Source organism: Podarcis pityusensis (assembly GCF_964106645.2).
Source record: "Podarcis pityusensis genome assembly, chromosome: 8".
Taxonomy (NCBI): Eukaryota; Metazoa; Chordata; class Lepidosauria; order Squamata; family Lacertidae; genus Podarcis; species Podarcis pityusensis.
Window position 1 is genome coordinate 23,279,427 of NC_138033.1, and position 121,896 is coordinate 23,401,322.

General features: G+C 46.0%; 1 protein-coding gene across 6 annotated transcripts; it reads left to right on the forward strand.

Moving 5' to 3' along the window:
* The first annotated feature begins 55,727 nt into the window (after window positions 1-55,727).
* Window positions 55,728-101,646, forward strand: LOC308482566 (mitochondrial peptide methionine sulfoxide reductase-like). 6 transcript variants are annotated; one of them, XM_081015801.1, is made up of 7 exons: window positions 55,765-55,883; window positions 64,592-64,865; window positions 74,566-74,634; window positions 75,277-75,396; window positions 83,395-83,499; window positions 91,637-91,743; window positions 100,875-101,646. In XM_081015801.1, the coding sequence occupies exons 3-7, from the start codon at window positions 74,592-74,594 to the stop codon at window positions 101,031-101,033; spliced, it is 534 nt and encodes a 177-aa protein (XP_080871927.1). In that variant the 5' UTR covers window positions 55,765-55,883; window positions 64,592-64,865; window positions 74,566-74,591; the 3' UTR covers window positions 101,034-101,646. The 6 variants fall into 6 exon arrangements, with proteins under 6 accessions (XP_080871925.1, XP_080871928.1, XP_080871927.1 ...); XM_081015799.1 differs by lacking the exon at window positions 64,592-64,865 and having other exon boundaries at window positions 55,728-55,883; XM_081015798.1 differs by lacking the exons at window positions 55,765-55,883; window positions 64,592-64,865 and adding an exon at window positions 65,041-65,197.
* The last annotated feature ends 20,250 nt before the right edge of the window (window positions 101,647-121,896 follow it).

Sequence of the window (121,896 nt, forward strand, 5' to 3'; positions counted from 1 at the left end):
AAAGTTAGGAAATTCAGCGCCTCTTTCTCTCCCGCACCTATTTGTTTATCCGCTTACTTTCCTGTTTTAATCGCCAAATTGTCAATAGTTGGGTTTTTGTTTTGCGGTCACGTATAAGCTAAGGGTCATATTTCGAGCCTATCTAACAAAATCAGTAGCCTAGACAACCCGTCTATGGATGTCAGTGGGTCTACTCAGAGTACGACTTCGTCGGAGACGATCCTAACAGCACCATCCCATCAATGCCTCCTCGGAAGTAAGGCCCACTGAGTTAAATGGCCTTACTTCTAGGTAAGTGGGTAGGAGCTTGCAGACCAAGTGGCTTTTCCCCACTGCTGGAGCGGGGTCTCGTTTGAAAAATTCGTCTCTGAGATGGTGGTGGTGGGGGAACCATGAGCCCCCAAACAAGCAAGCAGAATGGCTTTGAGCAAAGGTTATTCCTGGGGAGGCAGCGTCCTCAGCGGAGAGGGCGGGAATGATCTTCCCTGTCGCGTCATCACAGGCCCTGTCATTTGGGAATCAGCGATCAGGTTGCTTGTGCCTTGGGGAGAGGGAATGTTCGGAATCCGTTTAAATCGTTTTCGCTTCGGTGCAAGGCCGGGTCCACTCGGAGATGTAGGATCATCGAAAGCAACTGTTTCTCTCCTCAAAGGCTGGAGTTTTTTCCTCCTTCCAATAACCATCGACATCACCACCCCCTGCCCTTTCCAAAAATAAAAATAAAATAAAGATCGAATTGATTCTCTCAGTGAGTCCCCACTCCCCAGCTCGGAAATCGGGAGGCGAAAAAGTCCCCAGAAAGATAAAAGAAGACGGAGGGGGGGGGGGAATCGTCCCCTTTTCGATATGGTTTTAAAAATTCTCCATCTCTCCCTTACACCTTGTTATTTAATAACCCTTGTTATTTATTGGATAAATAAATGGACCCACTGGAGTCCCGCCGTGCTGGGCGCAAGCCTAAAGGGGAAAAACCCGATGTGAAGCCCCACTTTTATTTAGAGGAAATCTACCAGGCTCTGAAAACCTTCGTTTAATATATACAATCCTCAAAAGTTGGTTCCTGTTCTCTGGCTCTGCGTTGCAAACTCGCCTTAGAGAAGCTTTGCTTGGCACATAGGATCCTCGCCCCCCCCCCGACCCGAGCGCACGCACGCGACTCCTCTGAATCAGCCCAGGGTTCTGTAGTTGGAAAATTCAGCCCTGGGGACAGAGGTGGGACGACCAGAAATTATTTTGGAGAGCGGAGTGGGGGTGGGGGGGTGGGAGCTCAGATGGAACAAAGTGCCTTTTTGGAGTTTTGTCCCACGCGTTTGATTTCTGAAAGTGGAATCGTGGTGTCTTTCACACGAATGCCGCCATCCCACCCCGGCACGCGTTTTCTCTGAGGTCAGTCCTGTTTTTTTTTAAGCTTTCTTAACCCTCTTTCGCTCTAAGGTGCCAGGGCAGGTTACAACAATGCACCCTCCCAAACACAGAAAGAAGAAAAAAACAACTTCCCCCAAATACTATATTAAAATCAGTTAAAGCAATCTGCAATCCAAAGAGTAGGGAGGGTCCCAAAATTATGTATCTCCCAGTGGTCAAAAGGCCAGGGGGAAAGAGATGCGACTTCAGCATATATTACCAAAATAAAATATGAAGGTACTAGACGCACCTATGTGGATAGGGAATTCCATAGCTTTGGGACTGCCACCCCTCCCTCTAATTTCCGTGGGTGGCAGAAATACCAAGAAGACCACGCTCTGATGATCTTAGCACCCAGGAGGGTCTATAGGGGAGGATTAATTAGTTTTGATGGAGTTAATTTTCAAGTAAGCGTGATTAGGATCGATGCCTTTTTCTTTTCTTTTCTTTTTTAGTTTAGTTTCCCGCTTGTGATTTGGTTAGAATAAATTGTATGTGAAAAGTGCTTTTTCCAAGTCAACGCAGGAATCTAGCAATGCTGCTGCGGCGGCGGGTGGGTGGGGGAGGGAGGGATGTAGGGGGTAAGGTATTTGTGCCCTCCCTTCTGAGAGTTAAGCTGTAGGCAACCCTTTCCATCCCCCCCACAACCCCCCCATCCCACCCCATAGTCAATGGGACAACTCCAGAAGAAAGATCTGGTTTATGATGCACCGAGAGCCTATGAAGGTATTAACACTGATTCCGCAGTATAAACACAGGGATACTAGGGTTGCAACATGTATTTGAATAAGTGATTCGATGAATCAATAAAAAAATTCATCTAAAAATGTGCCTCAAATCCATCCAGAAGCAGATTAAGTGCGTGAGAGATACATACTTTTAATAGTACTTCTAAAAACTGAAGATGGACCCCCCCCCGCAAATAATATAGAACACCTCTTCTAAAAAAATTCAAAGGGTGACACACACATTCTGTCTAAACACGAATATATTTTAAGGATTTCTGCATTGCCATTTAAAACCTAAAGATTCCCCAAGGCAGCTTATGATCAGCTGAAAGACACATTTAAAATAACGTCAATATCTAAAAGGTACAAATGCAGGAGTAAATATAGCAACAGACCAGCTGCCAGAAATATAGTTTTAGCAATGTGCAAATGCATGCAAATTTAACCAACTAAAAATTCATTAATGATATATTGATAAAATGTAGATAGAACATCTTTCATTGGGATGCAGCTCTGATAATTACATATATGTGTATGCAAACTCCAAAGTGGTCCAATTGGTATTTTACAAACCAATCCCCACTCAGCCACAAGGCTGCCTTGGTGACTTTGAGCCAGTGGACATCTCTCAGCCTAGCCTACTTTACAGGGTTGTTAGAAGATGAAACGGGTTGGGGGAGAGAATCACATATCCCACCATTTGGTCTTTGGAAAGGTGGGATGGAAAGGTAATTAATTAATTAGAATAGAACAAAAATTAACCCCCCACTCACTCTCCTGCCTCATTCAAAAAAAATATTAAAAAAAATATATACATGAGGTCATCACTAGAATTAGCTTTGCCAAGAATATCCCAAGGACAAGAATCAGTTCCCCTCCCAGCCATCATCATAACAAAGCAGAAGGAAACTATCCTGCTTCTCTTTTGCCCTTAGCGATAAAATGATCTGAGGGTCTGCTGCTGGCACTTGGGGATTAACAGATGATGCTCAGGGCCCTATATGCATGTCCATCCAATACAGGCAAGCTTTGATCCTCGGATGAAGAGCGGTATAGAAACATTAATAATAATAATAATAATAATAATAATAATAATAATAATAATATCCTCCCTGTAACTCTTCTGCTGCATTTTCATGTAGATCGAGCTGTGATAGGCAGAACACTGGATCAACCTCCTGGAGACTCTTAGCCAATCCCGGCTGGGATAGGAAATGCCCAACCAGGAGGGAAAGAGGCTGGAAAAGGTTGATTTTGACCATTCAACCACTAGCTAGGGAAGCAGCTAGTGGGACTTAAGGGTTTATCACTTGGTAAATTCCCCAGGTAGAGTGGCTAGAAAGTGTCTAGGGTTGTTTTATAGGCAGGGCAAGGCAGATACCCATTCTAGGGAGAAATAGATATCATAGAAATAGTTGAAGGGACTCCTAAGCAAAGTTTTCATGAAAACCTGCCATAGTATTTATGACGGATCGTGTATTGTGCCTTTACATGTGAAACTGTTAAGCATTATCCCTTGTTCATTGTTTGTGAAATAAAGGACAGTTTCGTTTCCAAGATGCCTCAGCTTTAATTTATACCCAGAAGTGGGAAGAAGTGGCTTTATAAAGAGTCCTTGCTGCAGATTCATAATGTACGCTCCTTCTCAAAGAGAACCCCTGATTTCTTAGTTGATTTTCACAGGGCAGGACCAAGGATATATCTCCCCAGTCTTGGCCGTGTTGCCTCTCTTCCATCTTCATGGATAGCAAAAAGTCACAGGACGCAGAAAGGCAGAGGCAGTCCCTGCTGAAACCTATGATTGCCCACAATGGAGCAGGATCAGGGATCCCCCCCACCCCAGAACTGAAGCAGCATACATAACTGCAGCGCAGAAAGCCCCAATGTTCAGTTACTCATCATTGACTTGTCTAATCAGTTCCTTCAGCTTCTTTGCTCATCTTGCTTCCTGCATCTGATGGGCAGATAACTGGGGCACATTAATGCGGCCCAGAGATCCCTCTAGGGCTTAAGATCAGCCCCTGCTTTCATCTGAGATGGATGTTGCAAGATTGCAGCTGGATTTCGGGTTTTGTTTAGAGGTTTTGAATGGCTAACCATGGGGTGCATTTGCCTGGGTGGGGTGTGTGGGAAAGAAGGAACCTGCCGAAGCAGAAATTCTCTTTAGGGAAATTTGAGGGATAGGCAAGAAAATACCAAGGCTTGGAATATTAAGGACAAGTGGGACCTGCAACCATATTATCCTGACCTGGAGTCCTATTGTTCAGGGTTCTTGCCAACCATACACTTCTCCAAGATTCCACCCCACCCTCTGGTTTTCCAGTTTTATTTTTCAGCTGACATTTCATAGCTTCTGAGCATGCTTAGACCTCATGGGGGGTTTTGTGTGTGTGTGGGAAGTCATACCCAGTTTTTTCTTTCCTAATAAACAAAATAAACCAAAAACAAAGAATGTAAAGGAATACAGCTGGTTGAAAGCAGCATAATGTTGAATTTATTACTATTATTTTTTAAGGATTTCTTGTAATTCTCAGTAGTTGATACTTCCTTTATTTCACAATAGCCACTGATTTGGCTTTAGTCCTATTGTTTAGTAACCATCTGAGTTCACTATTAGAGGCTGTGATTTGATAACACAGTTGAAGTGTAATAACATATGTGCTATTGTGTTCTATCTTGAATACATTGCCCTATTTTGGAAGGAGGGTCTTTTGATTTGCTGAGTGTAGTTCAACTTACAATCACCATCGTCTCCCTGTTGGCCTCTGCAAAAACAGGGTTTGCGGGATTTGGGAATAAGACGGAAGCCTGCAAAACCTGTTTACCAAAGGCAGATGTGGTGCAAATATACCTCTTCACATCCAAATAGATAGACTAAGCCGGGGTAGTCAACTCTATTTTAAAAAATATTGTTGAAAATTATGCTCTGGACCTATTCCACACTATATTATATTTATGCTTTTGTTGGCAGTTTGCTTATTGGCTTATTAAACCATTTTACCCCAGCCTTTTGATTTCTAAAGTGGTTCACAAACCCTAGGAAACCCACACTGCAAATTAAAACAGCAATCAAAGTGAACAAGGCATCGTAATCATATGTAGAGCAAAATGTAGGCAATTAATATTAATAGCTAATTAATTAAACTGCAACCAGGCAACTAGCAGGAACAGTCTAGATCAGTGGTTCCTAAAGTGGGCAGTACCACCTGCGGAGGGGTGGTGGGAGGTGCTAAGAGGCCAAGGTCGGGGGGGGGGAAACAGACGGACTGGAGGTGTGAATGACCTTTGAAAAGCTGGTATCACTGGATCAAGCTTGTTAGTTTTGTTGAATTAATTAACTGAATAGTTTAATTGGATTTCGAATAAATGTACAATTAACCATTACTGGCCCATCACCCACAACAGCATCCATTCCTCCAAAACAAACTAAGGAAAATTCCCACAACACTAAACAGGTTCACACAACCCATGCTTAAAACATGGAAGGGAAAAAGTTGGAAAGCTGTCCCATCCCCGCCAATTCCCTTTGCCTGTCTAAGCATTACGAGAATGACTATACGTTACTGCATCATTGGCATTTAACACCCCAATGACTAACAAGATTTTATGGAAACCTCGAGGACTGCTGTCGGAAATGTGGTCACGTAGGTGATGATTTTGTGCATGCCTGGTGTGTGTGTGCCAAAAGCTTAAGAATTGCAGGGAGACGTTTGTTCAGGTCACTGCAATTATCATGAGACATGCAGTCCCTCTCTGTGGCGTTTGCCCTCCTAGGTGGGTCATAAGGAAAGGGTTAAATGAGTGTGAAGTGATTGGCCAGTGGGAACCCAAGGGGAGGAGTTAGAGTTAGAGTTGGAGTTGTTGGGAAGTCAGTTGGAAGTTGGAGAAGGAAGAGGGAGGATAAATCTCTGGGTTGGTCTAGTTTTGATGTGTGAGAGTGAGAGAAACTGTTAGGAGGAGTCCGATAGACAGTTGGGATAATCAGTTAAAAGTTATTAGGAAGGTATAGGCCGGTATAGGAACTAAGGATAAGAAATTGGCAAGAAAAATTATTTGAAACCATAAACTTGTTCACGCTTATAAAATAAACTTGATTATTTGTTTTGATGTTAACAACTGTCTGGACTCTGTGTGTACCTGAGAGAAATGGGTTGGTGGCAGCGGGGAAGTGATCATAGTGGTGGCACAGGGATCAATAGACCGTCAAACGTCCGGGGACCCTGTGTTATCGCCACACTCTCCGTGTACTTGACTAGGAACTTAAGAAACTTCCTCATACCAATTCAGCGCACTGATTCATGCCACTCAAGGGAGTCAAAATGGACTGGAGGCAGCTGGCCACTGTTTCTGAAAGGGGTCTTTCCCAGCTCTACCCACAGCCCTGGGACTTGAACTCAAGACCCTTAGGCATGCAAAGCTGATGCTCCACCACTGCGCTACGGCCCTTCCTCCAAAGTAGACCTAGTCTGTGTTTGTTATCCATATTTTGTAGCGCAAACACAGAAGCGGGCTTGGTTAGGTTTTATATTTGTTGCAGTCTATTTGATTATCGCACTGCCCTGGGAAAATGCCTCAGGACTGAATATCCAGAACTGGCACACCCAATTTTGGGAGCTGGGAATAGTGGAAAAAGTAACATGCTACCTTAAGTCACTTAGAAACCCAAAGGCAACAAACTCATTTCCAGCAACTTGGAGTTCACATTTTCGCATCTTACTTTCAAAGGTGGCAAGGGACAAGTCTCAGCCAGATGTCCACAGATTGGAGACCCATAAAAGGTTCGTTAAAATTTGTAACTGCAGTCCACAGCAGCATCCCAACTAAAACAGACTCGTTATCTAAAATGATGGAATACTTCCATATTGCAGAACTAACAGGAAGGATAAGAGGAGATATGGTACAAAAAGTGAATAAGGAGTACATCAAAATTTATGTGGAAAACATAGAATTTCTGACAGATATTGAATGAATTCAGAAAATGATTAGAGTGAAAGGAGAGTAAAGTCAAGACAGAAGAAGAGATTAAAGAAATAGTGAAATGCGTTTAAGCTAGTTGGAAAAATAAAGTAGCAATACAAGAATGGCTGGAAGTCAAGTCACTTGGTGGGTGTCCGTTGGGGTTGGGGTAGGTATGTTGATATGTACAGTATAGGTAGGTATTATATAGAGTAATATAGGTATGTTTTATGTTATGAAAATAAGGTAGTGTGTTGTGTACATGTATTGTGTAAATGTATATGTATGTGTTTTATATGTTAATAAAATTTAAATTAAAAAAATATTGTAACTGCAGTCCAGAGTTGTGAGATGCTGATTTTAAGGATAGTCCCCAAGATGAACTAAACGCTGGAGAAAGACACCAAAAAAATGACAGAGAAGTCTTTCTCCTCACCTGCATCTGGGATTTGATGTCACCACCCATTGCTCTATATTGTTATATCATTTTGATGTGTTTATACTATCCATCTTATTTTGGAAGGGCCAATGTGGCATAGTGGTTAGAGTGTCGGACTAGGACTTGGGAGACCACGGTTCAAATCCCCACTCGGCCATGAAACTCGTGGGGTGATCTTGAGATAATCACTGCTCACTTACCTCACAGGGTTGTTGTGGGGAGAAAAAGAGGAGCAGGAGACCTATGTTCACCACTTTGAGCTCCTTGAAGGAAAGGTGGGGGAATAAATGTAATAAATAATAATAATAATAAACAAATAATATTTCTTGTTTCTTATAATAAACATTTAATTTTTTTTAAAAAAAAGACGTAGACATGCAATTGGGGCTGAAGGATCTGTTGATTACAGTTCTCTCTGTTCCTTATTTTTAAAATCTTAAGTTGTTGCCTTCTTTCTGTAGCAGTTTGCATTTAAAAAAAGGCTCATGAAGTTCCTTCGGCATTCTAGTGTGGATTTCTCCCAATAAAGCACTTTTTTTTGGTACTCCGTTTTGACCAACGTATACATTCTTGCCAGCAATTTTCCTACTGCCTTGCATGTTTGAATGTTCTTTTCCACCAATATGTTCATTTTTACATGCACTCTCTCCTCATAGGTGCATTTTTGGTAAGCACGGTTTGGTTGGAGAACTGCAAAATTCAGGTAAGTGTGAATTTTGTAGGATGGCTGCTGTTTGCTTGGCATATTGTTCCAGAAAGTGCAAACCTGACAGATTTGTCTTTAAATGCAAAGTGAATTGAACTCCTCCATGCAATGCACACAATCAGGAGGAATGTCTTGGGTGATCCCCATTTCCCAAGCCCGTCCCCTTCCCAGCTGCTGCTCAATCAAACCTGGGTCCCTCTCTTTGTAGCTGCTGGTTCCTCCTCCCCTCTGCTAAATGGGGGCCTCATCGTCCACTAAAACAAAATGAAGAGGGGGAAATGGGGGCCAAGGGAGAGTCACAGCTGCAATGCTTATGACTTAATTTTATGACGTGCGCTTTGAGAACAGGCATTGGACACTGGTGTTCCAGCGACAATGGTGTTTCTCTGATTGTTGTTTTGCATTGTCCTTATAGATGGATTGTTTTAGCTTATGGATTTTTTTTTTAAAAAAATTTAGCCACGTCAAGGCAAAGGAAGATGGGATAATCACAACTCTAAAAGTATTTTTTTAAATAAAAAAAACAAACATAAACTAACGGTCGTTTTCTATGATTTGACACTGCGTGTGTGCATTAGGGATGGAGGAGGAATTCAGCTCAGTAGGCATTTAAAAGCAGAGCTATCAAACCCACGTTTTCTGAAACAATATGCAAACTGAAACACAGCCATCCTTCAAAATGGACCCCTAATGGGATTTTGCAATGCAGTTTGCCATCCAAACAATGTTCATGCATATATTGGGGGGGGGGGGAGTGCAGAAAAAGGAAGGTATTTGTGAAAATAACGTACAGAAGTGCACTATTAACTAAGGAAAGCGGCTTGCAAAAAATGTGTGTGTCAGTCAAAACTGCATATACAAATGTGTTTATTAAGATAAAGAATAACTGAAATGCTGACGGGTGGTTTCATACCTGCATAGCCTGACTTTATTTCATTTGTAAGCAAGGAGGAAGAGGGCCGAGGAGCCCCCTTGGCCTACGAACGAATAAGGCTGATACAGTGACTCAGGGCATTCACATACTTTAATTACTTTCCCTTAGTACAAGAGGGTCCATGTTTTGTAACCCGGTCTCGTTTAACCATTACGGCTATGCTATAAATAGTTCTCTAGTCACCACCTTCCAGGCATTCACAAATCTGCTGTTTCCTTATTTTGGTTTTATTTTATTCCTGTTCCTGTTGTTCATAATTGTAAATGGACACTCTCTCTCTCTCTCTCGTAATCAGATCCTGTTTGAGAACACTGTATTTTTGGGGGGCAATTAATAAAAACTATTTTATATAAAAAAGATAAAATTGTAAAAGGCTGCAAAATATGGAGACCTGAATTTAAGACTGGAAATGTGAGACGCTGAGGGAAATGGAACTGATAGATTATTTCATTCCCAATAGATTAAGCAGAGGATTAAACAGCAAACTCGGAGCTTGGCCCCCACCCCCACCCCGTGAAATGCTGTCGTTTGTCCTTGTTCATTACACTGCACAATTTAATGCTCCAGGCATTTTGTTCATTCTTAAGAACCCTGCCTGAGACGTCAGCCGCTGTTTGGGGTAGGGGAATAGAGAGGTATGGAAATTATGGAGTCACAGAGCTGGGACGGATCTCAGAAATAATCTAGACCAACCCCAAGGTTGATGCAGAACAGCCACTGATAGGTGCCATCTAGCCTCGGTTTAAAAACACCTTGCCCAGGGATGTGGAACCTTTGGCCTGCCAGACGTTGCTGAGTGACATCTCCCATCCATCCCAGCCATCACAGCTAATAGTCAGGGATGATGGGAGTTGTAGTCAGGCAACATCTGGAGGTACATCGGTTCCCCACACCTGCCATAAACAACAACCCACCATGTGCAGATTCAGAACCAAAAGGATACCTGCTCTTTCAGTGAAAGGGCAGGTGAGAAAAGTATAACTTTGCCCTCACATCAAACTGAACAGTTCAAAACGAACCTCCCCAGCTGCAGTGTGTGATATGGTAGGGCTGTGCAGCATGTGATGTCTCAAAACCAATCCAAACCTTACACAGGATGAGTGTTAGACCACAGAAGAATAGTGGACTGTACCACTTCAGAACGCAACTGGGGGGATGACCCTTTTTTTGTAATGCTACTCCCGTGTAAAAAAAAATAACAACTTGCAGGTAGCAAACCAGCCTTTGTCAAGCTGATGGTTGCTCTCCAGATGTTTTAGACTACACCAGCTGGAAGTTGTAGTCCAAAACATCTGGTAAAAGCTGCAGTAAACTAAGAGACCCCTTGATGTGCAGGGGAGCATTTGATCCACATTCCCCCCAATTCAAGAACCAACTTGAACTTTGATTTCTAGAGAGCCTGAGGAAGGGTTCTGAAATGAGGAGAAGGGCAGGCTTATTTCATCTGTGCACATGCTGCCACAAATCTGGGAAGCAGCAAGCCCCCTTGAAGGCAAAAGAAGGACAGAAGATGTAGAGTGATCCTCCCACCTGCTTTGCAGGGACAAGTCTCACAAAATCACTTATGTAAGAAACAGGAACCAATGCACACCTTCCAAGATTTCTCCAATGAAAATAGGGATGTCATATTCTTCAACGAAAACAACAACAACTTTGTCCTACCAGTGTCAGCCTGACCCCACATTCCTTCCTTCCTTCCTTCCTTCCTTCCTTCCTTCCTTCTTATTTACAATCAGCAGCTTCTGTATTCTTAGGCCCCTATCTGCACTATACATTTAAAGCAGTATTACACCACTTTAAAGAGTCATGGCTTCTTCCCCCAAAGAATCCCAGGTTTGTTAAAGGTGCAGAGATGTGCTAGGAGACCCCTCTTCCCCCATCACAGAGCTGCACAATTCCCAGAATTCCCATGGGAAGTGGGAATGCCTGTTAAACCACTCTGGAAATCGTAGCTCTGACTTCAGCCCTTTGTCTTCCTCCATGCTTGCTTCACTTCCTTTTGGGCCATGACATCATACTCCCCCCCCCCAACATTTATCCATTTCTCTGATGAAAATAGGGGTGTGCATCCTAAATAATAATACCCTGCCATCTGATTGTGTTGCCCCAGCCACTCTGGGTGACTTCCAACATATATAAAAACATAATATAACATTAAACATTAAAAAAACCTTCCCTATACAGGGCTGCCTTCAGATGTCTTCTAAACATTGTATCATTATTTATCTTCTTGGCTTGGAGTTGCATAACTCCATACCCCTCCAACAGTTTTCTGATGAAAATAGGGATGCCCTAAGGAAAAACAGCATATTCTAGGATCAAATCAGAAACCGGGACGGCTTCCGTAAATCCAGGACTATGCCTGGAAAATAGGGACACTTGGAGGATCTGTCAATATAGTATGGGAGATCCAAAAGCAAACTGCAGGTCAATGCCCTGGTTTGGTTTCCTTTCTGGCTATTACTTCTTCCTGCTCCTTCCCTCTCCACCCCAATCTCAAACATATGTGTGGGAAGACGAATGAGGAGGTGGGGAGAAGAAGCTGAACGCCGACGTTTGCATGGGACACAGTGGGCCCAGGAGCGTGTGTGTTTTAACTGGGTGGGAAAGCTGCTTGTAGGAGGCCAGAGGAGCGAGCACCGCACCAGCCGCTCTCCCCATTTCCCCCCTGCTTCTTTTGAATTTGTGGGCAAGGCAGAGGCAGGGCCTCTCTGCCTTCAGCCAATTAGCATTGGCGCTGGGCTGCACTGCAGCACCCTGAGCATCTATCGGCAGGGAATCACAACCGGCCTGACCTTGATTGATTGGGATCCAAATCCACTTGACAGCAATTAATTTTTTGAATTAACTGCCTCCCTCCTCCTCGTGGCTGTGGCCTCCTTTCTCTCTGTCTCACCCCCCACCCCCACGACTGGCCTCTCCGCACCCAGGCCAGGCCCAGACAGATGAGAATCTAATCAATATTTGTAATTCATTTCTTTGGAGTGCAAAACCATCAATCATGCTGCCACGGACACAGGACCTTCCCCTCCGCCAGGGCCCAAAGAACAGCGAAAAACCCATGAGGTTGCTCAGGCTGGTGGAAAAGGACTTTCTGTAATGCTGCACTGCATTGTACTTTCCTAAGACTGAGATGGGTTTATGATTTCCCCCCCCCTCTCCTTTTTGGCAAATGGAGGACCCGGAAGCCTCCTTCTCCCCTCACTTTCTTGGGACAACATTTCAGCGCTTCTAGGGGAGATACAGTGGTACCTTGGGTTACAAACACCTTGGGTTACAGACACTTCGGGTTACAGACTCCGCTAACCCTGAAGTAGTACTTCAGGTTAAGAAGTTTACCTCAGGATGAGAACAGAAATCACATGGTGGTAGTGCAGCGGCAGCGGGAGGCCCCATTAGCTAAAGTAGTACCTCAGGTTAAGAATGGTTTCAGGTTAAAAATGGACCTCTGGAACGAATTAAGTTTGTAACCAGAGGTACCACTGTATCTATTTCAATTCCTTTCACTTCCCCTCATCTGCCAGCACCCTAACTTGCCCTTAGCCATAGCAACACACAACGAAATAGAATTGGCTGGGCAGCACCATGACATCGTGCCGTTCTCTGCATGCTTTCTCTCACTGGGCGAGGAGAAGAATAAAAATAAGCAGCTGGACATCCTGAGCACCGAACTGGATGAAATAAAAGGCATATATTCAATATTCAAAAGACTGCAGTTCCAGGACACTTACTTAGGAGAGTAAGTCCCAATGAATTCAATTGATACTGAATAGTTAAACAAAGCTGCACCTCCTGAACCCCCCCCCCCCTTTTACAAAGCTATTAAAACTACTGGAGCGCTATAGTTCTTCAGATCTGGTTAACTTAGGTGCCTGCCTCACCAACAAGGCTACTGGACGTGTTGCGGCAGAACCTGCCTGGACACTTGGTTTGTCCAGCAGGAAGCTCTTTCAAACAATCAAGGAACAGGGAAGGGTTTTCTGCTTCTGTTACTGCTTTTTGCCCAGGGCCAGTTTCCTTCTGAAATCAGAAGGGTTTTTTTTTTTTTTGAGGAGTTAAGAAACATATATTGTTCTGCATTGCTCATCAGTTATTCTGCATGCCCGCCCCCTCCCCCACCAAGAGTTGGATTTAGAAAAGTGACATAATCTGATGGGTGGAACAGGGGATTTGCATATATTGGTATCAAATTCAGAATTACCTTCTACGAGCACTTGCATTTTTAATTACACAAATCCAGCATGCCATTTATTCTGAGGTGGGGGTTAAGATAAGCATGGCGTCTATGTGGCAAGGGGGTGCAGATGAGCTGAGAGTGTCTCCCTCCCCCCCTTTTAAAAGGGGAATTATAAAGTAGGTAGACTCTCACTTCAGTTCTTAGGGTGACACCAGGGCAAATAATAAAGCTGTTTTTACAACAAAGAGCCTTGTGGCACCTTAAAGCTGAGCAGATTTGTTATGCCAGAAGCTTTTCTTGGACTGCAGTCCACTTCATCAGATGCACAAAAAGTGTGGCCCATAATAAATGCCTGATTCCTCCAGGTGTCACAAGATTCTTTTGTTGTTTACGGTGCAGGAAGCTTGACAGAGCTACCCTGCTGAAAAGCATGTGATGGGTTGTCTCCGGTGCTGACACTGTGCAGAGTAGACCCTTTGGAATGAATGGACATTGGGCCATTAATTTCAATGGGTCTACTCTGAGGAGGGCAACGAGGGTTAAGGCAAACACAAGCTATCTAGTTGGATGTTTGGAAGCACAGAAAGACACCAGATTAATTTGAGTTTGTAAATGGTCATTTCCTTTGCAGACACGTAGCCCAGTTCTACACATGTTCATTTGGAAGTAATTATTGCTAGGCTGTTCAGAGCCTAGAGATCCCGCTTTAAGATTGGATAGGAGAGCTCAAACTTGCCCCCACTCCATGATCAGGGGGAAAAAAAGGCTGCTTACTGTAGTTTGGGGTACCCAGGGGGTTCCTTTCCAAATGTGGTTGGACTACAACTCCTATCATTCCTAACCGTTGGCTATGCTGGCAGGGGCGAATGGGAGTTGTAGTGCAACAGCATCCACAGGGTGCGCCATGTCAACTGCATAGTCAAAGTTCTCTATCAAGAATGAGCCGAAGTAGGTAGACCTGGATTGACCAGCAGATCTCTAGGTGATTTTCGCAGTACATTGGAAAATGCTACAATGTACAAGGTGTAATTGTAGTGTTGCAATGTACATGCGTTCAGATGCATACATTGTAACAACAGACTCCCCTCCTAATTGCAAGAATGAAGAAAGCCTGAGGAAATCAGGATTGTTGTTGTTTTTTAATGTAGAAGGGCTGTGAGCTCTGTTTGGCTCTGGTACGCAAAACAAATCCCTGGGCTCAGAATTCTTCAATTTTGAAAATATATGTCTTTTCCAACCAGGCTTCAGTTGGAAAAAAATATTGAGAAATATTCTCCCGGTATGCCCCACGGAGAGCCTCAAGGTCCATAAATAGCAACACCCTAGTGGTCCCGGGCCCTAAGGAAGTTAGATTAGCTTCAACCAGAGCCAGGGCTTTTTCAACACTGGCTCCAGCCTGGTAGAACGCTCTGCCTCATGAGACCAGGGCCCTGCAGGATCTGATCTCTTTCTGCAGGGCCTGTAAGACAGAGTTGTTCCTCCTGGCCTTTGGCTTGGAGCCAATTTGATTACCTCCCCCTCTTTTTTCTTTTTCCTTTCTCCTCCTGTGATGAGGCTGCATTTTAATATTTTAATGTTTCAATATTTTAATGTCGTATTTTAATCTTGTTTTTAAGTTGTATTCATTCAACTTGTTTTTATTATTGCTTGTTAGCCACCCTGAGCCCGGCCTTGGCTGGGGAGGGCAGGGTATAAATAAAAATTATTGTTATTATTATTCAGTTAGTGGCAGATCTCACATGCGTGAAGTCTCCATGTTGAATGGTCTTCATTTTTACTTCGATCAGTTACTAGTTTATGGACCCTGACTCCTCTTTTTTGCTCAAGTGCATGTATGCTGATGCTAAACACATTGCAACATTATTGAACATGATCCCTTGCAACTTGGTTATTCACCCACTGATGAACTAATGTGTGTGTGGGGGGGGGGAATATGCTGTATATTGCAGCCACCTTGAGGCTCCCTCTGCAGTTCAAAATACACTTCTGGGATCCCTGCTTTCTACCTTTCAGCAAAGCTTAGTCCCAAATATGTGTGCCTTAGAAGAGAGCCAGAAAGGAATCAATGGAAGTTGGTGTTTACATGCGTGTCATGATGGTACATTTCAAGGTTTCAGAAACACAAGGGAATCCATGCACCCATCTTAAGGGGAAATGGGTTCATTGAGCTCATGTCCCTAAAACCAGTCCTTTTTTTCTGGGGGGTACGCAGGGGTACGCATACCCCTAAACATTTTGTGAATCTAAGTTTGGCCTCATTGAGGGAAAGTATTTCAATATGAGTAGGAAAATGAGAGTACCCCTAAACGTTTTTTTAGGGGGGGGAAGCACTGCCTAAAACAGTTTTACCTGTGCGATCGAAACAAAAACTGGCAAATTGCACATGATCCAAGTTCGTAATTAATTATTTTGAAATCTTCCTAGGTGAGCCAGAATCCAGAACAAAAGGAGCAAAGCAAGAAGGAATGGGATATGGAAGGTAAAATCTGTGGTTGACTAAACTACCGGAATTGCATATTCCAGAGTTAATGGTCTTACAGAGGCCCCTCTTTAGATGGCAGTGTGTATGGCTTCACTTTGTTTGCAATGTGGTGAGGCAACCTTGCTGCGTGGGGCGTGTGTGTTCCTCCTGCTCATTCTGCCGACGGGGGCTCTGGACACCTGCCCCAAAGCCCTACCCCAATGGCACCACTGGGCAGAATCTGCTCTTTGAATACTCCAATATATGGAAGTAAAATCTGGTTCTAAAAGGCAGTGTTGGGCCTTCTTTGCTTCATTCAAGTCTTCCCCCTTCATTATACACAAGAGGATGACCCGGGGATCCACAGTGGAAGGTTAGGTAATAAATACGCTTCTTGATTTCACAACCTATGGGGTCATCCATAACTCACAGGGGTCAGGCGAGGCACAGCTGTGAGATGCACCATGCTTACTCATGCCTAATGAATGGAAATGAAAGTGCATTATCCCACAGCCTTCTCCATCATGTGCTGCTTGCTCCACATGGCTTTGTGTTTGTGAACTGTGCCTGCTGCTCAGGTCAGGTTTGTTGCTTGTTTGGGAAACCAGAGATTATGGGTCTTAAAGGACCATTGTCATCGTTATTAATACAGCTAACATCTCACTACTGCAATAGGGAAAAGATCAGACTTGCAACGGCTGGGTCAGACCTGGGCAAAGAGTATGTGCCCTCTTGAAAGCTCTGTGCATGGTGAAGGGGTGGTCCCTGGGCAGGCTGGCAGAATTAGCCCCATGCAAGATCAAGCTTATGCGTTTTACTGCCGTGAAATGCAACCAAGCTTCCATTTCAATCAATATTAGGGTGGATGAATCTGTCAATTTTCAGTCCTCTAGTCCTCAGTTTTTTTCATCTTCGATTTCGTTCCCCACATCTTTTGCAATTTTTTTTTTGCACTTCTTCCACAAATACATACATTTATATGCACTTTACTCAAATAGATCATTTTTACACACATTGCTTTGGCTTGCAAAATTCAGAAAAGTCCGGCTTTTGAAGGATGGCTTTGTTCTGGTTCCCATCTTGCTTTTGAAAGTGCAGATTTGGTTAAGTTCTCCTTTAAATGAGAACTGAATCAAATCCCCACCATCACTAATTAGGGCCAAGGTTCGGGGCCTGAGTTTAGCATGACCTGTTTTTTTTATTCAGCCCTAATAGCTGCCTTCCTCTAATACATTGGAGCAGAAGTCCAGAGCCTCATTCAGTGGAATTGAGCAAGAGGACTCACAGATTCAAAATGCTGGCTTGCCATGCTTTGAAGCGAAATGATATGCATTACTGTCTAAAGAGCAGGCCCCTTGTAAGAGCATTAAGTCCAGACTCATCCCACCCCCTCTGGTTAGACCATTAAATACAGAGAGCCTAAAATTACCAAACTGCACCACTGCCTTAACAGCACTTTGACTGCAGCACTTAGGAATTGAATATAAACATTCTGCAAAAAGCTTCCCTGTTGATGGTTGTACCAAAGCAAACATCTTTTAACCTTTTCCAACCTGATGCCCTCTAAATGTTTTAGACTACACCTTCCATCAGCCCTGGGAACATAGGAAGCTGCTGTAAACTGAGTCAGATCGCTGGTCTGTCTAGCTCAGTATTGTCTACACTGACTGGCAGTTACTTTCCAAGTGCAACTGCTGGAACATCTGGAGGGCACCAGGTTGGCACCGAAGGCTGCTTTGGATTTTTCATAGAATTATAGAATTGTGGAGTTGGAAGGGACCCTGAGGGTCATCTAGTCCAACCCCCTGCAATACAGGAATCTCAGTGAATACATCCCTATTTGGATGATCCTTATTTGCATCAGGGTCTCCAGGTTCTGATGGAAATACAGATTTGGAAAGAGAAACATATGCACACAGAGTCTGATCCTTCACACTTTGCATTTCAGACAACAGTTCTTATGTTAGTTCTTATTCATACACACCCAGTGCCAGATTTACATATAAGCTAAACAAGCTATAACTTAGGGCCCCACTCTCTTGGGGCCACCCAAAAAATTTAAAGGGAAAAAAAACTGGATGTACATTTCCAAAATATAAGAGAAAAAACAAATAAAATAAAACCTACATGCAGCAACAGTGTTTTGTGTTGTGTAGGCTCCTATGATGTAAATAATGGGCCTCGCCTGCTAGCCTGCTTCCTATAATATCACTGGTTTGCTCATTTCTATATACAGTGGTACCTCGGGTTACATACGCTTCAGGTTACAGACTCTGCTAACCCAGAAATAGTACCTTGGGTTAAGAACTCTGCTTCAGGATGAGAACAGAAATTGTGCTCTTAACCCGAGGTACTATTTCTGGGTTAGCAGAGTCTGTAACCTGAAGCGTATGTAACCCGAGGTACCACTGTACACAGCCTGAGAGTCTAAACACCGCAGTTGTATTTCTCTACTAGAGCAAAGAGACAAGAGGGAACGAGTGGGAGGAAAGATCTCAAGCAAATTTATATTATATAGGTCAGTTCATATCATGCACAAAAGCACAAATCCAGTTCTGTTTTGTTTTTTTATAGCCCCCCTTCCCCGGGTAAGCATAAAGTCTGTGCTCAGGGAAAACAGAGAAACAAAACCAGGCAAAGCAATAACACTGCATACATTTGCCCGGTTTCCATAAAATGCTTTATTGAGAACTCCCTGCACAAGGGGGGGGGGGTAGATATTCTGGAGGTGATAAAAGGAAAGGGGGTGCGTAATGATATTTTTACACATGCTTTGGAAATTGCTTTAATGATCTTCAACACTTCTCCAGTTCATTCATATTTCTTTTGCTCGCTTATAAAGGCTCCTGCTGCTTTAAAGTCTCAAAGCAACCAGGTTATATATAAGAGAGGACACCCTCCCAGTTCTCTGTTCCTGACTTTATACAAATATGTCTATCTATGCTAATAATGCTGGATGCTTCTTGTTGTTTTAACTACTACTACTAAGTATTATTAACAGCTAGTGTGGCATAGTGGTTAGGGGGTTAGGCCCTGGGATGGCAGGGTTCAAATCAGTTGGTTAGAGTGTGGTGCTGATAACGCCAAGATTGCAGGTTCAATCCCTGTATGGGACAGCTGGATATTCCTGCATTGCAGGGGGTTGAATCAGATGACGCTTAGGGTCCTTTCCAACTCTACAGTTCTATGGTCTATGATCTAATTTGCTCTCTCTAAAACAAAACAAGAACCAAAATACAGTCATCCTTTGAAATCTGCACTTCTCTGAATTTTGCAATGCAATTCTCCAACCAAGTAATGGGTACAAAAAGGAATATACTGGGCTACGATGTGCAGAAAAATGCATCTCTGCATAAAAGTAACATATGAAGATGCATTATATTAGGGGAAATGGCTTTGAAAAAATGCATACATTAGGCAAAATTCCATACGTATGTAATGTATTAGGAGAAAATTCACACTGAAAGTTGATGAATTTTCATGAGGACTTTAAAAAAGAAAAAACTCAGACTGGTGTGGAATTTTGAGATTTCAGCTGGAAAAATGAGACATGGAGATAAGCCAAAATGGATAGATTTGCACATTCCTACACAACAGTTTGCTCTTCTTCTTCTTCTTCTTCTTCTTCTTCTTCTTCTTCTTCTTCTTCTTCCTCTTCTTCAAAAGAGTAGAGTCCTCATCAAAATTCACCATCATTTTAGTGCAAATTTATCCTAATATATGTATTTTTGTATGTAAATTTGCATAATAGGCCCATTTTTGCAAATGCATTTCTGTATGTCATTTCCACAAATATATGCACAATTCCCATGAGCACTGTTGTACGCATTACTTGGCTGGAGGACGACACTGCAAAATTTGGAAGGATGACTACATATTGGTTCATGTCCTGTTTCTCCTTCCTTCCTCTCTACCCAGCTGAACTTTTGCCCTCTCCTGCCATAGACAGTAATGGATTAAACATGAGCATCATAAAGCAGTGCTATGTGTCCATGCACAAAATGGAGGCAATAATACTGACCTGCCATTAAGGGCATTGGTAAGGCACCTCACTGAGATAATAAATATAGAGAGCATTTTGAAAGCTTGAAAGGTCTTGTTATAAATGGTAAGTATGATTGTTTCTGCAACAGAATTCAAGGGAGAAAGTCTTATGAGCGTAAGCTCAGGGTCCGTACTACTGAATTGCATACATGGATTTGAGGGCCTTACAAGCTAATCTTAAACACACTAACTTTACAATTCAGTTTCTTTGATTCCAATTGAATGTGCTCTTTTTATTTTTTAGCTGGTTAAAAAAGAAACCTATCTAGGAACTCATCCAAGGGTTCTTGATCATAAGAGCTGCTACTGGCTTTCCTTCTGCCCTTCAAACTACTGAGAGTAACTGCTAGCACATAAGAGGGAGATCTTAGAATGTAAAATTGCAATCCAGTTTTGAGTTGCTGCTTTGTTCATATGCACTCCGTGGCTTTCTTTGAGCAGATGCCCAGTTCCAACTCCTTGTGTACTGGATTGGGTTGCATCTAGATGACAATACTGCTCTCCCTCCCTGCAGTTACAAATGGGAAACACCTACAAACATCTCTCTCTCTCTCTCTCTCTCTCTCTCTCTCTCTCTCTCTCTCATAATAGTAGAACCCGGGGCCATTCAATAAAAATGAATGTTAGAAGATTCAGCACAGACAAAAGAAAGCACTACTCTACCCAGAGCATAATCAAACGATGGAATTCATTCCCAGAAGATGCAGTGATGGCCATCAAGTTGGAAGACTCGAAAACAGGATTACACAAATCCCATCGAGGGTACTACCCATGGTGCCGTTGTAGGAGGCAGTATATGCATCTGAATACCAGTTGTTGGGAATCACAGGTGGGCACAAGTGCCATTGTGCTCAGGTCCTGTTTTCAAGCTCCCCACAGGCATCTGGTTCAGTCACGAGATGCATTGAGGGAAAAATCTGGCCTTGTATGAAACAGCGAGATGACATGGGAGCTCTCTCAGAGTCTGTGACTTGCTACCTTGAAAATTTGCAGCCCCTTTTGCAGGCCAGCTTAGAGGAAACGGGGAGTGAGGAATGTAATCAGCAGCCAGGGGTCTTCTTCTCAGGAAGTGTGCAAGGCCCAGCGTGAAAGGGAAGCGAACCCTCAGCTGGGCTCCAGAGGAAGTCGCTTGAATGCCAAATAAGGGGAACAAAAGCCATCTGCATTGCAGCACAGCCCATTGCACAGAGAGGGATGCTGGAAAAACACATGACCCTAAAAAGGAACAGCACCCTGCAGCTCCAAGCAATAGTAGGCTGTGTGTCTAGCAAGGGTGAGCCCGAAGGCAAAGGACCAATTTTTTAGGCTGCATGCACAATGCATGCACACACAGCCCATGAAATAATTCTCGGCACTGTATTTTACCAAGTCACAATTCCCAGCCACCCTTAACAAACTACAGTGCCTAGAATTCTTTGTGGGGGGAAAGAATGTTCTTAGAACATGCTTTAAAGATACAGTGTAAATGCAGCTCTGCTTTTTGTAATCTCTGAAGCTCCCACCCGTGTTTCCTAGCTGCGCCCAACAGGCAATTTCCATCAGGATCACAACTGGAAAGGGTTAAACCTCCCCTACCCACATGCTGTGTTCCTGATGAAAATCAGGTGATCCTGCACATGTAATCAGCTAAAGGAAAGCAACAGTGATGACAGATGTAGTTTCTAATGACATATTATGTGTCATGTGTAGTTTGACTCTTAGCACAGGGGAGCCTGGTGTGTTTAATTCCAGAGGGCTCGAGCCGCAACACTAAAAGCCTGGTTTCTAGTACAAACTAAACACACCTCTGGGGCATCCACAGCACTGAAGGGCACCGTTGCTGGCCAGGGCTATATGGAGTGAGATGGTCCCTTAAGTGACCTTGACACTTCCTCAAGGCAAAAAATGGAGGGCAAAATATGAGACTGTGACTTACTTGGGACACAGAAGAGCTAGTAGGACTCTCCCTCACCAGTAGGAATAGTTGGAGCAGTTGTGCACTTCTGAGGAACTGACTGCCGTTTATATTAATGTTTTATTGCTCCAAAACATCTTAATTGTATCTGACTAGGGCTTAAGTATTTTAACAGCGGAAAAATAATTTCAATTGATAAGTGTTCTAATGCTCGATGCTGTCTGTTTTGTAATGAATTTAAAATGTCATAATGTTAGTATAATTGGCTTTTGTTTGGGATTACTCTATTATATTTTGAAATGAATTGGTCCTCGACTGTTTATTGTAACGATGCTTTGAAATGAATTTCCGTTCTGGTAGTGCTGTTCTCATGTTGCAAACTGCTTTGGGCACACCACTGAGGGGCCCACCCTCACCCTCAGAGTATGGTGTCAGTGGGGGCACATTCAGTGCAAAGTTTGTGCAAACATCTATCCATGTTTGTGGATAGATGAATCCTTTTTAACACTTAGGGAGGTGCCCAATGCAGTGCTAAGTTTTCATTGGACTTTTTCTTGTGTTACAAAATATACAAATATACAAGAGGAAGTACCGTACTTTTCCGTGTATAAGACTCTGTTTTTTCCTTTAAAAATCATGCTTAAAAGTTGGGCTCATCTTATACATGGATAGTGCATAGGGTGGACATTTGATTGGATGTTGCTGTGGCTGTCAGTGGCTATTGGGCTTCTTATTGGTTGCTGCTTCAATGGCTGGTGTTGATTTGCTGACACTGTGTTAAAAAACTCAACAACCCTGGGTAATCCCCCGCCAAAAAGTCTCAACAACTCTGAGCCATCTCCCCCCATTTTCTTAAATTTGAGTCCCCCAAAATAGGAGGTGTCTTATACATGGGGACATCTAATACACAGAAAAGCACGGTGCATATAACGTTTCCACTTTTGTTGAAGTGACTTAGTGATATTCATTGCTGAACTAGTGGAACGTGGTTGTGCAAGGGAAAAACACAAGCGCGTTGCCAAAGTTGGTTGCACAATGGATTGCACTACAAGAATCAGTGGTTGGACTGCAGCCCCCATCAGCCCTGGCCAGCATTATCAATGGTCAGGGGTTATAGGAATTGTAGTCTAACATCTGGGCCATGGGTTTCCCATTGCTGCCTTAGCAACTGAATCTAGGGAATATAGCCAATTCTGGGCCTACTCAGCATAGACCAACTGAAATTAATGGACCTGACTAAAAGACGCCTGCTTCTTGGGAGAAAAGCAATGACAAACCTAGACAGCATCTTAAAAAGCAGATACATCACCTTGCCAACAAAGGTCCGTATAGTTAAAGCTATGGTTTTCCTAGTAGTGATGTATGGAAGTGAGAGCCGGACCATAAAGAAGGCTGATCGCCGAAGAATTTATGCTTTTGAATTATGGTGCTGGAGGAGACTCTTGAGAGTCCCATGGACTGCAAGAAGATCAAACCTATCCATTCTGAAGGAAATCAGCCCTGAGTGCTCACTGGAAGGACAGATCCTGAAGCTGAGACTCCAATACTTTGGCCACCTCATGAGAAGAGAAGACTCCCTGGAAAAGACCCTGATGTTGGGAAAGATGGAGGGCACCAGGAGAAGGGGACGACAGAGGACGAGATGGTTGGATAGTGTTCTCGAAGCTACCAGCATGAGTTGACCAAGCTGTGGGAGGCAGTGGAAGACAGGAGTGCCTGGCGTGTTCTGGTTGATGGGGTCATGAAGAGTCGGACACGACTAAATGACTAAACAACAACAACAACAACAACAACAACAACAACAATGGCTCATTCCTTTCAGTTGGGTCTACTTTGAGTAGAAATTACCTAGATCCAATCTTAGGGGCAGATTAGATCCTTAGCTGCTATATTACTTCCCTCTCTCCAAAGTCCTACTAACTGGTTTCTGAAATGTTGGCCAAAACTATCCAGCACACTCTCTTTTTACCTTTTTACTATAATCCCAAATTGTGTCAGGGTGTGTGTGTTTGTGTGTGTGTGCGTTTTTAAATAAATCATGAAAAGTGAGATGATCAGATTCTGCTGAGTCCGTGCTAAAAAGATGGATTCCACAATTTGCAGCACAATTCTGGCCATGCAGATTTTTGCACCCTCGGGAAAACGTTAATAACTGATCTCTATCAACTGAATAGCAGGCACATAAGTACTTGAAAACAGCCTCTAATATGATCAGCCCTCTGTATTTCTTACTTAAAGCAATCTGTGCCACTTCCCATCAACCTAGCCTCACGGGCTTGGCTTTCATAAGCTTTCTATACCCATCCTTTTTTCCCTATCTGTGCCTTCTCCAAATCCATCTGTCCCTTAACTAGATGTGATTGCAACAGAGCTGTCCTTTGGAAACTGCCTTGCTGTTGATCACACACACAAAAAGCTTCCGCCAACCTGGTGCCCTCCATACAATTTGGTCTACAACTCCCATCAGCTCCAGCCAATGAATCCTGGGAAGTGTAGTTTGTTATGGGTGCTGGGAAGTGTAGCTTGGTGAGCGCAGGGGAACGTCCCTTAACGATTCTCAGCACCCTCTTAGCATGTGGGGAGAGCCATAGCTCAGTGGGAGAGCATCTGCTTTACATACAGAAGGCCCCATTTCCTGGCATCTCCAGGTGGGGCTGGGAACGTCCCCTGCCTGCTGCTGCCAGTCAGAGCAGACAATATGCGGCTTGATGAGCCAGTGGCCTGGTTCAGTACAAGGCAGCTGCCTCTGTTCCTATGCTCCCTTAGCAAACTACAATACTGAGGATTCTTAGGGAGAAGCCACGACTATTAAAGTGGGGTAAGAGTGCCTGAAATACATGGGGTGGATGTGAGCCAAAGGTCTATCCAGTCCAACATCCTGTTCTCAACCTGATGCCTATGGGAAACCCAGAATCAGGACCTGAGCACAACAGTAGCTCTCCCCCCTTCTGCAGTTTTCAGCAACTGGTATTCAGACACATACTGGCTCTGACAGTGGAGGTGGAACCTAGCTATCTTGGTTCGTGGCCGCTGATAGCTTTACCCTCCACGAATTTGTCCAGTCCTCTTCTGAAGCCGTTCCAGTTGGTGGCCACCACTGCTCCTTATGGCAATAAGTTCCCTTGTTTAATTAGGTGCAGTGTGTGTGTGTGTGTGTGTGTGTGTGTGTTGTTGGTTTGTTTCTGTTCTTATTTTTATTATGTATTTTGTGGGTTTTTTAAATATTGTAATTCTATGTTGTGAACCGCCTTGAGATCTACAGGTATAGGGCGGTATACAAATTTAATAAATAAATGAAATAAAGAAGTATTTTCTTTTGCCTGTCTGGAATCCTCCAGCATTAAGCTTCCCTGGATGTCCCTGAGCTCTAGTGTCCTGAGAGAGGAGGAAAAACCTTTGCTCTGTTCCCTTACTCCATGCATAATTTTATATTATTTTTTGCAAAAAAAATTGTTATTAGTTTTCCAATATACCCCCAATAATAGCCAAATTATAAGAATAAAAAATAATCTCCAAATTATACAATTATCAAAATGCCAATCAGCTTCCAATTACTGTATTTTTCACTCTATGACGCACCCGACCATAAGACGCACCTAGTTTTTAGAGGAGGAAAACAAGAAAGCAACGCAAAGCCTCTTGAGTGAAGAGGCAGGAGCACTCCGGCTGTGCTCAAGAGGTTTTGCATGGCTATCCCTGAAGCCAGAAGAGCAAGAGGGATTGCTGCGCACTGATCCCGCTTGCTCTTCTGGCTTCAGCGATAGCTGTGCAGCCTGCATTTGCTCCATAAGATGCACACACATTTGCCCTTACTTTTTAGGAGGGGGAAAGTGCATCTTATAGAGTGAAAAATACGGTAATACATTTTAGTTAAACTGGCTCCCCACATGATGGTTTGGGTGCATTTCTGATCTTATATCACTGCGTTCCTTTATTTTAATTAATGTCAGTTACATTTCAGTCATAATAATAATCCCTTAGTCAACAGCTACATAATTAATGATTTCCATTCGCGATGTTACAATATATAAATTTATAAAGCTTCAAGTGAGGAACTCAAACTATTATCTTCATTCTGCCCTGCGTGTGAAAACTGTTATGTCCATGGAGATTCCTTCTTTCCATTTATGGTGTTGTCTCTTTCACTTCCCAGCTGTTGTTTTCCCCCATCATGGCTTGGGGCGGAACTGAATCTCGAAGTTTGTCAGAGGTCTTATCTCTCCGTCCCTTGCTTCGATGTCTTGGAACAGGCGACAGTCTGCTAGAAACCATTCTGTCTCACTGGTAACACATGTCGCAGATCTTCACCATTTCCCCCTCAGACTAGGAAAAGGTGGGCAGTTTTCGAACATGATGAAGATTTAATACTCCTTTTCAACTCCCAGAATCTCTGCAGCATTCTTATCACAGTCCCCAAATTCTTTTCCTTCCAGCAAAAGATTTATGGCCCAATTAAACTTTATCTTAGATTACATTCCGTCAGTAGCACACACAAATCTCAGGCTCTTTTTCCTTGTCTGTTGTTTTTAAATGGAGGTGAGGGGAATTACTCTCTTTCCAAAATAGTTGTACTTGAGCTTCCCCTCCCCCCCTTTCTTCATTTCAGATCACACACGGTTTCCATTTTTGCTTGTTATTATCAATATTATCCAATGTCCCTTCCTCACTTGTAAATATCTTTTTATCTTATATTATGGAGAGGGTTACTGAATCATAAAAATATAAAATAAGCTTAGAATAAACAAACTATGGGATTCCCTCTTCCCAACCAACTCTCATGCCAAAGAAAATCTTATCTCAATTCAAACCTTTGATCCAAGTAGCTGGTATATTCGGCAGTATGTTGTTGCAACCCTTTCCCATCACGTGCTAGCACTTTAAAGCCAATTAAAGATCTGATTAAACGGAGAACCTCTGCTTCTTAATGGTGGTGTAGGAGGGTTTTCGCCAGGCGAAGTGCTTTTGCACTCAGCGCCTCCCTGCCTCCCACAATCCATACCGGAGCTAGAGTCAGGTGCTGAGAAGAACTGCGAGTGAAGATCATCCCTCCCATCCCTGGGGGGGATTTGCAAGGATGGTTTACCCTCTGTCATCCTTGTTTTTTGTTTGTCAACAATCCCCCACTGTTGTAGGGGCTGCCTCCATTAAGGCAGGCGGGACCGGAAGCCTCCATGCAAAATTTTACATGCTTCAGTTATGCACATGCAGAAGATGTGAAGCAACTCCAGTGAGGAGTGTGGCTTGGAGAAACAGGGTGTGGCCTGGGGAGAGCCACATGTGGCCTTTAGCCTGAAGTCCCCCACCTCCCAGGTAAGGCTATTATTTGTTCCATCAGACTATTAATGGAAAGGCTTGATGGGAATTTCAGTTACTGCAGTTCTTTGGTTCTTTGATTCATCACAAGCTGCCGTCCCCACAAAAGCAGAGGAGTGGGAATGAATGTTTTATTCCAAGGTTTCAATATATTCTTCTGTAGTTGTTCAGTTAAAAGGGGTCGGGGAGGGAGGAAAGAAAGCACCTTTTTGGGGGGGGGGGGGAGAAAGCAATGCCATTTTAGAGCCGGTTTTCTCAGGAGAATGAAACAGATTTTGTTTTCATGTGTAGGGAATAGAAGTCTCTCCATAACTTAGCCAAGTTCTCTTTGGTCGAAAGAACCACTTAGCAGCAAAACTGAAACACAAAGCATGACATGAAGCGGCAAGGAATTGGAGTGCATTAGAACCCCCCCTTGACTGAAGCCCACTTAGCCAGACCCTGAGTGCTTCAGAGCACTTTCAGAGTTGGAGGGCCAGAGACAGCACATCTTTCGCTACTCACATGGCTCATGCAATCCCTGAAGTTGTAATGGTCTACCACCTAATGATGGGGCTTTGCCCATGAAAGGAACGTCCCCTCCAGTCAGTAGGCACTCCTCCAGAGGATCTTAGTGAATATTCATACAAAGCTTGCAGTGGTTAGGCCATGTCTGGTCTGTATTAAGCATTCATTCCAATTTGTTTGCAGGGATGTTATACAACAGTGAGCATTCATCCTGATTTGTTTACACGTTGTTTATGCATCTTCCCATTCACCCCCACGCTTTTGATTGCATTTCCCTATCACTTTCCTAGCCGTAAGAAGTCAGTTTTTGTTTTATTTAAAAAGCGGATTCATTATGCCAAGGCAACAGAATTCACTGTAAATGTTCGAACCTGGGATGTGCCAACTTTTGAGCATTATGTAGCTGTTAATCCACACTCCCTGCCCCCATTTGGTTAGACCAGAGCAGCCCACACTTGCACACATTTCTGACCATGTCGAAAAGGACCCGCTCTGCAGTTTGTAAAAGGAAGAATGGGGTGGGGAAGGAAAAGAACAGGGGATGGTATGCAGATTCAATTAGGCTTCCATACTGGGTGCAAAAAAAAGTTAGGCTCCAGTCCTTTGTACTGTAGGCAGTAAGTCCTGCTGAACTCAGGGCTACTTATGAGTAAACATGCTAAGGATTGCACCATTGGAGCTTCAGGCAGTAGATGTAATTTCTTTGGAGTCAACAGCTATTTGAATCTTTTTCTAGCACTAAAGGTTCATCATCCTTCAGAATGCCTGGATCCCTTGCACCATGTCTTTCCACTAGTGGTAAAAAGAGATCCGTACCAGTCAAGCTTGCAAAAATTTATCATTTGCCCGATAATAAATGTTGGAAATGTAAAGAAACTGAAGGTACATTCTTTCACCTTTGGTGGACGTGCCCAAAGATCAAGGCTTTCTGGGAAATGATATATAATGAACTGAAAAAGGTATTTAAATATACCTTTCTGAAGAAACCAGAAGCCTTTCTTCTGGGCATTGTCGGCCAATTGGTGCCAAAGAAGGACAGAACCTTTTTTATGTATGCTACAACAGCAGCAAGAATACTCATCGCAAAGTATTGGAAGACACAAGATCTACCCACTTTGGAAGAATGGCAGATGAAGGTGATTGACTACATGGAATTGGCGGAAATGACTGGCAGAATCCGAGACCAGGGAGAAGAGTCAGTGAAAGAAGACTGGAAGAAATTTAAAGACTATTTACAGAAATATTGCAAAATTAAGGAATCTTAGAAGGATGTTGGATAGAAACTAAGAGGTTTTTAGCTGTAATGCTTTAAGAGATATGAAAAAAGGTTGACAATTGGGTAAAAGTTTAATGGTAAGGATTTGCTGAACTAACAAACTGAACTGGAATACAAAAAAGGGAGGTATGAGGAGGTCCGGGGAAATAAGTGTAGGGAAGATAGGTTTGGAAAATTAATGTCTTTTTAACTGTTTTATTTTGTATGTTTTCTTTTTATTCTTTATTTTTTTGTTATATTTTAAAAACGTTATTCTTCTTTTTTTGTACTCTGTATTTTTTTTTTGTATTTCTTGAAACTTTAATAAATATCTTTAAAAAAAAAAAAAGAGAGATCCGTAAAACTGCTAGTGTTTATGCTTTCAGAGGGCGAGAACCCCTTTCCAATGCAGGAATTGCAATGGCTCGATATTGTACACTTTGAAGGCTATTTAGTGAGCATTCACCCTGTTTCGTTTGCAGGGAGGTTAGATGACGTTGTGCCAAGGTAAGTGCAATCTCACACTTTCCGGTGCATTTCCCCATCGCAAAATGTCAGATCTTTTGGGGAATCAGGTTTCCTGCACAAGACTCCCCAACGTGCTATAACGGCACAACCAGAATTTGCCGGTATGTGATTGAATCCCTTTTTGAAAAACAGAAACAATCTGGAAGTTCCCTTTGAGACATGAAAACACCTTCATGCTAAATACATATTAAAAAGCAAAGGCCCAAAGGGGCCAGAAGCAACCATTATTTTTAAGCATCGCTTTTGAAAGTGTTTAGTCAATCGTTCTGTAAGAGAGAGCGGGCCATCAGTTCGGTTATTTTTAGCATTGTCCTCTGCAATTCCAGTGTGTTCCTATCAGGCCACATTACAAAGGTGGAGGAGAAGGAGAGTTCCCCCCCCCATTCATTTTAACCTCTTGCTGCCCCCCCCTGACTTATTTGCCTACAAACATCTAAGAATGATGGGTGATGAATCCAAGGCTCTAATCATTGCTACTGACAATGATAATGGGAGGAAGACTTTCTACGTAAGGCAACGAAATGAATAATATGCCCATTTATTTTTAATGCAAAAAAGGCACAGAAAGGAAAGGGGAGGGGGGGGAAAAAAGAGCCGCTGTCTCTTTAACCCGCTTCCTGCTGCTCCAGATTTAGGTCAGACTCGTGCATCTGATGCCAGGAGCAAATCCTGTTCTAAAACCTCTTCAATTAAAAAATGCAGTAAGGCACAGGGATTATTTCATGGGCTTCCTGGCATCACCATCCCCCATCAACCCACATTGCTCCACATCTGGCATGCGCCCCCATGTGCCTGAATGCATCCTGAAACCATCTAGCAAGGGGAGGAGGAGTTGGCCAAGCTGCAAAGGCATTCCTTGCAGAAGTCAATGGGCTCGTGAGGTCCAGTGTCATCTCCCAACCACCACTGACGCTAGGAAACTCTTGGCCCTGCACTGTGGCATCAATGGCTTTGGTGGCAGCTGGTGTTCATTGGGGCTGGTAGGGTGGATGGCCGAGGGGCCCACAGTGGCTCTGGCTCAGGGGGAGCCAGAGCCAACTACACCTACTTTTGACCCTGTCTTCCTCCATGCTACGTTCTACAGCACCGAGACTGAGGAGGAGGAAGCTGACAGCCAGTGCAACTCCCTGGCCAGGATGTGAGAAGGCAGGTAGGCAGGCAGGTAGAGGCTGGCTGAGGGCAGGCTGAGGTTGGTGGGGCAGCTCCCCTTTTGCCTGAATGGACCAGTTTCCACTGTATGGCCGCGATCCTGCATAGATTCAGGCTGCTTAACTCCTGTGTGTTCACAGAGCCATTCTCTCACATCTGTACCATATATCTAAAGCACATTCAAATGGCTTCCCCTCAAAGTATCATGGAAACTGTAGTTTGTTATGGGCGCTGGGAATTGGAGCATTGCGAGGGGTAAGTACAGTTCCCTTACAGCTGTGGGAAACCATGACTGTGAAGACTTCCCTGTGAGGAGGGGTTAATCCTGGGATTTGTTCCTTCTGGCACCAAGCTGGTGCCCCATGTCTTGCTTGCTATCACATCAGTGAGGCAGAGAGCTTGGTCTTGTCGTCTGGACAGCTCAGGACCTCCATACATCGTGCCCAGGCTTGCACTCCAGAGAGGGGACTAGGGGCATTCTAACAACTCTCAGCACCCTTAACAAACTACAACCCCCAGAATTCTTTGGGGGAAGCAACAGCTGTTCAAAGCAACATCGTAGTGCTTTAAAGGTATGGCCTAAGTAGCAACACTAGCAGAGAATGCCTGTGTGTAAGAGTCCACTCATAAATGTAGCATGTTCCTGTCCAACTCTACAATCCTATGATTCTAATGCCACCAAGGGTTCTGTTTCACTGCCTCCTGCAGATTTTACTCTAGGACCAGAAACCCTTGGAATGGCTGAAGCGAAAGATGCTCCGGGGAGCTGTGGGTCACTGAACTGGAAGCCAGCTTCTCGATTGGCTGCTGGTGATGTCATAACTCTGCCCATGTTCTCCAGGAGGGATGTGACGAAGCCCTTAGTTAGTCTGCATGCATGCCCTCCAATGCAGCCGTGTCTGGCCGCCTTCCTAGGGCAGCAGCCGACAGGAAACCCAAGGCTCTTTGCTGCCACCCTGAATCACGTTCCTTCCCTGTGGAACATACATTCTAGGCCTTAGGGGGTGGGATGAACATTCCTCATAGTTCTGGCTTGAAAACATGTAAATAAAAGAGGGAAGAAGGCTGGGAAACCAGACGGGGCTGACCTATGTGAGGTTTCCAGTATTATTATAATTTACCCTAAGGTACCAGCATGGGTTGAATAAATTGGTCATCTGGAGGAGTCCTAATTCTTTTTTTTAATGCTGTGTGAGCTGTCCTGAATGGGCTGGGCCCTAAAAGGTGTCCTAAAAATACTATAAATAAGCAGGATGCTGGACTTTGGTCTGATCTGGAACAACTCTTCTGATGCTCACAGGCATCCTTGCCTGCTCTCCCCTCTGCCTCCATGTTCCTGAGGTCTCCCAGTAGGTAAGGGAGGCCCTGAGACCTTTTGCTGCCTGAAGCAAAAGGACAAGATGACACCCTCCTCCTATTCCATGTACAAAAGCTGACCGAGTGGATGTCCTTCAGTAAGGGGAACGGGACAGGGTCCTTCACCACACCTGAGGGCGTCAGGCTAGCTGGAGGAGTGAGGGGCAGGGTAAAAGGTTCACAGAGCTCTGTTCTCCAGTACCTCGCCTCTGCTGCCTGCCTCCACAGCATTGGCTGCCTGCCACACTTTGTCAAACGAGAGGGCTGGCCCTGCATTGGTGGTTAGTCAAAACAGCCTGTTTTCCATAGGGCAACTTTTCTTGCGTTCACACTCCCAAGTATTCGGCCTCGGTCCCGTATACCTGAAGGAGCGTCTCCACCCCCATCGTTCAGCCCAGACACTGAGGTCCAGCTCCGAGGGCCTTCTGGCGGTTCCCTCACTGTGAGAAGCCAAGTTACAGGAACCAGGCAGAGGGCCTTCTCGGTAGTGGCGCCCGCCCTGTGGAACGCCCTCCCACCAGATGTCAGAGAGAAGAACAACTACCAGACTTTTAGAAGACATCTGAAGGCAGCCCTGTTTAGGGAAGCTTTAGACTATTGTATTTTAATATTTTGTTGGAAGCCGCCCAGAGTGGCTGGGGAAACCCAGCCAGATGGGAGGGGTATAAACAAATTATTATTATTATTATTATTATTATTATTATTATTATTATTATTATTATTCTTCAGGGTACTCAGGCTTTTCAAGCCCAAGGCTGCACCTGCACTGTGTGCTGAACAAACTCTCAGACCACTGTAGTCTGTTAAGTGTGCTAAGAGTTGTAAGGAGGCCCCTTCCAAAAGCTACACCTTCCAGCACCCTTAACAAACTTGCCAGCAGGGGCACCAACCCGCCCTCAGGATTGTGGGTGCCCGCAGGTGCATGGCATCACACGCACTATATGCAGACGTGTGTGTGTGACGTAGGATGTCCGCGATCCGGCGGCCCGCAGTATCTCCTCTCCCTCCTCCTCTCCGCAACCAGTGAGGCACCCTTTTCTGCAGGGAGGGGCTCGGACATGGAGGCAAAGAGACTCCACTGCTGCCTGCAGGCATTTCTCATGGACTTTGTGGGTGCCCGGCACCTACAGCTTCCTGGAGTTGGTTCCTATGGTTCCCAGGATTTTGTGTGTGTGTGTGTGTGTGTGTGTGTGTGTGTGTGTGTGACACACTAATAAAGCGACCAGGCTTTGAGTATGTGTTATGTACACAACCCAAGCCTCCTTGTTCTGCTCCAGTGGAGGCAATGCTCTGAAAGGTGGAGTGATTTCAAGGTGTGTTAATGATGGGCTGGTGAGCCAGCCACACGGGACCTTCTAAGTGCTGCTGCTCACAGTTTGAGGGTGGCTGACCTAAATTCTCCAGCTCCGGCTTCAGTGGGATCTAAGATAGCTTTGTAAAATGATTCCACTTGACAGATAACATGAGATTTGTTGTCTGCCTTGCATTTGTGATGGAGAAGGAGGGGAGTGGAAACTTTCAGGGTAGTGCTCAAGGTCAGGGCTAAGAATAGGGATAGGCGAATCTGTCCATTTTGGTTTCCCTCCCTTTCTCATTTTTCCCATCTTAAAGTTCCATGCTTGATATTTTCCACATTAGTTTGCATCTTTGTTTTTAAAAAGTGCCCCAGAAAATTCGCTAGCATTTTAATATACACACAATTGCACGCAATTTTGCCTAATATTCACATTTCTGCAAAGCACTTTCCCTTAATATAATACAGTTTTGTGTGTTATTTTTGACTAAAGTGGCCCCCATCTAGTTCAGACTCCCGAGAAATTGAAATGTTAGGGTTACCACCTGCTTGAATGAATTCACTCCCATGATCATCATCACAGGTGGCTAATATAATTATCTCTTTACTACCCCTTAATAGAATTGTTTCCATATTTCCAAACCAGTGAACAGGGTGGGGAACAAATTGTGAATCCACAGGAGAGCCAAAAGGTGCAGAATTGATTTTCTTTTTAAAATCCCGTTTATTTCTTAATAAAATATTTTAACCGCTGCCTTTTGATTCATAAACCCACAAGGCAGTTCACAAAAGATCGCAATACAAATGTTGAAACACTAAGAACAGCAAAATAACACCAATGGTAACCCAGGGCAGGGCCAAATCTTCCAACAGAAATAAAGAGATATGAATGAAAATAGCAATCCATATACACACACCTGCATGGGGCAAAGATTCACGGAGCTCAGTGGGACTTAATTCTGGGTAGACCTCGATAGGATTGCACTGTAAGGCTACAATCTTAAACACCCTTATTGCATATGTCAGCTCAATTAAATAATTTGCACTCCCCCCCTCTTTTAGAATAGGTTGAGCAAGGATGAGAAATCTCAGTCGGGAGGGGGTAGGAATAGGGTTCTCCAGGTCACACTCCTCCTAGGACATGCCTCTCTCTAACTTGGCACCTTCCTTGAGTGTTTTTGCCTGGCTGAACTCTAATCATGCTTCCTGTTGTCATGGATGGAGAATAAAGAAGGGTGTGCAAATGTAGACACTAGCCTACTGTACAATGGTAACATTCACAACATCCATTGCTCCACCCATTTTTGCTTCTGACTCCGCCCACTGCTGGGATTTGGCCCCTGGGCTGAAAAAGCTGCCCCACAGTTGATCCAATTTAGATGCTTCTTCTCAGCCTTAGAAAGGTCTCCTAAGCAGCACGTCACAGGAGTATGCCGGTCAGTTCAAAGATGGACTTCACTCTTTATTAGCAAGAACACGATCTCCGCAGACTTGGCAGAGTGTCATGCCTGATGAGCACAGCAACCCCTCTCAAGTAGGTCTTGTCCCCATGAAGTAGCTGCTGAGACTGAAGGTCCCACCTCCCCGCATCCGTCTAAGTCCCCTCCTCTCTAGGACGCTTTCCAAGCAATCGGAAACTGCGCCTGCATGCGGCCAACCTCACCTCTGCCTTTTTCATGCCTCTTCTGGTTCTGGGAAACCAGGAAGGAAGGGAGCTTGTCACAGCAGGAGAGGGAGACACAATATGCCTCTTCACCAGCTAGACTCATCTCTGCCTCTTGGCCTCCTTCCTCTCCTGCTTCAGCTTCTGTGTCTTGACTTCTCTCGACTACAGACTTTCCTAGCCCTGTTACCCTTTCAGCTTCTGATACCTCCTCTTCCCAGTCTTTCCTCTCTTTTCCCTCTGATCACTCATTGTCCCTCCACCACTCCCTGGGCTCTGAGCCTTCTTCCCTTGGCAATTCTCCAGCTGGTTCCTCCCACCATTCCTTTGCGTCCAACCAGTTCATGACAGCGCACGCAAAGGCTCATCTCCACGTAAGCATGCGCAGAATTCTACTGTAAGGCAGTCAGAGCACCCCCAAATCTCCCACTCCTGTCGGCGTACCACCTTTGTTTATTTATTTTCATTCTTCTATCTCCACCTTCTGGTGCAAAGCCCCATCTGAGGCAGCTTGCAACATTTAAAAACAAGTGTTTTGTAACGGCAGCAACAAAGAACAAGGGAGCCCAAGGGGCAGAGTGGTAAGACACTTTCCAACAACGATTTGACAGACCAAGGTTCAAATCACCTCTCATTGGGTGATCTTGGGCCAGCCACTGTCTCTCAGCCTGTGATACATCACAGGGTTGTTGTGAGGAGGAAAAAGAAGAAGAGTCTGGATTTGATATTCCGCTTTATCACTACCCCAAGGAGTCTCAAAGCGGCTAACATTCTCCTTTCCCTTCCTCCCCCACAACAAACACTCTGTGAGGTGAGTGAGGCTGAGAGACTTCAAAGAAGTGTGACTAGCCCAAGGTCACCCAGCAGCTGCATGTGGAGGAGCGGAGACACGAACCCAGTTCACCAGATTACAAGTCTACCACTCTTAATCACTACACCACACTGTGGAGAGGGTGAGAAGCATTGCATGCCACCTCGACGGAAAGGTATAATAGAAATGTAATAAATAATCAAATAAGGCAACCAATCAAAGAGTTTGGGTCAGTGGTCAAAATACAACACTCCCTGCTACACACAGCAAAAAGCCTTCCGGAATAAAAGTCTTCAATAACTGGCCAAAACAAACAAACAAAAGCCAGCACTTCATGGGGCAAAGTGTTCTATAATCTGGGTGTAGCCATTGAAAAGGCCCTTCTCTCTTGCCTCACCCAGTTGGGCTTCCACCCTTGGCCGGACACAGAGAAGGGCCTCTCCTTCTGATCTGAGGACTTCTGTCTTTGCCAAATACCTGAAGGGCTACAGTGAAGAAGCAATGGGCTCCTTAGGCAAGGAGGGATAAAACGAGGGCAGAATCCAGCTTTCTCCAGAATCTCCATGTGGAACTGTGACATGGGCAGGCTCCAGGTAGAAAGCAGGTGGGTGGGATCTGGCCCATGGATAGAGATGCTGGCTAAGGGCTTAGGAAAGAGGACAGAAATAGCGAGAAATGGGTAGGGCATGAATGACGCCACTAGGCAGGGGTGGATGGGCATAGCCCTACTAGAACATCCAACACACCACAGGGCAACAAAGGGCCTGTCCAAATGTGAGACTTTTGATGTAACATGGTTTCAGTTTCTTTACTTTGTCAACAACCAGAAGGAAATTTATCATCCTCCAGCAACACATGAAACATTACGGCATGGATATCTCCACATGTCAGGGTAAATTGTATTTGTTCAACATACCCCAAAACGCAGTTTTGTTCATTATGGATGAGAATTGTTATGATTTTTTTTGTCCGCCTCCCACATTTGTTATGCTTTAGGAAAATCTAATACAAATTACTTTAAAAAAACAACAACAAGAAGGAGGAAAGGGGATAGATGTTTTATCAAGGCCATCTTTCCTGGGGCATCAGGTGTCTCTCTAGAAATCCGCCTAGATGATTGACAGCTTTCTATTTTAAAGCTATTCTGGTCTAAAGTACACACTTTTGTGTGTGTGTTTATGTAACGAAGCACAGAGAGGCTGAAGGGCATCAGCTGGGATTTGCGTAGCCCACAGAAAACTTGGATGATTGAAAGCACAGCACAATGGCAGAATCGTAATTTGACTAGGCTCTCTTAGAGCTTGCCAGGGATGCTAGCAGAGAGCAACCATAGGAAGTGAGGATGAAAGGTCCATCAGGGCCAAGGACCAGTAAAAGTAGCACTCAGTTGAAAAGACACGGGGGCCCTCCAGACGTCCTTTTTTTCCTGGCGCACTCACAGCAATTTGTGCTCATGATTCTCTCAAGGCAGTTGTACACAGTCCTGCTTCCAATACTGCAAAAACGTTTGGGCGGTCACAAAGCTTCACTCCCAATCAGTGCATAGCCCTGCTGAAATCCTGTAACATTTTACACCACAAACGCCCTAGTTTATTTTTTTGTCTTTGCTTGTGATGCGCTCCAGTCCCTCTGGACAGCAGTAATGCGGCAGCGTTGGGGAAGCCTCACAGACAGACTAATAAAGAATAATAAATCCGCCATGAATCGACTATTAATGTAGTCAAGAGCATGTGGCAGGATACAGCCACAATAAAACATTGCTTTGGAGGGGTTTGTGGCCTTGGTGGCTTTTCTGCTGATCCAGGACATAATCACCAGCAGCTCGAGCCTTAAGGAAGGCAAGGAAGTTGGGCTCCTTGCCATTGTTGTCCCCATATTACAAGGTGGCCTTGGTGCAAAATGTGGAGGTGAGGGAAATGTGCAAGTTCCCCATTTATGCACAGAAATGAAAGAAGCATGGAAAGTACTTCTTTCTGATTTCATTTCCCCCCTTTCCCTTAACAAAAGAAACAGGCAGGACCTGGTACGAGTGCTCTGGACTCTGGGCTCTGCTTCTGCTGCCCCAAGGTATTGAAAACAGGCATAGGCAAACTCGGCCCTCCAGATGTTTTGAGACTACCATTCCCATCATCCCTGACCACTGGCCCTGTTAGCTAGGGATGATGGGAGTTGTAGTCCCAAAACATCTGGAGGGCCGAGTTTGCCTATGCCTGCTTTAAAAGTTCAGCCACTTCAGTACCATGGAGAGCTCCTAGCATTTAAGTTCCTGAGATGCCTCTGTTCTTACAGAATGTTGTCGCTTTTGGTGAGAGGTGCAGAGATTTGATTATTGTTTGTTTTTGCAATAATGTCATAAGCTCCCACATTATGCATGTTCACAAAGTTACCATTAAAAGGCGTCCAAGTAATTTTTGTTGTTGTCACTCTCTATTTCCTTGTTTTGATTTTTTAAAAAAATAAAAAAAAGTTTAATAAATTCAGCTGCAGGGTCTGGTCTATTGGTTGTGTAATAATTTTCTGAACTGCATCAAATGCTAAGTTCCAGAAGCTGCTAATCCATGGACTCAACTGCTTCGTATGGCAATAGGTGTCTGGTTTGGCACAACCTCTCCAGGACACCAGAGAGGTTTCAGGGCTCATTTGGGATGTTCTTACTGATGTGAGTTACCATCTATGGGCTAATTTCAACACAGATTCTACCCATTGGCTCTTTCTTTTCTATTCAGATAACTCTTTAATACAGGTTCCATGCAAAAGAAGCTTCCATAGATTTTCATAACACTGTTACGGACCCATCAGGGGTACCTTTTATTTTCTCAGGATCTATTGCTGAGGTGAGAAGTGATGAATTAAAATACCGGCTGGGTGTGTTTGAGGTGGGCGGGCAAAGAATTCAAAGCCATAATTTCTACTAGGATTGGAGCATGGTCAATAATGCTGATTGCCCCTACCTGCACGAAGCTGGTGTTTGAAAATAAGCCTTGCAAGTGAAACACGTGGTCAATCCAAGACTCTGTTCCATGGATAGAAGAATGGGATGTGAACCTATGGTCTGTGTGTCTCAGTCCAGACATCTCACGGACTATAGTTCTGTACTAAGCATAAAATTGTGTCTTTTCCTTCAAAAATTTATTCACCCTTTTATTTTTAGATTTCTTTGTAGGACAAATGAGTAATTTCATGTCTACTCCTTCCAAGTTCCAGTTAAAGTCCCCTCCTAGTAATAATTCCCCTGTTTTAAATTTCTTAAGTTTAGAAAGGGCTTTATTCAGAAAGTTAGCCTGCCAATTATTTGGGGCATACAGGAAACATAATGTTATATCGTATCGTATCGTATCGTATCGTATCGTATCGTATCGTATCGTATCGTATCGTATCGTATCGTTATTGTGGTTTTGTTGCCTAATTTACCAATTAAAAACAAAAACAAAACATCCCTGAGGGTCTCTCCAAACTTCATTCATACCAAAAGGAAAATCTTTGAAAAAGATCTGTGACTTATCTGGATTCAGGAGCTCCAATTGCTGTTTCTCAAAATAACTGTTTTCAAACTTTTATGGGACTGAAATCAACCTACCTAAGTTAGTCATGTCCATCAGTTTCAATGGGTTGACTCACAGTGGGGCTAGCATTGAATGCCACCCAATGAGTCACCTTAACTGACTAATTTCAATCCAACCCCATGTTTATATATCTAGGGTAGTGCCCTTGAGAGGTTGTTGCACCACGACTCCCATAAGCCCCAACCAGCAGGGTCAACAGTCAGGGATGATGGAAGTTGGAGTCTTAAAACATATGGAGGGGAACTCATTGGCTACCCTTTGGTACACATATCTTCCAGTTTAGGATTATGCTTCATGCATCTAATGGAACCAGTTCTTGACCCACTGGGCTGGAACAGTCATTGACTAATTGCAAATTTATTTCATTTTATTAAATTTGTATACCGCCCTTCATCTGAAATTCACAGGGTGATTCACAACATAAAAATACAAAATGAATACATGATAAAACAAAAACAAATCAATAACCCCACTCCCACAAACACTTCTATGGCAAAGGCCATAGAAGGTTAATCAGCAAATGCCCCCTTTGATGGGAGGGTGGTAGAGAGAGTTGTGATAGCGCTGTTAATTTAGATTAGGGGTCAGCAAACTTTTTCAGCAGGGGGCTGGTCCACTGTCCCTCAGACCTTGTGGGGGGGGGGCAGACTATATTTTGAAGGGGAAAAAAATGAATGAATTCCTTTGCCCCACAAATAACCCAGAGATGCATTTTAAATAAAAGGACACATTCTACTCAGGTAAAAACACCAGGCAGGCCCCACAAATAATCCAGAGGTGCATTTTAAATAAAAGCACACATTCTACTAATGTAAAAACACACTGATTCCCAGACCATCTGCGGGCTGGATTTAAAAGGCGATTGAGCCGAATCCAGCCCCTGGGCCTCAGTTTGCCTGCCCATGATTTAGATCCATTCCAACCTGGATTTAGACCTGGCTATGGAACTACGGTAAGTTGCCCTTGGTCTCCATGTTGGGGGACCTTTGCAGACAGTGGGACAATGGGGAGTGTGACATTGTTCCTGCTTTTTGATCTCTCATTGGCTTTTTATGCCATTGGCTGCAGTTTGACAGATACCACTGTTCCTGGACAAGGAGAGCTTGGCCACAGCAGTTTCATGCCCTGGTTCCTTCCAGGTTGGATTACTGCAATGCACCCTATGTGGGGCTTCCCTTGCATGCAAGTCAGATGCTGCAGTTAGTGCAGAATCCTGCAGCACGATTGCTGACGGAAGTGAGATCCGGTCAGCATGTGACACCTCTGCTCCGAGACCTGCAGTGGCTGTTGATCTGCTACCAGGCCAAGTTAAATGCATTACTATTAGTATATAAACCTCCATAACAGCTTGGGACCAGTTTAGTTGCAGGTTTGCCTTCATGTGCCCACATGACTGCTTCAATCTGTGGAACGGGCACCATTACAGGCATCATTTAATTTAATACTGTTGGGGATATATGGGGGTTCAATACCCCTGTGGGTTCAGCCAGTGAAATCTAGACACCAATTGTCAGATGGGTGAAAGCAAGTAGTTGAGGGGTGGCACACCAAAAAAAGAAAAAACATAAGCATTTATATATTCTTGCAAGCAAAGGGGTAGTTGTGTCCATATATGGCAGTACTTCCTTCCGCTAGCTTCTACTAGTTCAGTCACAAGGCATAACAACTTTCTTCTCTTTCTCTCCTTCTTTTTTTCCTTAAAAAGGTTATAGTTATAGCCATAGCTCCTGTGCTTATGCTGCCCTGCAATTCTCTAATGGTTCTCTTGCAAACGCAACCTTCATTTCCCAACCTTCACTTGCTCAGACCCTTCTCACACGTTTCAGTTTTCATTCAGTATTTCAATAATCTCAACCGTTATCCAACATCGCTCATTCCGCCCTTGCGAGAAATCAACCTTTTCCTATGGCAGCACCCCCACTTCGCAACTCCTTCCTTGCTGACATCAGGCCGTGGCCCTTGCTGCGCTTCTTTTGATACCTGCTTAAAACATCTTTGTTTTGGTAAGCCATATGTAGAAAAGGTTGCATATTTTAATTTGGTTTAGCTTATTGATTATGTAAATCATTATTTTTTCCCAAAATAGTGCTTCTTTTTAACAATTTTTTCAAATGATCTTTTTATCGTTTTTCTTCTGTTTGTAAACCACTTCCAAGTTTTAGTGCAATCAAGTGTTATATAAACATTGTGAAATAAATAAAAATAAATAAAATGAATGCGCAATAAGAAGGGCATTTGGAGGGGCCCTTTAGGTCTGTTCTCTGGGCCAGCAACTGATGAACAAGGGTTTAAGGCAGGAGTGGGGTATGTTTTTTCAGCCCAGGGGCTGCTTTCTCTTGCGGACAACCTTTCAGGGAGGGTGTATGTGAATGCCAGTGATGGGCAGGGCTAAAGGCAAAAGTGGGCGGAGCAAATAATACATTTTTTACCTTTGTACAGTAGACTAGTTTCCACACACACCAATACATCCCTCTCTATCCAGGCAAGTAAGAGGCATTCTTGGAGTTCAAGGACACATTCCAGCCAGACAAAAACACCCAAGGAGGTTACAAAGCTGGGCTGGTGAGGGGTGTGGCCTAGGGCGACGGTGTGGGGCTGAGGAGGGAATGTGACTTGGGGTGAGTCGCAACGGCCAGGTAGGCAGGCCCTGAGGGTCACATATGGCCCCTGGGGCCTGAGATCCCCACCCCTGCTCTAAATGCCATTCCACACACAAAACTCAGTGCACTCAAGAAGGAGCAGTAGTCATTCCTGGCTCTCTGACAGCTGAACTAGCCCTGGTGGACTTCTAAAAATAAGCGAATAAATGAGAAGACACCTTGGGAATTTAAACAAAGATGCTGTGGCGGGGGTGGAAAGAGTGTGATGGGCTGCATGTAGCAAGCATCAGATGTGATATAATGGGAGTTCTCCATTTCCTGCATTTTGCTAGAACTGGACACTATGCCAAACAGGAGCAAAGTAAAGGTAGCTGTGTTAGCCCATGGGGGGGGTATATCCCAAATCCGTAATGGGGCAATACCTTTCTTTAGTCAAGCATTTCATGATATTTTAGGAAGCTGCCTTATATTGCTGAGCCAGACCAATGGTCCCTCTAGAGCTCAATATAAATAAATGAATTATTATTATTATTATTATTATTATTATTATTATTTTGTCTACACTGACTGGCAGTGGCTCTCTCCAAGGTGTCAGACTTGGGTCTCTTCCAGTCCTACCTAGAGAGGCTATGGATTGACCCTTGGGCCTTCTACACTCAAAGCAGCTGCTCTGCCACAGAGCTGCCGAACGGAGGTATTGTACCTTAATATGGATTTTGGAATCCTTAATGGGGAGGGGGAGGGTAGGTTCATTTTATGCTGCACAGTCACTGAACTCAGCAAGAATGAAAACAGGGAGGGATGTGCTCTCTCCATTTTCACGCCTGTGTTTTAAGATTGCATTTCTGCTCTCCCTCAACCCAGCCCCTCTGGCCAGTTTCTCCTGCATCGCTGTCTCTTTAAGTTGACCTGCAGCCTCCTAACAAAGATGAGAGAAAGAAAATGGGTCTGGGCAGCAGCTGACTCCCATCTGCAAAAAAACCCCCATCTCTGTGGGACTTGCTTACACTCCAATAGCCTCAGCTACATCTGCATGAGCTAGTTTCTTTTTCTTTTAAAACCACCCTGAATTTACCCTAGCTTTCTCCTTGAAGGTCATCTTTGAACCAGGGTTATATCAGAAAGTGGGGTTGTAGGGGAGAGGAAGAATGTGCGTTTGTGTGGAGGGGGGGAAGCCGTGCTTCTTTTGTCCCCCACCCCACCCCAACAAATGTATTTAAACAGAAGTGCTCATTGGGCAAAGGATTATCATCCAATTCACAGCATTGCCATTTCAGTCCCCAAAATAACAGCTGATTTGGAGACTGTATAATATTGGCTCTGAGCTGAGCTCTCTGGAAGAACAATGGGGGTGCTTGGGATGGGGCTATGGGTGGGGAAGAGCCAGAGGATGTCTTGCAGATGGGATGGGGCAGGTAGGCAGGCACACAAAAAGCCTCCCTTGGATTTAAGGTGCAATGCGCAGGAGAGGGTGGCGTGGCATTTCTGGGTCTTGCCAAAGGATGAGATGACAGGGGAGAGGAAGGCTGTTCTGGCAGTGGGAGGAAGGAGCCGTCTTAATGCTAATGGGTGACTTGCCTGCGGAAGGAATGGGCGAAGCTGGGAAGAGGGGAGGGGGGGTTTCTATGCGCTTCAGGAAGCAATGGGACCTGCAGGGGAAGCTGTGTGGAGGAGAGGGGAGACGGGCAGGACAATGGGATTCAGAGGAGTGGCTGTGTGGGGAGAAGAGGCATCTGTGTTGTCATGCACTATAGGGAAGGATCTGCCTGCCTGGAGAGATGCAGCTATCCAGACAGAAATGGGAGTGCAGAGAAAAGCTTGGCCAGGGAAAGTGTGACAGTTGGAGGAAATCTGCATCTGAGGCATGGGGACACTGCTGGGAGATTTGGAGATGCAGCCATAGGTCTCTCTCTCTCTCTCTGGAGGTATGCAGCTAGCTGCTCCTTAAAATACATGCACAAAAAGAAACCGGGCTATGTTTAAAAATGGCCCACATTAGTCACTCAATGCCAGCTCTTATCCTGTCTCTTATAGCAGACACACACACACACACACACACACACACACACACACACCCCCTCTCCAAGCCCTTTCCCCAAATTCCTTGCTTGTAGTGGAAACAATAGGGCATTCATTACAGGACAGTGTATCACCATTCTCCCCCCTCCCTGTTCTCCCTCTTCCCCCCTTCTTCCATCCCCCCCCCAACACCCGCTGCATCATAATTACCTTAATGTTTGAACTGCAGAACACTCCAAGCTGTTTCTTCTTGGTGAAGAGGGAGCAAAAGAGAGAGAGAGAAAGAGAGAGAGAAGGAGAGAAGGAGGGAGGGAGGAGACGGCTGGCGTGCAGACAAATAAGACCCAAGTGAGGGAATGATCTTAGCAGTGAGCTGATGGGTGACACCCAGGGTGTCAATGTCGCCTTTCCAACCAGAATGAGGGCACCACCGTTGTTAACTGGCCTCCACCCCACCCTTTCCTGGTGTGTGTGTGTGTGTGTGTGTGTGTGTGTGTGTGTGTACGTGTGTAGATTTAACCATTTTATACCAAGGCAGTGGAAGCATCTTCTGACAGCTCCTGCCAAAGAGGACAGAAGAAAGAAGGTCACTTTGCACCTAAGGTCCTGGGAGGGGGAAGAAGGAAGTCTACAATGCAGCTGAAATTTTGGTCGGCGTACAAGCAAGGGTCCGTTACTGATACCCAGCTGGAGCGGCGTTCTTTCTCTAAGCATCAGTATTTTGGGGGGAGTCCAGGTTACCTGTTGATTGACAAAGGGGGTTGGGTCTTTTGCACACACTCTGCCAACGGCAGCAGAATTATTGGTACATTGCAGCAGGCAGCATCATAAACCCTCCAATGACACAATGGGTTCATTTTGTGCTGGTTGATGCAGAAGAAAAGAAAAGGTCCAGGCCTTAGAACAAGGGAGCAGTGGCCCTTCGGAGGTGGTTAGATCACAACTCCCATGATCCCTGGCCATTGGCTACGCAGGTTGGGGCAGATGGGAGTTGGTGTCCAATAATATCTGGAGGGCCACAGACCTGCCTTAAGACTTTGAATCACGGCTGTGCACACAGGGCTGGCTTCAACTGCAGCTAGGTCGTTGTTTTTTCCTCAGTTTGGATTGAAGGTGGGTTGGGGTGATGCGGGGAAATGCACCCAGATGCAGGATTTCCTAAGAAATGGGAGGACAGATCTAGACTGCGACTGACGTCGCATGCACACTACTCTCCAAACCAGTGACGGCAATGCACCAGGCGGAGAGTCAACAGCGGGCGGTGTATGCAGCCCAAGTGACCGGTTCTGCTCATCACATCTCCAAAGGGACAGAAGGCAATGGGACGTGATAAGGAACAGTTTCAGAAGAGCCAAACTGAAAAGTTAGGGGCTGGAACGGCATCTGAGGAAGGCAAAAGGAAAAGGTGTGCTTAAGCATGTGGGATAATGGGTGGGTGTCATACCTATTTTGAATACCGAAGGCAGCCACTTTGAAACAGATTCTGGCAACAAGCCAACATATATTTGGCTAATCTAGTCACCCCAGCTTTGCCCTCAGTAGCTGAGACTCCTGGGCCAAGGTCCCATTTAGCCCTCTGAGATGTTGGGCCAGCAAACATGAGCAGGAATGATGCTTTTGTTTCCACCATTATCAGGCTGCACGATTCAGCCTCCCTCTCACGTATCCGAAGGGGTGGGAGCAGCACAGGAAGATGCTTTATACTGAGTTGGACTGCAGGGCTCAGTACAGTGGTACCTCGGGTTCCCAGAAATAGTACCTCGGGTTAAGAACGTTGCTTCAGGATGAGAACAGAAATTGCGTGGTGTTGGCGCAGCAGCAGCGGAAGGCCCCATTAGCTAAAGTGGTGCTTCAGGTTAAGAACAGTTTCAGGTTAAGAACGGACCTCTGGAATGAATTAAGTTCTTAACCCAAGGTACCACTGTATTGTCAACACTGCCTGGCAGCAGCTCTCCAGGACTTTTCATGTTTGCAGGCATTTCTGCACCCCATTTCTTCAGTCTAAAGGGCTCCTAGACTGGCTTCATAAAGAACTTAAAATAGCAAAACAAAATTCTGTAACAAATGGCAGGGATAGCCAACATGGGGCCCTCTAGATGTTATGACTGTCACCATAGAGGATCATCTATAGTTTCCGAAACTCGCATCGCCAGCTGTTTTTGGAGTACAATTCCCATCATTCCTGACCACTGATCCTGCTAGGTAGGGATGATGGGAGTTGTAGTCCAAAAACAGTTGGAGGGCCAAGTTTGGGAAACCCTGATCAAGTCCAATCCCCTGCAGTGCAGGAATATATAGCTGTCCCATTCAGGAACCATGCTTGAACATCAGTCATGCCAGCTGAGGCTGATGGGATCTGGAGTCCAACAGCAGCAGGAAGGCTAGCACTTCCAGGGGTACCTTGGCTGTCGAACGTAATCTGTTCCGGAAGACCGTTCGACTTCTGAAAAGTTTGACAACCAAGGTGCAAAGGGTGGTCTGCAAAGTCAAGGGAGAAAATTTGGGGGGGGGGATGCAGTGGAGGCCGTTTGACTTCTGAAATGTTCGAAAATGGAAGCATTTACTTCTGGTTTTTCAGTGTTTGAAAACCAAAACGTTCAGCTGCTCGAAAACCGAGGTACCACTGTATTTGAATTCCTTCAGAGGAGATATCACTGGAGACGTGGTTCACACCCACACCATACATTTAAAGTACAGTGGTACCTTGGGTTGAGAACTTAATTCATTCTGGAGGTCTGTTCTTAACCTGAAACTGTTCTTAACCTGAAGCACCACTTTAGCTAATGGGGCCCCCTACTGCTGCCGCTCCGCTGGAGCACAATTTCTGTTCTCATCCTGAAGCAAAGTTCTTAACCCGAGATACTATTTCTGGGTTAGCGGAGTCTGTAACCTGAAGCGTCTGTAACCTGAAGTGTCTGTAACCCAAGGTACCACTGTACACAGCTTCTCTCAAAGAATCCTGGGTAGTGTAGTTTGTTAAGGGTGTTGGGAATTGCAGCTTGGTAAGAGGGAAACTACAGTTCCCTGGATTCTAGAGAAGGCTCCCTGGAAAAGACCCTGATGTTGGGAAAGATGGAGGGCACATGGAGAAGGGGACGACAGAGGACGAGATGGTTGGACAGTGTTCTCGAACATGAGTTTTGCTCTGGTCCATGGGGTCAAGAAGAGTCAAGCACAACTAAACGACTAAACAACAACAACAACATTTATACCCTGCCTTTCCTCCACGGGGCTCAGGGCAGTGTAGCATTTCCCTCAAGGGCAAAAGCAGAGCTGGTAAGGGATGTGACCTGGTAAGGGAAGCGGTGCGGCTTGGGGAGAGAGTCCTGAGGGCCAGGCGGAGAGGCCTGAGGGGCCACGTCCCTGATGCAGATGATTCTGTAAAGTCAGCAGCACTGTAAAGTCAGTTTAGTACTAAAGAGAACAGCAGATCAGGAGAAAAGCAAAAATCAAAGGCGGAAGCAGCCATTTTGATTAAGATCCTAAATCAACACGCTATACCTATTTCCCACCCCACTGAGCGACAAATGTCCCTATTTGGAGCTTGGTGTTCTCTCCCTGCCCCCCACCCCATTTCCCCCATCTATATTACTTTCTGAGCACGTTGATTGTGACCTAAATTGCTTGCACTGGGATTTTAATTCATTCTCAGCTGCAGTAATCACTTGAATTTAAGATTCTCTTCCCCTCCCAAACATGCAGTTTTACCCTGCAATTTAATCCACAATGCAATTTCCCCCACCGATGGATCCTTTTAATGACACAGCCGCTCCTGCCACAAAGCACCACATCCCTCCCCCATGGAGTTTCCTTTATGCGTTTCATGTCATTTCAACATTATTGGAGAATCTAATGAACTCGGAGCTATCTGGTTCAGCTGCCATTGTGTGGGCCACAGAGGAGGGTTTCACTTCACGTGGTCTCCATCTTTGTTTTATTTCAGTCATAGGTGTTTTTGTTAGCGAGTCGCTGGGTCCATCATCTCTCTCCCTCCCCCCCGGTGCTTTTTCTTCTGATGTAATCCACTGGCCAGGGATGCGGGTGGCACTGTGGGTTAAATCACAGAGCCTAGGACTTGCCGATCAGAAGGTTGGCAGTTCGAATCCCCGCGATGGGGTAAGGTCCCGTTGCTCGGTCCCTGCTCCTGCCAACCTAGAAGTTCGAAAGCACATCAAAGTGCAAGTAGATAAATAGGTACCGCTCTGGTGGGAAGGTAAACGGCGTTTCTGTGCGCTACTCTGGTTCGCCAGAAGCGGCTTAGTCATGCTGGCCATATGACCCGGAAGCCGTACGCTGGCTCCCTCGGCCAATAAAGCGACACGAGTGCCGCAACCCCGCAGTCGTTTGCGACTGGACCTAATGGTCAGGGGCCCCTTTACCTTTACCTAGTCCACTGGCTGCTGTCACCTGGATATGGAAAGAGGAGAAAACAGCTGATCATCTGTCTTTTTCATCTTCTAAGACTTTGAATTTGGGTGATGCTGATGTTAAGCCTGGAAGACACACTAAAGGATATAGATCAGGCACCCCCCAAACTCAGCCCTCCAGATGTTTTGGTACTACAATTCCCATCATCCCTGACCACTGGTCCTGTTAGCTAGGGATGATGGGAGTTGTAGTCCCAAAACATCTGGAGGGCCGAGTTTGCCTATGCCTGTGGTAGACCATCTGCTTTGCATTCAGAAGGTCCCTGGTTCTTTTTTATTCTTTTGAAATAATTTTTATTTGATTTTACAAGTGTAGAATTACAAGAATACAAAATACATATCCATACATAGAGATTTCTCTGAATCTCCAGACGTCCCACCCTCCGTAGGTCCTTTTGTCAACCTTTCCAACTGCATATTATTGCATAATCCATGTTTTATATCTCTCCATATTCATGATATTTGCTACATTACAAGTCTTATTAAAATCCTGCTAATGCTTTCATCTGCTTACAGTGGTCTCCTAAACAAATTATACTTTCCCCCCATCCTTTATTGACGTTTTTGTCTTCTTGCTTCCTGAGCTTTCCAGTCAGTTTTGCCATTTCGGCATACTCCAACAGCTTGGTTTGCCATTCCTCTCTGGGAGGGACTTGGTCTTCTTTCCTTCTCTGGGCTAGTAGCATCAGTGCGGCTGTAGTTGCATACATAAAAAGTCTTTTCTGCTCCTTTGGGATATCGGTACCTACAATTCCTAATAAAAAAGCTTCTGTTTTTTTTAAAATACAGGTTATTTAAAACATTTTTTTAAAATTCATTATATATCATCTCCCAGAATGCTTTTATTACCTTACACAACCACCACATATGGTTAAAGGTACCTTCTTTCTCTTTACATTTCCAGCAGGTATTTGTACTTCAGAAGAAACCTGGTTCAACCCCTGGCATCTCCATGTAGGGCTGGGAATATCCTCTGCCTGAACTCCTGGAAAGCTATTGACAGCCAGTGTAGACATTACTAATGGTCTGACTCATTGTAAGGCATATTCCTATGTTCCTAGTTACAAAAGGCAGCAGAATGTGGGACTGAGGTGGCGTAGTGGGCTGGGCCAATGCAAATGGAGGAGGTGCCGTTTTTGAACCCTCCTTCAAGTAGAAATTTACTGCAAGTAGAAAATGAGTCCGTCAAGGAGAAGGGTTCTAGTTCTGTCCTCCCCCTGCTGTGCTAGGTTTCTAGAGAATTATTTCTGTTTTTACATAGGGAAACATTTGTATGCTTCACACACACACACACCACTGGTCATTGGTACAGCATCACTAGCCTCTCAGGAGTCCCCAACCTCATTCTTCCAGCCGTAAGTGTAATCTGGTGGGCATGGTGCAAAAACACAGCCATGCACTTGAGCAGGTCAGCCAAAGCTTGGTTCACCTCTGGATTTCAGAGTTGTCCCAGGCAATTGGTTTTTCAGTGGGCTCCAGTCCTCTTGGTACCATGCTGCCCCCTCCCCTATGAGCCACAGGACCAGAATTTAGCATGTAAAACAAGCAAACAGAGACCAATTTTCTCTTACCCCAGGTCCCTCTGCTGAATGAAGTGAGAGGTGAGCAGCTACTAGGAAGAGGGCCTTTTCAGTGATGGCACCCTGCTTATGGAATGCCCTCCCGAGCAGTGGCGGAGCTTCAGGCTCAGGCACCGGGGGGGGGCAGAGAGCAGGCAGGGGTGGGGCTGGCACACGTCCTGGGGGTGTGGCGCACCACCCACAGGGCCGTGGTGGATGTCCTGGGGGCGTGGCACGTCGCCCACAGGGACGTGGCACACAGCCTACGGGTGTGTGGTGCCCAGCACTGGCAGAGGGCAGCCACGATGGCACTCCACCAGGATCACGCTGCTGGGGGCGGTGCGCTCCCCCCGCACTCCTCTTCCTCCGCCAATGCTCCCCAGAGAGGCTCACCTGGCAATGGGGAACCTGTGGCCCTGCAGCCATTCCTGGACTGCAACTCCCATCATCCCTGACCAGTGGCCATGCTGGCTGGAGCAGATGGGAGCTAGAGTCCAAGAATATCTGGAAGTTTGCCAGGTTCCCCACCTCTGGCCTACACTATGATCTTTAAGTTGCCAGCTTGAGGACCTTCTGGTTTTCCCAGGTTCTTTGCAGCACAATCCCACCCAGCTCTTCAGTTTCTGCGCCAAGTTCCCCCTTGCTGGGATTTATGCTGCCTTTATTTGTTACAGTTGCTGTGCTTTATGCTTATTTTAGTTGTGCTCTGCTTTGCCAGGCTTTTGTTGGTTTCATAATTCATCTTGATTTTAGAGGTTTTTATTGAGAACTGTATTTTATTCCTTACAGAAACCGCCCAGAGCACTTAGGTGGATGGGCGGCCTAAAGATGAAACGAATGAATGAATTGGTTTCATTTATACAAGGTAGGAGGCTCCTTTTGCCACTGGATGACACATAATTTGGATTGCCTTCCCCCATAATTTTCTTTTTTCATCTCATCTCGCCTGTTTATTTGTACGTTGTTTCCCCATGAGATTGTGCCCAAAGTGGCCCACAACAACTCAAATAAAAAGTAACAACTAAAAAAAAATGAGAAACAATTACAAATCATAATATAAATAAATGTGCGCACACAAAAATCAATCCATGCAACATTTTGAAAAACAATGCAGGTAAATTAATTCAACAGCCAGCGGTTCTCAACCTGTGGGTCCCCAGGTGTTGTTGGACTACAACTCACATCATCCCTGAGCTCTGGCCTTGCTAGCTAGGGGTGATGGGAGTTGTAGTTCAACAACTTCTGGGGACCCACAGGTTGAGAAAGGCTGGTAGACTAAACAACATTGTACTGTATAAAGCAATACAAAAGAGCAAGTCTAGTTTTTAAACTTAGCACGGGACAAATGACTGCATACCAACTATATGTTTAAGGCACACACCCTGCTTGAGAACCGTAGTCTGCTCTTCACAAAGCAACAACAACAACAACAACAACAACAACAACTTATTATTTCTACCCTGCCCATCTGGCTGGGTTTCCCCAGCCAACAGAATTAAAAGTACAATAAAACATCAAACATTAAAAAAAACCTTCCTAAACAGGGCTGCCTTCAGATGTCTTCTAAAAGTCAGGTAGTTGTTTATTTCCTTGACATCTGGTGAGAGGGCGTTCCACAGGGCGGGCGCCACTACCGAGAAGGCCCTCTGCCTGGTTCCCTGTAACCTCACTTCTCGCAGTGAGGGAACCACCAGAAGGCCCTCGGTGCTGGACCTCAGTGTCTGGGCTGAACGCTGGGGGTGGAGACGCTCCTTCAGGCATACTGAGCCGAGGCCGCTTAGGGCTTTAAAGGTCAACACCAACACTTTGAATTGTGCTCGGAAACATTCTGGGAGCCAATGTAGGTCTTTCAGGACCGGTGTTACATGGTCTCGGCTGCCGCTCCCAGTCACCGCTCCCAGTCACCAGTCTAGCTGCCGCATTCTGGATTAGCTGCAGTTTCCAAGTCACCTTCAACGGTAGCCCCACGTAGAGCGCATTGCAGTAGTCTAAGTGGGAGATAACTAGAGCATGCACCACTATGGCAAGACAGTCTGCAGGCACAATTCCCAGCACCCATAACAAACAACAGTTGCCAGGATTCCTTGTGGGGAGGGGACATATATTTTAAATGTTTGATAGGTACATAGCCCAAGTGTTCGTGGGGAACATTGGAAGCTGCCTTATACTGAGTCAGACCGTTGGTCCATCGAGCTCAGTAACGTCCATACTAACTGGGATTTCAGGCAGGGAATCTTTCCCGGCCCCACCTGAGATGGCGGGGCTTGAACCTGGGAAGTTCTGCGTTCAAAGCGGACGCTCTCCCATTGAGCTATAGCCGGGGGATTTTGGATTGTGCTGGTGATGAAGCTCACATTAGCCTCCCATCCTTACTGTCATTTGTATTGCTTTCCACAGCATGCTTCTCTTCCCAAAAGCCAGCCCAGGAGGATGGGCACGCAGTTCTTAGGCAGTCCTCCATGCAAACATTGGCAACTCTGAACTATACTTAGCATCAGGGAGGATTTCATTAAGTGGTTTGAGGGCCTTCCCTGCACCTAATCTGCCGTGCAGATGGATGGGCAATGGACCAGCAGGAGCTGGAGCTCCAAGCCCTGAGCACATCTGATCTTGAATGAGAGCCTTGTGCAGACTGCAGAGTAAAGCTCAAAGCTGGAGCCCTGTGTCGATATTCACTGTTTCCATGAAGGGGTGGATGTCACAGACCCTCCAAGTGTCTCTATTTTCCAGAGACAGTCCCAAATTTACAGAAGCCGCCACGGTTTCTGATTTGAACCCAGAATGTCCCATTTTCCCTTAAGATGTCACTATTTTCACCAGAGAAATGTTGGAGGGTATGGAGCTATGCGAAATGTTGGAGGGTATGGAGTTATAAGTAACTATACAGTGGTACCTCAGATTACATACGATTCAGGTTACATATGCTTCAGGTTACAGGCTCTGCTAACCCAGAAATAGTGCTTCAGGTTAAGAACTTTGCTTCAGGATGAGAACAGAAATTGTGCTCCGGCAGTGTGGCGGCAGCAAGAGGCCCCATTAACTAAAGTGGTGCTTCATGTTAAGAACAGTTTCAGGTTAAGAATGGACCTCTGGAACGAATTAAGTACTTAACCTGAGGTACCACTGTACATCCTTTAGAAGACACCTGAAGAGAGCCCTGTATAGGGAAGTTTTTATGTTCAATGTTTTATTATGTTTCTATATATTTGGAAGCCATCCAGAGTGGCTGGGGGAAACCCAGTCAGATGGGTGGGCTATTATTATTATTATTAAAAAGGACTCATATTCCTATTTTCATAGCAGAAATGGATAAACGTTGGGGGCTTGGGGTATGATGTCATGGTCCAAAAGGAAACGACGGAAGCAAGGAGGAAAACAAAGGGCTGAAGTCAGAGCTACAATTCCCAGAGTGGTTTAACAGGCATTCCCACTTCCCATGGGAATTCTGGGAATTGTGCAGCACTGTGATGGGGGAAAGGGTCTCCTAACATGTCTCTGTACCTTTAACAAGCCACACTTCCTGGGATCCTTTGGGGAAAGAAGCCATGACTGTTTAAAATAGTTTAATACTGCTTTAAATGTATAGTGCAGATGGGCGCCTAAGAAGAAGGAAGCTGCTGGTTGTAAATAAGAAGGCAGGCAGGCAGGCAGGTGGGGACTGACTGAAGCTGGTGATTTCACCCTCAAGGATCAGCCTCAGCTACTGCCCTGAGCTCTTCCTCTGCAGCCTGGGTGGAAATTACAATAAGGAATTGCATCCTCCTCTGGATGGCTTTTTGCTCAGCCTGGCTCTGTTCAATGGTTGTGGCTTTTTGGCTCTTCGTTACAGCTCAGGCTTCTCCCTCCTCCAGATTTCACTCTTTCTCATCTCCTTTCCGCACAAAAAAGGAGACTTAAATCAAAACAAAGGAGTTAACAGCACAATTAGCAGAGCAAATGGAAGTGAGGGAGAAGAAAGCAAGAGAGCTGTGAAGTAGGGGGTGTCTCCCCCTTTCTCTCTCCGCTGGCAAGAGTGTTATTAGGCACTCACAAAGATTCCTTATTAAATGCCTTTTGACATCAAGTAGGAAATTATAGGACGTGTGCATTCATTCACTCACTCAGGTGACAATTGAGCCCTGGCTGCCACACTCAGGGCGGGGGGGACGTGGGGGGAGGATAATAAAGGAGATACTGGAAGAAAAGCAAAAGACAGCAGGTTTATAAATCATGTTTCCAAAGCTTTTTCCCCCCATCGAGCAACAATACCTCTTAGATCCGAAACAAGAGATGGAAATGAGAAAAGCCGATGGTGGCTTAAGCACAACACTGCATCTCTGTATTTATTTAATCCTTTCCAACATAAGATGCTACCTTATGCATGGGACTGCCCTTGAAGACTGTTCAGAAATATCGGTTGGTTCTGCCCTATTATCTGGGGCTACACACACACCATATATTCCAAGCACATGACTTCATGCAATCCTGGGAACTGCAGTTCACTCAACGCAGAGTTACAATTCCCAGCACTCTTCACAAAACAACAGGGTCCAAGATTCTTTGGGTCCAAGTCATGTGCTTTAACTGCATAGGGCATAGGTGCCAACTTCCTTGGGCCCTGGGTGCCAGAGCACCTACAAAAGTCCCCATGAAGAGACAAGGCACCCACAATTTTTGGTGCCAGGGCCATTCACCCTGGTCACACACAGTTGTGGGGCCAAGTTGGCACCTCTAGTATGGGGTATGAGCAGCAAGAGACTTGCTGTTCCAGTTCTATTTGGCCTGTGTCAAAGGAGCTTCACTGGCTTCCAGTGCATCTCTGGGAACTATCTGAGGTGTTCGTTATAATCTCACAAACCCAAAGCCACAAGGGAGGAGCAACCATTTCCACTTTCCATTTAAAAAGGTGATCAGGGAGAGACAATGCAAGAGAAAGTCTACCTCCACCTGCCACCCAACTCCAGCAATGGAATGTTCTCTCCAGTGAGGCCTGCCTAACATCTTTTCAGCTCCAGGTTAAGACCTTTCTTTTTTCCAAGGCATCTGTTTATCATTGTCCAAGGATTGTGACAGTTTATCATGGCTCAGATACCGCTGATCATTTTACTGGTGCTACCACTGTGATTCTGATGCTGTTGTTCGTTAGTGTATTGATTATTGCTCTTTTCTGTAATGTTATTCTGTTTGTAAGCTGCCTATAGACTATTTTTGTATTAGCTAATAAACAAAATCATCATCATCATCATCATCATCTGTTTGGGACCTGGGCACTTGAAATGGCTAACCTTAAAAAAGAATTATCTGCTGCCCCATGATTTTAATTGATCAATGAACCAACTAAACCTTGCAGCCTTTATTGTTATGTTGTGCTTTTTTTGGCCACTGCTTACAGATTTTTAAATATTAAGCAACTTAGAAGCTTTTTTAAATATAAGACCCCATCTTAGCACTATACATACATTTAAAGCAGTGCCACACCACTTTAAATAGATGTGGCTTCCCCCACAGAATCCGGTTTGTTAATGGTGTTGAGTGTTGTGAGGAGAGCCCCTGTTCCCCTACAGCTGCAAGTTAAACCAATTCGGAGAATGGAATCTCGGGGGGGGGGGGGGAAGACAGCAGCCTTAGCAAACTACACTTCCCAGGATTCCTTGGGGAGCGGGGGAGCCCTGACTTTTAAAGTGGTATGACACTGCATTAAATATACAGTGCGGACGTGACCAGAATTAGTAAACATATGGGGGGGTGTAAAAATTTCAAACGGTGAGGCGAGGGGGGTCAATGAAAGGCAGAAAAGTAGGTAGCGAGTGGGCTCCTGACGACGAAAGCACCGATTATGGGATGGAGGCGGGTGGCTCTCCCAGCAGCCCACCCCGCCCCTTGCGCCGCTTGAAGCTTCATCAGCCCCACCCACCAGTTTACGTCACACTTCCCACCCCTTGGCCCCGCCCATGTCTTGTCCCGTGCCTGAGAAAAAAGTGGAAACTGGCTACTTACTTGCATGTGCGTAGCGGTGGGGCGCCCCGTTGTTGAACTGCGACGCCATGCCTGGTCCTGTACGGATGCCCTCTCGGGAAGAGGCTCTGCTAGGCAGATCTGAGGCAATCGTAGTGTCAGGTACGGGAAGAGGGAGACCCACGCGTGTCCCTGCATTTTCGTGGGGTGGGTGCAGCCGAGGTGGGAGGGGGCTTAAGAAATCCCCACCCACCGTGATCAGCTATGCTTTCTGTCCTTTACCCGCCCAAATCTATCTCACAAGGCACAAGCGTCTTCCTGCTAGGAAAAAAGGGAACGCCAGTCAGTTAAGGCAGGGAAGCTCCCCGTGGGGTTTGCTCCCGCGTAGACCTGCACGGGACCGGCAGAGAAGAGCAAGGAGGAAGGCATCCAACGCCGTGTAGCTCAAGAGGATCGTTAGATCCCAGGTCCTAAGTGCGGAGATTGCTGGAGGGATCCTGCGCACACACGCGCGCACGCACTCCCGTGGCTCTCCGGAGGAAGTTTTGAGCCTCCAGGAGCTCTTGGAATGTGCGTTGTTTTGTGGTTTGCAAACTGGCTCTGACGCATGACGCTCCCGGGGCAGAGAAATCGGGAGCTGGGATTTGCACTCCAAAATAAGTTATGGGTGTGCAAACTTCCGTTCGTTATCCAAGCTGCTCACGTGTCTGTGTGGAATAAGGGGCTGGGTGCATGGGCTTAGCCAAGGGGCAGGCAGCTGCCCCCCCAATCAATAAAAATATATAGCAAACGGAGGTTCTGCCCCCACTAACAAGAGGCCTGCCCCCCCAACAAAAGGTCTGTGCCCCCTAACAAAAATCCTGGCTATGCCCGTGGCTGGGTGTTGAGAGTCTATGGTTCTTCCAAAATGGTGGGTCTAGGGGAGAGTGTGGAGGACCCTCCTCCTTTTCCAGGCTGACTTTTGTCCTTTGCATGTTACCTGCAAAGCTGAACTTTTGGGTGGAGGTGAATAATATGAGATGTCAAAGACTTCTTCCTATAAAAGACTGGCGAGTCAATGTGTAGAGAATGTCTCACAGGTCATATTAGTGCCATCATACATTTAGAGCACACGACTCCCCCCAATGAATCCTGGGAGCTGTCATTTACTCCTCAGAGAACAGTTCCCAGAACTTTGAACAACCCAAAGGTAACCGGGGTTCTTTAGGGAAAGTCCAATGCTATACAGCGGATGTGACCTCAGACTGTGGCTGCGGAGAACGCAGGTCCAGATCCCTGTGCCCAGCCATGAAAAGCTCACTGGATGACTTTGGGACAACCTACCTTACAGGGTTGTTGTGACATTAACACTGAGAACCGTGCATGCTGTGTTGATCTCCCTGGTGGAAGTGGGACAGGAATGTAAAGCAGTGTAATAAAGTGATTTTTGACAGGAAAAGTGCAAAGGTTGAAGTTCAAGGGAGACAGCATGCCTGACCTCATTGCTTCCTGAAGCTCACACGGTCTAAAGTTCTAGTTTGTGCATGCAGTAGATAAGATTGTAAAGCCTCCTTGTCTGTTCCATTTCTAATTAGCACTAAGGAGCTGCCTGGTTAAATGTTTCCCCATTTGGCAAAGAAGGGATCGTACACATTCAAAACAGTATCAGGGAGAAGGCTAAGCTAGAACTCCTCACCCTGATTTCTAGTTTGGATCCCTCACCCCGAGAAAAGTAATTCATCTCTGTCGCACCCCCCGCCTCCATCTGAAGTGGTAGATTCCAAGAGTTGACCATTGCATCAAATGTTTATTACATTTTTTTAAAAAATCCCACCTTTCCCCCAAGGAAATGTAGATGGTGTATAGGACTGGGCAATACCTGGTTTTCAACATCATTATATATTTCACCAGCCAAGCATCACAATATACCAATAGATCATGATGTTGGAAATAAGGATGGAGCTATGTAGAGGCATTGGCTGGCTTCACAGTTTCCCCCGCATTGTGATTTCTGCATAACAGCCTTGGTCCAGTATACCTGAAGGAGCGTCTCCACCCCCATCGTTCTGCCCGGACACAGAGGTCCAGCGCCGAGGGCCTTCTGGCGGTTCCCTCGCTGCGAGAAGCCAAGTTACAGGGAACCAGGCAGAGGGCCTTCTCGGTAGTGGCACCCTATGGAACGCAGTCCCACCAGATGTCAAAGAGAAGAACAACTACTACCAGACTTTTAGAAGACATCTGAAGGCAGCCCTGTTTAGGGAAGCTTTTAATGTTTAATAGACTATTGTATTTTTATGTTTTGTTGGAAGGTGCCCAGAGTGGCTGGGGAAGCCTGGCCAGATGAGCGGGGTATAAATAATAAAATATTATTATTATTATTATTATTATTATTATTATTATTATTACACATGCACACACCATGATTCATGGTATATTGTTAGGTCAAAAATTATGAAACAGATATCAGGATATAGACTTCTGTGGACTGGTTTTGGATAAAATATTGCCCAGCCGTAATGGTGCTCCTGCCCCCTTCCCTTCTCATTTGCTCCTCATGGCAACACTGCAAGGTGGGTTAGGCTAAGAGATAGGAAACTGCCTCATGCAAAGTGCACATCTAGCTCATTGTTTACACTGGTGGTAGTGAACCTCTGGGCTCAGCTATGCTCACTGGACCTCCCTGTTTGGCCCGTGAGGCCATTTTGGATAAACCACACCCACCTGCCACACACCTAGTGTCATGTATGATGTCAGGGGCAGAGCTGGTAGCACTTTGTGAGCCCGAACGATCCACTGATTGTCGGGGATTTGAAGCACCGCACAGGGCTGTATGCAAGCTCTGACCATCACCCGATAGTTGGGCTTAGGCCTTCACAGCTTAGGCGCACATCAGATGAGCGAAAACGCGTTGCTTGATGTTGCTGCGAAGTCAGGTGATTAGCAGGTGGGCAGCCTCGCAAGGGAGAGGGGAGATAAGGATCTGGTCTGTCAGCTGAATCCAGTTCCTAACCCCTGGCCACACCCTCTATACCAAGGATGGGGAGCCTGTGGCCCTCTGGCTCCCACCAGCCCCAGTCAGCATGGATGTCAGAGACGACGAAAGAGTCAAGCAACATTTGAAGGACCAAAGGTTTCCTAGCTCTGCTCTTCCTTGGCTGGTAGCTCTAAAATCCTAGAATCCTAGAATCCTAGAATCATAGAATCATAGAGTTGGAAGAGACCACAAGGGCCATCGAGTCCAACCCCCTGCCAAGCAGGAAACACCATCAGAGCACTCCTGACATATGGTTGTCAAGCCTCTGCTTAAAGACCTCCAAAGAAGGAGACTCCACCACACTCCTTGGCAGCAAATTCCACTGTCGAACAGCTCTTACTGTCAGGACGTTCTTCCTAATGTTTAGGTGGAATCTTCTTTCTTGTAGTTTGGATCCATTGCTCCGTGTCCGCGTCTCTGGAGCAGCAGAAAACAACCTTTCTCCCTCCTCTATGTGACATCCTTTTATATATTTGAACATGGCTATCATATCACCCCTTAACCTCCTCTTCTCCAGGCTAAACAGAAGTCTTCCCTGTCCTACTTAAGGGATACTGGGGCAGTCTGCATGCAAAGCATGTGATTTGCTGCGCTTACTCTGAGATGGTGTAGCCACTGCGCCACACTTCCTCTGTGCTTATAGGAGTTAGAACCAATTAGAAAGCAAAACTGGCCTTTCAGAGCTTGGTGCCCCAGTCTTCTGTTGTCTGTGCCTTTGTTTGCAAATTGGGTCTCGGCTTGCTTTTCATTGAGGAAGGTGGTGAAAATAGTGTGGCTTTTATTTTTTATAGTAAAGGCCTTTGCTCGCGTTTCTATCCCACCCTTAAGGCTATCCTAAGAGCGCTGCTGGAGCCAGGCAAAGGCTTATCCAGCATTCTGTTTCTAGAGCGAGCAAACACTGGGTACTTGTGGGAAGACCCTAATAATAATAATAATAATAATAATAATAATAATTTATTTATACTCCGCCCATCCGGCTGGGCTTCCCAGCCACTCTGGGCAGCTTCCAACAAAATATTAAAATACAGTAATGCATCAAACATTAAAAGCTTCCTTAAACAGGGTTGCCTTCAGATGTCTTCTAACAGTCTGGTAGTTGTTGTTCTTTTTGACATCTGGTAGGAGGGCATTCCACAGGGCGGGCGCCCAGAAGGTCCTCTGCCTGGTGCCCTCAGAGCTGGACCTCAGTGTCGGGGCAGAATGATGCAGGGTGGAGACGCTCCTTCAGCTATACTGGACCGAGGCCAAGCAGGACATGAATGTGAAAGCCCTCTCCCACTGTTGTTCTCCAGCAACTGGGCCTCAAGAGGGATATACCGCCTCCGAACCAGGATTTGGTATGATGAGCCATTGTGATGAGTGCCCACCGATATAGCCTTGCGGTCCATGAATTTGTCTAATCCTCTTTGGAAGCCTTCCAAGTTGATGGACATCACTACATTTTGAGAGGGCAAATTCCATCATTGAACTACGGCACTGTGCGAAAAGGTGCTTTCTTTTCTCTGTCCTGAATTTTCAGCTTCATGGGATGATCCTGAATTCTGGTATTAGGAGAGGGGAGGGGAGAAACCACTCTCTTTCCACTTTCACCACACCAGGCACATTAGTTTTACAGTGGTACCTCGGGTTACAGATGCTTCAGGTTACAGACACTTCAGGTTACAGACTCCGCAAACCCGGATGTAGTACCTCAGGTTAAGAACTTTGAGAACTGAAATCGCACAGCGGCAGCAGGAGGCCCCATTAGCTAAAGTGGTACCTCAGGTTAAGAACAGTTTCAGGCTAAGAACGGACCTCCAGAATGAATTAAGTTCTTAACCCGAGGTACCACTGTATATGCCTCAGCCATGGCCCTCTTCCTCACCCTTTTTCTAAGCTAAAAATCCCAAACCTTGTCACTGTTCCTATATGGTGAGCAGCAGGGAGACTGAGGCACAACAGTGAAACCCCCCCCCCCCATTTATGGTAATTTTTATTTGTATATTATATTTTGTATTATAGATTATGATTCTATTAATTAAGTAGGGGAACGGCCACAGCTCAGTGATAGAGCATTTTCTTCACATGCAGAAGGCCCCAGGTTCAATCCCCAGCAGGACTGGGACTGCCCCCTGCATGAAACCCTGGAGTGCTGCTGCCAGTCAGAGCGGACAATATGCAGCTAGATGGACCAGTGATCTGATTCTGTATGAGGCAGCTTCCAGTGCTCTTAATATTTCCATAGCGTTCATTAGCACCGTGACTGAGGAACATGCTCAAGAACTATGTGTGAAAGTAATGCCATTATGAGCTGGACAGGCTGAGTTGGACATGTGCTCTCAGTAGAGGAAAAGCTCTGAGCTACATTGCTTCAGATCCTGAAGGTCCAACTGAGTTCTTCTTACAAGCAATAAAAGAAAATAATGACTTGACCATCACTGGATGCACTTTGCATTTCAGATAAGCTCTGTTGATCACCTGGAGATGGCATGAGCATGTTTAATGCTTGCTCCGTAACTTGTGTTATCTATTATTATTATTATTATTATTATTATTATTATTATTACTATTATTATTATTCTACTTTGTGCTGGAATGAATGGGTGGATGGTTATATGCGTTAGGGTGGGGGGAACTGCTTGCTGATTTCCCAGCTGCTCTTCCCAAGAGAGTGTCATCCCTGTTTACATTCTGAACATGTGCCAAGGGCCTGTGCTATGGAATGATACTGATTGGGGATGGGGTATACTGCACTCTCCATGGCAACAGATAAGTGTTGCTAGGAGACAGCGGAGGAATAAAAGGCTGGGAGGGATGCCCAGCAGCCTTCGTACCCCTCCTCCTCCTCGTCTTCCACTCTCTCTCTCCCCAAAGTGTCTTTTGGAACAAGATTATTCCTGAAACGTGGCGACTGTCATTGCAACCATCACATGGTAGCGCAAGGCGGTGGAGGAGTTGGGAGCATCTGAAGACTGGGTTTCTTTCTTTGCACATCTACCATGCAATGGTGTCAGTCGCCATTAACCCCTGTAGTCTTGCCTGGTACAAAGGCACTTGTATGACCTTCTGCCATGTCTGTAAGAAAGGAAAAGGTGCTCACCAGTGGTGGGGCATCTTGCTTAGGATCACAGGAAGCTGCCTTCTGCTGAGTCCCATTGTCTACACAGGCTGGCAGTGACTTTCCAAAATTTGAGGCCTAGAGTCTCTTCCATCACAACCCGAAGATGTTGGGGACTGAACTGGGCACCTTATATAAGCTGAGCAGATGCACACTTAAAGCACCCCTTAATATTTTTTGTTGGAAATTGTAGTTTATCCTTTACAGAGCTACAATTCCCAGTGCTCTTGAAGACTACAGTTCCTATGATTCTTTAAATGTATGATGTGTATGCAGCCTAAGTATTTGCATGGGAACTTTGGAAGCTGCCTAACCCTGAGTCAGACCATTGGTTCCTCTAGCGTAAAGGGACCCCTGACCATTAGGTCCAGTCGTCACTGACTCTGGGGTTGCGGCGCTCATCTCGCTTTATTGGCCGAGGGAGCCGGCGTACAGCTTCCGGGTCATGTGGCCAGCATGACTAAGCCGCTTCTGGTGAACCACGGAAACGCCGTTTACCTTCCCACTGGAACGGTACCTATTTATCTACTTGCACTTTGTGCTTTTGAACTGCTAGGTTGGCAGGAGCTGGGACCGAGCAATGGGAGCTCACCCCGTCTGGGGGATTTGAACCGCCGACCTTCTGATCGGCAAGTCCTAGGCTTTAACCCACAGTGCCACCCGCATCCCTATTCCTTTAGCTTAGTAATGTCTAAATTGACTGGTAGTAGCTCTCAAGGGTTTCAGGCATGGAATCTCTCCCAGTCCTACATGGAGCAGGCAGGGTTTGTACCTGGGACCTTCTGCATGCAAAATTAGATGCTCTGCCACTGAGCCACAGCCCCTTTGTTTTAGATTATGAATGCAATGCAGAAGAAGATGCTGGGTGTTGCTATAGTTCCATTGACCATAAGATGTACCCTACTGAATTGGAATGGAGGTCCATCCAGCCCACCGTGGCAAGTTAGATTATTCTGTGCTTTGTAACGGAGAAGATTCCCAGCTTTAGTTCCTGGCATCTATAGATAGGGCTGGAAAAGACCTTCAGTCTGGACCGCTGATCACTCACGGTGTGGCTCTGCCTCACCTTGGACTGCCCAAGTCAGAAGGGGAAGGTGGAAGATGAGGGTCTGCAGAGTGGATGTTTGCCAAGCGCAAGGGGCATGGTGGTGAATTCAAGAGCCTTGCTGAGGATGTACGTATTGCCAGATTCAAAACTCTGGAGACTGATGGAAGGGGTGAAGGCACAACAAAGCAGGCTTGGGAAGGGTTGTAGCTCAGTGGCAAAGCATGTACCTTGCATTCTGAAGCTTCCTTGCTCAACACTTAGTGGAAGCCTAGGCATGTTCACACAGAAGCAGGACCCAGGGTGGTCACTGAGACTTGTTCCAGGTAAATGATTGCAGCCGCCAGTTTTTTGTTGCAGCTGACTAACACAGTCGACTCTCTGGAACTCATAATCTTGAAACAGCACCGGTCCTCTTTCTACTCAGTTTGCCCCCTCGACAGTGCAAGAAGATCTTGGATCACATCTCAGCTGAACTGGTTGCAGATCAACTTTGCTCCTCAGTCAGGTTTTTTCTTGCAAAAGGTCCAGGTTTTTTAAAACAATAACAACTTCTCCCTATTCTGGTTACTCCCCTGTTTCTTAGAAAACCAAACCAAACTGATACTTTACTCTCAAGCAAGTCATGGAGCGTTTTGTTTCATATGCTTACTCCTAGACTTTGGAACTCCCTCCCTAAAGAAGTTGGGCTGGATCCCTCCTTGCTGTCCTTCTGACGGCAGGTGAAGACTTTTTTGTTTCCACAGGCTTTGAGGAACTGACTGCTTTTAATGACAGGGCTGGTGCTGTAGTGTTATCATTGTAAACATCCATATGGTTTTAGATCCTAGATATTCAGCAGGTTCCCTCTGTGCCAACTTTTAAATGCCTGCCTCCTCTATTCCGCCAGGCCTATGCAGGCAGTTAATAATACATCTCCCACAATAGTTGGTTTGTTTTTTATTTCTTTTTGCTTTTAACTTTTTAAAAAAACTTTTTATGATATTTTTTGGCTTTAAGTTTTTGCTTTGCTTTCCATTGTTGCAAACCACTTTGATATATTTTTTCCTGATACAGTGGTAAACAAACAAACAAACAAATAAATAAATAAATAAAGCAAGCAAGCAAGCAAGCTTTAATTCTACCAATGTTTAATTGTGTGTGTTTTTTTAATGATCCCCCCCCCCCCGTGTTTTGAGTTGTTTTTATTTTTACCTGTAAGCCGCTTCAGGTCCCGTATGGGAAAAAGACGGAGTATAAAAAACACACGAATAAACAAATACTTTATATTTCCTTCTGTTCCCCTGGGTACAAAACTTTGCAGCAGTGCCAAGCAAAACAGTGTTACTAGTCTGGGAGAGATTCATATCAGGTACTTAGAGCAAGCAAGGTATGAATTTGTTATTGAAGTAGCCCCGGTCAGCGTAGCCGCCAGGGATCAGGAATGATGGGAGTTGTATTCCATCTGGAGGGCCACAAGTTCCCGACCTCTCCCTTAGGAAGAACTATTAGCAGCTTGGTATTTCGGCTCCTTGGCTAATCCTGATCTCTTCTTCGGTGTGTGTTATCTGGACACACAAAACACGCGTGCGCATCCTGCCACAGAACTGGCATGTTGAATGTAAATTTGCTCATTGTCTCCCCTTCTCCTCCTGCCTTTACCGAGTTGTTCTTTCTCTCTCCTCCCTTTCTCTTTCTCTCGCTTTCTCTTGGTCCCATGATGCTTTGCACCTCAGCAAGCTGATGCCATATAAAAAGAGTGGCTGTTTTCCTGCCCGTTCTTCTGATGGCAGAAGGGGGGAAGCAACCCTGGCACCGTTTGGAGGCGAAAGTTGCCAAGCTTCCGACAAGGTCCTCCTTGTCTTGTTTTCTCTGGCTTGCTTTATCTCCCTCCCACCCCTTTCCCTGACACCCAGAACCTCTTGTGGATAGAGGGCACGAGGCGGGCACCCACAGGAGTCTAGGGCGGGTACTGGCCTGAAGGAATTGGGGGACCGCGCGCCAGAGGAGGTAAGCTTCTTTGCTTCTGCCGTGTTCTTTTCTTTATCTCTGTGGGTGTTTTTAAATAAATAAACTAGTTGCTGTGAATGTTTGGATCTGCCTACTTTTTTTTTTTTTTGGCTAGCTTTCTGGGTTCCGCCAGGCAGGCGTAGAGCGAAAAGGGGGGGGTGGAGGGTGGCATAGAACCACTACAGTTGGGATGAAGGTTGGCAGGGAAGCCGTGAGACAGAGGGAGAGAGAGAATAAAGCTGGCACGGGCTGGAGGTCTGCCAAGGATGCTTGGCAGAGATGCCATGGAAGACTGGGGCAGCCTGGACGCGGCAATGTTGTATGGATGGGAGGTGAGGAAGAAATGGTGAAACGCAGAAAGGCAGAGAATAGGAATTGCAGGCTACTGAATTGGACATTTTCTTGCGTCTACATTTTTAATTTTTTATTTATTTTGGAGGGGGGATCCATTTCATATTTGATATTTTTCTCGTGGAGGCTGTTGGTTGGCTCGTTCTGTTTTGCAATATATTTTCAGGCGGGGGGGGGGGTGCGTTTAGGGAATGTGGCAGTTCCTATGCTGATTGAATTGAATCTGGGCCAAGGAAATTATGTAGCCTGCTTGTTCCCGCTCGGAAAAGGGAGTGAGAGTGAGAGAGAAAAGCAGAGAGACAGGGAGGAGTTGGCTGGGAGCTGCCGAGCTGCCTGGCCACTTTGGCAGCCAAAACATCGTGCCGATCCAAGCGGGCCTCCGTGCCTTTTGACTCCTCCTTGGGTTATCTGCTATCTCCCCTTCTGTGGCTCCCCTGCATGGCCCCGGCTTGTTCACATTGGGCTCCTGAATGGGCAGCGTCCGGAGTCTGTGGCAGGTAGCTCGGGACAGGTAGGACCAACTCACACACGCTGGGTCTCTACCATTTCTTGTTGTTCTGCATGCCAGACGGTTGGGTGTATGATTGTGGGCTGGGCTGGCTGAGTCCTAGGAACATATGATGCTGCCTTGTACAGAATCAGAATCTTGGTCCCTTCTAGCTCTATATTGCTTACACGGACTGGCAGCACCACTCTCCAGTGTTTCAGATGGAGTTCTTCCCAGCCCTACTTGCAGATGCCAGGGATTGAACCGGGGACCTTCAGCTTGCAAAGCAGGTTTTCCACAACCCTTCCCAAGCCTGCTTTGTTATGACTGGCATCCATTATTCTCCTGATTTCTGTATTTGGCAATGCATCATCCTTTCCATGGCCCTTTTCCTGGGCAAATTCCACCTTGCAGATCCCTGATTTTCCCAACCTTTCCCATTTGCTTTGTGCACTCTGAGGTTTAGGGACGGTTGAGGCAACGCCGCAGACATGGCTGCATCTTTTCGGGTTTTGGATTGCCAATGCAATGCACTGCAAAGCGTATCAGGTGGGTGTGGTCCAGAAAGCCAGAGATAAAACGGGGAAATAGCTCTCTGCTAGAGGGCAGCTTGGGTTGGCTGGAATTCTCCCAATGCAGACATGTGTTAAGGAGAACGTTAGAAAGAGAAGAGAACCACAGTCCTTCCCTCAGCTCTTCTTTACATGTTAACACAGTGTTGATTTATTATATATAGCCACCACCTGGCTTGTATGCTATATCCTGAGGTACAAAGAGGCTGGGATGCTTTGAAATGTTAATTTCGCTTTTACCAAGTAAGGATATAAGGAAGCTGGGCAGGCTATCTTTTTGGATGTGCCTTACCTTTCTGTGACAACGGTGATTTCCTGGTGCCTTTCTTGCCTCTGGAAAATCATGCTTCCTAGTTGTCTCTTTAAAATTTCTCCTTTACAATGAATTCCCGCACACTGGAGGCCTCGTTTCTTGAGGTTTCAGCCTGCTTGTTTAGGTTTCTGGGAAATTAAATGGGTAGGTAAGGGAGCAAATTCATGTGAACTCTTTAATATTCACATATGTAACTGCACATGCATTAACTCAAGGCATGGGTGGCGAACCAGCTATCTATATGTCGATGGACTCCAGCTCTGATCAGCTCCAGCCCCTGTGGCCAAGGGAGTCAGGGATAATGGGCTCTGGAGTCCAGCAACATCTGGAGGGCCGCAGATCCCATATCTCTGCCTGAAGGCATCGTCATCCCGCCTTGTACAGCGGGCCATTTCACACTGCAGCTGGCGAGTTTCCTTTTGAAGTGGGGGCGTGCTGTGGCTTTGCAATGTACACATAGCCAAAAGGGAGTGCAGACAGTTCCTTTGTTGTTGTTGTTTTTTAAAAAATGGTATGACTAGACCAGGATGTGGCTCAATTGAAACTTTCTTAGCTGTCCAAACACACAATGGCAAGGCAGCAGTTTCCTACAGAGGCACACAGTGAATTCTTGTATTGCCTCTCGTTTTGGTACTCGGTTCATTTTGTTTGTTCGTTTCAGCCATTTGTTTTATGATTCACACATAGAAACCACATATTTCCTTACTTGCATTTCTTTTTGCCATCTCTTTCTTGTGCCTCTTTTTTTTTAACCCCTGCCTGCAGTGGCAGCAGCTAGGCTGATCAGGGAGGCAGGAGGGTGCCTGATTCTTGCAACCACTGCTGTATTTACCCAGAATCCCCTGTGCTATGACATTGGCACAGGGAGGGGGGAATTGTGGCAGGTGGCATGGGTAGGGGGAGACCACTTTTGATGGACGGGGGGGGGGAGAGACCACTTTATTTACCTACAGTGCCTGGAATGGCACAGATGATGAGAAGCCTCCCCCTTTGCTGCCAGAGCAGGTGAGCTCTCCTGCCTCCAACCGACGTGAATGAAACAGTGAAAAGAATATCCATTCATTCCCCAATGCATTTGCTTCGGAACGAATGAAAGACAGAAGCTGATTATCCCTATTCATTGATTTCAGATATGCTTCCTCCCCCCCTCCAGTTTTCTTTTCATATCCCAGTACATTCAGTTCCATTCTGATATGAAATATATTTTTAAAATTAATAAAGCTTTTAAGAACAGTTTGCTGACACACTGCTTCAAAAGCCACTGCGGGTCAGTCTTAACATTGTGTGATCTTTTCTACAATACATAGTATTTGTTATTAGAATTGTTCTTTGGGAATTTGGGAGGGAAACACTATTTTATTTGTTACAGTTGGTGTACTCTTATTTTATTATTTTTATTATTCCTCCAAGGAGCTCAATGTGGCATGCATAATTCTCCTCCCTTCATTAAGCCCCACAACAGCCCTCTGAGGTAGGTTAGATTAGGAGATAGTGACTGGCCCAAGTTGACCCAGTGAGCTTCCTAGCTGAGGGCAGATTTGAACCCTGGCCTCCCAGGTCTTAGTCTGCCACTCTTAACTGTTATACCACACTGTATCTCTTAATAATTTACTATATAAGCCGGCTTGGATGGTTTTTTATTAGGAAAGGAAGCATGCAGGTTTTTAGTTATGTAGTAACATTTAAATATTAGCTTTCCTCCATGGACATTAAAGCAGCCGCTGTGTCCCTCTCCCCATTTTGTCCTCTAAGCAACCCTGTGAGATAGGTTAATGATTGGCCTCAATTTCTCCCAGTGAACTTCATGGCTGAGTGAAAAAAGCTCAGAATGTGCTGTTGGGCAAAGGTTCTGAACTTCTTGAGAATCGTGTGTTGTGTGTGTTTCTAGTGTTCTACAACTGTGAAGATTTGCAAAGCTTGGCGGGTGGGCTTCAGTCTCCTCCAGCAGGTCTCAAAACCCCCGTGACTCAAAATCAAAATAAATAGTGCAAAAACAAGAGAAATCATGCATATTTTGCACTGATGTTTCTCAACCCACATCTCTTCCCTGACTACCATGTTTGGTGGTGTTCTCTGCATGTGCGAGAGGCGAACATTGCATGGGCACTCAGCCTTCTCCTGTCTTTTAAGCTCCTGGAGTCATGGCCGTTATTAAGTGTAAAATTCTTTAAAACAGTCCCTATGGTAATTTTTTTTTTTTTACCTGATAACATGGGTGTATGAATTCCATGGACTCTGCTAATTTCATCCAGTAGTTGTTTAAAAGTAGTGATGTAAGAAGAAAGAGTTTTCCGTTCTGTCCTATATTCATCACATGCAGTCCTGTTCCTTTTCCATTTCATCTTCCACCAAAACCTGTGTTGTTCGTCTCACGGTCTGCTGTGGCAACATTACATTTAATTACAGAAATCACACTGCCATTACGTTCTTCCAACTCAGTTTCAGTGCAAAGGGTTGGGGGGACGTGATCAGTTATGTGTCGTTTGTAGACTGAAAGCAACAACAACAACAGTGAATGCCAGTCACATTCACTGGATTGATTGCTGTTCTGTTCATGGGGCAGATGAAGAAATGCTGGCGAGTTCCTTTCCCATTTCCCATTTTTGTTGGGATTCCCCAATCTCCCTATATAAAATATAATTGGAAAACACTGGAATGCATGTTTATTTACTGAACAATTATGACTCATCTACACCATGCAGGTTATGAGACTGCAGAGCTGTGTTTCTGGTTTGGGTTGACTAATCAGCTGTTTCCCTCTTACATGCCTGCTGCCAAATATTGTTGATCTTCACTTTCTTCTTGCGTATCTTCCTTTGGCCAAAGCCCGTTCCTTCCCCTCCACCCCCTCCACCATTGCATTCTGCTCCTGCTGCTTGGGTATCCTAGAGAAAGACTTCGTGCTTCTCTCTACGCAAGCAGCCATTGTGCCCCTTGGCACTGCCCCTTCTCCGCTGATCCGTATAATAACCAATGGTGCTTAAGGTCAGAGGAAGCAACGGGGATGCCCTAACTCACAGGGTTGAGTTATGTGCGGCTGCCCACATTGAGAACGTCCAGGCTAATCTTCCAGGAAGGTTTGCGGACTCCCCCTCCCTCCCGCTTCACCTCGGGAGGCCCCAGCAAGCAGCACTAAAGCCAAGGCAGGACTCGGCTGATCTGTCCCAGGCCGTCTATAAACATAGCCTGCTTCCATCTGTTGGGGTTGGAAGCTGCTCATGAAGCAAGCCTTCCTGACGATTGATCACATGCTGTTGGGTAGAGTCTTAAAATAGAGATCTGCAGCGGAAGGAGGACTGGGGCAGAGTGCAGGTGAGGAGAGAAACCAGTCCTGGGCTTTTGTAGCCTTAATCTGTGATAGAGGGAGTGTATAACTTGAGCGTGCATTCCCTAGAGATGTTGATGTTTGCCTGTGGATTCAGATTAGCAGGAGGCCTAGTTTTTGGGCTGCGCAGCACTGTTCTGACAGCATTGCTCCCCAGTGGTGCAGTGGGTCGGTGCGTCTGGCTATTAACCAGAAGGTTGGTGGTTCAAGCCCACCTAGGGAGAGCTGTGGGCAAGATTCCTGCATTGCGGGGGCTTGGACTATTTTGGTTCCTTCCAACGTTGACAATTCGATAATACGATACGATAAAATGATAATGTTTATTGTCATAGTCCCATACAGAATGACAACATTGAAAAAAATCTAAATCAGACATTCAAAAACCAACAAGCCTGCTATCCCAGCTATCCCAGCCTGGTTAACCCCCTAAAAACTCTGATACCCCATAATTAAATACAATGTACTCCCATAGAGAATACCTTACACTGCGTTTAAAACCAAAATCGCATTTGGATAGAAACTGTTTCTCAGGCAGCTAGTCCTAGTCTTTCTGTGGTTCTATTCCATGAGTGGTCTGACCCAGGCGCTTGGCATTGGGACCTGCACCCTTGTTCAACTTGCTGCCAGTCCCCTTCCTGCTGACAACCCCCTTTGAAGGCATGTTTGGGGCTTTTTGCTTTAGAGCAGTGGTTCCCAAAGTAGGTGCTGCTACCCTCTGGGGGGTTGCGGTGGAGTTACCTAGGGGGAGTGCTAAGAGGCAAGCGGGTGGCAGGGAGGAGGTAGAGATGTAAAAGTCTTTCAGACTTCGAAAGGTTGGCATCACGGCATCAGGTTCACCCATTTTGTTGAATAGTCTTGATTTGATTTTGAATAAACCTGCAATTAATTGCTGCTGTTTTGACACCTGTTGTGTTATTATCATACTTAGTGGGCTGTGGAAGTTTTTATTCTGAATCATGGTTTTTATAGGGTAGGGTAAGGGGTACCAGGGATGAGATGATGGAACCAAGGGGGCGGAAAGAGTTTGAGAACCAGTGGATTAGAGAAAAGGCAAGTGAGAGAGGAAATGATACAGGTTTATTAAATGATGCAGTGTGGAGAAAGTTCATCTGGAGAGGTTGTTCTCCTTTTTTCATCATCATCATCATCATCATCATCATCATCATCATAATTTATTATTTATACCCCACCCATCTAGCTGGGTTTCCCCAGCCACTCTGGGCAGTTTCCAACAAAATATTAAAATACAGTGGTCTGTTAAACATTAAAGGCTTCCCTAAACAGGGCTGCCTTCAGATGTCTTCTAAAAGTCTGGTAATTGTTCTTCTCTTTGAGATCTGGTGGGAGGGTGTTCCACAGGGCGGGTGCCACTACCGAGAAGGCCCTCTGCCTGGTTCCCAGTAACTTGGCTTCTCGCAGTGAGGCGCTGGACCTCCGTGTCCGGGCAGAACAATGGAGGTGGAGATGCTCCTTCAGGTACACATGTAATCCTCGTTTTGCGTGGAAGTTCCATCCTGGAGCCCTGCACGCATTGGCAGAGTGCACATAAGCCCGCTTTGCCCCTTTGTATGACGTTTTTGTGATGTTTGGGGGCTACTTCAGGGTTCGGCGCTGTGTGCATGATTGCTCATCATTCCGATGCGCCTAAACTGGGAGTTGCCTGGACTAGAACTCGGTAACATTCAATGAAACCAACCGTTGGAAAAATTCGGATTATTTAAAGAAATACAGTGGTATCTCGGGTTACATACGCTTCAGGTTACATACGCTTCAGGTTACAGACTCCGCTAACCCAGAAATAGTACCTCGGGTTAAGAACTTTGCTTCAGGATGAGAACAGAAATTGCGTGGCATCAGTGCAGCAGCAGTGGGAGGCCCCATTAGCTAAAGTGGTGCTTCAGGTTAAGAACAGTTTCAGGCTAAGAACGGACCTCCGGAACGAATTAAGTACCTAACCCGAGGTACCACTGTACTATAGCGTGATGAATTCGTGAACAGGATTTGAACTACGAGCAACAGAAGGAATCGGAGATTGTTGTATTGTTGTTACGGTATGAGAGAGAGAAGATAGGGTGCAGCAAGGGGGAGAAATAAAGAACCCAATGGAAAACGGGGTGAGAAGTTGACAAAATGAAAGAAAAACTTATTACGTATTGGAAATTTTTGTGCATGTAGTTAGAACTATGGAATTCGTTCGCCAAGAGGTGCCAACCACCAACTTTTGAAAGGTGATTAGACAAATGCATGAAGGATAAGGCCTTCAATGGCTACTAGCCATGATGGCTGTTTTTCACGACCTGCATCAGAGGCAGTGTACCTCTGAATTGCTTCGGCAGAGTTTTTGTTTAGATACTTGCATTGCAGAGGGTTGCTTTGGATTACAACTGTTTTGGATTACAACCACGTCAAACCCAGAAGTGCGTGTCCCTTTTTTTGGATCATAACCCATTTTTTGGGGGGAGGCCCCATTGGCGAAAGTGCACCTTGGGTGACAACCTATTATGCTTTACAACCGGACCACCAGAACGGATTATGGTTGTAAACCAAGGTACCACTGTTTAGTGATGGGTGGGAGGAGAAATTTGATTCAGTTTGCATTAAAAGTTGGACCTACCTGCTTTGCATTTTTCCAAAATCCTTCAAAATCTGTGCTTCTCCTAGTTTTGCAATGCAGTTCTCCAGCATAGACTAAGTGTGCATATAAATTCATGTACAAGTGAAAGTAACATACAAAATATTGGAGAAAGCTCTTTTTGGTGGATGGGGGGGGGGGCAATGTGTATATTTGGAGAAATTGCAAGAAATGCAAATGAATTTCAATGAGGCCATTACCGTATTCATATTTTAGTCTTTTGCAAACTGAAATGGAAAAATGTTGGAAAACTGAACTTAGGGCTGGAAAAACGAGGAACTCAAATTGATCTATTTGCTCATCCCAGAAACCTCTGCAGTGATTTCTTGGGCAGTGGGTGGGTGTGGGTGGGTGTGAGTGCCCATTGCCGCAGGGGAGAGATGCCTGGTGGAGGAAGAGGAGATTGACTCTTGCACCCTTCTTTCTCCTGCTGCTAATGAGAGATGGACTCAGCATCTTGGGTCAGCAGTGAGCCCTCTGCTGGCCTCTCAACCTCAGAAAGCACCTAACCGTGCCAGTGTTATAGTACTTAACAATATTCTTGTCATCCTATCAACCAAATACCAAATTGTTGTAATAATGGGGGTGGGTCTCTTTTCTGGTTGGAATACGGGGGTGGGAAATAGGCAGGCAAAAAGTTGCAGTTTGTTAAGGGTGCTTAGATAGTCTCTCGCTGAGCTACAATTCCCAGCATCCTTAACGGTTCCCAGAATTATTCTTTTGGTGGGGGGAGGAATGGGGAGTCATGACTGTTAAAGTGTTATTAGATTACTTTAAACATTATGATCTGGAGGTGACTTCCCCCAAAGAATTCTCTCCAGTTTGTTAAAGACGTTGAGAGTTGTTAGGAGATACCTATTTCCTTCACAGAGCTACAGTTCTCAGAGTTCCCTGTGAAAAAAAGGATCAGTGGGTAAACCATTCTGGGAATTGTAGCTCTGGGAGGGAGAACAGGGGTCTCCTAGCTAGCTCGTCTCAGCCCCATAACGAAGTACAGCTTCCAGAATTCTTTGGGAAGAGCTTGTGACTATTTAAAGAGGCTCCCCCACTTTCCAGTGTTCTGACACACAGTGATCCTTGGATGAAGGGTGGTATAGAAATTTAATAAATATAAATTTCAAAAATTGGAAAGGGAACTGGGGAGATGCCAAGCACTCAATGTAAAGGAAATCTTGCTGGTCCATGAGAAAAGGAATAATAATAATAGTAAGAGATACATCCATGGAGGATAAGGCTCCGCTGTTGGTGAGCCTTTGGCCTGGCCCAACAGTCTCTTTTTACGTTCTTCAGTACATCCTGCATGGCAGATCTTGAACTGGCAAAGCGGGTTGGAATAGATGACCCTCAAGATCCCTTCCAAACATATGATTCTATGACAGTAGGTGTATACCGCAAGGATAGCCGAGGTGATACCTTCCAGATGTTGTCAGAATAAAGTTGATCAACACTGATCATGGTCCATGCTGTCTGGGACTGCTGTTAGCTGGAGAGAGCAGGAAATAAGAACAACAACAACAACAACAACAACTTATACCCCGCCCGTCTGGCTGGGCCTCCCCAGCCACTCTGGGCGGCTCCCAACAGAATATTAAAAACACGATAAAACATCAAATAATAAAACTTCCCTAAATAGGACTGCCTTCAGATGTCTTCGAAAAGTTAGATAGCTGATTATTTCCTTGACATCTGATGGGAAGGTGTTCCACAGGGTGGGAGCCACTACCGAGAAGGCCCTGGTTCCCTGTAACCTCTCAGTGAGAGAACAACCAGAAGGCCCTCGGTGCTGGACCTCAGTGTCCGGACTGAATGATGGGGGTGGAGATACTCCTTCAGGTATACTGGGCCGAGGCCATTTAGAGCTTTAAAGGTCAGCACCATTTGCTACCCCTGTGTATAGGATTGCAGTGTGCCGTCTCAGCGGTGTAAGCCCCACTGCACTGCTTTGTGATCCTTGTTATGACCCAGCTCCTGGAGACTTAGTGAGGAGATTTTCACATCTCTTTCTCTTTCCCATTGCCAGCCAGCCATGCCGTCAACAAAAATCCAATGTACCCGCCATTCCCGGAAGGAATGCAGATGGCAATATTTGGTACGTGACTGGTTCTTGCTTCGTGGCCAGGTTTGAGTACAATTTCTCTCCGCCCCCGTTGGGTTTCAGTACTGGCTGTCCTCAAATCTTGCCCTAGAACAGAAAGTAATGAAATGAATCCAGAAATCATTTGGCCCACCGATGGACAGCTATGATTTCCCTGCAAAGAGAACTGTAGCTTACCCTCACAGTTGCAGTTCTTCACACCCATAATCAGTGATACTTGCCCCAGTTTCTTTGGGAGAAAGCTATGACTTTTCAAAGGGGCATAAGAGTCCTTTAAATTTATTGTGTAGGTGTGACCTGAGACAGCCATGGTGTGTTTGCTGAATGCATGAAGCATGCTCACTGGCCCTGCCCACTTCCTCTGCCCCTAGGTGTTGGCGCTAGTTTGAAAGGAGCCTTTTGTGTATTGACACCCCCCCATCCCTGACATTGAATCTGCCATGGTTGGGGTGGAGCCAAGAGACATGGTCCCACCCCCTTCTGCATATTCAGTGAACACATTGCCTGGGGCGGCGAAACATTAGCACACACCCTTCATAGCAGTGATAAAATGCTGAAACAATTCAAAAATCCAAGAATTCTTTCTGTAGCCTATTCATAACGTTTGGGTTTTCTCCTACCTCTTTTTCTACCCAGGCATGGGGTGTTTCTGGGGAGCGGAGAGAATGTTCTGGAAGCTGCCGGGTGTCTTCTCCACCCAGGTGGGCTTCTCAGGAGGGTTTACCCCCAATCCTACCTACAAGGAAGTCCGCAGTGGTGAGTGGTTTTTCTCCCCACCTCTCTTAGTCCTTGTGGAGGGTTTCGGTTATGATCTTCTTGCCTAGTTAACCTGCGAGGTAACATCCCAACATGCAGTTGCAACCAAAATTATTAAACCCCCTTTGCAAATCGGGTTTAGTATCAAAATTTACAGGCTTTCAGCTGTTTGCAATGAACAAATCAAACAAAAGCAATTGAGGTCTGAGACTCTAAAGCAGGGCACTTTAAATCTTGTGGCCCCCAGACATTGTTGGACTCCCATCATCCCCAACCAACATGGCCAATGGATGATGGGAGTTGTTGTCCAGATATAGCTGCAGGGCCACAGGTTCCCCACTGCCAGGCAAGCCTTTCTGGGGAAGGCATTGTGTAAGCAAGATGCCAACAAAAAGGCTGTTTTCCTAGCAGCCACCCACCTCTCATTCCATTGGGCAAGGTATCTAAGGAAGCTAAAACTAGCATATGTTTGCATGTTTGACGTACTTAATTCTGGTTCCGGAGCCCACGAGAAGTGGCAGGCTGCCCTTCCTCTGAGGTTTTTAAGCAGTGGTTGGATGGCCATCACTCACGTATGATCTAGTTCAGGCATCCCCAACCTTCAGCCCTCCAGATGTTTTGGACTACAGTTCCCATCATCCCCGACCACTGGTCCTGTTAGCTAGGGATCATGGGAGTGGTAGGCAAAAACATCTGGAGGGCCGTAGGTTGGGGGTGCCTGACCTATTTGATATTCCTTCATTGAACTTAGTGACCCTCTGGGTCCTTTCCAACCCTACAGTTCCATGACGGAGATCGTTTTTAAGATGGAGCCCCATCTCCTGCCGATTGGAAAACCAGTCGCCTGGACACTTCTGCATTCCAGAGGTCAACCAGGCAAGAATACCAATCTGCTAAGAACAGCCATAGGACTCAAAAGTAGAGGTGGGGCCAATAATAATAATAATAATAATAATAATAATAATAATAATAATTTATTATTTATACCCCGCCCATCTGGCTGGGTTTCCCCAGCCACTCTGGACGGCTTCCAACAAAACACTAAAATACAATAACATATTAAGCATTAAAAGCTTCCCTAAACAGGGCTGCTTTCAGATGTCTTCTAAAAGTTTGGTAGTTATTTTTCTCTTTGACATTTGGTGGGAGGGTGTTCCACAGGGTGGGCGCCACTACCGAGAAGGCCCTCTGCCTGGTTCCTTGTAACTTGGCTTCTCACAGCAAGGGAACCACCAGAAGGCCCTCGGCGCTGGACCTCAGTGTCCGGGCTGAACGATGGGGGTGGAGACGCTCCTCTAGGTATACTGGACTGAAGCTGTTTAGGGCTTTAAAGGTCAGCACCAACACTTTGAATTGTGCTCGGAAACGTACTGGGAGCCAGTGTAGGTCTTTCAAGACCGGTGTTATATGGTCTCGGTGGCCGCCCCCAGCCACCAGTCTAGCTGCCGCATTCTGGATTAGTTGTAGTTTCCAGGTCACCTTCAAAGGTAGCCCCACATAGAGCACATTGTAGTAGTCCAAGCGAGAGATAACTAGAGCATGCACCACTCTGGTGAGACAGTCTGCGGGCAGGTAGGGTCTCAGCCTGCATACCAGATGGAGCTGATAAACAGCTGCCCTGGGATTCTCAACTTCCATCAGCTCCAAGTTAGCACAGCCAATGGCCAGCGTTGATGGGAGCTGTGGTTCAACAACATCTGGAAGGCCATGTTTTGCCCCACCTCTGCTCTAACAAAGAGGTAGCCCTCTGGACATTCTTGGATGACAACTTCTATCGTGCCTGACTGTTGGTCCTGATGGGAAACTAGGAATGTCAGGAGTGCACCTCATTGGCTAGCCTTGCTGGAGAGAAGAAGCTGTTGAGGTGCCCCTCTTCCGAAACATTAGCATCAACTCACGTGTTTGGCTTGGTAAAGGGAGGTTGCCTTGGCCTTATTTGGGCCTCCCCATCAGAATCTGGAGCAGCTGCGGAAGGGTGTGAGGGCCCCCTGTTGTTAATGAGAGATAGCACTACCCTTTTAGTAATATCAGTGCAGGATGTGGCTGCCCCATTTTCCCCTCGGCACGCCAATGCATTTATTGGTGAAGTTAATCCCCCTCCCCCGCAACATCCCCAACCTGGATCAATCAGAACAGACGGTTTTGCAGCTTATATGTGAAAACATTTTGAGTGCTGGTACAGGGGATTATCTGTCTGCAAGAAATATTATCCACGTCTGTTGTCTACATTCTGGGTATTAACACAATGCAGCTGGGAAAAGGAGGGGCTGTAATTATTTTATTTATGGGAAAGTATTTCTAGGCTGCCATATTATAAACTTTCAGGGCGCGGTGTACTATGAAAAAAACATGGTTTAAAACAATACAAATAACCATTAAAGGGACTGGCTAATTAAACGGATGAAAAGGCCTATTGACATAATAATAATTAATAATAATTTTATTAATTTGTACCCTGCCCACCTGGCTGGGTTTACCCAGCCACTGTGGGTGGTTTCCAGCAAAATATAAAAAAGAATTCTATGTCAGACATTAAAAACTTCCCTGAATGGGGCAGCCTTCAGATGTTTTCTAAAAGTTGTGTAATTCTTCTATCTCCTTTTTAAAAAATGCTTTTTAAAAATGCCTGAAAGTCCAGAGGGAATATAGGTGCTGAATCTCTGCTAAAGTTGTCTCCCACAGCAAAGGGTGGATCACACTAAATCCCCAAACTTTCAGCTGAGGCCATTTTGGTTTCTGTAACATGGACATCAGCTTACAGCGCTCCTCCGGATGATCTCAGTGATCGAGCTGGGATATAATGGCTCAGGTTTTTCTTAAGGATCTCTCTCTCTCTCTCTCTCTCTCTCTCTCTCTCTCACACACACACACACACACACTTACCCCCCCCCCTCGGGAAGAAGTCATCTGAAGAGATTACAGTGGGTCATGCAGGACTTGGAGTGAATGCCTGACTGACAAAATTTTCATGTAAACCAACGATAAATATTTGTTAGATTTTGAATAGCGTTCTGCCCACAGCTACTGCTGTCTGGTTGGCAGCCATTTTTGTACAAATGTAATTTAATTCTTTCTCTCCGGTTCCGACCATAGTAAAGGTAAAGGTACCCCTGCCCGTACGGGCCAGTCTTGACAGACTCTAGGGTTGTGCGCTCATCTCACTTTAGAGGCCAGGAGCCAGCGCTGTCCGCAGACACCTCCGGGTCACGTGGCCAGCGTGACAAGCTGCATCTGGCGAGCCAGCGCAGCACACGGAACGCCGTTTACCTTCCCGCTGGTAAGCGGTCCCTATTTATCTACTTTCACTTAAGCGTGCTTTCAAACTGCTAGGTGGGCAGGAGCTGGGACCGAACGATGGGAGCTCACCCCGCCGTGGGGATTCGAACCGCCGACCATGCGATCGGCAAGTCCTAGGCGCTGAGGTTTTCCCCACAGCGCCACCCGCGTCCCCCGGTTCCGACCATAGATTTGACCAAACCTGCCTATCATAGATAAACTATGGAGTTTGTTCCCACAAGAGGCAGGGGTGCCCACCAAAAGCATGGGCAAATCTATGGAGAACACAATGGTTCACCAGCATGGAAACCCATGCTGTGCACTGCTTTTTTGGGCAGAGCTGGGCCCAGAGGGTGCCCAGGAGGGAGGCAGCGGCTCAGGCACCCTGCAGCCTAAGTGCTGCCCAGGGGTGCCACACACCCCTTCCTATGCTACTGCAGTGGCTACAAGTCCTCATGGATATGTTTGGAGGTCATGTGCGACTGAATACCAGCTGCTGGAAACTACAGGATAATTGAGTGCTATGGCGCACAGGTCCTTGTGGGCTTCTCAGGGCACCCAGGGAAGCTGAATAGCAGAAGAATGTTGAAAGTACTTCTCCATAGATTTATGGAATTTGCTCCCATGAGAGGTTGTGGCGACGACCACCAAATTTGGGCAGCTTAGAACCATTTTTAGAACAATCCACTCCTGAAGCCTGCAAATACAGGACACCTCATAGTATAATCACAAGTCTGGCAGAGAAAAGCCACCTCCTTTTCCTTAGTATCTGTTAACAATTTATATTTTATCCTTGGTTTCTTCCCCTGCCAGATAAATTTTGAAATATCTTTCTGCCATTGTTTGAAATGTCTGCTCCACTGATTACTGGAATCGATTGGAATAGAAATAACATTCTTGGCAATACATTCATTTTTATTACTGAGATCCTTCCCCACAATGATACGTTCATCCTCCCCCATACCTCCAAATTTCTCTCTATTTCTTTCCAAGTGGTTATATAGTTGTGTTCAAAGATATTTATATTCTTTGCTGTCAACCTTACCCCTAAGTATTTCACCTTTTTTTTATTAACAGTTCTGTTTTTTGTCTTAAGTCCTTTTTGTGTTGTTTTGTCATATATTTTTACTAACATTTTTGTTTTATTTTTATTTAACTTAAAGAACGAGAGGATTAGACAAATGGAGGATGAGGCTCTCTGTGGCTTCTACACACAATGACTGTGTTTTACCTCCCCTGGCAGAAGGATGAATCGGAATCCCAGTCACTTGGTGTCAGAAGTGGGGAGGGAGCTGCTGCCCTCAGGTCCTGCTTGCTGCATCCCCATCAGCATCTAGTTGGTCACTGTGAGAACAGGATGCTGGTCTAGAGCTGGGCTGATCCAGCAGGGCTGTCCTCATCTCTTGCCCTCCTAATGAAACGGTAGTCTTGTTTGCAATTGCTGTGCTTGGCTATTTGGGGTAGCAGCTCTTTTGCCCGGCCTTGCTGAACACACCCTTCCCAGTCGACTCTCCTTCTCTCTCACTGGTTGGCTGGCTGCAGATAAAAGAAGGCAACAGACTCTTATCTCTTCATCCCCCCCCCCCCCATACATACATACTGTGTTGGGCTGCAAATGTAGCAGAGATGCATATAATTATAACCTGTCTCTGAGCTTAACCCTTCCCTAACTGGTCTGAGATGATGCATCTCCAGATAGAGAGAGAGAGAAGAGTGTCCTGCTCTTGCTTTTCAAATTTAAGTCTGTATCAGCTCCCTGGGTGCCATCTGGGAGGAAAAGAGACTAGGTGATCCTTTGGCATCTCTGGGGAGGAGAAGTGAGGCCTGATCTTAAGTAATACTGGTGCAGATGTTAAAATCCCCAGCTCAGGATTAAATGTCTTATTTTTGGTTAGGACTCAGATATGGGGAACCTGTGGCTGCCCCCTGGATGTTGCTGGAAAACAACTCCCACCATTCCTGACACCACGCTAGCTGAGGCGGATAGGAGTTGAGTAACAGGACAAAGGGGCACCAGTTTCCTATCCCTGGGCTGGAAGCTGCCATATTTTGAAGAGCAAAAAAGAGGAAACATTTGCCGACTTCTCCTGTTAACTATGGTCGCTGCAACGACTCCACCCCTGAAAAAGAGGACTGTATTGTGTTAAGTGAGTAGGGAAGGAGGTTCACTTGCCTTGCAGGAAACCACTTGGTGTTAGCACCCTACAGAGCTTTCTTATCTAAAGGGGTCAGTCGGCATCATTTCCCTTGCCCATATGTACAGTCAGTGTCAAGAGGCGGCTTCGTTGGGCAACTGCTGAAGCCCACCCACACCCCTACAGGAGTCCTGCTGTTTCCACCCAGGGCCTCACAGACCTGCTCTTCCGCCTTGCTTTTGCTACCTGGCTTATTACAGAATGCACCCTATGCACAAACCAGATGATCTCGTCACCCCAAGCAGGGCTGGCATCATGAGCTGGCACCTGGCAAGCCCCTCTCTAGTAGCAGGGCTGTCTCAGCTTAGCCCCCTACGCCCTGTCTTCATTGCCTCTGCTCCACATTCCTGTTCGACTGCCCTCTCCTGGTGCACAAGCAACGGCAAGAGCAGCAAGCAGCCTCTGCTTGCTTTGACCTCTCCACCTGGATAGACTGGGCCTCGGAGGGTGAATTGGCAGTGGTAACAAATGAATGGGCAGGTGATGACAGGAGCAATAGTACTGGAATACTAGAGTAGAGAGGGCCTGTTCTAGAATCTGGGTTTGGCCTGGTTCTTTATTACCACTGCTAAATGGTCAGGGCATAACCTGGTGGTTTATTTTAACCCTTGCGCCCCCAGTGCAGCGCACCTTCTCCTTCATCCTTTACCTACAGGTAGTTTTGCAGCAAAGCTCAATCAGCACACCCAGGCAGGCAAAGCTGGCTTAACTGTGGCTGTGCTTCAGATCATAGTGGTGACATCAGCTCCCCCCGCCCCACCCTGCCCCGGGCTTGTGCCTATCCATGCTCCTTCTGCTTTTGCCTTTCAAGGCTGTTGGAGGAAAAGTTTTGCCAAACAGTGTAGGGATTCTGGCGTGCAGCTATGCAGTGCCTCCTTGGGCGCAGCAGAGGGCAAGAGATGCACGGCCATGCGCATCGGCACGCTGCACCAGCTTCGAGATGCAGGCCTATTTTGAGGCTGCAGCTGCAAATCTCTCTCTGCCGCAGGGGAGTGTGATTCTCAACACACACACACTTTTTTGTGTGTGTGCTGGAGGGAGGAGTGTTGCTTTGCTAGCGTGGCTGCTCCCCGAGCCACACAACTCCTTGCTCTGCCTGCAGACCTTGACCTGCCAAGCAGAAGACGACGGGGAGCAGGGGTGGGGGTGGGAAGGCTTTGCCCTTCCCTTTTGCTTGTGGTCCCCACCTTAATGCATCCTGGGCGAAAGAGCCTGTGGCTGTTCCCCATCTGCTCCTCCCCATCCGCCTGTATATAGGGCAGCTCTCAGCAGGCGCTAGTGGCTCGCTCGGCTGCCTCACTCGTCACATTGCACGGCAGCCCCTCCTTTTCCTCTTAATTACCGTGTGAGGGGCAGCAGGTTTGCTTGAGCAAAATTAACTGGAAACTGCTCAAGGGAAATGGCCTCCCCAGAAGCATCTCCAGCCCTGTTGGGGTGGGGGAGGTGTTGCGGTAGTGAGCAGGCTCTCCCCCATCCCCATCCCGACTTTTCAGCTACTACCAATAGGGAAGGAGGCTCTGGGTTAACCCTTGCAGTGTTGCTTGCCTTGGTTCTATCTTCCCTAATCCACCCGCATGCATAAAATTCTGCTCAGTGCTGTTAAGGCGGATGCAGGATTTGTTTTGCTTGGGGGGGGGGGTTCAGCCATCAGTTGGCCAACTGTTTGTTTCGGAGTTTGGAGAATACCTGGGTGGCATGCAGAAATGCGATGCTAAACATAATGCAGATCATAGAACAGTTTGGTGAGGCTTACTCTGCATAATGCAGATGCGGTCCTATACGCAGGCATAGCGGGAGAAGAAGGAGGGCCTGCTGGATCAGGCCAGTGGCCCATCTAGTCCAGCATCCTATTCACACAGTGGCCAGTCAGGTGCCTGTGGGAAGCCTGCAAGCTAGACCTGAGCACAATGGCCATATTGCCTTCGCTGGTCTGGATCTTGCGTAGCGCTAAGCCAAACTATGCTGCTGCCATGCTGTTGAGAGCTAAGCTATGGTTTGGCTTAGTGTCATGCCCGAACCCAGGCTCCTGGTTTGTCTTGCTCCAAATGCATCACAAGCTGTAACCGAGACTTGTCCTTGGCTTGCTTCTCATGGTTTGTTTTCGGGAGACCAACCATGAGCCTAAGTTCCGATATGAAGCTAAGCCAAACCATGGGATAGCTGTCGGTATCAATGGTGGCAGCTGGACCAAGGGAAGAGCAAAGCAACTATCTTCTAAATGTGCATGCTTGCATGTTCATGCTTCTTGGTGCTGATCCCAGCCGCCTTGCTATAAGCTCTGGTCAGCCACTAGGGGCAGATATCAGGTATTTTGGCCCACAGGCCAGACTTCCCAACTTGGAATTCTGTAGCGCAGCTGATCCCTGCCCAAAACAGGCTAGTTGTAAGCACCAATCAGCTGATGGGCATTACAGCAATCCCTCCTGGGAACAGCGCTTACAACAAGCCACTGTGCTAATCCAAAGGAGCAAGGGAAATTTCAGGCTTACGGAATAACAATCTATTCCTCCACCTTCTTTGTTCCCAGGGATGACAGGACATGCGGAAGTGGTCAGAGTTGTGTTTGACCCACAGATCATCAGCTACGAGGACCTTCTCAAGTTTTTCTGGGAGAACCACGATCCAACCCAAGGTAACGTCTCATGTCGGAGGAAAGGGAATGACGAGAGCTCTAACTGGCCTAGATAGAGCAACTTTCCCCAACTCAATGCCAGAATTAAGTACCATGACCAACATCAGCTTGCAACAATTTCCAGCAGGAACCTTTCTCAGCCCGACCTGGACATCCCTGGGATTGAACCTGGAGCCTTTTATGGGCAAAGCCTGTGCTCTTGTCACAGAGGTACAGACTTTCCATTTCTAGATCTGCAAGAATCTAAGTGGTCTGTAGTTATTTGCTGTCCCAGCACCATGAAGGGGGAAACTGGGACAGTAATCTAGTAATGCTGGAGGGAACCTGTGGCCCTCCAGAAGTTGCTAGGCTACAATTCCCACCATCCGTGACCAATGCCTGTGCTAAGTAAGCCATTTTTCTAAGTAGGGTCCCACCACAGAGCAGGCCCCGTCACTGGTTGCCACTCGCCTAACCTCGGGGTGGGGGCAGCCAAAGCAGGGACTTAAGGAATAGTCGGCTTCATGTGGGAGAGGGCTGATCTTTCAGCTATACCTTGCTTGTAAGCCACATAGAGCATTGTGCCTAGAATGGCATGGAAGCTGATGAAGATGTCCTAACCCTGGCTTAAGGGGGAGAGACCATGGTTTAGTAGTAGAGCACACCCATTGTCCCTGGTTTGACCCTTGACATCTCCACTTAGAAGAATCAGGTGATGTGAAAGACCTCTACCTGAGACAAAGGAGGGATGGAGCAATCTATTCCTGACATATGTCAATCCTGCATGTGTTAAGTCATAAGTCTGTTCTGCTCCACTCATCTGTGATTTCCTCCCCCTCTAAAAGAAGACCTGCATGGATATTCCCACTTAAATTTTCATTTTAAGTAGTATTTACGTGTTTTATTATCAAAAAGCATCTTTAAATGTGTATCCTTATGTATTGCGCCACTTTGTTTCACCCTAAGATCACACATTTTAAAATGCATTTTGCTATGTGTGGGCTTTTTTCCTTTTGGAACGGAGAACTCTCATTCCAGAATTCGGGAGATGCGACGGATAGTTGCATCGTGGTTTGCTCATTTGTCTGGGTAGGAGCAGAACAGGTGCATGATGGTTCTATAGCACTCGTAGATTCCTCAAGCATCCTTACCTGAGACCCTGGAGAGAAGCTGTCTGTCAAACCAGACACTAGTTGGGTTAGAACTACAAACGATTTGACCCGGTCTATGGCAACTCCCTGCGTTCCTCAGCTTTCTTGGCTCTTGCTAGCAGGAGGACACATGATGCGGCAAAGCTTGCGGATACTGTGCGGGTCTGGATCTGGGCAGAGTCTGGTTGGGCACTGCCTGGGAACTCCACCTCTGTCCCCTTGAGTCAGGCTATCGATGCTAGATCCTTGGGAAACGCTGGGCAGAGCCACAGAACAGCACACAGCAATTTGCCCAGGTAACTTCATGCAGAGGACATGCAAAGCTCTTCACCCTGGAAGGTTTTGCTAATGCCTCTTCTAAGGGGCTGCTGTGTTTTGTTCACAATCCTATAACGAAGCTGCCTCCATTTTCAACCCTCTGCTTTTAAGGTAGTTGTCTCTTTAAGTGCCTTCCAGTCTCCCCCCCCCAAAAACACAGGGTGGGGAATGGTGAGGATGTTGAAGGGGGGGGGGGCCATGGAAGGAGAAGGGAGATCAGTTGCAAAGAAGAGGGCAATGGGGACTTTTAATGTTCTCTCTCTCTCTCTCCCTCCCTCCCTCTGTGTGTGTTTAATAACCGAGGGGGTGTGGGGGGGAGGCCTGTTTGAAACCCGCCTCACGTCAACACTGAGTGACAGCAAGGGATAGGGGGAAGGGTTAGAGGCTTGGGGAAGGCTGAGCCTTTTTTTTTTTTTTGTAATGAAGTGTAATTTTAATGAGGAGATTAGCATTCTCTCTGTGTCACTGGCAGGGCACTCCTCTGGGTTCGTAATTGCGTGTGGGTGCTTTAATGAGTTGCGTCTGCGTCGATGGCTTTATTTATTTTTAAAAAACCATTTATATCCCGCTCTTCCTCCCCAAGGAGATCAGTGCGGGGTGTGCGTGTGTGCGCACACAGACACATACATGCATTAATATGTATACACATATATATGGTGCTTTTTCGTTGTTGTTACAGTAAGTGCCACACTTTTAACATTTTTTGGGGGGGGGTGCTGGTACTACATACCTTTGAGTACCCCCAACAATATGATGATACGAGCATATGACATGACAAAGCTCACAGCTTATTACGGGGGCAGACAGCTTTGAACTCAGACAGAGCCACTGTTGGACTTTGCAAGTTTGGAGAAGGTTACTCCCCACCCCCGCATCTCATAATGGTCCCCTTGTGACACCTGTCCACCACCTAACCACTAGGCAGCGCTGCCTCCAGCTTTGCTGATTCACCAGGGAACTTAGGAAGCTGCCTTATACGGAGTTAGATCATTGGTCCTTCCAGCTCAGTATTGACTACACCGGTGTTTTTTCAGTCTCGGAGTCCCCAGTGTGGGTGGACTACAGTTCCCATCATCCTTTATTTACCATTGCACTAAGCAGACTGTGGATGATGGGAATTGTAATCTACCCACATCTAGGGACCCAAGGTTAGAATTGTAGCATTGTAGAGTTGGAAGGGACCCTGAGGGCATTTAATTCAACCCCTTGCAAACATAGGAATCTCAACTAAGGTTGCAGAACACTGCTCTACACTGAGAGGCAGCAGCTCTCCAGGGCTTCCATGTTTATCTGTGATTCTCACAAAGCCTCCATTTAAACACATATTTTTGAATGTATTTTATGTCACATTTTGAAGTCATTTTGCTATTTCTTTTGAGTCAAGAATTGCATTGCAAAATTCAGAGCAGTATGAAATTCCCACTTGCCCGAAAAAGCTACATTCTGATCCACACATTAGTTTAGGAAGTGCAAATGAGGTCACTTTTTTTGTGCAGTATCAGGATTTGCAAAAAATGAATTCTTCAATCAGCCGTCAGCATAAGAATGACTGATGTGTCCCTTAAGACATGCCTTAATAAATCCTTGGCCATGAGGCCTAGGACGCTGTTGATGCTCATTTAAAACTAAAACAAGTAAAAACATTCAAATACATCTGTAACCCATCATCATAATTCAGCAAAAAAAAAATCTTCTCCTTGAAAAACTGCATCAGATTAGCTGACCCAATTAAAATACCGGTTGATTTTTTAAAAAATGTTGGCAATTAAAACAGGAAGAAAAAACTGCTTAAGAGTCTGGAAGGAAAGAAATGGCTTTGCTTGGTGCCAAAAAGAATTGCATAGTGGGTGCCCAGAGATCCTCTTTAAGGAGAGCATTCCACAAGCACGGGGCTACTACTGGAAAGACTCCTCTGCTTTTGCCACCCTCCAGATCTCAGCATGAACGGTACCTGGAGGATAGTTTCAATGAGGAGTCCAGGCTCCCTCGATATTCCACAGCCCGGCAGGCCCTCTTATAGCAGCAGCGGGCTCCGGTGGGCCTTTTGGAGGCTGCGACAGGCCCCTTCAGTCCTCGTCCCGCCATGTGTCTCACACACATGCTGTGTCCCCACCACCACCAGCCTTGGGCGCTACCCAGGATGCCTGGTGTCCATGGATGACCTTAGGGCCTGGATAGCTTATATGGAGAGAATCTCTCCATTGGCTATTGGGCCCTCATGCTGTGTTAAGACAGCACCTTGAATTTGGCCTGGAAATGTAATGGCAACCAGTGAAATCAAAGGCAGGCACAATATGTTCCTTTTGCCTAATCCCTGTGGGTTTACCTTGCTTGCCTAGGCAGATTTGTGCAGTAGCATCCTGGAAACGGCAACACTGGTCCATGCAAACTGCCAGCTGATGGCTCCTTCCTCATGGAAGCTGTTTTGTAGGAGCGAGCCCAGCTCCTTAGTCCAGAGCTATAAGCACAAGCCAAGAATACCATTGTTACATAATAAGAGCTGTGCTGGCTCAAGCCAAAGGCCAGTCCTGCTCAGCAGCGTCTTCTCACAGTGTCCAACCAGATGCCTGCAGGAAGCCTGCAAGCATCAGCAACTCCCCCCCCCCACCACCTCTGGTATCTGGTGATCTCCTCTGCCAGTGGAAGTAAAACAGAACCATTGAGGCTAATAGACATCAATAGCCTTGCCTTCCATGGATTCGTCTAATCGTCCTTTAAAGCCACTCAAGATTGAGGTCATCACTGTGTCTTGGGAGAGCGAATTCCATAATTTAACTCTGTGCCTTGTGACAAAGTATTTTCTTTTATCTATCCTGGATCCTCAAAACACATTCAGCTTTGTTGGTTGCCCCTAAATTCTGGTGTTATAAGAATTCTCCCCATCGTGCATCAATTTGTTCATCTTTTGCATGTCCCTTCCTACTTGTCTTTTCTCTCTCAACTAAAAAGACCCCAGTGTTGCAACCTCTCAAGTCACATCAATTTTTCGATCATTTTGGTTGCTCTTTCCTGAACCTTTTCTAGCTCTACAATATCCCTTTTTAAAAAAAACAACAACAACAACTTTTGTTTAGAACTATGTATGGGTAGAAAAACAAATCCTAATTGTATATATTCTTACTAGAGCAAGAATAGCATTTGCAAAACTTGGAGAAGGAATTTGAGCCCCAACAGCATTGGGATCAAACTTGAAATCGTTAAATTGCCTATGTGTGTGTGTGTGTGTGTGTGTGTGTGTGAAATTATAGATTAAATTGGCTCAGCAGGGACTCAGTAAATCAGTTTATAAGGCTAAATTTGGCTTTAAAAGAAGAATTATATGATATTGTGATAATGGGAAAGGTTGGGGTGTTAAATTTTTTAGTTAAAATCTATGAAAAAGAAGAATGATACTGTGTAAGTAGTTGCCAAGTAGTGATTTTTGTCATACGATAATATTTTTTAAAATCCGCTTTTTCCCTACCATGAGCAATTTTACAGACCATTGCCATGTCCTTAAGGAGGAGTACCATGAAGAGGAGTTCAGGGGATTAAAAAACAATAATAATTTTACAAGTTGTGTGTCTTTGCTTCTCAATTTGTATTGTGTTATTTTATGCACTGCGACTTGCTGCTATTTTTATTGCTTATAGTCTAGAAGTTATTTATTGTAACTGTGAAGAGTGAATTTCTGTTTAGCTATTTTTTGGGGGAGGGCTGATATTTAATTTTACTGTGCACTCTTATATCCTAATGGATTATTGAATATTACACATATCAAATAAAGCAATATGAGTTGTTTATTTTAAACCTATGTTTTTATTATGACGTTTCTGCATTGGATCGGAGGTGTGCAATCTTTGTTGCTTCTTCAGCTTGTAAAACCGCCTCACACACAGTAATACAGAAAGGCAGTGTACAAATTACAAGTGAAATGGAAGTGAGATGAAATGTCCTCCTTTATTGGCCTGCTGTGTCCAGATAGGCCAGGCTTAGGCAAACTCTGCCTTCCAGATGTTTTGGGACTCCAACTCCCATCATCCCTGACCACTGGTCCTGTTAGCTAGGGATGATGAGAGCTGTAGCCCCAATACATCTGGAGTGCCGAGTTTGCCTATGCCTGAGATAGGCAAGAGCTGTAACTCAGTGTTAGAGAGCATCCGCTTTACATGGATAACGTCGCAGGTTCAATTCCCAGCATCTCCACGTAGGCCTGGGGATGTCCTCTGCCTGCAAGCTGCTGCCTCTCCATGTAGACAGTACAGTGGTACCTCAGGTTACATACGCTTCAGGTTACAGACTCCGCTAACCCAGAAATATTGCCTTGGGTTAAGAACTTTGCTTCAGGATGAGAACAGAAATCGTGCTCTGGCAGCGCGGTGGCAGTGGGAGGCCCCATTAGCTAGAGTGGTGCTTCAGGTTAAGAACAGTTTCAGGTTAAGAACAGACCTCCAGAACAAATTAAGTTCTTTTTTTTTTATATAAGATATTTATTAAGATTTTCAAAATGTTACAAAACAAAAACAAAAAAAGAAAAAAGTACAAAATAAAAATCAACTCAATCTTTCCATTACTTACTTTTCATTAGCTTATTTCCCGGACCTCCTCATGCCTCCCTTTTTTGTATTCCAGTTCAGTTTGTTGGTTCAGCAAATCCTTACCCTCTTTGTTTATCCTAGTCTTTAAACTTAAAATATTGTAACGTTAAATTTTTACCTATTAATAATCCATTTTTCATATTCCCTTATAGTATTACAGCTGAAAACCACTTAATTTCTATCCAACATCTTTCTAACATTCATTAATTTTACAATATTTCTGTAGATAGTCCTTAAATTTCTTCCAATCTTCTTCCACCGACTCTTCTCCCTGGTCTCGGATTCTGCCAGTCATTTCCGCCAGTTCCATATAGTCCATCACCTTCATCTGCCATTCTTCCAGAGTGGGTAGATCTTGTGTCTTCCAATACTTTGCAATGAGTATTCTTGCTGCTGTTGTGGCATACATAAAAAAAGTTCTATCCTTCTTTGGCACCAATTGGCCGACTATGCCTAGGAGAAAGGCCTCTGGTTTCTTCAAGAAGGTATATTTAAATACCTTTTTCAATTCATTATATATCATCTCCCAGAAAGCCTTAATCCTTGGGCACGTCCACCAAAGGTGAAAGAATGTACCTTCAGTTTCTTTACATTTCCAACATTTGTTATCGGGCAAATGATAAATTTTTGCAAGCTTGACTGGGGTCATGTACCACCTGTATATCATTTTCATAATATTCTCTCTTAAGGCATTACATGCCGTAAACTTCATACCTGTGGTCCATAACTGTTCCCAGTCAGCCATCATTATGTTATGTCCAACATCTTGTGCCCATTTGATCATAGCAGATTTCACCGTTTCATCCTGAGTATTCCATTTCAACAGCAAGTTATACATTTTTGACAAAATCTTAGTTTTGGGTTCTAACAGTTCTGTTTCTAATTTTGATTTTTCTACCTGGAAACCAATTTTCTTGTCCAAATTATATGCCTCCATTATCTGATAATAATGAAGCCAGTCTCGCACTTTGTTTTTTAATTTCTCAAAACTCTGCAATTTCAGTCTATCTCCATCTTGTTCCAGAATTTCCCAATATTTCGGCCATTTGGTCTCCATATTGAGCTTTTTCAGAGCTTTTGCTTCCATCGGTGACAGCCACCTTGGGGTTTTATTTTCCAATAAGTCCTTATATCTTATCCAAACATTAAACAATGCTTTCCTGACAATATGGTTTTTAAATGCCTTATGTGCTTTGACCTTATCATACCACAGATATGCATGCCATCCAAATACATTGTTAAAACCTTCTAGGTCCAAAATGTCAGTGTTTTCAAGAACAAATTAAGTTCTTAACCTGAGGTACGACTGTACTGAGATGGACAGAGCAATAGCAGCATCCTTGCTCCATCACACCACAAGAGTCTCTGCCCCATCTCTGGTAACATTGACGTCTCCTGTGTGGTGCTCCCTCCAAGCACTGCTTTCTCCCTGGGCTCAATTCTCTGTGTTCCAGATGAGGGATTCGTAATACATTCACATTACGCAGACACAGGATGGGCTGGGCTGACAAGTCACACAGCGGGCACAGTGGATTTGTTGTGCCTAGGTGATTAACAGCCTTTCCCATGAGGGGAATAGCAATCGTTTGCTCATGGCTGGGAGGCAGAGGGGGCAGGGGGAAAGTGCGTTAGTATGAATACATGGGGGCAGGCCAGGGTTTGGTGAGGACGGTCAGCCGGGGGAAGAGCACAACTCAATGGGAGAGTATGCCTTTGGTTGGCTGAAGGTCTCAGGTTGAAGAGGAACAATAGGCCAGCCTTCTCTAACCTGGCATCCTCCAGAAGTGGTTGGACTCCAACTCCCATCATTCCTTACCAGTTGTACTAGGGCTGATGAGACCTGGAGTTCCACAACATCTGGAGGGCATCTGGGTAGAGAAGGCTGCTGTAGAGAATCCTGGGCTAGATGAACCAATAATCTCATTCCACCATCCCTGACAAGTGACCATTCTGACTGTGGCTGATGGGAGGGTGCCGCAGTGGCTGCCCCGGCTTATACCCGCAGATTCAATAGTTGGCGGAAAGTCCAGAACTCCAGTTTTTACCAGTTGCTGCTGAACAAGGGTGGCTGCCTTGCAAGTCTGCTCCTTTTAACAACCGCTTTCTTTCCAGGCATGAAGCAATACGAAGACGTCGGCACCCAGTATCGTTCAGCCATCTATCCCATTGGAGCTGAGCAGCTGGAATCTGCCCTCAGATCCAAGGAGATGTATGAGCAGGTATGGGAGATATGGGCATTTGGATGGGGGAAGGTTGGAGGGTAAGGACACCTTAAGTTGCCTTGTGTGATCGGTCCGTTTCGCCCCCATGTTAGCACCCTAAGGTCTGAGACTAGGACCTGGGTAGCCCATGTGGTGGTCAGCAGCAGCTCCCATCAGCCTCAGCCAGCATGGCCACTGGTCAGGGATCATGGAAGCTGTACTCCGGCTACATCTGGAGGGGCTACTCCTGGGTTAGGTTCTTTTGCAGCCCAGCTGACATCTTTCAGCTAAAGATTCCTGGGACTGAACCCAGGACTTGCGGTATGCAAAACGTGTCCTGCTATTGTCCCACTGTGCTGTTACTCCTTGAGTCTGGTGATAATGAAGAAACCTGCTTAACAGCGCTTGTGCCCCATAACCCTAAAAAAAGAGCTCAGCAGCTATTCTGCAGCCATAAAGCAAACCTGAGAATGTATCTCATTTATGATCAAGGACTTTGTGTATGCCAGTGCAGAAGCCCATTCAAGTGCAAAGTAAGATCTTGGTTTCAACACCTATCTTGCTTGCTTGCAGTTATAATTGTGAAGATCATCTTAAAAGTGAGTGGGAAGGGAAGTTAGTGGAGCCTTCAAAACATTCATCACTGTGAAAAGTTCTCCGTCTTTGGCCACTTCCTGATACACATCAACACAGCTGCTTCTGTGGCAGATGGGTGGGGTATAAATAATAATAATAATTTATTATTATAATATCTTCCTGCAAAGGAATGACATTGCCCCACAGTGAACTGCCAATGCAAACATTCACTGGCTTCCTTTGAGCTTTGAGGCCCTGGGCCAAATGCACCGACCCACACCCCGATTGGCCCTGGTTATGCTGGCTGGGGCTGCTGGGACCTGGAGTTCAAAAACTCTACAGGGCATCAGGTTGGGGAAGGCTGCCTTGAACTGTTTGTGTCCTGACTATCCCAGGAAAACACACTTCCTATCCAAACTGCCAGGAGACTTAAGATAGCAAATAAAGCCCTGCTGAGAGAACCATCAGGTGCAGAAGCAAGGCTGGCTGCTGTAAGAAGCAGCATCTTCTCTGCAGGGGTCCTGGACTACAATTCCCATCGTCCCTGACCACTGGTCCTGCTGGCAAGGGATGATGGGAGTTGTAGTCCAAAGACAGCTGGAGACCCAAGTTTGGGAAACCCTGCTCTGGAAGCTTGTGAGAGTCCATCTATTGCCTTTTCAGGAGGCAGGGGGAAGAGGTTTCTCTTTTGCTGTGCCTTTGAGGGGTGGGGAGCAAAGCTCCTGTTAGCAGGATCCTGGTGCTGGGATCTGCCCCCCCCCCATGGCTTGCATGCTTGTTAATATTGCTTAATATTTTAATCCTCCTTATGTAGGTTGATGTTGCCACCTGTTTTGGAAACGGGTGTTGAAAGGCGGTTTATAAAATCCCCTAAATAAAAAGGTCCCAGGGGAGATATTCGCCCGCTGTTTCGTTGCTGACATTTTCATAGGACCTGAGATACCAATGGGGCTTTTGGGGACACACACACACACACACACACACACACACACACACACATGCCTTGTTTCTTTGCCCTCCGGTGAATAGGACTTGCCCTCTGAGCCATGCCCACAACAAAGGCAGTCGGGAGTGCATGCAGATAATTGCTCCTCCAAGGCCATATGTGTACTATGGGCTGGAAAAGAGGGGTTGCGCCGGGGGCGGGGAGAGAGAATATGTTGGTTTCCTTGGCAACTTGCCACCGCTGCAATTGGCAGCTAGGGTGCAAAGGTCAGCGGCACAGGCAGGTGTAGCCTCTCCACCCACCGCCCCTTTCAATGTGATTCATTGCCGTAAGCCGTTTGCCCCCCCCCCCCCGGCCGCCATTGCAGAGGCAATTAAGGGCAACCCGGCTTGGAATCGGCACGTGCTGGGCAGACGTCGGCGTGTGCCTGAACCGGAGGGGGGGAGGTGTGTGAGGATAGATGGGGCGCAGGGGTTGTTGTAGGCAGAGCTGGTTGAACAGCAGCCTCTGGTGAGGAAAGAAGCTCCACATTTGCAGGCTGTTGGGAAGAGGTGAGATCAAGGGCAACCAGGATGACTTTGGCAAGCTTCCGTCTTCCTAGGTGGAGCCACAGTGAGATGCTTCTGACTACGGATGGACAGATCGGTCAATTTCAGTTTCTCTAATATTTTCAGTCTTAAGGTCTGTTCTCCACATTTCCACATCAGCTTGCAAATTCCAGTTTAACGTCCTCTTGGGTAGGCAAACTAAGGCCCGGGGGCCGGATCCGGCCCAGTCGCCTTCTAAATCCGGCCTGCGGACAGTCCAGGAATCAGCGTGTTTTTACATGAGTAGAATGTGTGCTTTTATTTAAAATGCATCTCGGGGTTATTTGTGGGGCATAGGAATTTGTTCATTCCCCCCCCCCCCCAAGTTTAGTCTGCCCACAAGGTCTGAGGGACAGTGGACCGGCCCATGGCTGAAAAAGTTTGCTGACCCCTGTCCTAAATATTCACATTTTTGTGTGCGGTTTTGCCAAACATGCGCATCTTTTTAAACAGGTTTTCCCTAATACGATGCATCTTTGATCCCCCCGCATCTGCAGGTAGAAGGGAGAGACCCTCGCCTGAAATCCTGGCAGGCCTATGCTCCTAAGTCATAGCTGTCAACTTTTCCCTTTTCTTGCGAGGAATCCTATTTGGAATAAGGGAATTTCCCTTAAAAAAAGGAAAACGTTGACAGCTATGTCCTAAGTGCCAATGGGCTGCATCGAGTTAACCCTAGCTATAACAGGTTGGTTACTCTTCCATGCATCCAGAATATCTTCTTTTTTCATGTGTGGGTTTGTATGTATGTGTCTCTGGCTACTCGGCAGCATAACTTTGAGACCAGAAACTGTCTCCGTCTTGGTGATCCCAAATATGACATGTCGCTCAGCTCTGCACTGCTGGCAGGTTTGCTTCCAACGGCCCATTAGTCATGCTAAGATATACCCCACCGGGGAGAAAATATTCAATAGCCCCCATCCCAGAGGGTAGTGGGACAGCATGCTGCCTCTAGGAACAATCTGTTATTTATATATTCTGTTCTCCGCAGAGCCTAAATACTAGGCACTTTGCTCCCTGCTCCCTGGAGGGGCCCCTAGAGCTTTGCTCATCTGAGGCCTGCATGTGGCAGAAGACACATCTTAGCATTTATTAATAGCTCCAAGGGCAGGGAGCCTCCTTGCTGTCCAGAGCCACCTGGGATCCTGTCTCAATAGCATTGCCTTTTCCTACGGGGGCGCCTTCCCAACCCTGCTCTCATTTGCTTACTTAAGACCATCTTTATGCTGCTTAATAGACCAGTAAAATAAAATAAAATTCTAAAGTGTGTACTGCAAATTAAAACACACATACGCACATATCTTTCCAAAATTTACAATGAAAGCATTGTTACAAGCTACTAGGAATAGTAGTAAAAAAAAAGTACAGAAAAGCAATAAAGCTTTCCAGCTTTCAGAAAAAATGCTTTTTGAGGTTGGAGCAGGAGGTGTGTCTTCAAAAGATGACCAAAGCAGGTAACTGATGCTGATGACATAGGCAGCAGCATGGAGGCAGGATCTGTGTTTCCCATTGGTAGCTGCTTGGGTGATCACAGATGGAAAAAGACACGGATCTTGAACCTTTAAGTGGTTGGGCATAAAGGGGCACGGAAACCTCTTGCTTCCACCAGCCAATCTTGTTTGGCTTTGGGGTAGAGATGCAAGATACACGTGTTCATACACCCCCACACATCTATGTGCCCCCACACCCACACGGTTGCTTTGGTGTCTGAACCAGTGGTGCTTTATGCTGTTGAGAGTGCCTAATTGTACAAGGTCTTATGGGAGTCATTTATATGCTGCTCCTTTACTCCCTATAAAGCAGGGGTCAGCAAACTTTTTCTGCAGGGGGTCGGTCCACTGTCCCTCAGACCTTGTGGGGGGGGCCGGACTATATTTTGAAGGGGGGGGAAATGAATGAATTCCTATGCCCCACAAATAACCCCGAGATGCATTTTAAATAAAAGCACACATTCTACTCATGTAAAAACACCAGGCAGGCCCCACAAATAACCCAGAAATGCATTTTAAATAAAAGGACACATTCTACTCATGTAAAAACATGCTGGTTCCCAGATGGTCCGCGGGCCGGATTTAGAAGGCTATTGGGCCGGATCCGGCCCCCAGGCTTTCGTTTGCCTACCCATGCTATAAAGGGCCTCTCTTCAGCAATCTTTGCTGGTGGCTGGTAAGAGATAAGTGAGTGATGGGCAGACCAGCAACATTTTTAGCTGCCACCAGGAGCACTCAGGTGGGAATGGGAACTTTGCATAGGTTCCAAGAGTTGCTCTGGGATGTTCCAGGATAGCGATAGTGATGCACTCCCCCCCTCCCCCCGCAATTTAGGATGTGTTCTGTGTAGGCTAAAATATGGATTGTTTGATTGGTGGATTTCAAGGCTTCTAAACTGATTGTGATACATAAATGCAGGCCCTGCATTCATCCCATTGGATACCAGTTGCTGGTGGGCATTCTTGAAGCATCTGATTGGCTAATGTGGGGAATGGAATGCTGACTAGCCAACTCTTTGATGTGGTCCAGTGGGGTTCTTCTTTTGAATCTGATCCTTTATAAGAAGGGTAGGGACCCTTGGCCTAATTCTTTTCAGAGGAGGAGTCTGGAGTGAGGGAGGGAGGAAAGGTTGCGGGGGGGGGAGGGATAGGAAAAAGGCAAACGAGGGTGGAGTTATTGGGATGGGGTGAAAATGCCTCTGCAAGCATCTAGTTCGGGCTTGAGACAAGAGCAATTTGTCCTTTCCCTGGTAGCCTATGGGGTGGGGAGAAAGAACAGGCATGGGGGAGAGAAAGCAGGTTGCAGGGGAGAGAGAAGGTGGCAGAGAGAGAAAGTCAGTGACACACAGAGAAAGTGGGTGGCAGAGCGAAAGACAAAAGGGGGGTGACACACACAGAGAGGCGGTAGGGAGAGGTGGTGGCAGCAGCAGCAGCAGAGAGCCAGCCAGCAAGCAGAGTGGATGTATCCACTTCTATTCATCTCCACCTGCTATCAGCATCCTGAAATGTGGCCCTCAATAGTTAAAGGTTCCCCATCCCTTGTTTATGTCCTAGTGATGCTTGTATGGGAACGGATGTATCTCCCAAAGCGCTGCAGAGAAAGCAGTGCTGGATGAGGGAAAGTTCCTGGGGCCTGGAGATCAAAGAGGTGAGCTTTTCAATTAGTTCCACCCATGCCTATCCTGCTAATAGAGAGAACTGGGGAGCGGGGGGGGGGGGAGAGAGAAATTAAATTCCTTAGTATCTATGACCCCTGTAACATCCACAAGCACCCACATCACCCTGCACATTCTCTCTGTCTCTCCAAGCCTGCTTTCCACTGCTCTTTTCCCGCTGCAGCTTCCCTGCCAGCACCAGGCCCAGCTGGGTTCCAGTTAATTAACTGTGTTGTCTTATCGGCTCTCTTGCACGCACCATCCGTGATGCCTGTGAATTAACTCTGCCTGCGATAAGCCTCATTGTTCTGAGCCCTGGAGAGCCATGCGCCTCCCTCCTCGCCTGCCTCCCTCTCAGCTGTTACGCACTCCCGCCCGCCCCCCTACCCCACCCAAAACATGTGCAGCCCAGTGTTGTTGGCTGGAAGCCCTCCAGAGTTGGCAGAGCCTTTGAAGTGGGCAGCATCCTTAATTGCATTTAAAGAGATGGCTGGGAAGCTGGGCTGCGTCCGCCCTCTCCCCCCCCTCCACGTTTCTCGTGATGCAGATCCCTCCCACCACTGCTGAAGACATCCATTGGCTTCTCCTCTCCCTCCTTACCATCACCTCCCTACGTGAAGGCCGCCAACTAGGAGGAGAGGGGGAAGCTGTACTTGGCACCAAGGCTTAAGAGGCTTGCTACCTCTATCGCTAAAGGGGAAAGGGTAGAGGAGATGCCGGAGGAAGCAGGCCAATCCCTCCTAAGCCCATCGGACGGAAGTAATTCGTTTTGACAGCGTCTGTCTCCTCCTACCTCCTTGCTTGAGAATTCGCCTAGAAATTTCAGTGCCGCTGAGCATCTCCAAGCTTGACAGGGAGGCCCAAGATGGAAGTGGTGGGCAACGGATTGCCGCCACTGCCGTTCTGTGGTCTTGCGGCAGGCGGCGGCTGCGAGCTGCCTGCCATTTTAATTATCCACAATGGCATTTCTGGGAAATTTAAAATGGCGGCCAGCTGCGGTAAGCCCCAAATCCAGGGAGGGAAGGGAGCAATTTCAAAGCAGGCGTCGACGCCAGTGGGCCCTGCTGGGGCATCAGAAGCTGCCCAAGGATGCAGAGTGGTAGTGCCAGCCATGGGTTTGAAGGCTGACTGAAACCTTCAGCTATTGCTCTGCCCAGGTGAAAGCAGGGCACAGAGCACCACCCTAAATTTGGCGCTGAAGAGTGAGTTAGGTTGCAAGGGCTACCAGAATGGTGATGGTGCTCTCCAGGCTGTCAGTGGACCCTGAATTTGTCCAATCACCTTCTAAAGGAAAAGTGGTTGACCTGTGACCCCCACAGATATTGATGGAGTCCAGCTCCCATCAGCCTCAGCCTGACTGGGATGGCAGGATGTTGTTGTCTGGCAACATCTGGAGGGCCACAGGTTCCTCACCCCGTTCTAAAGTGATTGGAGTTACTGATCATCACCTCACTTTGCCAAAGTCCATCCTTCCCTTTGCGTTCAAGGTGGTTTGCATTAAACTGACAAAAATACAGTGGTACCTCAGGTTACAGATGCTTCAGGTTACAGACGCTTCAGGTTACAGACTGCGCTAACCCAGAAATAGTACCTCAGGTTAAGAACTTTACTTCAGGATGAGAATGAAATCACATGGCGCAGCTGCAGTGGGAGGCCCCATTAGCTAAAGTGGTACCTCAGGTTAAGAATAGTTTCAGGTTAAGAATGGACCTCCGTAACAAATTAAGTTCTTAACCCGAGGTACCACTGTATTCAGTGCAAAAATAATAATGTTAGTCTACAAGACCTCGATAGTTAAAACACAAATTTGTAATAAGACGAGACAGACATAAAAAAATATTAGGCAATACCAATCCATTAAGCAATTCATCAAAACGTGCAATTTATAATTACTAGATCATAACATTTCCAGGCAACGTGAAAACATAAGTGACAGGCCGAGAAGTAACTCAATTAATGCAGATTGCAGGAGAATCAATCATGTAACAAATCCACAAGCCCAAAATGCACAGGAGCCACCGAGATTAAAAATGATATTAACTTAAGATTCCATGCACAAACCCCAGCTGATTAAATGTGCCATGATATCCTCATCTTTCCTCTGTTCTCACCAGACCCCAACCTTGTGGCAGTGAGTTTCACTGACTGAAAATGTGTTCTGTGAACAACTTGTATCTTGTCTGCCCTCCATCTACTGCAGGGGTGGGAAACCCTCTCCAGAGTCATTCCTTTCTGGACAACCTTCCAGGGCCACATGCCAGTGGGTGACCAGAGGCCAACACTGAGCAGAGCCTGCTGGATCAGGGCAATGGCCCATCTAGTCCAGCATCCTCTTCTCAAAGTGCCTGTGGGGAACCCTCAAGCAGGACCTGAAAGCAGGACCAAGAGAAAACCCTCTCCCCTCCCATGGTTTCCTGCAGCTGGTGTTCAGAAACATATAGCCTCCAACCATGGAGGCAGAACACAGCCATTGTGGCTGGTAGCCATTGGACAGTCTCATCCTCCATGAATTTGCTCAGTCCTCATGAAGCCATCCAAGTCGGTGGCCATCACTGCCTCCTGCAGGAGGATCAGGGACGCAGCTGGCGCTGTGGTCTAAACCACTGAGCCTCTTGGGCTTGCCGATCGGAAGGTTGGCGGTTCAAATCCCTGCGACGGGGTGAGCTCCCGTTGCGCTGTCCCAGCTCCTGCCAACCTAGCAGTTCGAAAGGGCACCAGTGCAAGTAGATAAATAGGTACTGCTGCAGCGGGATGGTAAACGGCATTTTCGTGCGCTCTGGTTTCCATCATGGTGTTTTGTTGTGCCAGAAATGGTTTAAACATGCTGACCACATGACCCAGAAAGCTGTCTGTGAACAGATGCTGGCTCCATTAGTCTGAAAGCGAGATGAGTGCCGCACCACATAGTTGCCTTTGACTGGACTTAACACTCCAGGGGTCCTTTACCTTTATCTTTTACCTGCAGGAGGAACAGGCTTGATAGTTTAATTATGCACTGTGTGGAGTATTTTCTTTGGTCTACCCAACATTCCGCTTCATTTGGTGCCCATAAGTTCTAAATTTTATAGCCTTCTGTCATGTCACCTTTTCCCTAAAGTCCTAAATGTGGCAACCATAAGGAAGCCACTCCCATCCCCTTGACCATTTTGCCTGCTCTTTCGTCTCTTTTCCAGCTGTCCTGTATCCTTTTTGAGCTGAGGCAGCTAGAACTGTGCACAGTATTCCAAGTGCAGCCACCTTCACAGTCACGTGGGCCATAAACTTGTGTTCTTTTCACGTGTGGTGAAATTAGCATAAGCATCTCGATATTTTATATCTCCAGCACCAAGCTTCCAAAATTTGACGGATGCTATGAAGGCGGTGGTGGCGTAGACTTGTAACTAAAGGTCTTGCAGGCAGGTGGGGGAAGGCCATACATAGCTCATTAGTAGAAGACATGCTTTGAAAAGCAGGAGGTTTCAGGTTCCAGTACCCGGCATAGACTCATAGAGTTGGAAGAGACCATGAGGATCAACCCTCTGCGAAGCAGGAATATGCAACTGCCCCATACAGGGATTGAACCTGCAACCTTACTGTCCTCAACCCCACACTCTAACCAACTGAGCTATCCAGGCATCTCCAGGCCTAGCTGAGAAAGATCCCCATCTGAAATCCTAGAGGGTTGCTGTCAGTCAGTGTACTAGGCAATAGTGAGCTATGGCCCTGCAGATAATGGTTGAACTCCAAATCCCATCAGCCTCAGCCAGTACAGTCATTGGTCAGGGATGATGGGAGCTGTAGTTTTGACAACATCTAGAACAGCGCATGTTACCTATCCGTGGTTTGCGTTATGCTCTAAGCACCCTGTTGGGAGTGCTAACTATCTGAATGTCTCTTCTGTTACTGTCATCCTTTGGCAGGAGCTGTCTAAGAAGCAACAGGGACGGATAACGACCGAGATCCAGGAGGCCAGCAAGTTCTACTACGCTGAAGATTACCACCAGCAATACCTGCACAAAAACCCCGAGGGGTTTTGCGGCCTGAAAGGCACTGGGGTTGCCTGCCCTATTGGCAAATGAGAGCCCGCCTCCTCCAGAGGGGAGTGTTCTTGGGAACCATGGTGATCGGAACCCTTCAGCAGTTGCCATGGAAACCGAAGCAGCCTAGCATCCTCCTTAATTCAGCTGTAATTTAGCAATTGGGGCTGTCCTTTCCTTCCTTTGTGTTTGTGGGATGCTGCAAGATTTGGGGAAGGAGGCAGACAACGGCCAGCCTGCCAGAAGACCGTCCTGTGCCTTGGATAAGATACAGCTACCCACCTATACAGGCCTCACATAGGAAAGGGGTGCCTTCTTCCTGGTTGCGGCCTCTTCAGATGTCCAGTCCTGTCTCAGAGAGGGCCAATGCAGAAAGACGAGACTGCCATTGCTCTGAGGCTGTGTTCACACTGAGGCATTAACACATGCGTGGGCCGCCGTTTCCATGTACCTGTTGTCGCACCTTGGTTGTCCGCACACAAATGCCTTCAATTTTCTCTGCAGATGTTTCCCATCCACAACAGTTGGGCACTGCTAGCTGGGTTGTATTGGGGCTGTGTGTTGTTCTCTATGCCCTTCCATTAGCACTGCCATCACTTCTGGACGCTTGCGGTTTTTGTGGTTTTTTAAAAAATAAATACATTATTGGGACCAACTGGGCCAGTTACCTATTGAAACCCTTCTGTATGCAGAGTCAGCAGCATTTGGCTAGTGAAAATTGGGCTAGAGAGCAGACTTTGTACCAGTTGCCATTGCCCACACAGAGGTGCTTGCAGCTAAGAAGGCAATGAAGTTGTTTGTTGTAGGAAATCTGTAACTTGGATAGAAAATGTTCTAGTCTAGAGAAGAACGAGGCAGCCATACCTGGTTCTTTGTTGTCATAGAGGATAATTAAAGGTGACCACTTATCTTGAGGTTCAAGTAGGAGAAGGAAGAGGAAGTTGTAAGCAGGATGCAACCTGAGAACATCAGTCTAACATCAAAGAGAGCGAGAGAGAGAGAGGTCAGCTCAAGAGGTTAAAGGTACAGGGATAGTTTGGGAATCTGGAAGTCCATAACATTGTCTGTTTTAACCCACGCAAAACCTCTCTTCTGCAAGCTGAGTTGCACCCAGACTTGCAACATAGATGTGTGTGTATTGTGCATGATTCCTCCAACAGCCTGCTAAGGAGCAGCCCTCCAGAGGGGCAGAGAGAGGAAAAGGGTGGATGTCCATGGCACAATGCTCACAATCCCATTGGCCCTCACCAGTAAGGAGCCATCTGCAGCTCTTCTGGAGACAACCGAGACAACCTACATTGTAAGTAGGTGGTTGTAGGGAATTGGCAAAAAAACAATTCCAGTGCAGCTGCATTTAAAGAAATTCTTGACTCGTACCAAAAGTTGTCGGGAGAACTACTGGAAGCCAGACAAGAGCCATAGAGGAAGCAGGGCGTGTGGAAGTGGGAAAGGGATTTTTTCCAAAAAAAAAAAAAGTTCTAACAAGCCAACCCACAAAAAAAGCCCCACTGCAGTGTGTCCAGCTCACTGATGGCAGTGAGGTAGCCTTTTCAGATTGTCCCAGGGATAGGGCGACTCTTAAAAGGAGGCTGGCATGTGGATGATGGGCCAAAAATGTAGGTTCCAGGAGCTTCAAACACATGTTAATTGCTACAGTGGTGAAGCCCGGAGTGTTTTGGCAATGGTTTTTGCATCAAATACTATCTCTCCTGTGCTTTCCTTTGTAGCGTTCTCTTTAGGTCACCATGACTTAGAGAGGCTGCCGGGAACTGAAATATTATTCAGGATTTTCCACATCTGTGACCTGTGACTAAAGCCAAGGCCTTGTTTTCTCCCTCCGCTGTGTCTTATGGGCACACAACAGGCCAGCTGCTATTGAACGCAGCTACGCAGCTCCTTCATCATTTCACCAATCTGCAGCGAGAGACAGCTGGCCTGTGTCTCTCCTTCCCATTCTTTCTACCCATTGGCTGTGGCAGGCTATGCCACACTCACAGGGCTCTGATTGGCTCCTCTCTGCTCCTGCCCCGATTGGCCACGGGACCATTTATAACGCCACTCTGTTTTCAAGTTGCATTTCACAGCCCAATGGTTAATGGCGATGGGAGTTGTAGTCCACCCACATCTAGGGACCCAAGGTTGAAGAAATGGCACTAGATCACAGATCAACTGCTTAAATGTCTTCAGTGCGTGTAGTGGGATTGAGAGAAGAGTCTCTCTCAAAGATTAGCTATTAGGGTTGTTTGTGTGTGTTGGGGGACAGGACTCATAGTATCTCCATCTTATGGAAGTGTCGTCGGCCCTCTGATGTTCATGGTGGTACTGGTGCCAGTGTAGGCATCAAGTCACTGAATTCTAAGTAGATCACAACCGGGGGAAACAGCCCTACTTCGTCACCCTCCAAAACATCATAGAGTAATGCTGCTAGCAACACAGGCGCTTTTTTCAAGTTGCTACAGCTTCCAGAAGAATTGAGGGGGAAGGGGAGAAGTGGAGCAGTAGCTCATCTGCATATGCTAATTGTACTGTTCCAGTGACTGGCGGTGCTTTAAAAAAAACCCAACACCAGCCAGGCAGCTGTAAAGCAATCCATGTGTCAACATATACAGTGATAAATGCATTTAGTGGGGGAAAGCATGTGTTGTCGGGGGTGGGGAGGGGATATGTCTAAGGCTGCCACCCCTACATAAATTTACATGGGAGCCACATTTAATTCCCATGTGTCCTACATGCAAAGGATTGGGTTACATAGAAACATGCACCCACACCCGTTTTAGAACATAGAGAGAATTGAGGTGCACAGGATCCTGCCTTATAAGTGAATCAGATGATTGGCCTATCTAACTCAGGTCTGTCTGCACTGGCTGGCAGTGGCTCTGCGCTTTCAGACATGATTCTTTACTAGCCGTACCTGGAGATGCTGGGGATTGAACCTAAATCCTTCTGCATGCAAAACGAACTGATCTGCCACTGAGTTAAGTAAGGCAGCCTTCTTAAATGCAGTTAACCCAAGCTCCACTGAACGTAGTGGGACTTGCTCCTGGGGGAACCTGCAAGGGGTTGTGTTGCACATCCCACTGAATTCAGTTTAACTCTCCCCCCCCCCCAGCCTGAATGATAAGCAGCCTTAGAAGGCTGTCCTTTAAAAATAATTAATTAAACAAATAGAAGAAATACAGAACACTCAGGCACATCAGTATTTCAGTGTATGTCCCTGTATTTATTCAGCAAACTTATTTTTGTCCTGCCTCTCTGTTGGAAAAGGAGCCCAGAGTGCCAAGAATGATAACCCAGACTTTGTTTTTATTGTGCATTCATGACGGTGTGCTCATGGTGGTATAAAGGGGAGCTGGTTATATCCTGTTCTTCTTCCAATACTGTTTCTGCCTTCAAAAGTTTTGGGGCTGCCCTCTTTTTTTTCTGCCTTTGTAGCTGTGTTCCATGAGGCTGCCAGCAGGGGGAGCTGCGACATTAATCAGAGCGTGCTGCATGCACCAAAATAAAAATAAAAAGGCATAACCAAATCAGCCTCTCTTGGTCAGCATCGATCTGGCAGTTGAGAATGAAAGAGAAAGAAGTAATCCATGCAAAGGGGAAAGGGGTTTTTCAGGCAGGACCTGATGCAAAAGTGATACGAAACGGGTTGGGGCCATAAACCACAAACACCTGATCTGTGACTGGTGCCCCTTGGGACACAAGGGGCAGAAGGCTCGGAGCCCAACAGTAGGTGGCGCCAGAGCCAACTAATCCCTAGTTTTGTCCCATCCTCCCTGCTGAGTTCTACAAGGGCAACACTCAGATGGAGGAGGAGGAAGTTGACCTCCAGGGCACAGTGAGGTTAGTGGGGCAGCACCCCATTTGCCCTAATGGCCTGGATAGCTAGGTTGGTTAAGGTGTGATAACACCAAGGTTGCAGGTTTGATCCCCATTTGGTGCAGCTGTATATTCCTGTGTTGCAGGGGGTTGGACTTGATGATTCTCCCAATTCTACAATTCGATGGCTCTTGTTTAAGTGTCACTGTGAACAGTGGCAGACCTCAGGGTCTCAAATTTCACCGGTGCCCTGTGCAACACCAAAACCTAGCGCCCCCATACCTCTCACTTTCCATTCTGCATCATACTTGCGGTGCCCCCGTGGCTCCCCTAAATCCATCTCTGCTGTGAATTGTTAACCGAGCGGCAAATGACAGTGCCCATAATTCTTTGAATAAAATAAGGTGTTGCAAAGGCATAGTGCTTTTACGACTTGAAACCCTTGAGTAATCCAAACAAAAGTCCTGGACAGGTGCTGGCAATTCCAGATGGAGTCACCACCTGTCTTTTAAGTCAGGACCTAGCATGAACTTTCTATTATCTTTACCTACCAGGGTTACCCTGAAACAATGACTTTTGGCTCTGAACTGGGAAGCAGCTGTATGGAAGTGAGAGCTGGACCATAAAGAAGGCTGGTCGCCGAAGAATTGATGCTTTTGAATTATGGTGCTGGAGAAGAGTCCCATGGACTGCAAGAAGATCAAACTGATCCATTCTTAAGGAAATCAGCCCTGAGTGCTCACTGGAAGGACAGATCCTGAAGCTGAGGCTCCAATACTTTGGCCACCTCATGAGAAGACTCCCTGGAAAAGACCCTGATGTTGGGAAAGATGGAGGGCACAAGGAGAAGGGGACGACAGAGGACGAGATGGTTGGACACTGTTCTCGAAGCTACCAGCATGAGTTTGACCAAACTGCGGGAGGCAGTGGAAGAGAGGAGGGCCTGGCGTACTCTGGTCCATGGGGTCACGAAGAGTCAGACACAACTAAACAACGATCTTTACCTACCAGGGTTACCCTGAAACAATGACTTTTGGCTGTGAACTGGGAAGCAGCTGAATAGCTATTAGAGATGCATGTTACAAATTCTATTTTTGTTTTTGTGATTTGGGGTACGGGCCAACATTTTGGCTTGGGTAGGAATTCTGCAGATATTCACCTCACCCCCCCTCCCATGCAGCAGCAGTCTTTCCCTTCCATGTGGTGTGTTTGCGTGTGCACCCCCAGCTGCTGCTTTTTTCACTTTATGGCAGTGGTGTGGAGATGTTGCTGGACTCCAGCTCCCATCATCCCTGACCGTTGGCCATGCTGACTGGAGCCAATGGGAGATGGAGTTCAACATAACATATGAAGGGTCACAGATGTTTCCCCACCTCTGCTGTAAAGGCAAAGGGGGCCATTCCAGCCAATCAGGGAACGCAGAACAATGAACAGGACAACTATCCATAAGCAATCGGATTTGCCTATGTGACGGTGAGCAGGGCACTGCGAATGAATAAGCTAATGTGTTCGCCCCCCAGATAGGGCAACTTAACCACCTTTTTTTCCTCTCAGCCTTTTGAATAATTTTGAAATCTTTCACTTGTTAGTGCTGTTGGTATTGCTTAGTCTGGTTGATTAATTTTAGCGGCGGTGGTGATTACATGGTTTGTGTGTCTCTGGGTTGTTATTGTTTGTATTAAGTGGTTAGCGATGTTGTGTTTCCGTTTTTGATTGCTATTTACAGTGCATTGGAAGGTTTATTGCTTTTTAATTGTATGTTGCCTTGAGGTGCACCCACAGGCTTGTGACCGTGGGTTAAACTGGGTGCACAGCAGAGGAGGAGGAGCGGATGGGGGGGGCGCACGTGCCATTTTATTTTTTTTAACCTCTCATAGGCCAGCCCTGCAAATTACACCAAAATAATGAAAGTCAAAATAAGTTAAAACCGTAAAAACCAGAATTCAGTTAAGATGCCTGCTGGAATTTTAAAAGTATTCAGTAGGTACCAGTGGTTCAACAGGGAGGGGCCCTTTCTGACCTTGACTGGAAAGGAGTTCCATAAAATTGGCCCCACCATACTGAATGCACAGCTCCTGGAGAGTACAAACCATCCATCCGAGCCATGGGGGACCGCTAACAGTGACTCACCCGAAGATCTCAATGAACGGGCAGGGATAGAAGTGACTGGCAGGTCCTTGAAGTATCATGGACCCAATTTGTTAAGGCCTTGTAATTTAACAGAATTAACTTTGAATCTGGCCTTGTAGTGTATGGATAGTGATAATAATAATAATAGGATTTTTTAAAAAAAATTTTTGCTACTGAGAATATTTGTGAAGAGCTAAAAGGTTGTAGATAACTAAGTTCTCCTCGTGAGTAGACCCATTGAATTATCGGACCTAAGTTTGTCATGTCCATTAATTCCAACAGGTCTCCTCTGACTAATAATAATAATTCATTATTTATACCCCTCCCATCTGGCTGGGTTTCCCCAGCCACTCTGGGCGGCTCCCAACAAAATATTAAAATACAATAGTCTATTAAACATTAAAAGCTTCCCTAAACAGGGCTGCCTTCAGATGTCTTCTAAAAGTCAGATAGTTGTTTATTTCCTTGACATCTGATGGGAGGGCATTCTACAGGGCGCGTGCCACTACCTAGAAGGCCCTCTGCCTGGTTCCCTGTAACCTCACTTCTCGCAGTGAGGGAACTGCCAGAAGGCCCTTGGAGCTGGACCTCAGTGTCCAAGCAGTCTGTCTACATCCTCGGAGATAACAGATTGGAATTGATCCCATGCAACTTGACCAGACAGGACTCTATCACTCTCCCGCCCTGGCCCTGCTCCCACGGTAGAGTCTACCTCTTTCCAAATGTGAGTGACTTTATCCGAGTAAAAATAGCATTGGTTGCGACCCTAAATTACTTCAACTCAGTGCCAGTTTTAGAAGTCAGTGGACATACTTTTTGGTTGCTGATGCTGTTGAACCATTTGCTGTGATGAATCATCATCCCTACGTCTGCTGCAGTGTGTGGAAGAGCACATCAGGAGTCTCCAGATCCACAGTCCGCATTCCCAGAGTGCCATGGGCTCCAGCCACCGTTTGATAAGATCTCTGGTGAACTCCTTTATTTCAAAGTTCAGTGGAGTGAGCAATCTGCCTGCCTTGAACCTGCAGGTGATTCACTGCGGGAAGTTATTTTAGAAACAGGTGCAAGAGGGTGGCTCAGGACACACAGGAACTGCGTGAGTCAGGCTGGGAGGGAGGGAAATGCCTGCTTCCAGCTGTCTCTTAAGGTCCTTCCTTGGTCCAGTGGTACCATCAAAGCAAGACCTGGGGGCAGAGGTCGAGTGCCCTGCTTTGCAGAATAAAAAAGGGCCTTAAATAAACTGAATAATATTATAATTTTAGAATACCTAACTGTGAAGATACATAGAATGAAAGGGCTTAAGGTCAGTGAGAAAGAGGAGGATTGGTTTGGAAGATATTGAATTATTTGGGTAGGTTTGAACAATTTGGGGCAATTCAAATGTTAAAAGTTAAATAAACCTTGTGGAGGGAGGAGTGTTAAAGTATATAGAAGTGTACATATGGTTGATTGGAATATGTTATCGAATATTATTGAATACGTATATTATTGAATATGTATATTATTGAATATTGTATACCCAATGTATCAGCCACCTGGGGGGTTTCACTGTTTGTGTTTTGGTGGTTGGTATATATATATATATATATATATATATATATATATATATAGGGCCTTAAAAACACAGCAGGGCTGGCTTACCACATTGGGAAATCTTAAGTCCTTAAGTCAAAGTGTGGAATTGATGCTTTTGAATTATGGTGCTGGAGGAGACTCTTGAGAGTCCCATGGACTGCAAGAAGATCAAACTGATCCATTCTTAAGGAAATCAGCCCTGAGTGCTCACTGGAAGGACAGATCCTGAAGCTGAGGCTCCAATACTTTGGCCACCTCATGAGAAGAGAAGACTCCCTGGAAAAGACCCTAATGCTGGGAAAGATTGAGGGCACAAGGAGAAGGGGACGACAGAGGACGAGATGGTTGGACAGTGTTCTTGAAGCTACCAGCATGAGTCTGACCAAACTGCGGGAGGCAGTGGAAGACAGGAGTGCCTGGCGTGCTCTGGTCCAGGGGGTCACGAAGAGTCGGACACGACTAAACGACTAAACAACAACAACAAAATGGAACTCGCTCCCACAGGAGGCCGTGATGCCCACCCATTTAGATGGCTTTAAAAGAGGATTAGATGAATTCGTGGAGGGGAAGGTTGGAGGCAAAAATGCTTCTGAATACCAGTTACTGGACTCCACAGGAGAGGAGAGTTCTCTTGTGCTTGAATCCAGCTGGTGGCTTTCTCTCAGGCATCTGGTTGGCCACAGTGAGGGCCGGACGTGGGACCACATGGGCCATCGGCCTGATCCAGCAGGCTTTTCTTATGTTCTAACCTCACTGGAGAGCCAGCACCTGCTACTACCCTCCCCGTGTTTTGCTGCTGAATCTGCTCTTGCATAGTTTCCTTCCCTTCTGATCGACTTTATCTCACGTGCTTTTCATGATTGGGATTTCCTGGACAAACGACTACCTGCATTTTAAGAGGGGAAAGATAAGCTTCGCAAGAGCTGAAATGCTGAGTCAAAGCAGAGCTCTTTGCAAGCCCACAGAGAATGCAACCCTGCACATGTTTACTCAGAAGACGGAATGGGGGAGAAATTCCATTTGGTTCTCGCTTAAAGGCAAACCTATTTAATCTGAAACAATATGTGAACTGAAATGCAGTCATTCATCAAAAGTCGCACTTCTCTGAATGTTGTGATACTTTTCTCCAGCCAAGGAATGGGTACAAAAATGCAAAAATGGGGGGTATGGTGTGCATAGAAATACACATTAGTGAAAGTAACATACAAAAATGCATTATAACGGGAGGAAACGCTTTGCAAAGATGCATTTATTAAGGCAAAATTGCATACAAAAAGGTGTATATGAGGAGAAATCAAAAATGGTTTATATGAGGCTTTGTTTTTAAAAATCACAAACTGATGAGAAAATGTGGAGGACCGAAGACTGGAAAATGAGAAACGGAGTGAAACTGAAATGGACAGATGGACAGTCAGAAGTAAAAATGAACCGTGCTCTGTGTGTGTTACTCCCTTGTATACTTCATCTTTACATTGTGTTACATTGAGGTTATTTGTTGCATCTATCTCTATAAAGAGAAAGGGTCGCCTAGAAGCATTATTAACAAACAAAAACAAATTTGGGATTGCAGCCCTGCAGCAAAGTCCTGTAAATCAGGAACAGGGAACATGTGGCTCTCCAGAAGACCCCAGCCAGTATCGCCCAATGGTCAGGGGGAGGGTGGGAGTTGTAGTCCATCATCATCTGGAGGACCAAAGGTTTCCCATCCCTACTTTACACCACTTCTCAGAAGCAAGGACCCTGCTTTTTATGAGAAGGGGGAGGAGAGAAGCATCTGGTAGGAAAGGGGTTTTCTTTTAAACAAGAAATGAAAATTTGCCAGCATTTTTGTGTGGCTTTTTCCTAACACAAATTTTTGTATGGAATTTTGGTTACTATACACATTTTTTTTGCAGAGCAGTTTCACCTAATATGATGTGCTTCATATGTTATTTCCATACGATATGCACTTCTATGTGCATTTTGCTGAAGCACGTGCATTTTTTGCACGTATTACTTGACCAAAGAAAGTCCCTTGCAAAATTTGGAGAGGTGCGGATTTTGAAGGATGGCCGTGTTTCAGCTCACATATTGCTTCAGAAAGTGCAGATAAGGTAGTTCACCTTCAGATGCTAACGGAATTACATTTCTCCCCCAGCCTTAATGTGGGCATATGTCTAGCATGTGATAAAATCCACAAGGCCCTTGACTTCCTCTAATCATTTTAGCTGAAATCCTGCCCTCCAATTAGCCTTCTAAAAACAGTAGCTGAGAGACCCATCCCAAAAGGTAACAGTGCCAGGCCTTCTCAGGCACACACAAGTTTAGAAAAAATGTAAGAATAGACCTTCTGAATTGCAAGGAGCCCACAGGCAGGTTATGAGCACAGGACCACTTTGCCCAGCTGTACATCCCAGCATCTGGTTTTCAGAGGTGTAATGTCTCTGACAATGGAAGCAGAGCATAACTTTCTCATGGCTAGCAACCATTGATCGCCTTCTCCTCCATGAATTAGTCCGATCCTCTTTGAACCCATCCAAGTTGGTGGCTCTCCCTGTCTCCTGTGGGAGCAAGTTCCAAATTTTAACTTTGTTCTGTGTGGAGAGGGGCTTTATTTTATTTGTCCTGGATCTTCCAACAGGACAGGAGAGGCCTGTCACAGTGGCTACGTTCTGCTACCACTGTTGGAAGCCACAGGCCTCAGAAACCCAGTTGCTGGGAGCCACAAGTGAGGAGAGTTGCTCTTGCACTCAAGCCCTGCCTGTGGGCTTCCTCTGGGCATCTGGTTGGCCACCGTGAGAGGAGGAGGCAGGACTAGATGGGCCATTGATGTGACCCAACAGCCAGGCTCTTTGAATGTTTGCACAGGGTTCTTTGAGCCCTGCCTGGGCCACCTGAGCTGAGGGAAGGAGAAGCATCTGGTAGCAAAGCTGTTTCCTTCCCCCACCGCCTCATGTCTCTTGTCGTCTTATCATCATTGGCTTGTGTGCTTTTTGCCCTCCCTGCTGCAACTGGGACATGCTTGGTCAGGTGGGTGGGTGTTAATGAGGAAACAACAGGAAGCATTTCGGGTCTTTTATTAGCTGCTGTGCTGTGCCTCGCAGCTGGAGGTGAGTAATCTGATCTCTGTGGTGTCCTGTTTGCCACTCCTGCTGCAAGCCACATTACCCCATCCCAGTTCACCTGGTGCCGGACCAGCCTGCAGCTCACCCTGATCTCGACACCCACACCCGGGCCGCCCTTCCTCTCCTCTCCACCCACGTTCCCCCAGAAGCTTTGTTGCTCGCTGTTAACAAGCCGCCGACCCAGCTCCGGTACTGAGAGTGGCTAGGTATGTTGTCGTCTCTGCCACCTACTCACGTCCTGTCTGAAGCACAAATCCCCAGCTGCACATCTTAAAAGTGAGGATTGTGCTTCTGGGCTGGGTTCAAGTGAGGCTTGTTTTGCTGAAACACCACCATGCCTCTGTGACCCTGCATTCCAGGGGAACAGTTTCTGCTTTCAGAGCTTTCCAAGTAATCAGAGCACCTATTTTTGCATCCTGGTTCCTCAAAGCAACCCGTTTATTGAGAATGTATCCCGATTTGCTGGTGCAAAAGTTACGCAGAGGTTAGATAATAGGTAAAGGTAAAGGGACCCCTGACCATTAGGTCCAGTCATGGCTGACTCTGGGGTTGCGGCGCTCATCTCGCTTTATTGGCCGAGGGAGCCGGCGTACAGCTTCTGGGTCATGTGGCCAGCATAACTAAGCCGCTTCTAGTAAACCAGAGCAGCACACGGAAATGCCGTTTATCTTCCCACCGGAGCGGGAAGTAGACCTATTTATCTACTTGCACTTTGACGTGCTTTTGAACTGCTAGGCTGGCAGGAGCAGGAACTGAGCAACGGGAGCTCACCCCGTCGCGGGGATTCGAACCGCCGACCTTCTGATCGGCAAGTCCTAGGCTCTGTGGTTTAACCCACAGCGCCACCCGCGTCCCTAGGTTAGATTATACCCACCCTCTTTTGGCTGCCTATTAGCCACTAGGCTGAGTTCAAGGTGCTGGTTTTAGGAAACATAGGAAGCTGCCTTGTATTGAGTCAGACCATTGGTCCATATAGCTCATTATTGTTTACACTGACTGGCAGCAGCTCTCCAAGGTTTCAAGCAGCCATATTTCCCAGCCCTACCTGGAGATGCCAGCTTCTCTTCCACTGAGCTCCAGCCCTTCCAAACCCCTATGCAGCTTGGGACCAGGATACCTGAAAGATTGTGTCACCCCAATATACCCAATCAAACACTGCACTAACCTCCCAGGATTCTTTGAAGGAAGTCATGTGATCTTAATGTGCAATGGATGTGCTATAAATATATGGGGTGGATCTGCCCTGAATCTTTTAACAACCTCTAAATAGAAGAGACCTATTATTAGGATGGATAAAACTGCTGTTTTTCATTCTCTACATTTCTCATTTTCCCTATCTTAAATTCAGTTCTCTACTTTTCTGAAAAAATGGTGTGCATTAAAAAAAAATCCTGATGGAAATTCATTAGCATTTGAGGGTAAATTATTCACATTTCTATTTACATATTTTTACAAGCAATTTCCCCCAGGAGGATGCCTTTTTGTATGTAATTTCACAAGTATTTTATACTAATATTTGTACTACATCATTGGCCGGAGAGCTACAACACAAAATTCTGAGAAGTACAGATTTCTTAGGATAGCTATGTTTCAGTTTGTGAGTTGATTTGAGAAGGGCGAATGAAGCACTTTCTCATTAAAATGTAAACAAAACTTTCTCCTCCACCCCTCAGGTTTGCATAAAAATAAAACCCCCAAGAAACTTTTCCTCCCACATAATGGTCTCACAACCAAAATTCCCTCTCTGGGGCAGTGTGCAATACATTTTGCCGCCTGAGGCAAAGGAAGAGATGACACCCTCCCCCATTCTAGGTTCAGAGGTCAACTGGTTTGACATTTTAAACTTACTTTAGTATTGTTGACAAGGCAGCCTCCTCCACTGCAGTTTCAGGATGGGCAAGACATGTCATCCAGCCCACAGAGGGGAATTCCCAATTGTGCTTAAGATGAAAGTTAGCGTGGTGTAATAATTAGAGGGTTGGACCTGGGAGGTCAGGATTCAAATCCCCATGAACGGGCAAGAGAAGAGACTCGTGTTCACCACCTTGAGCTCCTTGGCAGAAAAGTGGGATATAAACAATAATAAAAATAAAAATAACTCAGCACCTGCTTCCTCACTCTGCCTAATGACAGGGCCGGCACTAATCTTCTCATTGAAGCTGCTATTAGAGAAGGTCCTGCTGATGCCAATGTGTGGCTTGCTTTCTGTCAGGGAACTGACATCGGAGCTAGAGGCGGAGGGAAGGCTCTCAAATGATGCTGGAGAAGGGCCCAGCCGGGAGAGAGGCAGCTCAGCAGATGGGGAAGCAATTCAGCGCAACACCAGGAATAAAGAGGGGGAGATGGGGGAATCAGCGAGAGGGCTCCCAGACTCTTCACCGGACACCAGCGGGGAGAGCACGGGTCCTCCGCTACCCACGCCCTCCCTGCGCAGAAGACTTCCACGCAGGGAGAGTAGGAGGAGACTGGGTGTCAAAGAACTTTTATGTTGGAAACGGTTTAAGAAACGCCCACTGACGGATTCTGCTAGCGACTGAGGCAGCCACGAAGTGAAGGGCTGTCCAGACTGAAAGGTTTAACAAGGCAACAAAGCCAGGAGAGGCGGCAACTTACGCACGAGCAACCCATACTCTTTACACTTTCTTAGGGCAAACAGTAGCCTTGGCAGGCCTATGGTGGAAGAGGAAGTGGGTGAACCTCTCCTACCCACATGCTGTGGTCCTGATCCTGATCCTCTTCCCTACATACCATTGCGTTTAGAGGTTGTCACTTCTTTCAAAGGAGATTTATGCAGATTTAAGTATGCGTTTTGCATCATGTGTAGCCAGGGCTTTAGCTGTCCTTTCAACACCGGAGGAAAAGCAAGCACAAGCCATTCATCTTTCTCTTGTCAAGTCGGCTACACTGAACATGCATGATCAACACTGTCTTCCTGTACATTTTGGAGCATCTTGCGTGTGTGTGTTTGTGGAGAAATGAACAGCATCAGTGCCCATTCCACAAGTGGTGGGATCTATCGGCAAGTATATCCATGTTTGCAAATGTATTGTCTTGCATGACAGAGACAAATTGCGCATCCCAGACGCAAAATGGGCTACCAATGCAATTTTTTAAAAGGTATCTTAGATGTCATCTAGTCCACCCCCCTTTCAATAAATTATCTGTACAGTGGTACCTCGGGTTAAGTACTTAATTCGTTCCGGAGGTCTGTACTTAACCTGAAACTGTTCTTAACCTGAAGCACCACTTTAGCTAATGGGGCCTCCTGCTGCTACCGCGCCGCCGGAGCACAATTTCTGTTCTCATCCTGAAGCAAAGTTCTTAACCTGAAGCATTATTTCTAGGTTAGCGGAGTCTGTAACCTGAAGCGCATGTAACCTGAAGCATATGTAACCCGAGGTACCACTGTACTGCAGAACACAACTACAGCATCTCTCACCAATGGCCACCAACCCTTTGCTTGAATGCCTCCAGCAAATGAGAGCCCACTAGCTCCCAAGGAAACCTGTTCTTAATCAGAAGGGTTGTCATGTGGGAAACAAGAGCAGGCTTGTTTTCTGTTGCCCTAAAGGGCAAGGCAGGCATCAATAGACTGGCATTGCAGGGTGGAAGATTTTGGCAGAGTATGAGGAGACCCCTCCTAGTGATGCAAGCTGCTTTCACTGGAGCAACTGGAAGAGAACAGGTGGCCGCCTGCCAGGGGTGCTGAAGTTGCCCCCTAAACTACAGCTCCGACAGTCTGCAGTAGTTTGGACTTGACAACCTCTAAGACACCTTCATGTTCCGTGATTCTGTGAACAGTTTTCTCCAGCCCAGCTGCTTTTTAACAAAAAAAATGTCAATCCCAAGGAGAAAGCAACAAGGCTGGAGGCAGGTCAAAGGTTGCTAGACCATGGATAGCTCCCAGTGAGCAACTTGCTCCAAAGAAAGTCAGGAGCAGACTGGGCCTTTTAAGTATCAGTCTCCAGTCTAGCTCCTCCACACATGCACCCCCTTTCTAGAGAACTGCAGAGCCTTAAAGGACCAACCCCCTGGCCTGAAGTCAGACACTCTTCCTCTGCCCCACAGCCTCCCTCCTGGTGCTCTCCCTGCAACAACAATCTGATAATGGGCAGTAGGAGGCTCCTGGTTCCTCAGGGGAAGGTGCTCGTGAGGGTCAGGGCTCTGGGCCCATAGGCCCTGGTGGTCTAGGAGGTTCCTCTGGGTGCTGCTGTCCAACAGACTCAGGTGCAGTGGTCTCCATCTTTTCTGCACTTAGCTGTGAGCTGTGAACCTGACCTGGTGACCCTCCAGTCTACAACTCCATGCCTGGATAATAATAATAAAAATTTTTATTTATACCCCTCCCCGGCCAAGACTGGGCTCAGGGCGGCTAACACCCGATATAAAAACAAATTGATTGAAATACAACTTAAAAGCAAGATTAAAATACAACATTAAAACATTAAAATATTAAAATACAGCCTCATTCCAATGGAAACTCAAATCAAAAACTTTTTTGGGGATGAAAACGTCCAGTCTTCACCAATGCTAACTTTCCAGACTGGTCCTACATGGGCTAGAAAAAAGCCAGGGAAGTCCCCAAATAAGAGTTCCATCACAAGAGGGGAAAGGAAAAAAGAAGAGGGGGAGGGAATCAAATTGATTCCAAGCCAAAGGCCAGGCGGAACAACTCTGTCTTACAGGCCCTTTGGAAAGAAATCAGTTCCTGCAGGGCCCTGGTCTCATGAGACAGAGCGTTCCACCAGGACAGAGCCAGTGTTGAGAAGGCCCTGGCTCCGGTGGAGGCTAATCTAACTTCCTTAGGGCCCGGGACCTCTAAGGTGTTGCTATTTATGGACCTTAAGGTCCTCCGTGGGGCATACCAGGAGAGGCGGTCCCATAGGTACGAGGGTCCTAGGCCGTGAAGGGATCACTGCTAGATTCAGGGATCATGACAACAGGAGTCATAGGTCGCTGTCATATCATCTAGTTTGGTCATGAGGAATGCCTTGTTGTGAATATCTTATGCTATATATTGCCCTGCGCATTGCCTACCATGTCAGCAGTATCAAAAATTATCTTCAGGCCAGTCTGCGCAGGGTTTTGTTTTGTTTATATTTTAAATTGCTGTTCTGGAGGGATCTTGATTTACAAAGTTCCAGTTCCTTTGACTCACAGTAATTAAGAGTGATAAAACTGCAGGTGTATAATTGAATTAGCATATGCAAATGAGAAATGGTTGGTGGGGAGGCTTCTGTTCTGGGGCAAGGTCAGGCCCAGTCAAAGAGGCGTTGCATTGGCAGGTGTGCTGACTCACAGGAAGTGGCCCATCTTGATGATTCATCAGCCCCAGAGGGTTTCTATCTTGCTGTCTGAGCTTTTCCCTGCCGCCTTCAGTTTGCATGCAAAACATCGCAAAAGTTCATGGCAGGCCCTGGAGCATGAGGATTGGTCCTGGGGCATGTTCTGAAGTCACAGTGAAGCCACAAACTTGCTGCAGCGAAGCTGATCTGGTCTGGATCTGGTTGACGCTTGGTGGGAGACTGCCTTGGGCCATTACAGTTTCTGGAAGATAGGAAGCTGCCTTATATTGAGTCAGACTGTTGGGCCGTCTAACACAGTATTGTCTAGGCTGATGGGCAACAGCTCTCCAGGGCGTTCCCAGCCCTACCTGGAGATGCTCAGGAATGAACCCAGGAGCCTTTTCATCCAAACCAGATGGTATGTCCCAGTTCTAGGGGATCTCCCCCTTCACAGTGCAACAGCTATACCCAGTCATCCAATTAATTAAATATTTCATTAATATTTTTATTTCCAGCATTTCTTACCCAAAAAGCCCAGGCTGGTTTACCAAAATGAAAATGCTGTGCAAAGTAATACAATCGTTTGCAGCACCCAAGTGACCTACCCGGGGCACAAGCCTGGGCAGTGTATATGGAGGTCCTGGGCTGCCCAGATGGCAAGACCCGGTCTCTCAGCTTCACTGATGTGGGCCAAAGGAAATCAGAGCAATACATTTGGCACCAGCTTGGCTGCAGGAGTTGCCAGAAGGAGGCGTACAAGGCGCCATCCAACCGTTTTAGGGACTCCACTCTGGATTTGTGTAGGGTTTATTCCTTAGCATTTTCTTCTCCCAAAAATGTGAAACAACAACGATGAAAGTATAATAACTGTGTTGTGTCTGTTTTATACTGGTTTATTTTTTGTAAATCACTTTGAGACTTTTTTTGTGGGGGAGTTGCAATCAAGCAGTATATCTGTATCTATCGATAAAATTAAAATAGGCTGTATATAACACTACACGTTCAAAACACATTCTTTCCCTCAAAGAATTCTGGGCAGTGTAGCTCGCCAGTCACAGAGCTAACAATTCCTAGTAACCCTTAACAAACTACAGTCCTTTTGGTCATCAAGAGAGGGGATGTTCCCCCACCCACCCCATTGCATTGCTGTGCCTATAAAAAGTCCACCATTCTTGATTCCTGCTTGTTAGGCAACCGCTGAAGCACAGAAGCCCCATCCTTCTTGGAGGGGGGGGGGGAAAGGCAAAAGCATAAATGCCTAATGGCAAGCTTTGCTCCTGGGCTGTACAAAAGGAACAGCTTGCCCCCCACCCCCGGGCAACAACTGCAACATAGATCCTCCCTTCTGATTCCCGCCTGCTTTGTGTGCAGGCCTGCCGCCTCAGGCTGCTGGACCTGAAGGAGGACTTGGGGCTTGCTGGGGGTTGGTGGGGAAATCGAATACAAAGAACTGAAACTAGCACATTGGCAACTCAGCGCTTTCCCAAGGGAGAAGCAGCCAGCCCACATTCCCTTCCTCTGCCTGCACTTTCCCTTTCAAGGTTCTCAGGGTAATTAGTACTTTGCTAATGACACACCTTTCAAGCGCTTGCCCAGGTGCGAGGAAATGATTGCTCACTCCGCTGCCTGGGCCTTGTCCCCACAAGCCGAGGGGGGAGCAGGTTCCTTGCCTTTCAGAGCAGGGGTTGACGGACTGTCATGCAAGCTGCTTTCTGGCGATTCCACTGCCATGCACAAAGGCACACAGAGAGCTACTTTCTTCGTGAACTGAACACCCATGTGTGATCAAGGCTGAAAGTCCTTTTTTTCTTTCTTTCTTTTTTTTAAAGATATTTATTAAAATTTCAACATGTTACAAAAATGAGCGAAAAAAGAAAAAAAAAAGCAGATAAAAAACAGCAGATAAAAAAAGAAAAAAGATGTAAAAATGGAAAAATACAGAGTACAAAATAAAACCAGTTAAACAAACAAATTAGTCTTTCTATGTCTTATCCTTCATTTACTTGTTTCCTCGACCTCCTCACACCTCCCTTTTTTGTATTCCAGTTCACATATTCTGTTCAGCAGTTCCCTCCCCTCTTTTAAATATCCTAATCAATAATCATAAAGATATTGTACTTTTAGATTTTTACATATTACATAGTAAACCCTTTTTTCATCTTCCCTTGTAACATTTCAGCTAAGAACCACTTAGTTTTTATCGAACATCATTCTAACATTCATTAATTTTACAATATTTCTGTAGATAATCTTTGAATTTCTTCCAATCTTCTTCCACCGACTCTTCTCCCTGGTCTCGGATTCTGCCAGTCATTTCCGCCAGTTCCATATAGTCCATCAGCTTCATCTGCCATTCTTCCAGAGTGGGTAGATCTTGTGTCTTCCAATACTTTGCAATAAGAATTCTTGCTGTTGTTGTGGCATACATAAAGAAAGTTCTGTCCCTCTTTAACACCAGTTGGCCGACTATGCCCAGGAGGAAGGCCTCTGGTTTCTTCAAGAAGGTATATTTAAATACCTTTTTCAATTCATTATATATCATTTCCCAGAAAGCCTTAATCTTTGGGCATGTCCACCAAAGGTGAAAGAATGTACCTTCAGTTTCTTTACATTTCCAACATTTATTATCGGGCAAATGATAGATTTTTGCAAGCCTGACTAGGGTCATGTACCACCTGTATATCATTTTCATAATATTCTCTCTTAAGGCATTACATGCCGTAAATTTCATACCTGTGGTCCACAACTGTTCCCAGTCAGCAAACATGATATTATGTCCTAAATCTTGTGCCCATTTAATCATAGCAGATTTCACAGTTTCGTCCTGAGTATTCCATTTCAGCAACAAGTTATACATTCTTGACAAAGTCTTAGTAGTGGGTTCTAACAGTTCTGTTTCCAATTTTGATTTCTCCACCTGGAAGCCAATTTTCTTATCCAAATGATATGCCTCCATTATCTGATAGTAATGAAGCCAGTCTCGCACTTTGTTTTTTAGTTTCTCAAAGCTCTGCAATTTCAATTTGTCTCCTTCCTGTTCCAAAATTTCCCAATATTTCGGCCATTTGGCCTCCATACTGAGCCTTTTCTGGGCCTTTGCTTCCATCGGTGACAACCACCTAGGGGTTTTGTTTTCCAATAAGTCCTTGTATCTTATCCAGACATTTAACAATGTTTTCCTGACAATATGGTTTTTAAATGCTTTATGTGCTTTAACCTTGTCATACCATAAATATGCGTGCCACCCAAAAACATTCTTGAAACCTTCTAAATCCAAAATGTCTGTGTTTTCAAGAAGCAGCCATTCTTTCAACCAGCAAAAAGCTGCTGATTCATAATAGAGTCTAAGGTCTGGCAGGGCAAATCCACCTCTATCCTTTGCGTCAGTTAGTATTTTAAATTTTATTCTAGGCTTTTTGCCCTGCCAGACAAATTTTGATATGTCTCTCTGCCACTTCATGAAACAATCCATTTTGTCCACAATTTGCAATGATTGAAAGAGAAATAACATTCTTGGCAATACATTCATCTTGATAACAGCAATTCGGCCTAACAAGGAAAGCTTCAAATTTGACCATATCTCCAAATCTTTTTTTCACTTCTAGCCAACATTTCTCATAATTGTCTTTAAGTAGGTTTAAATCCTTAGCAGTCATATTGACCCCCAAGTATTTTACTTTCTTAACCACTGTTAAGCCTGTCTCCTTCTGAAACCTCTCTTTCTCAATCGGTGTTAGATTTTTCTCAAGCACCTTAGTTTTTAACTTGTTCAGCTTAAATCCTGCCACATGACCAAATTCCTGAATCAATTCCTTTTTTTCTCTGTGCAGGGATGCCTCAGGTACACTGTCTGCCATGGGGAAAAGAGGGGGTGAAGGGGGAGGGTCACCTGAGTAGAGTGCATGCCGGTAAACTCATCCATGACTGTTCACACATGACCTTCAACTAAGATTGGGCAAACTCCCACAGTATCCCCTTCAATCAAAGCAGTGATCTGTGGGCCTGACAAGATGTCTCAGGAAGTGTGCTGTCTCCCCGGGGCTAAGATCCAAGATGTAACTGAACGACTGCAAGGAATCATAAAACCCACTGACAAATACCCCTTCCTCTTGGTTCATGTGGGAACCAATGACACTGCAAGCAATAGCCTCCAGAAGATCAAAAGAGACTACAAGGCTCTGGGCAGGAAATTGAAGCAATTAAATGCACAAATTGTCATCTCATCTGTCCTGCCAGTTGAAAGACGTGGCCCAGGGAGAGAGGGAAAAATAGTGGAAGTGAACAGCTGGTTTCGCAAATGGTGTAAACAGGAACGGTTTGGATTCTTAGATCACGGACTGCAGTTTCTTGAAGATGGACTTCTGGCAAGCGATGGGCTGCACCTCACAACGGTTGGGAGGAATGTTTTTGCCAAAAATCTCAGAAACCTCATCAGGAGGGCTTTAAACTGACTAATGTGGGGGAGGGAGACAGTGCTCCTGTATCAATTGATGAAGATGATCATCCAAATGTCATAGACCAAATGGAGCAAACAGCACGCAGACCTAGTGGTGGGAGGAAAAAATCCTTAAATAAGAGACACGGGGGAATGATTAATGGACTTCAATGTCTGTACACTAATGCGCAAAGCATGGGAAATAAACAAGATGAGCTTGAGCTCTTGGTACAGCAAACTAAATATGACATAATAGGCATCACTGAAACCTGGTGGGATAAGTCCCACGATTGGAATGTAATAATGGAGGGATACAATCTATTTCAGAGAAACAGACCAGACAAGAAAGGAGGAGGAGTGGCGTTATATGTCAGGGATGTGTATACCTGTGAAGAGATCCAAGATTTAGAACCTCAAAGCCAAAGTGAGAGCTTTTGGGTCAAAATTAAGGGAGAGAAGAATAACAGTGACCTCATTGTGGGAGTTTACTATAGATCCCCAAGCCAAACGGAGGACATAGATGATGCCTTCCTGGAACAGATGGCCATGGCCAAGCATGCAAA

Coding starts and splice junctions, on each gene's coding strand:
- LOC308482566 (XM_081015798.1), top strand. CDS start 65,056: ATGAAGGTTGGCAGGGAAGCCGTGAGACAGAGGGAGAGAGAGAATAAA. Junction 74,635..75,276: donor AATGCAGATGGCAATATTTG/GTACGTGACTGG, acceptor TTTTCTACCCAG/GCATGGGGTGTTTCTGGGGA. Junction 75,397..83,394: donor CTACAAGGAAGTCCGCAGTG/GTGAGTGGTTTT, acceptor CTTTGTTCCCAG/GGATGACAGGACATGCGGAA.